General features: G+C 44.5%; 1 protein-coding gene, 1 non-coding gene and 1 pseudogene across 10 annotated transcripts; all 3 read left to right on the top strand.

Moving 5' to 3' along the window:
• The first annotated feature begins 7,179 nt into the window (after window positions 1–7,179).
• Window positions 7,180–9,045, top strand: LOC104673668 (annotated as a pseudogene).
• Window positions 9,046–23,222: 14,177 nt separating this feature from the next.
• Window positions 23,223–99,392, top strand: RBMS2 (RNA binding motif single stranded interacting protein 2). 9 transcript variants are annotated; one of them, XM_030939083.1, is made up of 17 exons: window positions 23,223–23,495; window positions 23,637–23,702; window positions 38,986–39,059; window positions 62,536–62,678; window positions 68,805–68,971; window positions 75,402–75,460; window positions 76,325–76,416; window positions 78,140–78,297; window positions 88,626–88,705; window positions 88,841–88,950; window positions 89,275–89,321; window positions 89,504–89,597; window positions 94,939–95,016; window positions 95,977–96,082; window positions 96,709–96,789; window positions 97,335–97,421; window positions 97,543–99,392. In XM_030939083.1, exons 5-17 carry the CDS (start codon window positions 68,829–68,831, stop codon window positions 97,566–97,568), a joined length of 1,161 nt encoding a protein of 386 aa, XP_030794943.1. In that variant the 5' UTR covers window positions 23,223–23,495; window positions 23,637–23,702; window positions 38,986–39,059; window positions 62,536–62,678; window positions 68,805–68,828; the 3' UTR covers window positions 97,569–99,392. The 9 variants fall into 9 exon arrangements, with proteins under 9 accessions (XP_030794943.1, XP_030794942.1, XP_030794946.1 ...); XM_030939082.1 differs by lacking the exons at window positions 38,986–39,059; window positions 62,536–62,678; XM_030939086.1 differs by lacking the exons at window positions 23,223–23,495; window positions 23,637–23,702; window positions 38,986–39,059; window positions 62,536–62,678 and adding exons at window positions 25,010–25,275; window positions 74,501–74,621.
• On the top strand, window positions 96,932–97,035 carry LOC115900110. The gene has a single exon (XR_004059790.1). It is a non-coding gene; the product is annotated as a U6 spliceosomal RNA (small nuclear RNA).
• Window positions 99,393–103,211: the final 3,819 nt, after the last annotated feature.

The following is a 103,211-nucleotide window of genomic DNA, read 5'->3' as shown; positions in this document are numbered from 1 at the left end:
ACTATTAGCCAACTATGACAGGGGCAGCTATAAATGAAGATTTTCATAACTGAAAGAAAGTTTTTTTGTGTCTCTAACAGTGGATTTTTAGGTTAGTCCATGGCTGTGCCAGAGTTTTGTGGTATGTGAGAGAGGATTGGACTTAATGATTTTGAATCCTTAAGAAAAGCTAAATCTGGGCCGGGCACGGTGGCTCACACCTGTAATCCCAGCGTTTTGGGAGGCTGAGGCAGGTGGATCACCTGAGGTCAGGAGTTTGAGACCAACCTGACTAACATGGAGAAGCACTGACTCTAATAAAAATACCAAATTAGCCAGATGTGGTGGCACATGCCTGTAATCCCAGCTGCTCAGGAGGCTGAGGCAGGAGAATTGCTTGAAGCCGGGAGGTGGAGGTTGCAGTGAGCCGAGATTGCGCCACTGCACTCCAGCCTGGGTAACAAGAGTGAAACTCCGTCTCAAAAAAATAAAAGAAAAAAAAAAGAAAAAAGAAAGAAAACCTAAATCCTCTGTGATAGGAAATTGATGTTTGGAGATTGTTTATTTCTTATGATTAAGAAACTCATTTGCTCTACTCTTTTTTTTCCCCTTTTTCTCTTTTGGTGATGGAGTCTCGCTCTGTCATCCAGGCTGGAGTGCAATGGCGTGATCTTGGCTCACTGCAACATCTGCCTCCCGGGTTCAAGCAATTCTCCTGCCTCAGCCTCCCAAGTAGTTGGGATTATAGGTGCCCGCCAATATGCTCGGCTAATCTTTGTACTTTTAGTAGTGACAGAGTTTCACTATGTTGGCAAGGCTGGTCTCGAACTCCTGACCCCGTGATCTGCCCACCTTGGCCTCCCAAAGTCCTGGGATTACAGGTGTGAGCCACTGCACCCGGTCTGTTCCACTGTTTAGACTGTAGCTAGGATGTTAATTGGTCCAAGTAAAAGATTAGTTCACTTTTTTTTTTCATTAATCTTTGCTAATGATACTATTGTTACAAACTCCTTTCTGCCTTAGTTTCTCCATTTGTAAAAGATAAACTTGTATTTTACTGGGTAAAATGTAAGTACTTGGGGCTCTGACATAATCAGCTTCCACTAACTGAATTAATATTTATTTGTTGGCATTCAGTATGCCAGGTCCAGTGGTGGAGAATCCAGAATTTTAAAAATTAATAAACCAGTTTCTATTGGGAGAAATGAGAAAGTTTATGTTTAAAATTTCTAATGAAGGTCAGGCGCGGTGGCTCACGCCTGTAATCCCAGCACTTTGGGAGTCTGAGGTGGGCGGATCAGGAGGTCAGGAGATCGAGACCATCCTGGCTAACACGGTGAAACCCCGTCTCTACTAAAAATACAAAATTGTGGTGATGGGCGCCTGTAGTCCCAGCTACTCGGGAGGCTGAGGCAGGAGAATGGCGTGAACCTGGGAGGCGGAGCTTGCAGTGAGCAGAGATCGCGCCACTGCTCTCCAGCCTGGGCAACAAAGCGAGACTCCATCTCAAAAAAAAAAAAAAAAAAAAATTCCTAATGAAAAATGCTGTGATGTAGAGACATGCAGAAGAAAGTATAAAGAGGGGACATCTAAGCTGGGGATGAAGGACCACTGGGATAGAAGAGGAATGTTGGCTGACAGGAGCTGGTTTTTAAAGCATGAGAGGTGTTTCAGACAGAGGGCTCTACAAGAATAAACAGAGCCTGAGAGGAACATTCGAGGGACTCTACCTCTAGTTGGGTTGGAATGAAACGTGGGTATAAGAGTGTGGACCAGCTGGGCGCGGTGGCTCACGCCTGTAATCCCAGCACTTTGGGAGGCTGAGGTAGGCAGATCACAAGGTCAGGAGTTCGAGACCAGCCTGACCAACATGGTGAATCCCCGTCTCTACTGAAAATACAAAAATTAGCCAGGCGTGGTGGCATGCACCTGTAATCTCAGCTACTCAGGAGGCTGAGGCAGGAGAATCAGTTGAACCTGGGAGGCAGAGGTTGCAGTGAGCCAAGATCGCGCCACTGCACTCCAGCCTGGGTGACAGAGTGAGACTCCGTCTCAAGAAAAAAAAAGAATGTGGACCAATGAAACTGAGGATGTAGGTATGAGATGCCTGTTTTAACTTGATGCTAGACTTTCATAGAGTAAATGAAATTCAATAAAAGTTTAAGCATGTCTGTGATCTACTCCAGTGTGCTTTCCTAATTCTTCTTTCGTTTAGCAATAACAAAATGAAAATTTATAGGACTGAAAAAATATAAATATAAGCCTATTTAAAAAAGTATCATCACACTGGTCCATTTATGATGCCTAACATGCATTTTCTCTATTTTGCCAAATAATATCTTCTATAATCTGGGTTCTCCAATAGCCATTAAAGTAGATTATAGCAAGTCCTAATCAACAAAATATACTAAAAGAATGTAGATTTTGCTAGAATTCCTAAAAAGGATTTAGAAAAGTCTGTAGGCAAAAGCTAATTTGAAGGAATTTGAAAGCCTTTGCTGACATAGCAAAAAGAAAATACCTTCAGGGTTTGATTGATAGGATTTTTTTTTTCTTTTTTCCCTTCCCCAAGTTATTGGTAGAGAAATAGTATTTTAATACTTGTTTTTCTTTGACTTAAAGAATATGGAAGATGTCAGAATCTTGTATTACTCTATAGTGAACAAATGAGACCCTTCTCTAAAAGACTAGGTTAAATTAACTTTTAACCACATTTACCTAAGTGAAACACTCCATAAGCCATATTTTATTAAGATTTTATATAATTTGAAATTTTTTTACATCACCTGCTTTGACCTGTCAGTTTGCAAAAAAACTGTCGTTATAGTTTACTGATTTTCAGGAAAGTTTTAGATAATACAATTTTAGATCATCAGGTAATCTATGTAACTACCACTCAGAAAAGAGATTTTTGGTGTTAAGTATATTTACTCCCTTGTTTGCATTTCTTGTTCCAATTTAGTTAATTTAATTAGATGAAAATTCACAATAAAAAGTAGGTGAAGGTGCTAAATTAAAGGAATAATATTACATATAAAATTTCTGTGATAATTGCTAATGGTACCAGTACTTGATTTCAAGTTTCTCTGAAATATCATCTTAGTTTTGTTTTTGAATTATTATTATTTAACAAGTCCCTTACTGGTGAATATTTGTGTTATTTTCCGTTTTTTTTTTTTTTTTTTTTTTTTTTTTTTTTTTGAGAAGGAGTTTCACTTTTGTTGCCCAGGAGTGCAATGGCACAATCTACAACTCACCACAGCCTCCGCCTCCTGGGTTCAAGCGACTCTCCTGCCTCAGCCTCCTGAGTAGCTGGGATTACAGGCACCTGCTAATACACCTGGCTAGTTTTTGTAGATATGAGGTTTCTCCGTGTTGGTCAGGCTGGTCTCGAACTCCCGACCTCAGGTAATCCACCTGCCTTGGCCTCCCAAAGTGCTGGGATTACAGGCCTGAGCCACTGAGCCTGGCCTCCATTTTTTATTATTACTAGAATCACCATATTTCCTGGCTTGTCTGGAACAGTATGAAACATGTTCTTATGTTTATAGCAAAATTAGGTCAGGCACGGTGGCTCACGCCTGTAACCTCAGCATTTTGGGAGGCTGAGGTGGGCAATCACCTGAGGTCAGGAGTTCGAGACCAGCCTGGCCAACATGGTGAAACTCTGTCCCTTCTAAAAATACAAAAAATTAGCCAGACGTGGTGTCTCACACCTGTAATTCCAGCTACTCGGGAGGTTGAGGCAGGATAATTGCTTGAACCCTGGGGGGCAGAGGTTGCAGTGAGCCGAGATCACGCCACTGCACTCCAGCTGGGCGACGGAGCGAGACTCCATCTTAAAAAAAAAAGAAAACCAAAAACCAAAAACTGCTTAAGGAACTCTATAGAATCACAATATTTAACACAATTATTATAATTTAATATAGAAGCACAAGCAGGGAAAAAAATATGTCATCAAAGTTTTCAAGTAGTCAACTCATTATTGGAGCCATTTTATTTTATTTATTCAGTTGGTTCAGAATTCAAAAGGGCATATAATGAAAGTTGCTATCCTGCTTCTGTTTCCCAGCTATCCAGTTTCCCTCCCTGGAGGGAAACAGTGTCATTGTTTTTGTTGTTGTTGTTGTTGTTGTTGTTTGAGACAGAGTCTTGCTCTGTCGCCCAGGCTGGAGTGCAGTGGCGCTATCTTGGCTCGCTGCAAGCTCTGCCTCCCGGGTTCACTCCATTCTCCTGCCTCAGCCTCCCGAGTGGCTAGGACTACAGGCACCCGCCACCACGCCCAGCTAATTTTTTGTATTTTTAGTAGAGACGGGGTTTCACCGTGTTAGCCAGGATGATCTCGATCTCCTGACCTCGTGACCCACCTGCCTCAGCCTCCCAAAGTGCTGGGATTACAGAAGTGAGCCAGCACGCCTGGCTGTTACTTTTCACATATTATGGAAATTAGCTCTTTATGAAATGAGTTGCATACATTCTCCTCTCCCTGCCAGTTTATCATTTGACTTTGGTTTTCCATTTGTGGATTTTGCCATGTAGAAATGTTTTCTCTTTATGTGGTCAGGTCAGCTTTTTTTTCTTTTTCGAGACCAGGTCTCACTCTGTCACCCAGGCTGGAGTGCAGTGGCGCCATCATGGCTCACTGCAACCTCGAACTCCAAGGGGTCAGGTGATCCTTCCACCTCAGACTCCTGGGTAGTTGGGACTACAGGTGTGCACCACCACGCCCAGTTAATTTTTTATATTTTTTGTAGAGACAGCGTTTTGCCACGTTGCTCAGGCTGGAGACTTACTATCTCTAAAATGACATAAAAATCCATTGTTCAGCTAGAGGTTCACATGTGATCCTTTATTTCTTCTGCTTCCTTATCCTCTACATACCATAATGGGTCTCAAATGCATCCACTTCTCATTCCCATTGCTACTATCCTAGTGAAGCTTCTTAATTTACGTCTCCCATCAGTTTTACTCCCTTCCATTCGTTACAGCATAGCCACAAGTGATCTTGCAGAAATGCAAATCTGATTATGTTGCTTTCAAAATATAACCCAGTAGTAATTTCCCAACTCTAACATAACTTGGAATACAATTAAAAGTGAGTGGAGAAAAACAAATGAGAGATGAGGACATACAGTTAGTAAATGTAAATTACTCTTGATTATGGGGAAAACTGGAATATCTAAAGAATCTAGGGTACAGGAAAGGGCTTTTATTTGTCTTTTATGTATGAGTGTTTTCATCTTTTTTTTTTTTTCTTGCTCTGTTGCCCAGGCTGGAATGCAATGGTGGGATCTCCACTTATGGCAACATCCGCCTCCAGGGTTCAAGCAATTCTCCTGCCTCAGCCTCCCGAATAGCTGGGATTAGGGATTACAGGCATGTGCCACTACACCTGGCTGATTTTTTGTATTTTTAGTAGGGGCGGGGTTTCAACATGTTGGCCAGGCTGGTCTCGAACTCCTGACCTTGTGATCCGCCTGCCTCGGCCTCCCAAAGTGCTGGGATTACAGGCATGAGCCACTGCACCCAGCCTGTTGTTCCTTATTTCTTTATTATTTTGTATTCATCTGTAAAGGAGGATTTTCTTCATCAATTACTTGGTTATTCTGAGAAACAATTCATATAGAAAAGGCAGGCTATATATTCAACTTGTTTTCCTTTATTTACTAGTTTTAGGAATAGTAAGTTGATTATGTAATATTCTCTTAAAGATGATCAATTAGGGCTTTGAAAAATTATTATGAACTTATGGATTTTATTAAATTTGGCATGTTTACATTCTTTGTAGTTACTCTTTTTGATGCTCAAACTGTACCATCTTTGGACAATAGCAACCCACTGAAGTTGATTCTTTTTAAATACTATTCATTTAATTTTTGACTTTTTTCAATAGAGATTGTGTTTCCCAGGCTGGTCTTGAAATCCTGGTCTCAAGCAGACCTCCTGCCTCAGCCTCCTAAAGTGCTAGGATTACAGGTGTGAGCCCCCATGCCCGGCTTCTAAAGTTTATTCTTGAATCCTTTTGATGTAACCCCAGTAGTCTTTGATAGCTTTCTTGCTTACTGCTGTGAAGATGCCTTGTATGTACTGTCTCTTCTTATTGTTGCCAGTTGTATCTTTCGGATCTATTCCTACAAGTGGGACTGTTGGGTTGAAGGGTAAATACACATATAATTTTGGTAGATAGTGTGAAAGGCGTTATTGTATTTTGTCTTTCCACAAGCAATATATGAAAGTGCCCTCCCTGCCTTTTTTTTTTTTTTTTTTTTTTTTTTTTTTTTTTTTTTTTTTGATAGAGACAGGGTTTTGCTCTGTCACTTATGCTGGAGTGCAGGGGTATGATCTTGGCTCACTGCAGCCTCAAGCTATCCTCCCACCTTACCCTTCTGGGTAGCTAGGACTAAGGCATATGCCACTGTGCCTGGCTTATTTAAAAACTTTTTTTTTTTTTTTTAAAGAGATGGGGTGTTGCTATGTTGCCCAAGCTTGAAAGTACCTTGCAACCCACAGTCTCACCAACAGTTTGTTGTAAGCTTCTGGATTTTTGCCAGTCTGGCAGGTGAGAAATGGAATCTCCGGGTAGTTTGTTTGTTTGTTTGTTTGTTTGTTTGTTTGTTTGTTTTGAGACGGAGTCTCGCTCTGTCGCCCAGGCTGGAGTGAAGTGGCACGATCTCAGCTCACTACAAACTCCGCCTCCTGGGTTCACGCCATTCTCCTGCCTCAGCCTCCCGAGTAGCTGGGACTACAGGCGCCCACCACCTCGCCCGGCTAGTATTTTTTTTGTATTTTTTTAGTAGAGACGGGCTTTCACCATGTTAGCCAGGATGGTCTTGATCTCCTGACCTCATGATCCGCCCGCCTCGGCCTCCCAGAAGTGCTGGGATTACAGGCGTGAGCCACCATGCCCACCCTACTCCATGTAGTTTTAATGTGAGCATATTTTTATGTTCAAAATCACATTTTAATAAGTTGATGATAGCAAACCTGCATTGACATTTAAAGAAGGCAGGCCAAGCATGGTGGCTCATGTTTGTAATCCCAGCAGTTTGTAAGGCCAAGGTGGGAGAATCACCTGGGTGCAGAAGTTTGAGACCAGCCTGGGCAACATAGTGAAACCCCATCTCTATAAACATTTTTAGCCCTCACTCGCCAGTGACGACCTGTCTCGCTGCGCGCACGCCCTGCCACAACCCCGCAGAAATGCTTTGGTTACCTACAGTCTTTTGCCAGATGAGACCAGTGTCCAGGGTACTGACTCCTCATCTCACTCGGGCTTATGCCAAAGATGTAAAATTTGGTGCAGATGCCCGAGCCTTAATGCTTCAAGGTGCAGACCTTTTAGCTGATGCTGTAGCCGTTACAATGGGGCCAAAGGGGAGAACAGTGATTATTGAGCAGAGCTGGGGAAGTCCCAGAGTAACAAAAGATGGTGTGACTGTTGCAAAGTCAATTGACTTAAAGGATAAATATAAAAACATTGGAGCTAAACTTGTTCAAGATGTTGCCAATAACACAAATGAAGAGGCTGGGGATGGCACTACCACTGCTACTGTACTGGCACGCTCTATAGCCAAGGAAGGCTTCGAGAAGATTAGCAAAGGTGCTAATCCAGTGGAAATCAGGAGAGGTGTGATGTTAGCTGTTGATGCTGTAATTGTTGAACTTAAAAAGCAGTTTAAACCTGTGACGACCCCTGAAGAAATTGCACAGATTGCTATGATTTCTGCAAACGGAGACAAATAAATTGGCAATATAATCTCTGATGCAATGAAAAAGGCTGGAAGAAAGGGTGTCATCACAGTAAAGGATGGAAAAACACTGAATGATGAATTATAGATTATTGAAGGTATGAAGTTTGATCTAGGCTTTCTCCATACTCTATTAATACATCAAAAGGTCAGAAATGTGAATTCCAGGATGCCAATGTTCTGTTCAGTGAAAAGAAAATTTCTGGCCAGACGCGGTGGCTCAAGCCTGTAATCCCAGCACTTTGGGAGGCCGAGACGGGCAGATCACGAGGTCAGGAGATCAAGACCATCCTGGCTAACACGGTGAAACCCCGTCTCTACTAAAAAAATACAAAAATCTAGCCGGGCGAGGTGGCGGGCGTCTGTAGTCCCAGCTACTCCGGAGTCGGAGGCAGGAGAATGGCGTAAACCCGGGAGGCGGAGCTTGCAGTGAGCTGAGATCCGGCCACTGCACTCCAGCCCGGGCGACAGAGGGAGACTCCGTCTCAAAAAAAAAAAAAAAAAAAGACTCCAGGGTGCGGTGACAATAGAAAGAACCAGCTTAAAGGTATGGCTATTGCTACTGGTGGTGCAGTGTTTGGAGAAGAGGAGTTGACTGTAAATCTTGAAGACGTTCAGTCTCATGACTTAGGAAACGTTGAAGAGGTCATTGTGACTAAAGACGATGCCATGCTCTTAGAAGGAAAAGGTGACAAAGCTCAAATTGAAAAAATGTATTCAAGAAACCATTGAGCAGTTAGATGTCACAACTAGTGAATATGAAAAGGAAAAACTGAATGAACGGCTGGCAAAACTTTCAGATGGAGTAGCTGTGCTGAAGGTCGGTGGGACAAGTGATGATGAAGTGAATGAAAAGAAAGAGAGTTCAGATGCCCTTAATGCTACAAGAGCTGCTGTTGAAGAAGGCATTGTATTGGGAGGGGGTTGTGCCCTGCTTCAATGCATTCCAGCCTTGGACTCATTGACTCTAGCCGATAAAGATCAAAAAATTGGTATAGAAATTATTAAAAGAACACTCAAAATTCCAGCAATGACCATTGCTAAGAATGCAGGAAGGATCTTCGATAGTTGAGAAAATTATGCAAAGTTCCTCAGAAGTTGGTTATATGCTATGGTTGGAGATTTTGTTAATATGGTGGAAAAAGGAATTATTGACCCAACAAAGGCTGTGAGAACTGCTTTACTGGATGCTGCTGGTGTGGCCACTCTCTTAACTACAACAGAAGTTGTATTCACAGAAATTCCTAAAGAAGAGAAGGACCCTGGAACGGGTGCAATGGGTGGAATGGGAGGTGGTATGGGAGGTGGCATGTTCTAACTCCTAGACTAGTGCTTTACCTTTATTAATGAACTGTGACAGGAAACCCAAGGCAGTAACTTCAGAGAAGTCAGTTGGAGAAAATGAAGGAAAAGGCTGGCTGAAAATCACTATAACCATCAGTTACTGGTTTCAGTTGACCAAATATATAATGGTTTACTGCTGTCAGTGTCCATGCCTCCAGATAATTTATTTATGTACTTTTTTCACAATACATAGTCCTTGTATTTAGGTACATTATGAGACACACTTACTTTTTCTCTGCATTTAGCACATCAGCATAGAAATGTGATGAATTAATCTCCTAGTGATATAAAGTAAGAAGTAATGCACTGCAATAAAATATCACATGTGACAGGACACCAAGCGGGGTTTTGTTAGGAGGTGGGGAGGAGAATGGTACAAAGCTGAATCAGGCAAGGTCCCTACCTTTCATCAGCTTACAATTTAGTTGGAGAGTTAAGGCAATTTAAGAGTGAAATTGATTCCATAATACATGAGCTGTCACAAGGCTGCCTGTGATTAACTTCCAAATGGGTAATCCAGTCAATGAAGACTGAGCTCAAAGGCAAGAGACTTCAGTGTGGACTGGGAAGGCTTCATTTCTTAGTTGACTTCTCAGAAAGTTGCTTCCTTGCCTCCTGGTATTAGCCTTTTATTTTGTATTTTTGAATAAAAACATTTGTACATTCCTGATACTGGGTACAAGAGCCATGTACCAATGTACTGCTTTCAACTTAAATCACTGAGGCATTTTTACTACTCTTCTGTCAAAATCAGGATTTTAGTGCTTGCCACCACCTGATGAGAAGTTAAGCAGCCTTTCTGTGGAGAATGAGAATAATTGTATACAAAGTAGAGAAATATCCAATTATGTGACAACCTTTGTGTAATAAAAATTTGTTTAAAGTTAATTTTTTTTTTATAATTAGTTAGGCATGGTGGCATGTGCCTGTAGTCCCAGCTACTCAGGAGGCAGGGGTGGGAGGATCAGTTGAGCCCAGGATGTAAAGGCTGCAGTGAGGCATAATCAAGGCACTTCACTCCAGCCTGGGCAACAGAGCAAGACCCTGTCTCAAAAAAAAAAAAATTTGTCTTTAGCAATCTAAAATTTGACGAGTTTGCTTTGATTCTCTAGCTGCATAACCTGATTCTCTAGTTCGTAACCTGATCTACCCACTGCAAATTCTGTACTTTCTTTTCCCAGGATTTGCTAAAGGAGGCACAACCCGTTTTACTCAGGAGATGGCAGTGTTACTCTTACTGTTATATTTATTGGGCGCTCACTTTCCCATCGAAAGTGAAATACTTAAAGTGAAAATTGTATTCTTTCAGTGAATAATCTTGAGTTAAATTATGTTTAGCTGTTAATGATAATAAGATTAGTAAAGTTGGTGCCTGCCTTCTAGGAGTTGACAATCTAGCTTCTAGGAGTTGACAATCTAGGAGCAAGAGGTGGAGGTGGAACTGTGAAGCAGAGTCAAAGAATAGCCTAAAAAGGCCGGCTGTGGTGGCTCACACCTGTAATCCCAGCACTTTGGGAGGCTGGGGCAGGCAGATAACTTGAGGTCAGAAGTTCAAGACCAGCCTGGCCAACATGGTGAAACCCCATCTCTACTAAAGATACGAGAATTAGCCAGGCATGGTGGTGTGCACCTGTAATCCCAGCTACTGGGGAGGCTGAGGCAGGAGAATTGTTTGCACCTGGGAGGCAAAGGCTGCATGAGTCGAGATTGTGCCGCAGCACTCCAGCCTGGGCAACAGAGCAATATTCTGTCTCAAAAAAAAAAAAAAAAAAAAAAAAGCCTATGAAAATTTCAAACAAAATGTTACAGGAATACAAATTTGTAATTGACCTCTTGATGTGATGTCTTTAATGGCAGTTTAACTTTAGCCCACAGGTGAGAGTGGGCTTACTCCACTGTTAGGAGACACAGGTAAGTTCAAGCTGTCTGACTTCCAAGACACAAAAATAGGCAATAAAAAGAAAATCAGGCCAGGCATGGTGGCTCATACTTGTAATCCCAGCACTTTGGAAGGCTGAAGTAAGAGGATCTCCCTTGAGGCCATAAGTTTGAGGCTAGCCTGGGAAACATAATGAGACCTCTATCTCTACAACAAATTTAAAAATTAGCCAGGCCTGGTGGCATGTGCCTGTAGTCTTTTTTTTTTTTTTTTTGAGACGGAGTCTCACTCTGTCGCCCGGACTGGAGTGCAGTGGCCAGATCTCAGCTCACTTCAAGCTCCGCCTCCCGGGTTTACGCCATTCTCCTGCCTCAGCCTCCCCAGTAGCTGGGACTACAGGCACCCCGCCACCTCGCCCGGCTAGTTTTTTGTATTTTTTTAGTAGAGACGGGGTTTCACCGTGTTAGCCAGGATGGTCTCGATCTGCTGACCTCGTGATCCGCCCGTCTCGGCCTCCCAAAGTGCTGGGATTACAGGCTTGAGCCACCGCGCCCGGCCTCCTGTAGTCTTTGCTATTTGTCAGGGGTGGTGCTGAGGCAGGAGGACCGCTAGAGGACCGTGTCTCAAAAACCAAGAAAAGAAAATAATATATTGTAAATATAAAGAGAAAAGTTCCTAGATGTTCTAATGTGCCATTCCATCACTGCCAGCCCTACTTTTACCATTTTTTCTTTTTTTTCTTTTTGAGATGGATTCTCACTCTGTTGCCCAGGCTGGAGTGCAGTGGCAAGATCTCGGCTCACTGCAAGTTCTGCCTCCTGGGTTCCCACCATTCTCCTGCCTCAGCCTCCCAAGTAGCTGGGATTACAGGTGCCTGCCACCACGCCTGGCTACTTTTTTTGTATTTTTAGTAGAGACGGGATTTCACCGTGTTAGCCAGGATGGTCTCGATCTCCTGACCTCATGATCCACCCACCTCAGCCTCCCAGAAGTGCTGGGATTATAGGCGTGAGCCACCGCGCCTGGCCTTACCATTTTTAATTAGTAACATTTTTTTTCAGATGTAAATTTTGTGTTCTGAGACAGTCCATTTATTCATTTAACAAATATTTTAAAATTTTAAATTAGCCAGGTCCTGCTGAATGCTAAGGATATAATGGTGTACAAAAAACAGTCACAGTCTCTGTCCTCATCAAGTTTATGCTTCTGGTGAAGCCTGCTCATGACTAGTGATAATATAACTAATGTATATTGATATTTTAACAATTACTTTTTCAGCACCATAGGAACAGGAAAAATAGAAAAACAATTATTTATTGCATTCAAATCTCTCTCTCTCTCTCTCTTTTTTTTTTTTTTTGAGACAGAGTCTCCCTCTGTTACCCAGGCTAGGGTGCAGTAGCGCAATCTCGGCTCACTGCAACCTCTGCCTCTGGGTTCAAGTGATTCTCCTGCCTCAGACTCCCAAGTAGCTGGGACTACAGGCCCACACCACCATGCCTGGCTAATTTTTTGTATTTTTAGTAGAGACAGGGTTTCACCATGTTGGCCAGGCTGGTCTCGAACTTCTGACCTCAAGTGATCTGCCTGCCTCAGCCTCCCAAAATGCTGGGATTACAGGTGTGAGCCACTGTGCCCAGCCCTTATATTAAAATCTTATATTTCACCTGAGAGTTTTAGGATATGGTCCTAATTATCTGGAAAGCAGATTTAAAGCAAATTATCTTCTAAATATATAGCAAATCAAAACTCAGGTAGAAGCTTCATTAGGAGTGCTTCTCAGCAAATGTGGTTTTCAAAAAACCTCTTGCTGTTTGTGTTGTAAGTTATCCCTAGAAATATTACCCAGTGTGTAAGTTAAGAATAAGTCAGAATATTGAATATGACTACTACTTGAGGTAAGGGACTGGCTTGAGGAAAATAGTTGAATCTTTCACTTCTGGATTCCTAGGATTATTCCTTTATTATTTCTGACCCTAAAGTACATATTTACTGGAATTATTTTACGGGCAAATAGAAAGGGTAGAATTGAGTCAATAAATCTGAATTCTGGCCAGGAGCAGTGACTCACACCTATAATCCCAAAACTTTGGGAGGCCGAGGCAGGCAGATTATCTGAGGTCAGGAGTTCAAGACCAGCCTGGCCAACATGGTGAAACCCCGTCTCTACTAAAAATACAAAAATTAAGGCCAGGCGCGGTGGCTCAAGCCTGTAATCCCAGCACTTTGGGAGGCCGAGACGGGCGGATCACGAGGTCAGGAGATCGAGACCATCCTGGCTAACACGGTGAAACCCCGTCTCTACTAAAAACTACAAAAAAAAAAAAAAAAAACTAGCCAGGCGACATGGCGGCGCCTGTAGTCCCAGCTACCCGGAAGGCTGAGACAGGAGAATGGCGTGAACCCGGGAGGCGGAGCTTGCAGTGAGCTGAGATCCGGCCACAGCACTCCAGCCTGGGTGACAGAGCGAGACTCCATCTCAAAACAAAAACAAAAACAAAAACAAAAACAAAAATTAGCAGGACATGGTGACGCATGCCTGTAATCCCAGCTGCTCCAGAGGCTGAGGCAGGAGAATTTCTTGAACCCAGGAGGCAGAGGTTGCAGTGAGCTGAGATCACGCCATTGCAATCCAGACTGGGCAACAGAGCGAGACTCCATCTCAAAAAAAGGAAAAAAAGAAAAATGGGCTGGGCACGGTGGCTCAAGCCTGTAATCCCAGCACTTTGGGAGGCCGAGACGGGCGGATCACGAGGTCAGGAAATCGAGACCATCCTGGCTAACACGGTGAAACCCCGTCTCTACTAAAAATACAAAAAACTAGCTGGGCGAGGTGGCGGGCGCCTGTAGTCCCACGTACTCGGGAGGCTGAGGCAGGAGAATGGCGTGAACCCGGGAGGCGGAGCTTGCAGTGAGCCGAGATCCGGCCACTGCACTCCAGCCTGGGCGACAGAGCCAGACTCTGTCTCAAAAAAAAAAAAAAGAAAAATGAAGAAGAAATCTGGATTCTGGTGTCACTTATGCTGCTGTTTGACCCCTATGACCTTGTGTAAGTGAGTTTGCCTCTCTGGGATTTGCTTTTTTAATCTGAAAATGAGAGAGGACAAGGGGAACGAACTATCCAATTAATCACTGTTTTGGCTCATTATCATCCCCACAGTCTCATACTTCTTGCAATATTTAGTTTGACCATATGAAATTGCTAGTATTCAATGATATGAAAAGATTAAGATTTAACCTATAGAGACAGCAGTTTCATTTGATTCAGCCTAATTGTTGAATCAGTTGTGGGCCCTGTTGGGATCATCTGAGTTATTTATTTTAGGGATAGATGAGGCCAAGGCCAAGCAAAATTATTGCCTCAGGTGTGAAGGAAACACACATTTAGAGAATAAATCTTTCTGGGTAGGTGATAAAATAAAAATAAAAAGAGAATACAATGAATACCACCATATAATCAATGTGGTATATTCTGGGTTACATAGAATCCATTCCAGCCTTTTCATTCTACAATATGGTAATTTTCTAGCCCAGTGATTCTAAATGATATTTCATTCCTGTATTCCTTCAGCATCTGGCAAAGGAAAAGTCCATTTGACAATTTTATTAGAATATTCTCTGTAGCAATGCTTGGCCAGGAATATCTGTTGCTATAGGAGAATACAGCCTGTTAGCACTGATATCCAGGGTGTGAAAGAAATAATTCTTCAGGGCTGTCTTTTTCCTTGTTTGCCAGTGAGGTAAGTCAAAGAGGTGAAAAGACAAACTTTTCCAATTTTTAGTTTTAGACCAATTTTGTCATTCCATCCTACATCAGAAGGGGTCACGGCTAAGCTTTGCTTTACTGTGTGATGTAGCTCATTAATGTTTCTTGCCTAAGGAAACTGGTATGTTTAATAAACTGTTTTGTTTGCTTTTTTTTTTTTTTTTTTACTTTTCCCCAAGACATAATCTCATCTTTTTACCAGGAAATAAACTGAACTTTTTTTTTTTTTTTTGGAGACAGAGTCTCAGTCTGTTGCCCAGGCTGGAGTACAGTGGCATGATCTTGGCTCACTGCAACCTCCGCCTCCCGGGGTCAAGTGATTCTCCTGCCTCAGTCTCCCAAGTAGCTGGGATTACAGGCGTGTGCCACCACACCTGGCTAATTTTTGTATTTTTAGTAGAGACAGGGTTTCACCATGTTAACTAGGCTGGTCTCGAACTCCTGGCCTCAAGTGATCTGCCCACCTCAGCCTCCCAAAATGCTAGGATTACAGGCATGAGCCACTGCACCTGGCCAATAAACTCAAATTTTGGGCTATTTCCATTACATAGCATTTTGGACACAAAAGTAAATCAGTGGAATGGAAAGATAATCCACAGGGAGTATTTACACCTAGGGAAAAATGTTTCTTTGGCTCTAATATACCTTGTTCAGGTCTCTGAGCCACATTCAAAGCCTCACATGCAAACTGACCTGTCTCATTGCTTTCAGACACATATATCACACACCAGGTTGTCTCCATTGGAATGTCTGGCTAGGGTCCAGCACATCTACAGGTAATACGTTCTTCTGAGTTCTCCACCCTGATATGGAGGGGCCAATAGAGGCATGCAAACGTTTTTCTTTATTTTTCTTTTTATTTTGAGACGGTGTCTCACTTTGGTTGCCTAGGCTGGAGTGCAGTGGCGCCATCTCAGCTCACTGCAGCCTCGACCTTCCAGGCTCAGGTGGCTCTTCAACCTCAGCCTCCTGCGGAGTTGAGACTACAGATGTGCACTACCATGCCTGGCTAGTTTTTTGTATTTTTAGCAGAAATGGGGTTTTGCCATGTTGCCCACGTTGGTCTTGAACTCCTGGACTGAAGCAGTCTGCCCACCTCAGCCTCCCAAAGTGCTGGGACATTTTTCAGCTACATTTTGGGGTTGATCTAGCCCCTACTCCTTCACCTTGGACACTTGTTTAAAAGAGTTGTTTTTCAGGAGAAATCACAAGCCTATATTGAATCAGGTACAAATGTCTCTTCCCCAAAGAGGTTACAGATAGCTCTCATTTTGCTTTTTTCCCTTCAAAACAATTCCTGAATGCTGGGTTCATGAGAACCAAGAATTAGTGAGGCATTGACTAAATCTGGAAAAATGTGGGCAATATAATGGGCAAAGCAGAAGGGCGTCAAAGTAAATACACTGGAGGAAGTAGGATTCTTCCTCCTCCCATATACTTCCTGGATCTAACCACAGAACACCATTACCTTCCCCATCATTTCCACGGAATTCCATAACTCCTTTACAAATATACTCACCTGTAATGCCAGCACTTTTGCAGGCTGAGGTGGGCAAATTGCTTGAGCTGAGGAGTTCAAGACCAGCCTGGGCAACATGATGAAATCCTGTCTCTACCAAAAAAAAAAAAAAAAAAATTACAAAAGTTAGCCAGGTGTGGTGGTGCATGCCTGTAGTCCCAGCTACAGGGTGGGGAGGGGTGGGGTGGGTGTGAGGATCACCTGAGCCTGGGGAAGTCAAAGCTGCCTGTTGTGAGCCGTGATTGTGCTACTGCACTCCAGCCTAGGTGACAGAGTGAGACCCTGTCATAAAATATATATATATATATATTTATAATATATATACTCACCAGAATGAAGGATTTAGTTTCCAGTTTTGTTAGTGCTCTTTAACATAATACACCCTTGGCAACAGTTTGCATATCTGGGTCCTTTTACTTCTGTGGTCCCAACTTACTAGACTATACAAATTTAGATTTTTAGGCCAGGCGTGGTGGTTCACACCTGTAATCCCAGGACTTTGGGAGGCCGAGGCAGGTGGATCGCTTGACATCAGGAGTTCGAGACCAGACTGGCCAAAATGGTGAAACCCTGTCTCTACTAAAAATACAAAAAATTAGCTGGGTGTGGCGGCAAGCACCTGTAATCCCAGTTACTTGGGAGGCTGAGGCAGGATAATTGCTTGAATCCAGGAGGTGGAGGTTGCAGTGAGCCAAGATCATGCCTTTGTACTCCAGCCTGGGTGACATAGAGAGACTCTGTCTCAAAAACAAACAAATAAACAAATAAAAATTTAGGTTTTTGTATTAGTTAATATAAGTAGAGCTTATTGAATTAGATCCTTCTTTATCTCCCTTCTATCTGATATTCTCTACTTGTAGAGTAGAGGAATGGGGTTAAATCTTAGCATGTAAGGAAGTCCCCGTTTTTTCCTGCCAGATTTGTTTTTATTTCTTGGATGGTAGGACTCAAAGAGAAATGGGAGCTGGGGTGTCTTGTATCTAGTATTTTTTGATTTTGTATTATTTTGTTTCCTTTTTTTTCTAGAGATAAGACATATTCCACCAATTTCCAGGAGACTGAGAATTATGAAAATAATTTATGAATAATCAGGTTGTATGCTTATGGGAGAGAGGGAAGAAATTAAATTGGATGATCCCTGAAACTTTTCGAGGTATGTAGTTTAGCCTGCGTGATTCTAGGATAATCTTTTGAATGTAACTAAGATGCTAGTTTTTGGAATTGCTCACTTCAGATCTTCAAATTTGAGTTATATGATACCCAGAGGGATACATGCTGGCAGGCGGTAGACTAATTAATCGCAATGAAGCTAGCATCTATTGGGTGTTTACCAAGTGTCAGGCACCTTCTTAAGGGCTTTATACGCATTGCCTTATTTCATTTCACTACAGTTTTAGGGAGTAGATACTATTTATTATTCCATTTTGCAGATGAGAAAAGTAGGGATCAGATATGTGAGGTAATTTCTCCTAGTGCAAAAGTGAAGTATTATCTTCATTTTGCACATGGGTGAATGAGATATGTTAAGTAACTTGGTCTAAAGTCATATAAGTAGTAACTAACAGTGGTGACAAGATTTTAATTTTCTTTGTCGCCCAGGCTGGAGTGCTGTGGCCGGATCTCAGCTCACTGCAAGCTCCACCTCCCGGGTTCACGCCATTCTCCTGCCTCAGCCTCCCGGGTAGCTGGGACTACAGGCGCCGCCACCTCGCCCGGCTAGTTTTTTGTAGTTTTTAGTAGAGACGGGGTTTCACCGTGTTAGCCAGGATGGTCTCGATCTCCTGACCTCGTGATCCGCCCGCCTCGGCCTCCCAAAGTGCTGGGATTACAGGCTTGAGCCACCGCGCCCGGCAAGATTTTAATTTTCTTTTTGGAGACAGTCTTGCTCTGTCAACTCAGGCTGGAGTGCAGTGGAGCAATCTCAGCTCACTGCAATCTCTGCCTCCCAGGTTCAAGGATTCTTATGCCTCAGCCTCCCGAGTAGCTGGGATTATAGGCGTGCACCACACCCAGCAAATTTTTGTATTTTCAGTACAGACAGCGTTTTGTCATGTTGGCCAGGCTGGTCTCAAACTCCTGGCCCAAAGTGATCTGCCCACCTCGGCCTCCCAAAGTTCTGGGATTATAGGCATGAGCTACTGTGTCCAGCCTGGTGTCAGGATTTGAACTCAGGTCTGCCTTTTTCTAAAACCCATGGTTTTTAACTGTTTTTTTTTCTTAATTTGATTTTATTTTTTAAACTTTTTATTTTATTACATATTTATTTATGTATTTTTTTAGAAATAGGGTCTCTCTCTGTCACCCGGGCTGGAGTGTCGTGACAGATCACAGTTTACTGCAGCCTTGAACTCCTGGGCTCGAGTAATCCCTCTGTCTCAGCCTCCCCAATAGCTGGGACTATAGGCACACACAACCACACTTAGCTAATTTTTTTTTTATTTTAATTTTTTTAGAGACAGAATCTTGCTCTGTTACTGGTATGGTCTTGGAACTCCTGGCCTCAAGCTATCCTCTTGCCTCAGCCTCCTGAGTAGCTGCGATTATGGACACGAGCCATGTGCTTGGCATTAACTATTTAAAACAAATATATATATATATATATATATATATTTTAATAGAGACGAGGCTCTCACCATGTTGTCCAGCTGGTCTTGGGTTCCTGAGCTCAAGCAGTCCAACCACCTTAGCCTCCCAAAGTGCTGGATTACAGACGTGAGCCACTATGCCTGGTCTCTTGCCCCACCACCCTTTTTTTTTTTTTTTTTGAGACGGAGTCTTGCTCTGTGGCCCAGGCTGGAGTGCAGTGGCTGGATCTCAGCTCACTGAAAGCTCCACCTCCCGCGTTCACGCCATTCTCCTGCCTCAGCCTCCCCAGTAGCTGGGACTACAGGCGCCCGCCACCTCGCCCAGCTAGTTTTTTGTATTTTTTTTTTAGTAGAGACGGGGTTTCACCGTATTAGCCAGGATGGTCTCGATCTCCTGACCTCGTGATCCGCCCGTCTCGGCCTCCCAAAGTGCTAGGATTACAGGCTTGAGCCACCGTGCCCGGCCGACCCTTTTTTTTTATAGGGGTGAGGTCTCAACTACTTAAAATTCTAAGGTATCATTAAGCATTAAGGAATGAAAAGTGAGACTATAACACATTAGGAATATTAGAATTGGGTTGGGTACAGTGGCTCATGCCTGTAACCCAGAACTTTGGGAAGTCAAAGTGGGAGGATCGCTTGAGACCATGAGTTCAAGACCAGCTTGGTCTCGCTTGTTCAAGAACAGCAATGTCACTTCTGGGTATTTACCCAAAAGATTTGAAATCAGTTCACTGAAGAGATGTCTGCATTCCCATGTTTATTGCAGCACTATTTAGAGTAGCCAAGTTATGGAATCAACCTAAGTGTTCATCAACAGATTAATGAATAAAGAAAATATGCTATATATACACAATGGAGTACTATTCAACTTTATTGATTTATTTTTTTTTGAGACAGGGTCTCACTCTGTCACCCATGCTGTAGTGCAGTGGCGTAATCATTGCTCACTGCAGCCTCCAACTCCTGGACTCAAGTGATCCTCCCACCTTAGCCTTCCAAGTAGCTGGGACCACAGACGTGCACTACCATACCTGGCTAATTTTTTTAATTTTTTGTATAGATGGGGTCTCACTATGTTATCTGGACTAGTCTTGAACTCCTGGGCTCAAGTGATCCTCACACCTTGGCTTCCCAAAGTGCTGGGATTATAGGTGTGAGCCGCCTCATTCAGCCTCAACTTTAAAAAAGAAGGAAATTCTGTCATTTGTGACAACATGGATGGAATTGGAGAACATTATATTAAATGAAATAAGTCAGGCACAAAAGGACAAATACTGTAAGTTCTCACTTATACATAAAATCTAAAACAATCAACTCACGGTAGCAGAAAATAGAATGGTGGTTACAGAAAACTGGGGAACTGGCCGGGCTCGGTGGCTCATGCCTGTAAACCCAACCCTTTGGGAGATCGAGGCGGGTAGATCACCAGACTAGGAGTTCAGGACCAGCTTGGCCAACATAGTGAAACCCTGTCTCTACTAAGAATACAAAAATTAGCCAGGCATGGTGGCGTGTGCCTGTAGTCCCGGCTACTCAGGAGGCCGAGGCAGGAGAATCGCTTGAACCTGGGAGATGGAGGTTGCAGTGAGCCAAGATCGTGCCACTGCCACTGCACTCCAGCTTGGGCAACAGAGTGAGACTACGTCTCAAAAACAAAACAACAACAACAAAAAACACAAGCCAGGGGATGGAGGAAATGGGGAGATGCTGGTCAAACTGTACAAAATCTTAGGAGGAATAAGATTTTTTTTGTGAGCTCTATTGCACGTGTGGTGAAAATTGTTAATAATAGTGTATTATACATTTCAAAATTGCTAAAAGAGTAAATTTCACGTGTTCTCACCACAAAAATGATAAGTAGGCTCGGCTTGGTGGCTCCTAGCACTCTAGGAGGCTGAGGCAAGTGGATCACTTGCCTCACTTGAGGTCAGGATTTTGAGACCGGCCTGGCCAACATGATGAAACCCTGTCTCTACTAAAAACACAAAAATTAGCCAGGTGTGGTGGTTGTGCACCTGTAATTCCAGCTACTTGGGAGGCTGAGGCACGAGAATGGCTTGAACTCGAGAGGTCGAGATTGCAGCTGAGATCATGTCACTGCACTCCAGCCTGGGTGACAGAGCAAGACTCTTGTCTCAAAAAAAAAAAAAAAAAGATAATGAGCCTGGGAGGCAGAGGCTGCAGTGAGCCAAGATCGCGCCACTGTCCTCCAGCCTAGGCGATAAAGCCAGATCCTATCTAAAAAATTATAATAATAGTAAGTATTTGAGGTGATAGATATGTTAATTAGCTTGAATTAATTATTCCACATTATATGTATAAGTCATAACTTCACTTTGGACCCATAAATACATATAATTATGAACTGTCAGTTTACAAACAACAACAATAGCCGGGCGCGGTGGCTCAAGCCTGTAATCCCAGCACTTTGGGAGGCCGAGACGGGCGGATCACGAGGTCAGGAGATCGAGACCATCCTGGCTAACACGGTGAAACCCCGTCTTTACTAAAAAAAAATACAAAAAGCTAGCCGGGCGAGGTGGCGGGCGTCTGTAGTCCCAGGTACTCGGGAGGCTGAGGCAGGAGAATGGCGTAAACCTGGGAGGCGGAGCTTGCAGTGAGCTGAGATCCGGCCACTGCACTCCAGCCCGGGCGACAGAGCGAGACTCCGTCTCAAAAAAAAAAAAAAAAAAAAAAAAACAACAACAACAGTCAGAAAACCTGCAATGAGATACCACCTCGCACCTATTAGGATGACTATTATAAAAAAAATTCTCGGCTGGGTGCTCATGCCTGTAATCCCAGCACTTTGGGAGGCTGAGGCGGTTGGATTGCCTGAGCTCAGGAGTTTGAGACAGGCCTGGGTAACACAGTGAAACCCTGTCTCTACTAAAATACAAAAAATTAGCCGGGCTTGGCATCGTGTGCCTGTAATCCCAGCTACTCAGGAGGCTGGAACAGGAGAATCGCTTGAACCCGGGAGGCAGAGCTTGCAGTGAGTTGAGATCATGCCACTGCACTGCAGCCTGGGCCACAGAGCGAGATTCTGTCTCAAAAACAAAAAAGGCCAGGCGCGGTAGCTCATGCCTGTAATCCCAGCACTTTGGGAGGCCGAGGTGGCCGGATCATGAGGTCAAGAGATCAAGACCATCCTGGCCAACATGGTGAAACCCCGTCTCTACTAAAAACACAAAAATTAGCTGGGCGTGGTGTCGCACGCCTGTAGTCCCAGCTACTCAGGAGGCTGAGGCAGGAGAATCGTTTGAACTCGGGAGGCAGAGATTTCAGTGAGCTGAGATTGCACCACTGCACTCCAGCCTGGCGACAGAGTGAGACTCTGTCTCGGGGGGAGAAAAACAAAAAGTAGAAAGAAAAATTAGACTTAAAAAAAAAAGGTTAAATTGGGTTGATTGCCTTTATGAGTCAGGCCTTCAAGAGGAAGGTTTCTGTACCACATTGTTAGGGTAAAGGAGAAGATATCATCCAAGGGCCTAAACAACAAGGATAAATTGGTTGAGAGTCTCTGAGAGCAGAAAAGGGACTTAAAAATATATATATTGGGGCCGGGCGCGGTGGCTCAAGCCGGTAATCCCAGCACTTTGGGAGGCCGAGACGGGCGGATCACGAGGTCAGGAGATCGAGACCATCCTGGCTAATATGGTGAAACCCCGTCTCTACTAAAGAATACAAAAACCTAGCCGGGCGACGAGGCGGGCGCCTGTAGTCCCAGCTACTTGGGAGGCGGAGGCAGGAGAATGGCGTGAACCTGGGAGGCGGAGCTTGCAGTGAGCTGAGATCCGGCCACCGCACTCCAGCCTGGGCGACAGAGCCAGACTCCGTCTCAAAAAAAAAAAAATATATATATATATATATATTGGGGCCAGGCTCACTAGCTCATACCTGTAATCTCAGCACTTTGAGAGGCTGGGCAGGCGGATCACCTGAGATCAGCAGTTCGAGACCAGCCTGGCCAACATGGTGAAACCCTGTTTCTACTAAAAGTACAAAAATTAGCCAGGCATGTTGGGGCATGCCTATAGTCCCAGCTACCGGGGAGGCTGAGGCAGGAGAATTGCTTGAACCTGGGAGGCAGAGGTTGCAGTGAGTTGAGATACTGCCACTGCACTCTAGCCTGGGCAACAGAGCAAGACTGTGTCTCAAAAAAAAAAAAAAAGTATCACTGAGCGATGTCTTCATTTATTTATTTACTGCATTTGGCTGCTTTGTTTCCAATCTCAGTTGCAATTCCCACACTGAGGCTGTCCCACCCTTCCTGTGTCCCTTGAGCTGAGCAGGCACTTCCTGTCCTATTGGAAATGAAAGTTAGAGACTGGGGGTAGGGTATGTATATTTACTCTGCAGAATGCTAATACTGTCTGTTCCATTATCATAGCAAAAAAGTGACAGGGAAACTAGAATAGAGACCAGAACTTCATTTGAGGGAGGGTTTGGGCTTAATATTTGTTATCATAAAACAGACAGGGTTAATTTATATCTCAAGAGAATACTTAGGATGGCAGCAAGGTGGCCTTATGAATGGATATGAAGGCTTTCATTTTATATCTGTATTCCACTTGGATTGGTAGGGGTTACTGGATATCATTCTTAAGTTTTTGGTTTCCTTTCTTGTTAAGGTTACTCCTACAAAGACATTCTTTGGAAACTAGTAGAGGTAAGTGTTGCAACTCTATTAGGTTCTTGACTCTGAAATTTATATCCCTTCCTAAGAATTTTGTGTTTTTATTCTGTTTGAAGCATATACTTTTTAAGTAGTTTTTATTTTGTTTCTTTTTTTTTTTTTTTTTTTTGACAGCTCAAAGACAACTCGAAGGAGATAGCCCAACTGTGGACGTCAGTTTAGACATAAATTCCAGGTTTGGTGAGTTACTGTAATTGTTTCAGTTTCAAGGATCTTAAAGATGAGGAAATAGTAGGGTAAAGTGTTAAATAAGATAGCCTGCAATCGTTAAAGAAATGCCTAGGCCCCAAGTGTCATGATATAGTCCCAGTTTGATAATTCCTTCTTAAGTATGAACTCATTCCTTGGAGAATCTGAAATAGGGGTGAGGGCATCAGCCCATTGGTGCGAGCCAAGAGAAACAGATCTAAGGATCTGAAACTAGTTATACCCCATACTCTATTTTGCTTAGCTCTGCTCTTTGGTGTGTTCCTCTGTTTGTTCCTTTGTACATTAAGATCACTGCAAATGGGCCAGGTGTGGTGGCTCACACATGTAATCCCAGCACTTTGGGAGGTTGAGTGGGCAGATCACTTGAGGTCAAGAGTTCGAGACCAGCCTGTCCAACATGGCAAAACCCCATCCCTACTAAACAACACAAAAATCAGCTGGATGTGGTGGTGGGTACCTGTAATCCCAGCTACTCGAGAAGCTGAGGCAGGAGAATTGCAGAAGGTGGAGGTTGCAGTGAGCCAGATCCAGGATTGCACCGCTGCACTCCAGCCTGGGTGACAGAGTAAAACTTTGTCTAAAAAAAAAAAAAAAAGGCCGGGCGCGGTGGCTCAAGCCTGTAATCCCAGCACTTTGGGAGGCTGAGAAGGGCGGATCACGAGGTCAGGAGATCGAGACCATCCTAGCTAACACGGTGAAAGCCCGTCTCTACTGAAAAATACAAGAAACTAGCCAGGCGACGTGGCGGGCACCTGTAGTCCCAGCTACTCGGGAGGCTGAGGCAGGAGAATGGCGTGAACCCAGAAGGCGGAGCTTGCAGTGAGCTGAGATCCGTCCACTGCACTCCAGCCTGGGCAACAGAGCCAGACTCCGTCTCAAAAAAAAAAAAAAAAAAAAAATTCACTGTAAATGTAAAGTAGGGGAAGCCCTGAACTTATCTCAAACACTCTGTCTCTAACTCTGGTTTTTTTTTTTTTTTAACGTGTTCTCCAAGGCAATGTCTCAGGAGCCCCTTTAAAATCAAGCTTGAAATCTTATAGCTGAGATCTAAGGGTGGAAATAAAGCCCTTGTTGTCTTTATATGAGAATCAGAACTTGTTCATAGAGGAAAGGGAATAAATTTGAAAGGGGTTAGACCTAAGAACTCTGCTTTCTAGCTTTAATTCCTGAGACTGTGAAAAACAAACAAAAAAATAACATCTTGGGCATTAGGACCCAGTCGAAGTGCCTCTGCCTCATTCAGACTCTGTTAACTTCTCTCAGTGACGTAAAGGAGCAGCCCGAGCTCATTCTCTGCCCGCAGCCCCCCTTCATCTCTCCCCTCCTGCTCCTTTTCTCCTCCTTTCTCCTCCCCCTCCCTTTTTTCCTCCCTCCCTCTCCCCCTTTCCCTCGCTCCCCTCCTCCCTCCCTCCCCGTCTTTCTTACCCCCTCCCTTTCTCTCGCTCTCTCTCACTCGTTCCCTAACATTAAAGAGAAAATGCTGCTATCGGTGACTTCCAGGCCCGGGATTTCGACTTTTGGCTACAATAGAAACAACAAGAAGGTAGGGAAAAGCGCTTTTTTGGTATCTAGCTACTTCTTTTTCTGGGGATCTGGCAATGCCCTTGGTTTTTACATTCTTTTTAAAGAGGGGAAGGGGATTTCTCTCTCAAGATTCCTAATTCCTCACCGTGCTTCTCCCTTTTCCACTACTTCTTTCGGCATCTTTTCTCACCTGGTTCTGGAGTTCAAGGAACTTACAGTCTCTGTGAGGCCTGAAAAGACAGGGGAATTAAAAACAAATCAAGCTTGCAAGTTTGTATCCTTATGAAATGAAGTTAGTTTGACTTCCTGCTGATCAGTCTCCACAAGGATAATATGTCATCTCAGACCCTGTCCCCCAGTCCACCCCACCCCCCACAAGATTATTTTATTTGTTGATTAACTGTTTCCATTCTCTCCCCAACCTTCCCTCCTACCCAGACCACCAGTAGTATTAGATAGCTGAAATCATAGATAGTCAGTGAAGCCACAACAGTTTATCAAGAGCTGCGTATATTCTTCTAGACTACAGATCCTACCCCACCCAGCCTATAGAGAAGGAGTCTTGAGAGACATCGCACCTTGGGATTAAGGCACAGAGCGCTGTGATACTTTGGATCTTGCATTTGAGCTGATACTTGGAGCTCTGCAGATAGCCAGGCTTTGCAGTGACCCTAGGAGTCTTTATGATTAACCCATGGCTGCCTGAGAGTTGTGCTGTCCTTGGGCAATCTGGGGAGAGATGGACAATCTTGTCCATATTTGACAAGGAATATATTTGGCAGTTTCTGGCATTTCAGCGCACACAGCATACTGATTAGGAGGAATTTCATGCTGTAGCAGGAAGAAGACTCTACCCTCTCTTCGTGTTATAGCTGTTCTTTTAAGAAAAAAATGTGACATAGACATTTAGGGAATCTTTTGCTCATCTAATGGAATGTTGGAGGGTGAGGAACAATTCCTGCTGCTTTCTCATGTACCAATGAGATCATTACAGGTAGATTTAAACAAAAGTGGCTGATCAATGCAGTGGGTAAATGTTAGACCCAAAACACTTAGTGTTGATTTATGGGCTTGGTCTATGTGGTACTTACTCTGTTTATATCCTAAAGAAATATGGGTAGAGGGGAGAGGAAATGGGGAGCTATAGGTCAGAGGATACAAAGCAGTAGATATGTAGGATGAATAAATCCTGAGATCCAATGTACAACATGAGGACCATAGTTAATAAAATTGTACTGTATATGGGATTCATGCTAAATAAGCAGACTTTAGCTCCTCTTGCCACAAAGAGAAACAAAAGGGATAACTATGTGGGATGATTAATTTACTTTACTACAGTAACCTTTCTACTATCTATATGTATCCCATAACATGTTGTATACCTTAAATATACACAATGAAATTTACTTTAAAAAAGAAATGAGGCTGGGCACGGTGGCTTATGCCTGTAATCCCAGCACTTGGGAGGCCAAGGCGGGTGGATCACTTGAGGTCAGGAGTTCAAGACCAGCCTGGTCAACATGGTGAAACCCCAAATTTGCTGGGCTTGGTGGCACGCACCTGTAATCCCAGCTACTCAGGAGGCTGAAGCAGAAGAATCACTTGAACCTGGGGGACGGAGGTTGCAGTGAGCCAGGATTGTGCCACTGCACTCCAGCCTGGGTGACAGAGCAAGACTCCATCTCAAAAAGAAATGAAATATGAGTTTATACATATTTGTTGGTTATCAATGTATGTTTATATGTATATATGCTGACATCCCTTTATCAAATGTATGTATAGATAATACATTATGTATTATACATATATATTTGAAAGGGAAATATTTCAGGTGTCTTTATTCTTTTCAAACCTTATAGAGTACCATGTGAAAATTTCTTTCCTGATTTTTTTCCCTCCTAGTCTCTCAGGTTACCCAGAACTCATTAAAAGAAAATGAATTCCCAAAATGAATTGCTTCCCTATTAGAGTTTTCATGTATTTGAAGCTATCTAAACATCTCTTTTCATTCTCTACTCCCTCTCCCACCTTGGAGTATAGGAAAAATTTAACTATCTTCTAAATCTAGGATAGTATAAGGGACAAGAGGTATGGTTGTGGGTTTGGGTTGAAATCTCTTCTCTTCCTGATAACTGTAAGGTCTGACAATTCAGAAATTGTTGGGATTGGTAGGGGAGGTTGGATAGATACGTAATTACTAATTACTAATGTATTTGTGAATTCTTTGGGTTCTTATAAGTCAATGTTATGTTCAGATATAAGGATGCTGTATCTGTGCATTACTTTGTGGCTATGCATATGACTCCTTTTGTGCCTATATAAGTTTGTGAATGCAGAGAGTTTTCATATTTTTATTTTTACTTTTTTTTTTTTTGAGATAGAGTCTCACTCTGTCATCCAGGCTGGAGTGCAGTGGCGTGATCTCAGCTCACTGCAGCCTCCACCTCCCAGGTTCAAGCAATTCTCCTGCCTCAGCCTCCCGAGTAGCTGGAACTACAGGAGTGCCACCACACCCGGCCAATTTTTTTTGTATTCTTAGTAGAGACAGGGTTTTACCATGTTGGCCAGGCTGGTCTCAAACTCCTGACTTCAAGTGATCTGCCTGCCTTGGACTCCCAAAGTGCTGGGATTGCACTTTGAGTCGCCAAACCCAGCCCACATTTTTATTTATTTGTTTATTTATTTATTTATTTATTTATTTGAGACGGAGTCTTGTTCTGTCACACCCAGGCTGGAGTGCAGTGGCACGATCTTGGGTTCAAGTGATTCTCCTGCCTCAGCTTCCTCAGTAGCTGGGATTACAAGCGCCCGCCACCACGCCTGCCTAATTTTTTGTATTTTTAGTAGAGACGGGGTTTCACCATGTTAGTCAGGCTGGTCTTGAACTCCTGACCTCAGGTGATCTGCCTGCCTCGGCCTCCCAAAGTGGTGGGATTATAGACGTGAGCCACTGCACCTGGCCCCATATTTTTATTTTTATTTTACTTAATTTTTTTCCTCAACACTAGAAGACCAGGGAGGGTGTTTTTTTTTTTTTTTTTTTTTTTTTTTGAGACGGAGTCTCGCTCTGTCGCCCGGGCTGGAGTGCAGTGGCCAGATCTCAGCTCACTGCAGGCTCCGCCTCCCGGGTTTACGCCATTCTCCTGCCTCAGCCTCCCGAGTAGCTGGGACTACAGGCGCCCGCCACCTCGCCCGGCTAGTTTTTTGTATTTTTTAGTAGAGACGGGGTTTCACAGTGTTAGCCAGGATGGTCTCGATCTCCTGACCTCGTGATCCGCCCGTCTCGGCCTCCCAAAGTGCTGGGATTACAGGCTTGAGCCACCGCGCCCGGCCGGGAGGGTGTTTTTAAACTACAGCATTATTATGTTGCTCTTTGTCTCGTCAAGTAGGGCTTACTGTGTTTCTCTGTTGTGGAAAGTGTTATAGATGCATTTGCTTATGTAATTTGTGTATTTTCCATACCCAGTTAAATTTTATTTATTTGTTTATTTACTTATTTTGAGACAGAGTCTTACCTTGTCACCCAGGCTGGAGTGCAGTGGCACAATCCTGGCTTCCTGCAACCTCAGTCTCCTGAGTTCAAGCAATTCTCCTGCCTCAACCTCCTGGGACTACAGGTGCACGCCACCATGCCCAGCTAAATTTTGTAATTTTAGTAGAGACGGGGTTTTGCCATGTTGGCCAGGCTGGTTTCGAACTCCTGGCCTCAAGTGATCTGCCAGCCTCAGGTTCCCAAAGTGCTGGGATTATAGGCGTGAGCCACTGTCCGGCCTATTTATTTATTCATTTATTTTGAGACAGGGTATCACTCTGTAGCTTGGGCTGGAGGGCAGTGCCATGATCTCGGCTTACTACAACCTCCACCTACTGGTCTTAAGTGAGCCTCCCACCTCAGCCAACTTTTATATATAACTTTTTTGTTGTTTGTTTTCGAGACAGAGTCTCGCTCTGTCGCCCAGGCTGGAGCGCAGTGGGGTGATCTCGGCTCACTGCAACTTCCGCCTCCTGGGTTCAAGCGATTCTTCTGCCTCAGCCTCCTGAGTAGCTGGGATTACAGAGGCCCACTACCACACCTGGCTAATTTTTTATATTTTTGGTAGAGATGGGGTTTCACCATATTGGCCCGGCTGTTCTCAAACTCCTGACCTCAAGTGACCTGCCCACCTCGGCCTCCCAAAGTGCTGGGATTACAGGCGTGAGCCACCACGCCCTACCTATATATAACTTTTATTTAAAAGTTACTGTTTCTTACTGAAACTAATAAAAGTTATTGTAAAAATTTAACTTTGACTGGGCTCAGTGCTCAAGCCTGTAATCCCAGCTCTTTGGGAGGCAGAAGCCGGCAGATGGCTTGAGGTCAGGAGTTCGAGACCAGCCTAGCCAACATGGTGAAACCCCGTAAACACTGAAAATACAAAAATTAGCCGGGTATGGTGGTGCATGCCTATAGTCCCAGCTACTCAGAAGGCTGAGGAAGGAGGATGGCTTGAACCCAGGAGGTGGAGGTTGCAGTGAGCCAAGATTGTGCCACCGCACTGCAGCCTGGGCAACAAAGTGAGACTCCATCTCAAAAATAAATAAATAAAATAAAATAAAAAACATGAAAAGTAGGATTGTTTTATTTTGAAATATATACTTCACTTATCCGGAAAGATGTTTACTGAGGAGCCCATGACAGTCATAATTTTCTTACTCTTTATTGGATGGTGGTAAATACAGGAATGCAGTCAACAAGTGTGTAATGCCTAATAAAGGCAGACTTTTTCTCAGGAAGTAGTGTTAATTTTTTTTTCCTTTCTTTGGAATTAAAATAGTTACTGAAGGGGAAAAATGTGGATTTCAAAGAGAGATTCTGCAAGATAATTTTGTGGATTTTTTTTAAACACCAGTTTTAATGCCCTTCAATAACTTGGTTCATTAAAAAAAAAAAAAAAAAAAGACTGAAGTGAAAAGAGACAGGGTTTCTTCAATGTTTGAAGAAGTTGCCTAAGTAGAGAGATTTGAGTATAGGTGAGATTGAAAGAGGAAATGTTTGGGACTAAAGGAATTCCAAACTTGTAAAGGGCCTAACCACGCCTTTCTTGACATCATCTCCCTGGCATGTGTTATTATAATTTAACTCCTCATAGGATCAACAACCATTTCCTTTGGAAAAAAAGAAAAGAGACTGTGTTTAAGTTAGGATAATTTGCCTTCCCCAACGTACTTTTCATACATTTCTATTTCTTCTCAATGTTAATATATTGAAGACTGGTGGGGAGTAGGAGGTGATGAAAGTAAGGCTGACTGGTGGGTACTGCCAGATCCTCACTCTTTGAGAAGCTTGTTACCTGCAATTGTCAAGAGTGTTTACTCAGGAGAGAGAAGTGACAAACAGTACTGTAATCACTTAGTACTTCTAACAGCATAGAGAATTTTCTCTGTGTATGGTTACTACTTTTCCTTCTAGTTTCCATCAAATCAAATGTAATAGGACTGAGAATTAAGAACTTGTAGGTCTACCACCTCTTGACTGGGGCAGCTGTTCTGTTATCAGTGATAAGCTAACTCAAATGGTTAAAGTTTAGTGGTAGGCCGGGCACGGTGGCTCACACCTGTAATCCCAGCACTTTGGGAGGCCAAGGTGGGTGGATCACCTGAGGTCAGGAGTTTGAGACCAGCCTGACCAACACGGTGAAACCCCGTCTCTACTAAAAATACAAAAAAAAAAAAAAATTAGCCAAGTGTGGTGGCGGGCACCTGTAATCCCAGCTACTCCGGAGGCTGAGGCAGGAGAATAGCTTGAACCTGGGAGGTAGAAGTTGCAGTGAGCAGAGATTGCACCATTGCACTCCGGCCTAGGCGACAGAGCGAGACTCCGTCTCAAAAAAATAGATAGGCTGGGTGCGGTGGCTCATGCCTGTAATCCCAGCACTTTGGAAGGCTGAGGTGGGTGGATCACGAGGTCAAGAGATCGAGACCATCCTGGCCAACATGGTGAAACCCCGTCTCGGCCGGGTGCGGTGGGTCACGCCTGTAATCCCAGCACTTTAGGAGGCTGAGGCAGGTAGATCATGAGGTCAGGAGATCGAGACCATCCTGGCTAACATGGTGAAACCCTGTCTCTACTAAAAATACAAAAAATTAGCCAGGTGTGGTGGCGGGCACCTGTAGTCCCAGCTACTCGGTAGGCTGAGGCAGGAGAATGGCGTGAACCCGGGAGGCGGAGCTTGCAGTGAACCGAGATCATGCCACTGCACTCCAGCCCGGGCGACAGAGCGAGACTCCATCTCAAAGAAAAAAAAAAAAAAAAGAAATCCCATCTCTACTAAAATACAAAAAAATTAGCCGGGCATAGTGGCAGGCGCCTGTAATCCCAGCTACTTGGGAGGCTGAGGCAGGAGAATTGCTTAACCTGGGAGGCCGAGGTTGCAGTGAGCTGAGATCGCGCCATTGCACTCCAGCCTGGGCAAAAAGAGCAAAACTCCGTCTGAAAAAATAAATAAATAAATAAATAAATTTTAGTGGTGATGTCTTTCCATTGACCCCTCCTTTCCATTTTTAGCACTACTACTCTAATTTATGCCCTCATTATTGACTACCTTTACTACTGCAATAAACATCCAGCATGATCATCTTGCCTCCTATTTTTCAACTTCCCTATTCCTTGCCCCCAAGTAATTTTATACCTGTTGCCAGCACAATCTTCCTACAATCCAGCAGTCTAGCACTATTTTCTGTATAAAAAACTTCAGGTTGGGAGTGATGGCTCATTCCTGTAATCCCAGCACTTTGGGAGGCCGAGGCGGGTGGATCACCTGAGGTCAGGAGTTTGAGACCAGCCTGGCCAACATGGTGAAACCCCATCTCTACTAAATATACAAAAATTAGCCAGGCATGGTGGGAGGCACCAGTAATCTCAGCTACCTGGGAGACTGAGGCAGGAGAATTGCTGGAACCCGGGAGGCCAAGGTTGTAGTGAGCCGAGATCGCGCCATTACACTTCAGCCCAGGGCCCACAACAGCGAGACTCCATCTCAAAAAAAAAAACTTTAATGGCCGTATATTACCTGCTGAATAAAGTGCAAATTTCTAGCCCAACACCCACTATCTATCTGGCCTTTCCTTATCTTCCTCATCTCCCCCATCTCCCCCCTGCACCATGCCGCCTTGATTCTGTTACATTTGCTCTGCTAGCCAGTTACTTTAATGCAGTTTTCTGGATATACCTTTTGGTTGCTGGTTTACATTTCTTATTCCATAGGAGAATATGCAGTATGCAGTATAACAAAAAAATACAGAACAGAAACAGAACGAGGGAAAATATCAATTACAATAAGAAGTCAGTTGGAATTAAAAGGCAAGTATGGCCAGGCACAGTGGCTCATGCCTGTAATTCCAGCACTTTGGGAGGCCAAAGTGGGAGGATCACTTGAGCCTAGGAGTTCTAGACCGGTCCGGGCAACATGGCAAAACTCTGTCTCTACAAAAGATACAATACTTAGCTAGGTGTGATGGTGTGTGCCTGTTGTTCCAGCTGCTCAGGAGCCTGAGGTGGGAGGATCACCTGAGCTGGTGGAGGTTGAGGCTACAGTGAGCCGTGATCATGAGGTCGAGGCTACAGTGAGCTGTGATCATGCCACTGCATTGCAGCCTGGACAACTGAGTGAGACCATGTCTCAAAAAAAAAAGAAAAGAAAAAAAAAAAGTCGAGTGTACAAATCATAAAATTATAATGCTGGAAGATGAGGAGTGAAGCATCATCTTTGAATTTGTCGAATTTGTCAGTGTAAAGGTGGTTGATGACTTTGACAAGCAATTTCCAGAGGCATGGGGAGCAAAAGCAAGATTGGAATAGATTGATGAGTGAAAAAAAGTAAGGAAGTATAGATGATATATACACACTAATCTTTTAAGAACTTTGATTAAGATGTAGAGCAGAACCCAAATAGAAAGTAGGTAAAAGATCTGAATCGATGTTTATCCACAGGCTCTATGGAAAGATGCTTAACATCATTAGCCATCAAGGATATATAAAATAAAGCCACGCTGAGATACCACTTCACACCCACTAGGCTGTTTATAATGAAAAAGACAATAATCAGTAATCAAAAAGATAATCGAAAGGACAAATAACTCCTTGGCACCATGATGCCCAGGAGTTTGAGACCAGCTTGGGCAACATGGTAAAACCCCATCTCTACAAAAATACAAAAATTAGCTGGGTGTCATGGTATACACCTGTAGTCCTAGCTATTAACACTTGGGAGACTGAGGCGGGAGGATTGCTTGAGCCCAAGAGGTCAAGGCTGCTGTTGATTGCACCACTGTCTTCATTCTGGGTGACAGAGCAAGACTCTGTATCAAAAAAGAAAGAAAGAGACATAATATATGTGGAGTAATTGGAACCTTTATACACTTCTGGTGGGAATGTAAAGTGGTACAGCTGCTTTGGAAAACATCTTGGCAAGTCCTCAAGAGGTTAAGCAAAGACCCAGGAATTCCACTCCTAGATATATGCCCAAGAGAAATGGAAACATATGTTCACACAAAGACCTGTACATAAATGTTCATAGGAGCATTATTCATAATAGTTCAAAGTGGAAACAACCCAAATGTCCATCAACTGATGAATGGATAAATAAAATACATGGTGTGCCCATACAATGAAATATTATTCAACAATAATAAGGAATGGGGTACTAGGCTGAGTGTGGTTTCTCATGCCTGTAATCCCAGCACTTTGGGAGCCCGAGGCAGGTGGATTACTTGAGCCCAGGAGCTCTAGACCAGCCTGGGCAACATGGCAAAAGCAAAATCCCATCTCTACAAAAAGTACAAAAATTAGCCAGACATGCTAGTGAGCAACACACCTGTAGCCCCAGCTACTCAGAAGGCTGAGGTGGGAGGATTGCTTGAGGCTGGGAGGTGGAGGCTGCAGTGGATCACACCACTGTACTCCAGCTTGTGCAACAGAGCAAGACTCTCTCTCAAAAAAACAAAACAAAAACAAACAAAAAACACAACAACAAAAAACAAAAATCCCTAGGGGAAAAAAAAAGGAATGGAATACTGATACATGCTAAATGTGGATGAACCTTAAAAACATTATGCTCATAAAAGAAGCCAGTCATAAGAGACTACATGTTGTATGATTCCATTTATGGGAATGCCCAGAATACAGAAATCTATAGAGACAGAAAGTCGATTAGTGGTTGCCTAGGGCTTAGTGGAGAAATAGGGAGTGACTGGTAATGGGTATTGTGTTTCTTTTTGGGATAATGAAATGTTCTAAAATTCTGGTTATGGTTGCATAACTCTGTGATCTAAGTACCATTGAATTTATGCTTTATTTATTTAGAGACAAGGTCTCACTCTGTTGCCCAGGCTGGAGTGCAGTGGCACAATCATAGCTTACTAAAGCCTCAAACTCCTGAGCTCAAGAGATCCTCCTGCCTTGGCCTCCCAAAGTGCTGGGATTACAGGCGTGAGTCACTGTGCCTAGTCCTGAATTTATACGTAAATGGACGACATGTATGGTATGTGAATTATAACTCAGTAGAGTTGTTATTTTTTTTTTTTTTTTTTTTTTTTTTTGAGGCGGAGTCTCGCTCTGTCGCCCGGACTGGAGTGCAATGGCCAGATCTCAGCTCACTGCAAGCTCCGCCTCCCGGGTTTACGCCATTCTCCTGCCTCAGCCTCCCGAGTAGCTGGGACTACAGGCGCCCGCCACCTCGCCCGGCTAGTTTTTTTGTATTTTTAGTAGAGACGGGGTTTCACCGTGTTAGCCAGGATGGTCTCGATCTCCTGACCTCGTGATCCGCCCGTCTCGGCCTCCCAAAGTGCTGGGATTACAGGCTTGAGCCACCGCGCCCGGCCAGAGTTGTTATTTTTAAAAAAGATAGGGAGCAGAGAAATGAGATAAAAGCTGGATGAGGATAGCGGTGCTGTCAAGAGAGAATTTTCTTTTTCCTTTTTTTTTTTTTGAGACAGGGTCGTGCTCTGTTGCCCAGGCTGGAGCACAGTGGTACAATCATGGTTCACTGTAGCCTCAACCTCCTGGGCTCGACCGATTCTCCTACCTTGGTCTCTCGAGTAGCTGGGATTACCGGCTCACGCCATCACACTTGGCTAATTTTTAAATTTTTTGTACAGATGGGGTCCCACTATATTGCCCTGGCTGGTCTCAAACTCCTGGGCTCAATTTATTCTCCCATCTCAGCCTCCTAAAGTGCTGGGATTTCAAGCATGAGATACTGCACCTGGCTGAGATAATTTTCTTAAAGATGGGAGATGTAGGAGCCAAATATAAAGAGAATCGTGACCAATTACTTGGTACTTATTCTCAAAATATGCATGTTAACATCCCACCAACTCTGATCTTTTTATTGTTCTTGTGCCTTATGCATTCAGCCTCTGATCGTTTTTGTTGTTGCTTAATTCTGGAATTGCCTTTCATTTCATTTGTTTACTTCATTCATATTACTTAAATGTATTGAACTGCTGCAGCATGCTAGGCCCTGGGGGTAAGGCATGACAGTGGCCCTTTAAGAACTCACAGTCAAAACTCTCTTTAAAAATCCTACCCATCCCTTTAAGTTCAGTTGAAATATTACCTCTTATATAAAGCTTCTGCTAATCCCTCCATTTCCCAGCCCCAGAGGGGACTGTTTTTCCCAAAGGGGACTTTTTTCTTTTTCTTTTTTTTTTTTTGAGACGGAGTCTGGCTCTGTCGCCCAGGCTGGAGTGCAGTGGCCGGATCTCAGCTCACTGCAAGCTCCACCTCCCAGATTCACGCTATTCTCCTGCCTCAGCCTCCGGAGTAGCTGGGACTACAGGCGCCCGCCTCGTCGCCCGGCTAGTTTTTTGTATTCTTTAGTAGAGACGGGGGTTTCACCGTATTAGCCAGGGTGGTCTCGATCTCCTGACCTTGTGATCCGCCCGTCTCGGCCTCCCAAAGTGCTGGGATTACAGGCTTGAGCCACCGCGCCCGGCCTGGGGACTTTTTTCTGAAACCCCATAATGTTTTATACTTCTTAAATCGTGTTTATATGATTTTGCATTGTACTGGAATCATTTAGGTAATTCTCTTATCTTCATTGCTAGAGTGTAAGCTCTTTAAGGGTAGAGACAGTGTTATTCAGTTTATTATCTGCCCAAATACCTAATGTAGCATCTTAGGCCTATCTAGTAGATACTCAAAAAATATATCCTAATAAATGTGATTAAGCTATCACATTTAGTGCCTATGGTAGGCACAAAATCAAGCTTAAGCAAAGGAAGGAAGCATTGTGTTCTATACAAACCCTGAAATATGGAGTTAGATAGATCTGAATTTATTTTTTAAGTAATTATTTATTGATTGATCTGAATTTAAATGTGGCTTTGTCACGTATTAGCTGTGTGACCAGTGCCAGGTCTTAGGTCTTAGGCTTTCTGACCTTGAATTTTTCATCTTAAAGTACTGATATATTGGCCGGGCACAGTGGCTCATGCCTGTAATCCCAGCACTTTGGGAGGTGGAGGCGGGCAGATCACGAGGTCAGGAGTTCAAGACCAGCCTGGCCAACATAATGAAACCCTGTCTGTACTAAAAATACAAAAAAATTAGCCAGGCATGGTGGTGGGTGCCTGTAATCCCAGCTACTTGGGAGGCTGAGGCAAGGAGAATCGCTTGAACCTGGGAGGTGGAGGTTGCAGTGAGCCAAGATCCGCCACTGTACTCCAGCCCAGGTGACAATGTGAGACTCCCTCTCAAAAAAAAAAAAAAAAAAAAAAGTGCTGATATATTTTATCGAATTGTTTTGAGGATTGGTAATGTTTATAATCACATATCAGCCTGTATATTGGCTGTTATTTCTTTTATTTTAAGAAAACATTGTGGGCCGGGTGTGGTGGCTCACACCTGTAATCCCAGCACTTTGGGAGGCTGAGGTGGGCAGATCACCTGAGGTCAGGAGTTCGAGACCAGCCTGGCCAACCTGGTGAAACCTTGTCTCTATTAAAAAATATAAAATTAGCTGGGCATGATGATGCATGCTTGTAATCCCAGCTAACTGGGAGGCTGAGCCAGGAGAATCACTTGAACCCAGGAGGTAGAGGTTGCAGCGAGCTAAGATCATGCCATCGTACTCCAGCCTGGGCTACAAGAGTGAAACTCTGTCTAAAAATTGTGAACCTATGGAGTATAAAAGAGAAAAAAACATTGGTCAGGCGCGGTGGTTCATGCCTGTAATTCCAGCACTTTGGGAGGCCGAGGTGGGCAGATCACCGGAGGTCAGGAGTTTGAAACCAGCCTGACCAACATGGTGAAACCCTATCTCTACTAAAAATACAAAATTAGCCAGGCATGGTGGCACATGCCTGTAATCCTAGATACTAGAGAGGTTGAGGCAGGAGAATCGCTTGAACCCTGGAGCCGGAGGTTGCAGTAAACAAAGATTGTGCCATTGCACTCCAGCCTGAGCAACAAGAGCAAAACTCTGTCTCAAAAAAAAAAAAAGAAAAAGAAAAAAAATTAAATTAAAGCACCTTTTCTTCTTCTTCTAGCCACTGTTTCATTTCTCTTCTTTCCTTTACAGTAAAACATCTTGAAAGAGCTATCTATTCAAGAATCATATATACTTGCTGTCTCCAATTTATTTCCTTTCATTCTTTTTTCTTTTATTATCTTGAATATATTGTCTGATAATACAGATGTTTACATGTAGTTATAAAGTGTAATAATAGAAGAACACCTGTAAGAGGTACTCTCAAGTACTAGACTAGATTCATTGCCTATAAATTACGTACACATGAATTTCTCCATCTCATCCTCTGCACCTCTTCTAGAGGTAACCACTGTCCTAAATTCTGTATTTATCATTATCTTGCTTTTTATTTTATTATTTTTTTTTGAGACCAGGTCTCACTTTGTCACTTGGGCTGGAGTGCAGTGGCTCAATCATAGCTCACTCACTGCAGCCTTGACCTCCCTGGCTCGAGCAATCTTCCCACCTCAGCTTCCTGAGTAGCTAGGAATACAGGTGTGCGTCACCATGCCCAGCTAATTTTTAAATTTTTTGTGGAGATAGGGTCTCGCTATGTTGCCCAGGCTGGTCTCGAACTCCTGACCTGAAGTGATCCTCCTGCCTTGGCCTCCCAAAGTGCTGGGATTATAGTTGTGAGCCATGGCACCCAGCCCTATTACTTTTTTTTTTTTTTTTTTTTTGAGATGGGGTCTTACTCTGTCACCCAGGCTGGAGTGCAGTGGCATGATCTCAACTCACTGCATCTTCCACCTCCCAGGTTCAGGCGATTCTCGTGTCTCAGCCTTCTGAGTAGCTGGGACTACGGGCGCATGCCACCACAACTGACTTATATTTGTGTTTTTAGTAGAGACAGGGTTTCACCATGTTGGCCAGGTTGGTCTTGAACTCCTGACTTCAAGTGATTCAGCCACCTTGGCCTCCCAAAGTGCTGGGATTACAGGTATGAGCCACTGCGCCCTGGCAGCCCTGTTACTTTTTGAAAACATAGTTTTAGTTTTCTGTGGAGGAAAGTTAAGCCAGTTTACTTCTATACTCCCATTTTGGACTGAAAGTCTTCCCCAAAAAACATAGTTTTAAAATCATATTTAATTTACTTGTTTGCATTGTTGTAAGTACTTTATATAACTATCTGTAATTATATCTACATAATATATAATTATATAACTATTTTTTTCTTATTTAATCCTTACAACTTCATTATTATTATTGCCATCTTATAGATGAGGAAAAGTGAGTTACAGAGAGTTTGAAAATCATACTGCTAGTGAATGGCCCAACTGGGATTTGAACCCAGGTAATCTAGTTCCAAATCTGTGCTTGTAACCACTGCTATAGTCTCTTATTGCAGCACATAGTCTTCTGTTTGTTTTGTTTTTGTTTTTTTACTTTCAATGTTGTGTTTTCATGATTCATTCATGGTGCATGTAGATGTGTTTTATTCGTTGTTCCATGCTTTATAATATTTCATTTGTGAATATACTGTAATTTATCCATTCTCCTACCAATGGACTTTTAGACTGTTTCTAGATTTTGTTTGTTCATTTATGCTATTTTTGAAATTGCTGTTCTGAACATTCTTCTGTATGTAGTGTCCTTGTGCAAGAGTTTCTCTTGGGTTTCTACCTAAGAGTGGGATTGCTGAGCCATCAGGTATGCGAATATTCCACTTTGGGAGATAATGCTAAATTGATTTCCAAAGTATTGTACCAAGTCTGTTCCCATCAACAATGTATAAAATTTGTCATGGATTTACATCCTTTCCATTTTTTGATAATGTCAGACTTCTCTCATTCCCTCTTAAACCCAAACTAATTAGGCTTTTATTCCTACCACTCCACCAAAACTGCTCTTTTGAAAGTCTGCAGTGACTCATGTTATTACGTAAATGTTTGTTTGTTTGTTTGTTTATTATTTTTATGACGGAGTCTCGCTCTGTCGCCCAGGCTGGAGTGTAGTGGCACGATCTCGGCCCACTGTAACCTCCGCCTCCCAGGTTCATGTCATTCTCCTGCCTCAGCCTCCCAAGTAGCTGGGACTACAGGCGCCCACCACCACGCATGGCTAATTTTTTTGTATTTTTAGTAGAGATGGGTTTTCACCATGTTAGCCAGGTTGGTCTCGATCTCCTGACCTTGTGATCTGCCTGCCTCAGCCTCCTAAAGCGCTGGGATTACAGGCATGAGCCACCACGCCCGGCCCCAGAAAATGCTTATTTCTTAACTTGCATCTTAACCTATCGATAACACTTGACACAATTTATCACTCTATTCCTTGAGAAACTTTCTTCATTTGACTTACAGAATACCACACTCTCCTGGTTTTCTTCTCATTTCTATGGCCTCTCTTTTTCTGGCTCCTTTCCTGGTTTCTCCTCATTTTCCTGACCTCTAAACCTTGGAGTACCCTAGAACTCAGTCCTTGACCTCTTTTCTGTCTATATTTCTCTCTTCATAGTTTTATCCAGTTCTTGGACAGGTGCAGTAGCTCATGCCTGTAACCTCAGGCCTTTGGGAGGCTGAGGTGGGCAGATTGCTTGAGCTCAGGAGTTTGAGACCAGCTGGGGAAACATGGTGAAACCTCGTCTCTACCAAAAATACAAAAATTAGCCAGGCGTGGTGGTGCATGCCTGTGGTCCCAGTTACTCGAGAGGCTGAGGTGGAAGGATCACTTGAACCCAGGAGGTAGAGGTTGCAGTGAGCTGAGATTGCACCACTGCACTCCAGCCTGGGTGACAGAGTGAGACTCCATCTCAAAACAAAACAAAACAAAATATATACATATATATATATATATCTCCAGTCTCATAGCTTTGAATAGCATCCATATGATGGAACTCTCAACTTGGACTGCCCTCCTGTATTTTAGATTCATATATTTAACATCACACCTGACCGTTCCATTTAGACATTAATTAGATATTTCAAACTTAACAGAGCTCCTGCTTGTTCTTTACCTCCCTGCCCTGCCAAAACTGTTCTCCATCTCAGTAAATGGCAACTTCATTCTTCCATATGCTCAGACCAGAAACCTTAATATTATCCTTGACCTTCTTTTTCTCCCATAACTCCATATCTAATGGTATACTACTAGTATCCACTTTATTGAGCTGTTAGTAATGAATGCCTGGCACATAGTAAATGATCATTAAGGTTAACGATTGGCTGGGTGCAGTGGCTCACACCTGTAATCCTAGCACTTTGGGAGGCCGAGGCAGGTGGGTGGATCACCTGAGGTCAGAAGTTTGAGGCCATCCTGGCCAACATGGCGAAACTGTGTCTCTACTAAAAATATAAAAATTAGCTAGGCGTGGTGGTGCACACCATAATCCCAGTTATTCGGGAGGCTGAAGCAGAAGAATCACCTGAACCTGGGAGGTGGAGGTTGCAATGAGCTGAGATCGCGCCATTGCACTCCAGCCTGGGCGACAAGAGTGAAGCTCCGTCTCCAAAAAAAAAAAAAAAAAAAAATCCCAGCACTCTGGGAGGCCAAGGCAGGCAGAATACCTGAGGTCAGGAGTTGTGCCCAGATAATTTTTGTATTTTTTGTAGAGATGGGGTTTCACCATGTTGCCCAGGCTGGTCTTGAACTCCTGGGCTCAAATAATCCCCCCACCTCAGCCTCTCAAAGTGCTGGAATTACAAGTGTGAGCCACCATGCCTGGCCTGAGCTTCTTGAAAGAGTAGTCTGTATAGAGTCTCTGTTTCCTTACCTCCCACTCTTTTTCTTAGTAAGATCCTTCCTTCCTTCCTTCCTTCCTTCCTTCCTTCCTTCCTTCCTTCCTTCCTTCCTTCCTTCCTTCCTTCCTTCCTTCCTTCTTTCTCTCTTTTCTCTCTTTTCTTTCCTCTCCTTCTTTCTTGTTTTTTTGTTTGTTTGTTTGAGATGGAGTATTGCTTTGTCTCCCAGGCTGGAATGCAGTAGCATGATCTTGGCTTACTGCAACCTCCACCTGGCAGGTTCAAGCAATTCTCCTGCTTCAGCCTTCCGAGTAGCTGGGACTACATGTGTGCACCACCATGCCTGGCTAAATTTTTGTATTTTTAGTAGAGACAGGGTTTCACCATGCTGGCCAGGCTGGTCTTGAACTCCTGACCTCGTGATCTGCCACCACCCCCTGCCGCCCTCGGCCTCCCAAAGTGCTGGGATTACAGGTGTGAGCCACTGCACCTGGCCTATTTTTATGTTTAACTGTGACAAGTATACATAACATAAAATGTACCATCTTGAACTTTTTTTTTTTTTGAGACAGAGTTTCACTCTTGTTGCCCAGGCTGGAGTGCAATGGCACGATCTCAGCTCACCACAAACTCCGCCCCCTGGGTTCAAGCGATTCTCCTGCCTCAGCCTCCCAAGTAGCTGGGATTATAGTCATGCACCACCACACCCGGCTAATTTTGTATTTTTTTTAGTAGAGACAGGGTTTCTCCATGTCGGTCAGGCTAGTCCTGAACTCCCGACCTCAGGTAATCCACCCACCTCGGCCTCCCAAAGTGCTGGGATTACAGGCATAAGCCACTGCGCCGGCCTTTTTTTTTTTTTTTTTTTTTTTTTTGAGACGGAGTCTTGCTCTGTTGTCCAGGCTGGTGTGCAGTGGCATGATCTTGGCTCACTGCAACCTCCACCTCCCAGGTTCAAGTGATTCTCCTGCCTCAGCCTCCAAAGTAACTGGGATTACAGGCACCTGCCATCACGCCTGGCTAATGTTTGTATTTTTAGTAAAGACGAGGTTTCACCATGTTGGTCAGGCTGGCCTTGAACTCCTGACCTCAAGCAATCCACTCGACTCAGCCTCCCAAAGTGCTGGGATTACAGGTGTGAGGCAGCCACCACACCTGGCTCATCTTGAACATTTTAGTGTACAGTTCAGTAGCATTAAGTGCATTTACATTGTGCGCAACCCGTCTCCAGAATTCTTTTCATCTTACGGAACTGAAACTCTATACCCATTAAACAACTGCACATTCTCCTCTCCCTCCATCCCTCCAGCCTCTGGCAATCACTGTTCTACTTTCTGTCTCAATGAATTTGACTACCCTATGTACCTTATGTAAGTGGAATCATACAATATTTTGGTGACTGACTTATTTCACTTGGTATAATGCCCTCGTGGTTCATCTATGTTGTAGCATGTGTCAGTGTTTCCTTGCCTTTCACCCTGAATAATGTTTCATTGTATGTTCAGCATATAGCACATATTTGTTTATTCATTTGCCTATTTTTTTTTTTTTTTTTTTTTTTTTTTTTTTTTTATGAGACGGAGTCTGGCTCTGTCACCCAGGCTGGAGTGCGGTGGCCGGATCTCAGCTCACTGCAAGCTCCGCCTCCCGGGTTTACGCCATTCTCCTGCCTCCGCCTCCCAAGTAGCTGGGACTACAGGCGCCCGCCTCGTCGCCCGGCTAGTTTTTTGTATTTTTTTTTTTTTTTTGAGGCGGAGTCTCGCTCTGTCGCCCGGACTGGAGTGCAGTGGCCAGATCTCAGCTCACTGCAAGCTCCGCCTCCCGGGTTTACGCCATGCTCCTGCCTCAGCCTCCTGAGTAGCTGGGACTACAGGCGCCCGCCACCTCGCCCGGCTAGTTTTTGTATTTTTAGTAGAGACGGGGTTTCACCGTGTTAGCCAGGATGGTCTCGATCTCCTGACCTCGTGATCCGCCCGTCTCGGCCTCCCAAAGTGCTGGGATTACAGGCTTGAGCCACCGCGCCCGGCTTGTATTCTTTAGTAGAGACGGGGTTTCACCGTATTAGCCAGGGTGGTCTCGATCTCCTGACCTTGTGATCCGCCCGTCTCGGCCTCCCAAAGTGCTGGGATTACAGGCTTGAGCCACCGCGCCGGGCCTATTCATTTGCCTATTGATGGATACTTGGGTTGCTTCTACCTTTTGGCTGTTGTGAATAATGTCGCTATGAACTTGAGTGTACAAATTCACTCAAGTGTCCCTTTGAGACACTGCTTTCAATTCTTTTGGGTATATACCCAGAAGTGGAATTGCTACATCATATGGTAAGTCTATTTTTAACCTTTTTTTTTTTTTTTTGAGACGGAGTCTCGCTCTGTCGCCCAGGCTGGAGTGCAGTGGCCGGATCTCAGCTCACTGCAAGCTCCACCTCCCAGGTTCACGCTATTCTCCTGCCTCAGCCTCCGGAGTAGCTGGGACTACAGGCCCCCGCCACCTCGCCCGGCTAGTTTTTTTGTATTTTTTAGTAGAGACGGGGTTTCACCGTGTTAGCCAGGATGGTCTTGATCTCCTGACCTCCTGATCCGCCCGTCTCGGCCTCCCAAAGTGCTGGGATTACAGGCTTCAGCCACCGCGCCCGGCCTATTTTTAACTTTTTCAGGAACCACTGTCCTGTTTTCAATGCTGCACAGGGTTCCAATTTGTCTGTATCCTTACCAACACTTGTTGTTTTCTGCTTTTTTTTTTTTTTTTTTGACAAGTAGCCATCCCGATGGGTGTGAGGTGGTATCCCATGGTTTTGATTTCTGTTTCTCTAATGATTAGTGATGTTGAACATCTTTTCGTATGCTTATTGGTCATATGTAAATCTTCTTTGGAGATAAGTCTATTCAAGTCCTTTGCTTATTTTATTTTATTATTTTATTTATTTATTTATTTGAGATGGAGTTTTGCTCTTTTTGCCCAGGCTGGAGTGCAATGGCATGATCTCGGCTCATTGCAACCTCCACCTCCCGGGTTCAAGTGACTCTTCTGCCTCAGCCTCCTGAGTAGCTGGGATTACAGACGTGCACCACCACGCCCAGCTAATTTTTGTATTTTTAGTAGAGATGGGGTTTTGCTATGTTGGCCAGGCTGATCTCAAACTCCTGGCCTCATGTGATCCACCCACTTCAGCCTCCCAAAGTGCCTGGAATTACAGGCATGAGCCACCACACCCGGCCTATCTTTGGGATTTTGATAGGGATTACATTGAATCTGCAGATTACAGGCATGAGCCACCACACCCAGCCCATTTTTGGGAATTTGATAGGGATTACATTGACTCTGCAGATTGCTTTGCATAGTACTGATATCTTTTTTTTTTTTGAGACGGAGTCTGGCTCTGTCGCCCAGACTGGAATGCAGTAGCGCGATCTCGGCTCGCTGCAACCTCCACCTCCTGGGTTCGAGCAATTCTCTGCCTCAGCCTCCTCAGTAGGTGGGATTACAGGTGCCTTCCACCAAGCCCGGCTAATTTTTGTATTTTTAGTAGAGACGGGGTTTCACCATCTTGGCCAGGCTGGTCTTGAACTCCTGACCTCGTGATCCACCCCCCCCCCCCCTTGGCCTCCCAAAGTGCTGGGATTACAGGCGTGAGCCACCGTGCCCAGGCCCTGATATCTTAACAATGTTAATGCTTCCAATCCATGAGCATGGAGTGTCTTTCCATATATTTGTGTCTTCTGCAATTTATTTTAGTAATGTTTTTAGCTTTCACTGTACAAGTCTTTTGCCTCCTTGGTTACCCTTATTCTTAAGCGTATTATTATTTTTGGTGCTATTAGAAATGGAACGGTTTTCTTAATTTCCTTTTCAAATCATTCGTTGTTAATTATATAAAATTCAGAAATTCTTTTTTTTTTTTTTTTTTTTTTTTTTTGAGACAGAGTCTTGCTCTGTTGCCCAGACTGGAATGCAGTGGCGCAATCTCAGCTCACTGCAACCTCCGCCTCCTGGATTCAAGCAATTCTCCTGCCTCAGCCTTGCAAATAGCTGGGATTACAGGTGCATGCCACCATATCCAGCTAACTTTTTGTATTTTTAGTAGAGATGAGGTTTCACCATATTGGCCAGGCTGGTCTGAAACTCCTGAACTGAAGTGATTTGCCCTCCTCAGCCTTCCAAAGTACTAAGATTACAGGCATGAGCCACTGCGCCCAGCCAGAATTCAGCAATTCTATAAGTCTACTTTTGTGTATTGATTCAGCAAATCAGATATTCCTTTCTGTTATAGAGGGTAAAGATTTATTTATTTTTAAACCCCATGCCCTTATGTTCCAGCCTCCCCTTTCTTCCCAACTTCCGTGTATAAGTTGTGTCATGATTTTTAGTTAAATCAGTATTCAGTATTTATATTATGATTTTATAAGTATTATTTCTAGCTAAGCTGTATAATATGCTACGATAATAGTTCCTTTGTTCAATTTTTGTTTTCCCTGGAGTGAATAATTACCTTGTTTCTTAGTTTTATTTTATATAATAGACAGCATTTTTACATACCAGTTACTGTTCTTTTATTTTTTTTTGAGATGGAGTTTTGCTCTTGTTGCCCAGACTGGGGTGCAAAGGCGTGATCTCGGCTCACTGCAACCTCTGCCTCCCAGGTTCAAGTGATTCTCCTCCCTCAGCCTCCTGAGCATACCAGTTACTGTTCTAAGCCCTTTATAAAATTTAACTCACATAAACCTAAAAACTGAGAGGCTGGATGTTTCATTACATTCCAGCGTCACTGGCCTTCTCTTCCCTCCAAAGTCCCACCTTATAGCTTTTAACTGTGTTGTTCCCTCTTTCTGGAACGATCTCTTTCATTCTCCGAATGACTAGTTTCTTCTCATCCTTGAAGTCTTTTGTACTTGAATGTCATCTTTCTGACTAGTCTAATGAAAATAGGCCACAGCCTTCTTTTTTTTTTTTTTTTGGTAGCCCATTTATCACGTGGTTAATTATTAAATTATTTTATGATTATTTGATTAATGTCTCTCTCCCCACTAAATACCCCTGAAAATTTCATTAGGGCCAAAACCATGTCTGGTTTAGCTAAGCACTTTGTTCTTGGTACCTGATGTAGTGCCTAGTACTCTAACGTGATGAATAGATGTCAGCTCCTTTTATGTTTCAGGCACCATGATAAGAGTTTTACATGTATGTATGAATGTATTTATGTATTTATTTGTATTTACATATATTTATTTATTTCTTTATTGCAGAAGGGGATCTCACTTTCTCTCCCAGGCTGGAGTGGAGTGGTGTGATCATAGCTCACTGCAACCTCAAACACCTGAGCTCAGGTGATCCTCCTGCCTTAGCCTTCCATGTAGCCGGGACTGCAGGTGTACACTAACACACCCAGCTGATTTTTTAAAAATTGTTTTTTTAGGCCGGGCGCGGTGGCTCAAGCCTGTAATCCCAGCACTTTGGGAGGCCGAGACGGGCGGATCACGAGGTCAGGAGTTCGAGACCATCCTGGCTAACACGGTGAAACTCCGTCTCTACTAAAAAATACAAAAAGCTAGCCGGGCGAGGTGGCGGGCGCCTGTAGTCCCAGCTACTTGGGAGGCTGAGGCAGGAGAATGGCATAAACCCGGGAGGCAGAGCTTGCAGTGAGCTGAGATCCGGCCACTGCACTCCAGCCTGGGCAACAGAGCCAGACTCCCTCTCAAAAAAAAAAAAAAAAAAAAAAAAAATTGTTTTTTTAGAGACAAAGTCTCACTATGTTGCCCAGACTGATCTCAAACTCCTGACTTCAAGTGATCCTCCCACCTCAGTCTTCAGAGTAGCTGGAATTATAGGCAAGAATAACCACACCTGGCTACCTGCATTTATCTTAATCCCCACAACAGTCCTATTTCATAGGTGTTGTTAACTATCCCCATTTTATAGGTAAGGTCAAGCAACTTATCCAAAGTCACACAGCTAGTACAAGACAATGGTAGAGTTAAACCTAAATCTTGGTTGTGCTCGGTGGCTCATGCCTCTAATCCCAGCACTTTGGGAGGTCAAGGCAGGAGGATCACTTGAACCCAGATGTCAAGACCAGACTAGGTAACAGGCCAAGACTAAGTCTCTACAAAAATTTCAAATAGTATCCAGGTGTGGTAGCATGCGCCTGTAGTTGAGGCTACTCAGGAGGCTGAGGTAGGAAGTTTGCTTGAGCCCAGGAATTCGGGGCTACAGTGACCCATGATTGTGCCACTACACTCCAGCCTGGGCAGCAGAGTGAGACCTTGACTCAAAAAAGAAAAACCACACACCCCAAAAACCCCTAAGTCTCTGTGACTTTTGAGCCAGTGTTTTAACCATTTTCTGTTGATTAATGGGATTTATAGTCAAGAAAAATACTTTTTTAAAAAATTGAGTAAACATTGATTCCTTGCCTATTCAGTTGCTGAATGAACAGTGAAAAATTAAGTAGTTATATAAAGAGTGAATCTGATTTTTCCTCATTTGTAAAATAAAGACATTAATTAGGAATGGAATTGATTACTTTAACTCAAATTGAATTACTATTGAATTATTATTTTACAAATAATAGGATTTGCAAACTAATAGGGCTGTGCTCTAACCTTTACCCCATTATTTCAGTTACCAAAAATAACATTTGCATAGCTCTTAAAGATTGTTGGGGTTTGAGGGTTTCAATCTGAAGCATTCCTCTTACTTCAATCCAGTTGAGAAATACGAAAAAAGTTTGACAGATGGAAATACAGTAACACTCATTACAAATAAAACTAATATTCAAGAAGATAGCTTGTATTTGTGGGCTAGTAGATGTTCTAATACTGAATCCAGAATTTGACAGATTTATCCACCTAAATACAAGCAGTACTTGAAAACCAGACAAAAACCTATGGACTTCCTCATGTGGGCACTTACTCCTATAAAATTTGACCAGTTCAGAGTAGCAAAGCTGAGTGTGTACTCCCTGCAGCCAGCTGGATCTCAAAATAGGAAAGAAGGAGCTGTGTTTTTCTTCTAGTCACTAAGAAGGGAGGGGTGATATGCTAAAGACTTGGCTGTCTACATTGAAAGAAACATCTGGAGTAGGGAATAAGTGTTTTTCCCTGCTAAGATGATAACAATCCAGAGAGAAGCAAGAGTCAAAAAATAAAATAAACATAAAAAATTTTAGAAGATGATACAAGATTCTCTTGATTGGGTTCCATTTTCACTTATCAGATCAATGCTTAAATCTAGTAACTTTATTTTATTTTATTTTTTTGAGACAGAGTCTCGCACTGTTGCCTGGGCTAGAGTGCCGTGGCACAATCTCAGCTCACTGCAACTTCTGCCTCCCAGGTTCAAGCGATTCTCCTGCCTCAGCCTCCCTAGTAGCTGGGATTACAGGCATCCGCCACCACGCCCAGCTACTTTTTTGTATTTTTAGTAGAGGCAGGGTTTCACCATGTTGGCCAGGCTGGTCTCGAACTCCTGACCTTGTGATTTGCCCGCCTCGGCCTCCCAAAGTGCTGGGATTACAGGTGTGAGCCACCGTGCCCGGCCTAGTAGATTTTGTCTTTTGAGACAGGGTCTCATTCTGTCATCTTGGCTGGAGTACAGTCGCATGATCACCACTCACTGCAGCCTCAACCTCTGTGGACTCAGGTGATCCTCCCGCCTCAGCATCTAGAGTAGCTGGGACTACTTATGGGCACATGCCACCATGCCCGGCTAATTTTTGAATTTTCCTTTTTTTTTTTTGTTTTTTTGTAGAGACAAAGTTTTGCCATGTTGCCCAGACTAGTGTCGAACTCATGGGCTCAAGGGATCTTCCCACCTTGGCCTCCCAAAGTTCTGTGATTACAGGCATGAGCCACTGCACCTGACTCTAGTAGACTTTTTGATGATTGAGGTAAAATGATAAACTAAATCCCTTTACCTGTTTTTTGGTGTCATTTTAGACTACTGATTTGAACACATTTAAACTATGGGTTTAAAAAAAAAATTGGGACATATAGTTAATGAAAATCATTGACTGTCCCTGTGTTTCTTTTTCTTTCTTTTTTTTTTTTTTTCCTGTTTTTCTTGTTTTTTTTATTCGGGGTTTCACTCTGTTGCCTAGGCTGGAATGCAGTGGCCCAATCTTGGCTTACTGCAGCCTCAACCTCCCTGGCTCAAGTGATCCTCGCAGGGCAGCCTCCTGAGTAGCTAGGACTACAGGTGCACACCACTATGTCAGGCTAATTTTTAAACTTTTTCGTAGAGGCAGGGTCTCCCTGTGTTGCCCAGGATGGTCTCAAACTCCTGGGCTCAAGCAATCCTCCCATCTCCATCTCTTAAAGTGTTAGGATTATAGCTGTCAGCCACCATACCTGGCCTCTTTATTTATTTTTTTAACCATCCCATATTTCATTTCTTTTTATTATTTTTATTTATTTATTTATTTATTTATTTATTTATTGAGATGAAGTCTCACTCTGTCACCCAGGATGGAGTGCAATGGTACAATCTTAGCTTACTGCAACCTCCGTCTCCTGGGTTCAAGCAATTCTCCTGTCTCAGCCTCCAAATTTCTTTTTTAAGAAATTTTATATACAGACAGTATCTCACTGTGTTTCCCAAGCTGGTCTCAAACTCCTGGCCTCAATGATTCTCCTGCCTTGGTTTCTCTGTGTTGGGATTACAGGCATGAGCCACCACACCCAGCCCCATACTTCATTTCAAAGTGTCCATGAAGGCCGGGCACGGTGACTCACGCCTGTAATCTCAACACTTTGGGAGGCCGAGGCAGGTGGATTACCTGAGGTCAGGAGTTCAAGACCAGCCTGGCCAACATGCCTGGTGCATGCCACCACACCTGGCTAATTTTTGTATTTTTAGTAGAGACAGGGTTTCACCATGTTGGCTAGACTGGTCTTGAGCTCCTGACCTTGGGTGATCCGCCCACCTCAGCCTCCCAAAGTGCTGGGATTATAGGCGTGAGCCACCATACCCGCCCATAGAGTCACCTTTTTAAAACCAGCTATAGGCCAGGTGTGGTGGCTCATGCCTGTAATCCCAGCACTTTGGGAGGCCAAGGCAGGTGGATCACAAGGTCAAGAGTTCGAGACCAGCCTGACCAACATGGTGAAACCCCATCTCTACTAAAAATACAAAAATTAGCCAGGTGTGGTGTTGAACGCCTATAATCCCAGCTACTCAAGAGGCTGAGGCAGGAGAATCGCTTGAACCCGGGAGGTGGAGCTTGCAGTGAGCCAAGATCACACCACTGCACTGCAGCCTGGGCAACAGAGCGGGACTTCGTCTCAAAAAAAAACCCATCTATGCTGGACAGTTATGCGGCATGTATTCTCTGCCTCAGACTCTGTTTTAGAGATGGCTTTCTTGTTTTACATTGCTGTTTTTAGGAAGAGGAGTTGCAGGAAATATTTGTTTATTTCTCTTACATGATTTGAGCTTCAATAAAATATATTTATTTTGTGACTGACTTTTCTACCTGGAAATGAAGTAGAGTGATGCCACCTAGGCTGAATTCTGTGCCAGTTCATGGTAACTTCTGGTAACCTAACGTCTCAAGATAGTTTCAGTAGTTGGAATGTCTTCTTCTGTCTACCCATCCTCATCACATTTTGTTGTTGTTGTTGAGACAGGGTCTTGCTCTGTTGCCCAGGCTGTAGCACAGTAGTGCAATCATGGCTCAATGCATCCTCAGCCTCTCAAGTTCGATGATCTTCCCACCTGAGCCTCCTGAGTAGCTGGGACTACAGGCACATGCCACCATGCCCAACTAATTTTTAATTTTCTTTTTTTGGTAGAGATGGGATTTTGCCATGTTGCCCAAGCTGGTCTTGAACTCCTGGGCTCAAGCAATCCACCTGCCTCAGACTACCAAAGTGTTGAGATTATAGGCCTGAGGCACCACACCTGGCCCTCATCACATTTTTTTTTTGACTATATATTTTAATTTCAATAGTTTTGGGGGTACAGGTGGGTTTTGGTTACATGGATAAGTTCTTTAGTGGTGGTTTCTGAGATTTTAGTGCACCTGTCACCTGAGCAGTTTACACTGTACCCAATATGTAGTCTTTTATCCTTCACCCCCTTCCAGCCTTCCCTCCCAGTCCCCAAATTCTACATTATATTACTCTTGTGCCTTTGCGTCCTCATAGCTTAGCTCTCATTTGTAAGTGAGAACATATAATATGCAGTTTTCCATTCCTGAGTTACTTCATTTAGAATAATGGCCTATAGCTCCATCCAAGTTGCTGCAAATGACATCATTTTGTTCCTTTTTATGGCTGAGTAGTATTCCATGGTGTATATATACCACATTTTCTTTATCCACTTGTTGGTCGATGAGCACTTAGGTTGGTTCCATATCTTTGCAATTGCAAATTGTGCTGCTATAAACATGCACCTCATCACATTTTTATAACAGCTCTATTGAGATATAATTCACACATCATACAATTTAAAGTTCACACATCATACATTTAAAGTATACAATTCAGTGGTTCTTAGTTTATGCAGTTTTGCATCCACTACCATAGTCAATTTTAGAACATTTTATTATCCCCCAAAGGAAATCCTACCCACTTACCTATCACCACTTAATCCTCCCATTACTCCTCTCCCATTGCCCTAGGTAGTCACTAATTTACTTTCTGTCTCTATAGATTGCCCTACTCTGGACATTTTATATAGATGGAATCATGCAACATGTGGTCCTTTGTTACTGGCTTCTGTCTCTTTGTATAATGTTTTTAGGCTTACTTCACATTGTACCATGTATCAGTACTTTCTTCCCTTTTATGGCTGAATAAATATTTTATCATATGAATATATCACATTTTATTTATCCAGTTATCAGTTGATAAACATTTGTCTTGTTTCCACTTTGGGCTATTATGAATAGTGCTTCTGTGAAATTTGTGTACAGGTTTTGTGTAAGCATATGTTTTCTTCTCTTTTTCTTCTTTTCTTTTCTTTTTTTTTTTTTTTTTTTTGAGACAGGGTCTCACTCTGTTGCCCAAGCTGGAGTGCAGTGGCAGGATCTTGGCTCACCGCAATCTCTGCCTCCTGGGTTCAGGCAATTCTTGTACCTCAGTCTCCCAAGTAGTTGGGATTACAGGCATGCACCACCACACCCAGCTAATTTTTGTATTTTTTTTTTTTTTTTTTTTTTTTTTTTTTTTTTTTTTTGAGGCGGAGTCTCGCTCTGTCACCCGGACTGGAGTGCAGTGGCCGGATCTCAGCTCACTGCAAGCTCCGCCTCCCGGGTTTACGCCATTCTCCTGCCTCAGCCTCCCTAGTAGCTGGGACTACAGGCGCCCGCCACCTCGCCCAGCTAGTTTTTTTTGTATTTTTAGTAGAGACGGGGTTTCACCGTGTTAGCCAGGATGGTCTCGATCTCCTGACCTTGTGATCCTCCCGTCTCGGCCTCCCAAAGTGCTGGGATTACAGGCTTGAGCCACCGCGCCCGGCCTAATTTTTGTATTTTTAGTAGAGACAGAACTTCACCATGTTGGCCAGGCTGGTCTTAAACTCCTGGCCTCAAGTGATCCAACTGCCTCAGCCTCCCAAAGTGCTGGGATTACAGGCTTGAGCCACCGCACCTGGCCCTGTGTGGGCATGTTTTCAATTCTCTTGGGTGTATACCTAGCAGCGGAGTTGCTAGGTCACATGGTAACTCTATGCTTTAACCATTTGAGGAACTGCCCAACTGTCCTCCAAAGCAGCTGCATCGTTTTGCAATGCCATAAGTGGTACATGAGGTTTCCAATTTCTTTACACCCTTCAGAACTTGTTATCTGTCTTTTTTATTATAGCCATTCTATAGGTATGAAGTGATAGCTTGCTGTGATTTTGATTTGCATTTCCTTGATGACTCTCCATTAAAAGTTTATTATTCTGGGCTGGGTGCGGTGGCTCACACCTGTAATCCTAACACTTTGGGAGGCCGAGGTGGGTGCATCATTTGAGGTCAGGAGTTGAAAACCAGCCTGGCCAACATGGTGAAACCCCGTCTCTACTAAAAATATTTTTAAAATTAGACAGGCATGGTGGCAGGTGCCTGTAATCCCAGCTACTCAGGAGGCTGAGGCAGGAGAATTGCTTGAACCCGGGAGGCAGAGGTTGCAGAGCCAAGATCGCGCTGCTGCACTCCAGCCTGGGCAACGAGAGTGAAACTCCATCAGAAAAAACAAAAACAAAAAAAGTTTATTGTTCTGGCTGGGCATGGTGGCTCAGGCCTGTAATCCCAGCACTTTGGGAGGCCAAAGTAGGAGGATTGCTTGAGTCCAGGAGTTTGAGACCAGACTGGGCACATAATGAGTCCCTGTCTCTATTTTTCAAAAATAATAATTATTGTTCTGCTTATCCTTTCAAGGCCCAAGTGTCTTTTTTGAGAGGCTTCACCCTCAGGAATTAATTGTGTCTTCTTTCATATTCTTATACCATTAGTACAAATATTTTGTTCTGACTTTTCTTTTTTTTTTTTTTTTTTTTTTTTTTTTTTTTTTTTTTGAGACAGTTTCACTCTTGTTGCCCAGGCTGAAGTGCAAGGGCATGACCTCAGCTCACTGCAACCTCTCCCTCCCAGGGTCAAGTGATTCTCCTGCCTCAGCCTCCCAAGTGGCTGGGATCACAGGTGCGAGCCATGGCACCCAGCCCATTCTGCTCCTTTTCTAGATCGTAAGCTCCAGTTTGTGAACTTGTTAGTGACTCCTTGTGGATGTGCATTTAAATTTATTATGTACCTCCCTGTGGAGTGTGTTAATAAATAAATATATTATGAAATATTTCACTCATACGCCATTCATCTATGAGTCCCCACAGCATCAAGCAGTGTTTATATATAGTTGGTATTCAAATATTTGCTTGGCTGGATGTGGTGGCTCACACCTGTAATCCCAGAACTTTTGGAGGCCACCAAGGTGGGCAGATCACATGCGGTCAGGAGTTCGAGACCAGTCTGGCCAACGTGGTGAAACCCCATCTCTACTAAAAATATAAAAATTAGCCAGGCATGGTGGCACATGCCTGTAATCCCAGCTCCTTGGGAGGCTGCGGCAGGAGAATTGCCTGAACCCAGGAGGCAGAGGTTGCAGTGAGCTGAGATTGCACCACTGCACTCCAGCATGGGCAACAGAGCGAAACTCTGTCTCAAAAAACAAACCAACCAACAAATATCTGCTGAATGACTGAAATAGTGCAAAGGATCTCATGGGTAATTATTACGGGTTCTGTTACTTCTCAGAGAAAGTGAACTTTCTCTTATTGGGTGATACAATGACTTGGACCCCAGGAAATAATGTATTTTAGGCAAACGTTCAGATAAGTTATATGTCCTGGAGACCACTGGCTCCAGTAATATGTCTTGTGGATCATCCACATTCCGGTTGCATTAGCAATTTTGATGTTAGGCTGCTGGATTGTGTATCTATGAGACTTTTTAGGGATTTATTAACATGATACTCAATTAGAAAACCCTGTGTTTATTTCACTCATTTTAACAAATATCTGTGCCTATTATGTACCAGGAACTTAGCTAGGTATCAGATGTGGGGTCAGGTTTTCTCCTGCTCTGGCAGTTCACAGTTAAGGACCCAGGGTGAGGATGACTTTGATGGCAAATGAATGGATACAGGATTCATAAACTTTATGAAACTAGACTAAATGAGCACTTGATCGGAGAGCTTAATTTTCAGAAATACAACTTCTTTATTTGTTTTGTTTTCTGAGACAAAGTCTCACTCTGTCACCCAGGCTGGAATGATCTCGGCTCATTGCAACCTCTGATACCCAGGTTCAAGTGATTCTCGTGCCTCAGCCTCCCCAGTAGCTGGGATCACAGGTGCGCACCATCATGTCTAATTTTTTTATTTTTAGTAGAGACGGGGTTTCAGCATGCTGACCAGGCTGGTCTTGAACTCCTGGCCTTAAGCAATCCACCTGCCTCTGCCTCCCAAAGTGCTCAGATTACAGGCTCGAGCCACTGGGCTGGGCCAGAAATGCAGCTTCTTTAAAGACAATGTTTTACTTATACTAGATTATAATTACAAGTAGCTCATCTGATTGGATCATTCTCTTAAAAGATCTGATGGGCCGGGCGCGGTAGCTCACGCTTGTAATGCCAGCACTTTGGGAGGCAGGTGGATCACGAGGTCGGGAGATCGAGACCATCCTGGCTAACACGGTGAAACCCCGTCTCTACTGAAAATACAAAAAATTGGCCGGGCGTGGTGGCAGGCGCCTGTAGTCCCAGCTGCTTGGGAGGCTGAGGCAGGAGAATGGTGTGAACCCGGGAGGCGGAGTTTGCAGTGAGCCGAGATGGTGCCACTGCATTCCAGCCTGGGCGACAGAAAGAGACTCCATCTCAAAAAAAAAAAAAAAAAAAAAAAAAAAAAAGATCTGATGAAAACCTAGTGATTGGGAAGTAGGCATTGTGCCACCCTATCATTATAATCTCTTGAAAGAGAGCAAATGGAAGGACACTCTCTTTTCTCCTTGTTTCATGCGACTCAGTAAGACAGGAAACATGAAGTTTCTGCTATAGGAACAGGGGAATTCGATTTTTCTTTTTCTGGGTGAAAGATGAAGGGGTTATATATTTTTTTGTCCACATCCCACCAGCCTTTCCCCCAGATTAGTGAATGTTCTGGGGAAGGGAAGGATAGGACTGTATAATCACTCACACTAGTCTGAAATGGTTCTCAGGGGCCAAAAGTCTTATGTCAAGCCCTATGCTAGAAAATGAAGAGCCAGGCAGGGCGCGGTGGCTAACACCTATAATCCCACCACTTTGGGAGGCTGAGGCGGGCAGATCCACCTGAGGTCAGGAGTTCGAGACCAGCCTGACCAACACGGAGAAACCCCGTCTCTACTAAAAATACAAAATTAGTAAGACGTGGTGGTGCAAGCCTGTAATCCCAGTTACTCAGGAGGCTGAGGCAGGAGACTCACTTGAACCCAGGAGGCAGAGGTTGCAGTGAGCCAAGATCATGCCATTGCACTCCAGTCTGGGCAGCAAGAATGAAACTCCATCTCAAAAAAAAAAAAAAAAAAAAAAGGAAAAAAAAGAAGATGAAGAGCCAAATTTTTTCCTTAATTCTCCTGTACTGTGGTGGATTTCATAAACTGCAGCAGATTCTAAATCTTAAATCTCATTTGCTATTTATTGATATGTCTTAAATGTCATTTTCATGTGAGAATCAATGTCAGGGTTATTAGAGGACCTGAAGTGGCTGAATTGTCAGTTCTCCAGGTTTCTCTTAAGAAAGGGATAGACTAGACGAGGCGCAGTGCCTCATATCTGTAATGCCGGCCATTTTGGAGGCTGAGGTAGGCAGATTCCTTGAGCTCAGGAGTTTGAGACCACCCTGAGCAACATGGTGAAACCCTGTCTCTACAAAAAATACAAAAATTAGCCAGGTGTGATTGTGTGTGCCTGTACTCCCAGCTACTCAGGAGGCTGAGGTGGGAGGATCACTTGAGCCCAGGAGGTTGAGGCTACAATGAACTGTGATCGTGCCACTACATTTCAGCCTGCCTAGGTGACAGGTTGAGACCCTTTCTCAAAAAAAAAAGGCCAGGCACGGTGGCTTATGCCTGTAATTCCAGCGTTTTGGGAGGCCGAAGTAGGTGGATCACATGCGATCAGGAGTTTGACAGCAGCCTGGCCAACATGGTGAAACCCTGTCTCTACTAAAAATACAAAAATTAGCTGGGTGTGGTGCCACACATCTGTAATCCCACCTACTTAGGAGGCTGAGGTAGGAGAATCGCTTGAACCTGGGAGGCAGAGGTTGCGGTGAGCCGAGATCGTGCCATTGCACTCCAGCCTGGGTGACAGCAAGACTCCGTATCAAAAAAAAAAAACAAAAAAGGAAGGGAAAGGAAAGGCTGAAACAAGAGGATCACTTGAGGCCAGGAGTTCAAGACCAGCCTGAGCAACATAGCAAAAAATTTAGAAATTAGCCAGGTATGGTGGCGTGCACCTGTATTCCTAGCTACTTGGGGCACTGACGCAGGAGGATCACTTGAGCCCAAGAGTTTGAGGCTGCAGTGAGCTATGATTGCGCATCACTGCACTCTAGCCTGAGTGACAGAGCAAGACCCTGTCTCAAAAAAAAAAAAGAAAAAAAAGAAAAAAAAGGGGATAGATCTCTGCTCTAACATCCATCAGTTTGCTTTACTCCTTTGAATGGCATGCAGTTTTATTTGGTTCCTAGGAAAAGAAACACAGGTTTTTACTCATAACCTTGGTTTATGCTCATGAGGTGGAATGGCGGAAGTCATTTGAATTAGTGGCATTTAGAAGAGGACTCATAATTGTACTATGCCCCTCATGATTTCAAGATTTAAGCAGAGCCATCACATGTGACCTAAAATCTTAGATGTCTGGGATGATATTAGATTTGCTTTTAGAAGTAAGGAATGGTAGCATATCATCATGTAGCAAAGAAATATGTAAAGATATCCAGTAAAAGAGTATTCTAGGTATGAGTCTTCGTATGTAGTAGACTGGAAGTGAATAGGCAACATTAATGGGTTTATATAGAGAGAAATGACATGATCACATATACTTGAGAAGGCTAATGCTAGCTGCATTACTGAGGGTGGTTTGGAGGTGTAGGAGAACAGAGGCAGTCAGACAAGTTAAGAGATATTAGAAATAAGGGAATTCAGGAAAAGGGGCAGAAATTAATTTTAGACTTGCAGAATTTGAGATTACCTGCTTGATGGATATATGTTGAATGCTTTCAGAATAAACATGGGTTAATTCATTCACTTAGTAAACATTTGAGTACTTGAGGCCAGGCATGGTGGCTCACGCCTGTAATCCCAGCATTTTGGGAAGCCGAGGTGGGCAGATCATCTGAGGTCAGGAGTTCAAGACCAGCCTGGCCAACATGGCAAAACCCAGTCTCTACTAAAAATACAAAACTTACACAGGCATGGTGGCATGTGCCTGTAGTCCCAGGTACTTGGGAGGCTGAGGCAGGAGAACCGCTTGAACCTGGGAGGTAGAGGTTGCAGTGAGTCGAGATCGTGCCACTGCACGAAAAGCCTGGTAGTGTGATGACGAGTCTTGAAGTTTGATTTATTAACTGAAAGCTAATGTATTGCCTTAAAACCATAGGCATGTAAAGTAGGTAATGTTTTTAAAAAGTTCTAGTATTTCACTGATTTTTTTGTGTGAAATGCAGGAATTTCAGTTTTATTCCCTGGAGGTGGGAAGTAGTCTCAAGGCTGGGGCTTTGTTGACTTCAGATCTGCCAGTGAAACCTAGACAGGTACCCACTTGGTTACCAAGACAGAAAAGGAAACTTTGATTGATCATTCAAATTCAAAGCAGAATGCTAGGGAACAGCAGATTTAAGGTTAGTTGGATGACTGGAATCTAGCATATAAAGATGTGTGAAGACACCCATGTGAAAAGGACATTTCTATTTCCCAGAAGTGTCACTCCCTACTCAGAGTGAGCAGCCACACATAAAAGCAGAAGGAAAGCAAGAGAGGTAGGATAATTGAGACAGTAGACATAAAATCCTTAGCACAGGCCAGGTGTAGTGACTGACACCTGTAATCCCAACACTTTGGGAGGCAGAGTCAGGAGGATCCCTCAAGCCCAGGAGTACGAAACCAGCCTTGGCAACATAGCATGTCTCTACAAAATTAAAAAATGTAATGGCAAGCACCTGTAGTCCCAGCTACTCAGGAGGCTAAGGTGGGAGGATTGCTTAAGCCTGGGAGGTCAAGGCTGCAGTCAGTCACGATCATGCCACTGCACTGCAGCTTGGGTGACAGTACAAGACCCTGTCTCAAAAAATAAATAAAATACTTGGCACCATATACAAGTACCAAATATCGGGCCGGGCGCGGTGGCTCAAGCCTGTAATCCCAGCACTTTGGGAGGCCGAGACGGGCGGATCACGAGGTCAGGAGATCGAGACCATCCTGGCTAACACGGTGAAACCCCGTCTCTACTAAAAATACAAAAACTAGCCGGACGAAGTGGTGGGCGCCTGTAGTCCCAGCTACTCGGGAGGCTGAGGCAGGAGAATGGCGTAAACTCGGGAGGCGGAGCTTGCAGTGAGCTGAGATCCGGCCACTGCACTCCAGCCCCGGCGACAGAGTGAGACTCTGCCTCAAAAAAAAAAAAAAAAAAACAAGTACCAAATATCAGTAATAGTTATTCTTTTAAAATTAAGAGTCTTCGGCCAGGCACGGTGGCTCACGCCTATAATCCCAGCACTTTGGGAGGCCAAGGCGGGCGGATCACGAGGTCAGGAGATCAAGACCATCCTGGCTAACACGGTGAAACCCTGTCTCTACTAAAAATACAAAAAATTAGCCGGGCATGGTGGCGGGCGCCTGTAGTCCCAGCTACTTGGGAGGCTGAGGCAGGAGAATGGTGTGAACCCGGGAGGCAGAGCTTGCAGTGAGCCGAGATCATGCCACTGCACTCCAGCCTGGGCGACAGAGCGAGACTCTGTCTAAAAAAAAAAAAAAAAAATTAAGAGTCTTTTTTTTTTTTTTTTTTAAGACAGAGTCTTGCTTTATCCCCCAGGCTGGAGCGCAGTGGTGCAATCTCGGCTCACTGCAACCTCATCCTCCTGGGTTCAAGCGATATTCCTGTGTCAGCCTCCTGAGTAACTTGGATTACAGGTGCCTGGCTAATTTTTGTATTTTTAGCAGCGACGGGGTTTCACTATGTTGGCCAAGCTGGTTTCCAACTCCTGACCTCATGTGAGCTGCCCGCCTCGGCCTCCCAAAGTGCTGGGATTACAGGCGTGAGCCACTGCACCCTGCTAGGAGTCTTTTTTTTTTTTTTTTTTTTTTTTTTGAGACAGAGTATCACTCTGTGAAGCCATCCTCCTACCTTAGTCTCTTGAGTAGCTAGGACTGCAGCCATGCACCATCATGCCTGGCTAATTTTTGTATTTCTTTGTGTGTGTGTGTGTGTGACAAAGATCATTCTGTCGCCCAGGCTGGAGTGCAGTGGGGTGACCTCTACTCACTATAACCTCCACCTCCTGGGTTTAAGCAATTCTCCTGCCTCAGCTTCCCCAGTAGCTAGGATTATAGGCACACGCCACCAAGTTCGGCTAGTTTTTGTACTTTTAGTAGAGATGGGGTTTCACCATGTTAGCTAGGTTGGTCTCAAACTCTTGACCTCAGGTGATCTGCCCACCATGGCTTCCCAAAGTGCTAGGATTACAAGCATGAGCCACTGCACCCAGCCTAATTTTTGTATTTCTTTTAGTAGAGGTGAGGTTTTACCATGTTGCCCAGGCTGGTCTCAAACTCCTGGGCTCAAGCGATCCATCCACCTCGGCCTCCTAAAGTGCTGAGATTAAAAGTTTGAGCCACTCAAGCCTGTAATTCCAGGACTTTGGGAGGCCGAGATGGGCGGATCACGAGGTCAGGAGATCGAGACCATCCTAGCTAACACGGTGAAACCCCGTCTCTACTAAAAAAATACAAAAAACTAGCCAGGCGAAGTGGCGGGCGTAGTCCCAGCTACTCGGGAGGCTGAGGCAGGAGAATGGCGTAAACCCAGGAGGCGGAGCTTGTAGTGAACTGAGATCCGGCCACTGCACTCCAGCCTGGGCGACAGAGCGAGACTCTGTCTCAAAAAAAAAAAAAAGTTTGAGCCACTGCATCTGACCAAGAATCTCTAAAAATTGAGTCTTTTTTAAAAAAAGAATTCTTGTAATTTAATTTTTTTTTTTTTTTTTTTTGAGACGGAATCTCACTCTATCACCCAGGCTGGAGTATAGTGACACAATCTCGGTTCACTGCAACCTCCACCTCCTGGGTTCAAGCGATTCTCCTGCCCCAGCCTCCTGAGTAGCTGGGACTATAGGTGCATGCCACTATGCCTGGCTAATTTTTTTATTTTTAGTAGAGACAGGGTTTCAGCATGTTGGCCAGGCTGGTCTTGAACTCCTGTCCTCAAGTGATCTACCCACCTTGACCTCCCAAAATGCTGGGATTACACGCATGAGCCACTGCACCCGGCCAAATGTTTCTAAAATTAGAATGAAGGGCAAAATTCTCCTTCCTTTGCAGGTATAGATAATTCACCCATATTGAACTGTCATCTGTGTGCAGAGGCTTGATATTTCCCCTATCAGCTGTCAAGGATGCAGGAGAACTTGAGATGCCTTTGTGGAAAGCACATTTAAAGATATAGAGCTTTCTCTTCACAATAGCAAAGACATGGAATCAACCCAAATGCCCATCAATGATAGGCTGGATAAAGAAAATCTGGTACATATATACCATGGAATATACTATGTGGCCATAAAGAGGAACAAGATTATGTCCTTTGCATGGACATGGATGGAGCTGGAAACCATTATCCCTAGCTAACTAATACAGGAACAGAAAACCAAATATTGCATGTTCTTGCTTATAAATGGGAGCTGAACAATGAGAACACATGGACATAGGGAGGGGAACATCACACACTGGGGCCTGTTGTGTGGACAGGCGGGGGAAGAGCATCAAGACAAATAACTAATGCATGTGGGGCTTAGTACCTAAGTGATGGGTTGATGGGTGCAGCAAACCACCATGGCACGTGTTTCTCTATATAACAAACCTGCACATGTATGCCGGAACTTAAAATAAAATGTTTTAAATAAATAAAATAGTAATATGAACATTGGTAATAGTGGTACTAAACAGCTTAGTTTTTTCATGTAATAGTATATTTTTAGTATCCTTCCAGGAAAAGATGCATGGATGTGGCATATCATTTTTAATGATACTCTTTTTATGTATGCACTATAATTTATGTAACCAGTCTTCTCACTGATGAGTATATGCTCTTTCAGTATTTTACTATTATAAACGAATGATGCAATGAATATCCTTGTACATATATATTTGTGCACATATATAAGCATCCCTACAAGTGGAATTTCTGAATAAAAGGATATATACACTTGAAAAGATTTAGAGCTTTGAGGCAGGCAGCCAAGTACCTGGATACCTACTCAGTGAGCTGGCCCTGAATATCTTGAGGACTACCTTTCTCTGACTCAGAAAGTTACTTTTGTTTAAATTATATAGCAATTCCTTCTGTTTTGTTTTTCTTTAATTGTCTAGGACTGAGACTGAGATCTTTAAGGCATAATATTAAGAAGACTTTGGTACAAAATTAGCTGGGCGTGGTGGCGCATGCCTGTAATCCCAGCTACCCGAGAGGCTGAGGCAGGAGAATCACTTGAACCTAGGAGGTGGAGGTTGCGGTAAGCCAATATTGCGCCATTGTACTCCAGCCTGGGCAACAAGAGCAAAACTCCGTCTCAAAAAAAAAAAAAAAAAGAAGAAGAAGACGACCTTGAACAGGTATGGTGGCTCATACCTGTAATCTAAGCACTTTGGGAGGCTGAAGTGGGAGGATTGTTTGAGGCCAGGAGTTCAAGATCCACCTGGGTAATATCGCAAGACTCCACCTCTACGAATTTTTATTTTATTTTATTTTATTTTATTTTATTTTATTTTGAGACCAGGTCTCACTCTGTCACCCAAGCTGGAATGCAGTGACACGATCTCAGCTCCCTGCAACCTCCACCTCCTGGGTTCCAGTGATCCTCCCACCTCAGCCTCCTGAGTAGCTGGGATTACAGGTGCCCACCACCATGCCCAGCTAATTTTTGTATTTTTAGTAGAGACGGGGTCTCACCATGTTGCCAGGCTGGTCTCAACCTCCTGGCCTCAAACAATCCTCTCACTCAGTCTCCCAAATGTTGGGATTACAGGCATGAGCCACCACACCCAGCCAAAAATGTTTTTTAAAATTAGCCATGTGTGGTGGTATGAGCCTGTAGTCCTAGCTACTTGGGAGGCTGAGGCAGGAGGATCACTTGAGCCCAGGAGTTTGAGGTAACAGTGAGCATAATCATGCCACAGCACTCCAGCCTGGAAGACAGAGCTAGACTCTGTGTCTTAAAAAAAAAAGAAAAAAAAAAAAGAGGAAGAGAGAGAGGGAGTGAGAAATACCTCAATTCCCTATAAATTGGTGGTGTGGTATTTAAAGAATAGACAGGGTAGTCACAGTGGCTCACTCAGACCTGTAATCCCAGCATTTTGGGAGGCCAAGGCTGGAAGACTGCTTAAGCCCAGGAGTTCAAGACAAGCCTGGGCAACATAGCGAGACCTGAAAAATGATAAATAAAGGATAGAGAATTATGCTGTAAGATACCCTATAAAAATATCTGGGGATCATAGGATCTAAAGTATTTAATGTAAAAGTATGTCACTGTAATCTCCTCTTATATTAAACATTACTTTGTTTTTTAGCTTTTTTATTTTTTGAGACAGAGTCTCACTCTGTCGCCCAGGCTGGAGTGCAGTGGCATGATCTTGACTCACTGCATCCTCTGCCTCCTGAGTTCAAGCGATTCTCCTGCCTCAGCCTCTGGAGTAGCTGGGATTACAAGCATGCACCACCACACCCAGCTAATTTTTGTATTTTTAGTAGAGACGGGGTTTCACAGTGTTGGCCCGGATGGTCTTGAATTCCTGACCTCAGGTGATCCACCCATCTCAGCCTCCCAAAGTGCTGGGATTACGAGTGTAAGCCACCTCACCTGGCCTGTCTTTTAGCTTTTAAGCAGCTGCTGAGAACTAATACTAACCACATTCCGGACTATATTTAAGGCCAAAATAACATGAAAGAAGTATAGAGGTAAAACTGCTCCCTTGGTAGTTCACTTTATCAGTGATCGAACAGAGCTGAGAAGGCAGCTTATTCATGATGATGATATTAGCTGACAATATTAACTGATGATATTATTTATTCATCAATAAATATTTAATGTCTGCCATGTGCTAGTCACTATGGATTCAAAGATAGGCAACTCAGACAATTTTCTGCTTTACGGAGCTTACAGTCAGCAAAACAACTATGGGACTGGCCCCTCTGCTCAGGAGGTAAATTCTTTAGGCTTTTTGCTCTGTAGTAAGCCATTGCCTACCCTAGCCTTTATCTTTCTATCAATTTGGATATAAATGCATTTATGATGCTCTTCTGTTGAAGAATTAGAACTTCCTCAGCTGAGAAACTTTAAAAAGGAATCCATTGTAGGGCTCTGGAGAAACCATAGCTTCTTTTTATTCTTCCCTTCTCCAGTAAGAATATGTCAGTTCCCTGGGTGCTCATACATATTACCCCTTTCTCTCTTACATATTATAGGTAAACATATTATTAGTTTACAGGGTCTTTTTCTCCAAATTGTTTTAGGAAGCTAGATAAGCTTTACTTAGGGGCTTTCTTAACCATTTCTCCCCGCTTGTGTTCTCTTACCCTTAAAAGTGAATATTTTTCTACCATTTTTCTTTGTTGTCAAACCTATACAGCAATTTCAGAAGGTACGTGAGAATAGCAAGAGATAAAAGTTGTTTTATAGTAAGCAATGGCTTACTACAGAGCAAAAAGCCTAAAGAATTTGGCCGGGCGTGGTGGCTCAAGCCTGTAATCCCAGCACTTTGGGAGGCCGAGACGGGCAGATCACGAGGTCAGGAGATCGAGACCATCCTGACTAACACGGTGAAACCCCGTCTCTACTAAAAAATACAAAAAACCTAGCAGGGCGAGGTGGTGGGCGCCTGTAGTCCCAGCTACTCGGGAGGCTGAGGCAGGAGAATGGCGTAAACCCGGGAGGCGGAGCTTGCAGTGAGCTGAGATCCGGCCACTGCACTCCAGTCTGGGCGACAGAGCGAGACTCCGTCTCAAAAAAAAAAAAAAAGAATTTACCTCCTGTTCAGAGGGACCAGCCCCACAGTGGTTTTGCTGACTGTAAGCTCCATAAAGGCAGAAAAGTTGTTTTCTTCTGAGCCATATCTTCTTTTCTAAGAATTTTTTCAGGCCTTGTAGTAAGTTTATTATTGACTAAGTCATATTTTTAAACTATAGCTAAGACCTTAGTATTAAAACCAAGATGGTAACTATGGTAGCAAACCAATAGCCTATTTTTTTTTCTTTCTTTCTTTTTTTCTTTCTGAGAGGGAGTTTCACTCTTGTTGCCCAGGCTGGAGTGCAATGGGCGATCTCAGCTCACCGCAACCTCCACCTCCTGAGTAACTGGGATTACAGGCATGCACCACCACGCCCAGCTAATTTTGTATTTTTAGTAGAGGCAGGGTTTCTCTGTGTTGGTCAGGCTGGTCTCGAACTCTCGCTCTCAGGTGGATCCACCCGCCTGAGCCTCCCAAAGTGCTGGAATTACAGACGTGAGCCACCTCGCCTGGGTTTTTCTTTTTTTTCTCTTTTTTTGAGACAGAGTCTCGCTCTGTCATCCAGGCTGGAGTGCAGTGGTGCGAGCTCGTCTCACTGCAAGCTTTGCCTCCTCCCGGATTCACGCCATTCTCCTGCCTCAGCCTCCCTAGAAGCTGGGACTACAAGCACACACCACCATGCCCAGCTAATTTCTGTATTTTTAGTAGAGACAGGGTTTTGCCACGTTGGCCAAGATGGTCCCGGTCTCTTGAGCTCATGATCCGCTAGCCGCAGCCTCCCAAAGTGCTGACATTACAGGCCTGAGCTACCATGGCCAGCCTTTTTTTTTTTTGAGACAGAATTTTGTTCTGTCACCCAAGCTGGAGTGCAATGGTGCAATCTTGGCTCACTGCAACCTTCGCCTTCCCGGTTCAAGCGATTCTTCTGCCTCAGCCTCCCATATAGGTGGGATTACAGGCATGCGCCACCAAGCCCGGCTAATTTTTGTATTTTTAGTAGAGACGGGGTTTTGCCATATTGGCCAGGCTGATCTTGAACTCCTGACCTCAAGTGAACCATCTGCCTCAGCCTCCCAAAGTGCTAGGATTACAGGCATGAGCCACTGCACTCTGCCTCGGCTAATTTTTGTATTTTTTGTAGAGATGGGGTCTTGCTATATTGCTCAGGTTGATCTCAAACTCATGGGTTCAAGCAGTTGTCTCATCTCAGCCTCCCAAAGTGCTGGGATTACAGATGTGAGCCACTGTGCCTGGACCAGTATATTATTATTATTGCAGAACTAGTAATTAAATGGAAATTTCTTTTCTTTTTTTTTTTTGAGACGGAGTCTCCCTCTGTCGCCCAGGCTGGAGTGCAGTGGCCGGATCTCAGCTCACTGCAAGCTCCGCCTCCCAGGTTTATGCCATTCTCCTGCCTCAGCCTCCCGAGTAGCTGGGACTACAGGTGCCCGCCACCTTGCCCCGCTAGTTTTTTTTTTTTGTATTTTTTTAGTAGAGACGGGGTTTCACGAGGTTAGCCAGGTTGGTCTTGATCTCCTGACCTCGTGATCTGCCTGTCTCGGCCTCCCAAAGTGCTGGGATTACAGGATTGAGCCACCGCGCCCGGCCTTAAATGGCAATTTCAAAGTGATTCTTTTTAAATTTATTTAACTTTTATTTTAAGTTCATGGGTACATGTGCAGGTTTGTTATATAGGTAATCTTGTGTTATGGGGGTTTGTTTTACAAATTATTTTGTCACCCAGTTATTAAGCCTAGTAACCTATTAGTTATTTTTCCTGTTCCTCTCCCTCCTCTCACTCTCCGCCCTTGGACAGACCCCAGTGTGTATTGTTCCCCTTAATGTAAATATATGTTCTCATCATTTAGTTCCTACTTATAAGTGAGAACATGCGGTATTTGGTTTTCTGTTCCTGTGTGAGTTTGCTAAGGATAATGGCCTCCAGCTCCAACCATGTTCCTGCAAAGGACAGGATCTCATTCTTTTTTATGGTTGCATAGTATTACATGTGTATATGTACAACCTTTTCTTTTTTTTTTTTTTTTTTTTTTTTTTTTTGAGACGGAGTCTCGCTCTGTCGCCCAGGCTGGAGTGCAGTGGCCGGATCTCAGCTCACTGCAAGCTCCGCCTCCCGGGTCCACGCCATTCTCCTGCCTCAGCCTCCCGAGTAGCTGGGACTACAGGCGCCGCCATCTCGCCCGGCTAATTTTTTGTGTTTTTTAAGTGGAGACGGGGTTTCACTGTGTTAGCCAGGATGGTCTCGACCTCCTGACCTTGTGATCCGCCCGCCTCGGCCTCCCAAAGTGCTGGGATTACAGGCTTGAGCCACCGCGCCCGGCCTGTACAACCTTTTCTTTATTCAGTCTACCATTGATGGGCATTTTCGTTGATTTCATGTCTTTACTATTGTGAATAGTGCTTCAGCGAACATACATACATGCTTGTGTCTTTATGATAGAATGATTTCTATTCCTTTGGGTATATACCCAGCAATGGGATTGCTGGGCTAAATTATATTTCTGGTGCTTGCTTCGGCAGTACGTATACTAAATTATATTTCTGTTTTTAGGTCTTTGAGGAATCACTACATTGTCTTCCACAATGGTTGAACTAATTTGCACTTCCACCAACAGTGTATAAGTGTTCCCTTTTTTCCATAACCTCATAACCTCACCAGCATCTGTTAGTTTTTTAATGCTAGCCATTCTGACTGTTGTGAGATGGTATCCCACTGTGGTTTTGAGTTGCATTTTTTTGAGGGTGCGGGGGAACGGAGTCTCGCCCTGTCACGCAGGCTGGAGTGCAGTGGCATGATCTCGGCTCACTGCAACCAAGCGATTCTCCTGCCTCAGCCTCCTGAGTAGCTGGGATTACAGGTGAGTGCCACTACACCTGGCTAATTTTTTTTTTCCTGCATTTTTAGTAGAGACGGGGTTTCACCACATTAGTCAGCTGGTCTCGAAGTCCTGACCTCGTGATCCACCTGCCTCGGCCTCCCAAAGTGCTGGGATTATAGGCACGAACCACCGCGCCTGGCCTGCATTTCTTTCTTTTTTTTCAAACGCTGTGTCACCCAGGCTGGAGTGCAGTGGCGCGATCTCAGCTCACTGCAAATTCCGCCTCCCAGGTTCATGCCATTCTCCTGCCTCAGCCTCCTGAGTAGCTGGGACTACAGGCGTCCACCACCATGCCAGGCTAATTTTTTTGTATTTTTAGTAGAGATGGGGTTTCACCATGTTAGCCAGGATGGTCTCGATCTCCTGACTTCATGATCCACCCGCCTTGGCCTCCCAAAGTGCTGGGATTACAGGTGTGAGCCACCACGCCCAGCCTACAGAGTGTTATCTGGGAAATCCTAATGTAAGTGCTGGCAAAAAGAGGGAGAAAGGAATAGGAAATATAAAGGATGTATTAAAAGCTACAACAGGATTTTTAAGTCTTTGGGCTATCTCAGAATGTGGTATTGGATTTCTTCTTCTGTGCTAAAATATGGAGCTAAGGAACAAACTATGTGTGTCCAAGTGAGTGCACCTTTGTGTAGTTTGGAATCATTTTTTCAAGAGGGCCAGGATCTTCCTCACTCTCCAACATGTAAATGTATAATCCTTCTACCTCTTCCTCATGTCTCTCTGCAGCCATATGTGTCATTGGCTCAGCAGATGGCACCACCTAGCCCAAGCAACAGTACACCTAACAGCAGTAGTGGAAGCAATGGAAATGACCAGCTGAGCAAAACCAACCTATACATCCGAGGATTGCAACCAGGCACTACTGACCAAGATCTTGTCAAGCTGTGTCAACCGTAAGTTGGAGTGCATGTGGGTAGGCTTCCAGGGACAGTATAGATTTGGTTTTGAGACAGGGTCTCGTTATGTTGTCCAGGCTAGTCTTGAACTCCTGGGCTCAAGTGATCCTTCTGCCTCAGTAGCTGGGATTACAGACGCATGCCACCACCCCTGGCCTTGCCAGCTCACTTATCCTAAAAGGCAATGGCATTTTGTTTCTACTCCATAGACACATAGAAACAAAAGACACATAGCATTTTGTTTCTACTCCAGAGACTCAGTAGCCTCTCTCTTAAAAAATTCTACCTGCTACTGGCCGGGTATGGTGGCTTACGCCTGTAATCCCAGCACTTTGGGAGGCCAAGGCAGGCGGATCACGAGGTCAGGAGATCAGGACTATCCTGGCTAACATGGTGAAACCCCGTCTCTACTAAAAATACAAAAAAATTAGCCAGGCGTGGTGGTGGGCGCCTGTAGTCCCAGCTACTTAGGAGGCTGAGGCAGGAGGATGGTGTGAACCAAGGAGGCAGAGCTTGCTGTGTGCCGAGATCATGCCACTGCACTCCAGCCTGGGCAATAGAGTGAGATTCCGTCTCAAAAAAAAAAAAAAAAAAAAAAAAAAATTCTACCTGCTACTGATATATAATTATAAAGCTTTTATGTGTTTCTTTAAGGAAAGCCAGTGTGGGACGGGCCTTTAAAGCCTCATATCCAGCTTTCTTTCCAGCACCTCACCCAACCTGATGGTCTTAGTGGAAAGTTGCTGTCCTTACACCTTGAATAGAAAAGTTTAGTATCTCTATAGATGTTAATTAGAAGGCATGAGAGAGCTGGCAGTGGGGATGGAAGAAAGTGGGACTCGCCAATCAAATCATGTACTTCGGAGACTTTCTGCTGCTGGAGATATTCCTTGGGAATGGAGACCTCAAATTAGCAGATAAAGAAGGTGGAGATAGAAGCAATTGCTGTGCATCTACCCCATGAAGACCCCTCAGAGTTCTTTTTAGTAGATTTGAATCATGGAATTGCCCAATTAGGAATGTTGGAAAAATGACAAGAGTGCACAGATGTCCAGCTCAAAAAATAATAAACAATAAAAATAAAGTCTGGTGTATATCTAAAACTGGTCCTTGGGCTGAGCATGGTGGCTCACACCTGTAATCCTAGCACCTTGGGAGACCAAGGCAGGAGGATTGCTTGAGCTCAGGAGTTCAAAACCAGGCTGGACAACATAGTGAGACCTTGTCTCTATAAAAGATATAGTAAAAATATATATTTAAAAAAAATTGTTAACTGGTCTGTTATCTCAGCTTGCCTTGCTAGAAAGGTATGTAAGTGGAACTAAGGGGACTGTCTTGGACTGGTAATTTTTGAGAGGTGGGAATTGGCAGATATGTTGGTTTATGAGGGAGGGAAAGAGTATCATATCAATCTAGGTCCTTGATTTCTAAATTTTGTTTCTTGTACTAAATATAATGTGCTACAGAAATTCTCTCACATCACAAGACAGAGAAGAATCTTTTTTTTTTTTTTAAGACTGAGTCTCAGCCTCCCAAGTAGCTGAGATTACAGGCACACACCACCAGACCTAGCTAATTTTTGTGTGTGTGTGTTTTTTTTTTTTGCTAGAGATGGGGTTTTACCATGTTGGCCAGGCTGGTCTCAAACTCCTGACCTCAGGTGATCTGCCCACCTCGGCCTCCCAAAGTGCTGGGATTACAGGTGTGAGCCACTGCACCCTGCTTACAGAAGAATCTTGATTAGACTTTACCATATATTCGTTCCTCAGTATCTGTGGGAGATTTGTTCCAGGACCTCCTCTGTCCCCCTGCATGGATACCAAAATTCACCGAGTTCATATCCCTACCCATTTTTTTTGAGACAGGATCTTGTTCTGTCACCAAGGCTGGAGTGCAGTGGTGTAATCACAACTAACCATAGCCTCCAGGGCTCAAGCAATCCTCCCACCTCAGCCTCGTGAGTAGCTAGGACTACAGGTACACGCCACCATGCTTGGCTAATTTTTTGTATATTTTACAGAGATGAGATTTCATTGTGTTGCCCAGGCTGGTCTCAAACTCATGGGCTCAGTCATTCCTCTTGCCTTGGCCTCCCCAAAAGCTGGAATTACAGACATGGGCCACTGAGCCTGGCCTCAAGTCCCTTAGATAAACTGGTGTAGTGGCCAAGCACAATGGCTCACACCTGTAATTCCAACACTTTGGGAGGCCAAGATGGGTGGATCACCTGAGGTCAGGAGTTCGAGACCAGCCTGGCCAACATGGTGAAACCCCGTCTCTACTAAAACTACAAAAATTAGCTGGGCGTGGTGGTGGGCACCTGTAGTCCCGGCTACTCAGGAGGCTGAGGCAGGAGAATCGCTTGAACCCAGAAGGCAGAGGTTGCAGTAAGCCGAGATCACGCCACTGCACTTCAGCCTGGGTGACAGAGCAAGACTTTGTCTCAAACATAATCAAAATAAAATAAAATTGTGTAGTATTTGCATGTAACCTATGCACATGCTCCTATATACATCAAAATTATCTCCAGATTACATATGATACCTAATACAATACCAATGCCATGTAAATAAGTGTTATACTGTATTGTTTAGGGAATAATGACAAGAAAAAAGTCTGCGTATGTTCAGTACAGATGCAACCATCCTTTTTAAAAAAATATATTTTAACTGATTTTAGGTTAAGGGGTACATGTGCAGATTTGTTCTATAGGTAAACTCGGAACTCAGGTATATGGTGTATAGATTATTTCATCACCTGGGTACTAAGCATAGTACCCAACAGTTATTAATTTAGTTTTTTTTCCCTGAACCTCTCTTAGAAGAAAGGCCATTTTTTTTTTCCTGCATATTTTCAATCCGTGGCTGGTTCAATCCACAAGTGGGAAACCCACAGATACAGAGTGATTTTTATTTTGCCGTTCTGAACAATTGCCTTATTTTTTGCTGAGTCTGAAGCATAAGTATAGTCAAGGGCAGCATGTAGGATTGAAGTAAGGAGCCCAAAAGGGGACTGTGGAGAGGCAGGAGTGAGGCAGGGATGAAAGAGGTGCCATAGGAGTCCTGACGAGGAGACTGAGCAGAGCAGGTGGGTAGAGCCCTCTGTCTGCTGTGAGCAGGGAGTTAAGCCTTTCTAGGAAGGATGTTTCTCATGCGTAGAAGGACTTCCTGCCTTTGTCCCAGTTGTCTCTCCCTGGGTTGTAGAGGAAGTAAATATTGCTGGATCCTAAAGTCTGGTATGTGGGAAGGAGAGGCGTGGAGTCTAGGACTGGAACTCCTGGTTCTCAGAGGGGCTCCTTCAAGGAAGCAACAGCAGTGACCCAGCTGTTGCCAGCTGCAGTGGAAATTCTGAGCTCAAAGTCTCAGCTGCTAGACCACAGCAAGCTCCACCCTGGGGCCTTCATAGGGATAGCAGCACTTGTGTCCTCGGCCCCACAGTCAGACTTCTCAGGAGTCCCTCCCCTTGCCTAAACCTGGGAATGAATCCGAGTATGTAGCCTGGAAGGGCTAGGGTAGCCACATCCATCCTCACCCTCCTTTTAATGTTTTCTGTTCCCAGCTTCCAGGGTATTGCTTGGCTTATTCTGTCTAATCCTTTGGATCACAGAAGTTCCACTAAAAAAGTCAGTGAGATGCTGCCAAGGAGTGAAAACAAATCAGTCATCATATGTTCTTTAGGGATGGAAGGAGAGATGGGAAAATTGCTTGTTTGGGGTATTGTTCTCAAATTCAGTCCCTGCCAACTATGTTCAGTTAGCTCTTGTACTTCTGACTTTGTTAGTGATTTCTGTTCTGTCTCTTTAATAGTTTCACCCTCCTGGAGTGGAATGTAGAGGCTTTTTTCTAGTGGAACACCTCTAATACAATCCCTGATCTGTGATACACTACTACTGAAGTTTTAGAAGTTCCATGTGACTCTGCTACCAGAGTATAATTTTCAAAAAGTTGAAAAAAACAACTGTCAGGCTGGGCACAGTGCGTCATACCTGTAATCCCAGCTGTTTGGGAGACTGAGGCAGGTGGATCACTTGAAGTCAGGAGTTCAAGACCAGCCTGACCAACATGGTGAAACCCTGTCTCTACTAAAAATACCAAATTAGCTGGGTGTGGTGGTGCATGCCTGTAATCCCAGCTACTCGAGAAGCTGAGGCAGGAGACTCGCTTGAACCGGGGAGGTGGAGGTTGCAGTGAGCCAAGATCGTGCCACTGCACTCCAGCCTGGGCAACAAGTGCGAAACTCTGTTTCGAAAAATGAAAAGAAAACACAACTGTCATGCAAATATAAAATGAACAAGTGTCAAAGATTTTTATAACTCATTAATGAGGGAACCAACCAGCAGGATGGCAAAATGAGTTCAAAGAACATTTGAGGAACTATAGGAAATGAAGAAAGAATATTGGAGTAAGATTGCTACATTAGATAAAAACTGGTTTATGTCCTATAGGATAGTAAAGCCACTAACCTTTGCAATTATTTTTTCTACTGTACAGAAATAATTTGCATTTTTACTGGACAAAAATCTATAACTTGGCCAAGTGTGGTGGCTCACACCTGTAATCCCAGCACTTTGGGAGGCTGAGGCGGGTGGATCACCTGAGGTCAGGAGTTTGAGACCAGCCTGGCCAATATGGTGAAACCTCGTCTCTACTAAAAATGTAAAAATTAGCTGGGTGTGGTGGTGTGCACCTATAATCCCAGCTACTTGGGAGGCTGAGGCAGGAGAATCGCTTGAACCCGGGAGGCGGAGGGTGCAGTGAGCTGAGATCGCGCCATTGCATTCCAGCCTGGGCAACAAGAGCAAAACTCTGTCTCAAAGAAGAAGAAGGAGAAGGAGAAAGAGAAGGAGGAAAAGAAGGAAAGAAGAAAAGAAAAGAAGAAGAAGGAGGAGGAGGAGGAAGAAGAAGGAGGAAGAAGAAAGAAGAAAGAAGAAGAAAGGATATGCAGCCCTTTGGCCTTATCACCAAAATTTAGACTTTTTTTGTTTATAAGATGATTTTCTTAGAGCTGGGCATGGTGGCTGTCAGGTGTAATCCCAGCACTTTTGGAGGCCAAGGCAGCAGGATTGATTGAGGCCAGGAATTAAAGACCAGCCTGGGCAGCATAGTAAGATCCTATCTCTACAAATAATTTTTTAAATTAGGCGGACATTGTGGTGCACATCTTTGGTCCCAGCTATTCAGGAGGCTGAGGCAGGAGAATTGCTTGAGCCCAGGAGTTCGAGGCTGCAGTGAACCATGTTCACACCACTGCACTCCAGCCTGGGCAACAGAGCCAGACCCTGACGCACACACACACACACAAATTTTTTTTTAATACTACAGTTCCCACTCCCCTCCCTAACACTCTCAAATCTTGACAGTGAGAAATAGAAGTCTTAGAGTAAGGCAAAGAGAGGTATTATAGTTGAGGTTCCTTGAGTATAATAAAAATAGCAATTAAAATTTTTAAGTGCTTACCATGTGGTAGACATTAATGATTTGTGTTTATTCATTTCACATTCCTAACAATCCTATCTCCATTTTACAGATGATGAGGCTGAGACACCAAAAGGTTAAATGACTTGTTCAAGATCACACATAACTAAAATGTGGCAGAACCAGCATTTGAACCAAAGCAATTTGGCTCAGGTTGACCTTCAGTTAAAGGGGTCAGTGGAGGGGTGATGGGAATAGGGTATCAGAGAAGAACAATGTCTATAGTTTTTTCATAGGATCCGTGGTGTTTTCCAAAAGAAAATAAGTAATAGCAAGGATTCTTTTTAGTCCTCAGGGAATTCCAGCCAGCGCTCTGCCTCTACACACTCTTTTGTGTGGACATTGCCAAGCTTCTTTCCCCAAAAGACAGTCGTCTCTTTCCAACTAGGGTGTGAGTCTTAGCTGGGAAAGAAGAGAGAAATGTGTTGGTATTATAAGGACTACAGTTACCTTATTTCTTTTAGGTACCTTTGGGGAGGATGCGTTTATATTAAGTGTGGCATTTTTAACCCATTTCTTTCTTTTCTTTTTTTGAGATGGAGTCTCGCTCTGTCATCCAGGCTGGAATGCAGTGGTGCCATCTTGGCTCACTGTAACTTCTACCTCCCAGGTTCAAGCAATTCTCCTGCCTCAGCCTCCCAAGTAGCTGGGACTACTGGCATGATGCCCAGCTAATTTTTGTATTTTTAGTAGAGGTGAGGCTTCATGATGTTGGGCCAGGCTGGCCTCAAGCTCCTGACCTCAAGTGATCCTCCAGCCTCAGCCTCCCAAAATTCTGGGATTACAGGTGTGAGCTACTGCACCCGGCTCCCATTTCTTTTTTATTTTTATTAAGGCTTGAGTAGGAAAAGTTGGACCATGGAAAGGGCACGGATTTGTCGAGATGTCTGAATCTCTGTCCTATTCTTAGTCTCTGCCCCCAGATTATTACTTTGCATTTTCCTCTCCCTTAGATATGGCAAGATTGTTTCCACTAAGGCCATACTGGACAAGACCACAAACAAATGCAAAGGTGAGAGAACAACTGTCCTTGGTGATGGAGAGCACCAGTAAGTGAGGCCATCCCTTGCCACTGCCCTTTAGTGCTGAGATTCCTGAGTCCACAGTGTCAGCGAGGAGTCCCTGAAATTTTTAGGCTTAAAAGATTAGGAGATATTTAGATTATTTGGTGACCAAATAGCTAGAGCTGAAAATGCTGTTTAGGGCCCCAAGGCCAGAAGACTGTACAAAACACCTTTGAGTCTACTGAGCTTATTCTGGACTTTGTATTTCCCTGGATGAGGTGGTAGAAGTGGGTGAGATTTCTTTCTGCTTAGCAAAGCCATGTAAATGCCTTTTTTTGGGAGTGTTTTGGTGGGTGTTATTTTCTGAGGGTGAGTAGTCTTATTGGGGTTTTGAGCAGTTCTAGATAGAACTGGAAGAGTGGAAGGAAGAGAAAGGCCTATAGGTTGGGCTGGTGAGGGACTTCGTCCAGCAGGTGGCTGGTGGCCTGCTCTGGAGAGACTGCATTCCCCACATGCCTAGCATTTCTGGGGTATAGCAAGAAAAGAGAGGAGCGAATTCTTTTAGAGGTATAGGGGGGCTTCGGGTTATTAGAAGAGCCTAGTTCCTGAAACCTCAGATTTCTTAAGGGGGAGGGAGAAAGGCAGGGACACCAGAATAGCTCATTGCCTTGGCATTCTTAGCCACAAACTAGATCACATCTCAGGGTTTGAGGAGCATGTGGATAACTACCTGAAACCTCTCAGTAGCTCTTTCTCCCTCCCATTTCTGTTACATGGATCATAACCCTTCCTCTGTCTCCTGAAAAGCCTGGACCTCCCTGTGTTCCTTACACCTCCCACTTCCGAGTGATGATGCTGTTTCTCTGTTCCAGGCTATGGCTTTGTAGATTTTGACAGCCCTTCAGCAGCACAGAAAGCTGTAACAGCACTGAAGGCCAGTGGTGTACAGGCACAGATGGCAAAGGTAAGGGTACTACCCCATGTCTGTTCCTCCAAGGGGTTTGTGGTTAGCACCAAATTTCCAGTTCTAAGGTTTCCAGAGGGCTTGCGAACCATGAAATTGAGTGGGCAAGGGCTATCCACAGTGCTTTCTAGACAGTCCATGAGCACCCCTGGCTGCTGGAGGAAGATGTATTCAAAGTCTGTGGCAGGTAGCTCTATCAGCTCTGTTCCTCTCACCAAGTTATTGGCAGCAAGAAAGGTAAGGCGGCCTCTTCCAGTACTCCTGCTGCTTCCTTATTTTCCCTGTATTATGCACCCTGGCCCCACTTCCCTACCAGACAGTTTGTGATGGTTTTGCAGCATTCTCTAAACAAGTCAGTTGTGCAACTCAGAATTTCAGAACAATGCTCTCCACCTCCCAATGTTGTTCCCCATAGGGGCTGGGTAGTGGGCTGGGGAGGCAGGAGGGAAGCCACATCAAGGGAGGAAACTGTCCCTTCTCAGATCTGTCTGAAAACTGTTGTCTTCACCTAGACTACTAGAAATCTAGAAGCTTTTCTCTCACTTCTTCTGTTAGGTGGGATTGTCCCCTTGCCTTTCTATTTAATTTTATTTATTTATTTATTTATTTAGAGACAGAGTCTCCCTCTGTTGCCCAGGCTGGAGTGCAGTGGCGCAATCTCGGCTTACTGCAAGCTCCGCCTCCCGGGTTCATACCATTCTCCTGCCTCAGCCTCCCAAGTAGCTGGAATTACAGGCACCCACCACCACGCCTGGCTAATTTTTTGTATTTTTAGTAGAGACAGGGTTTCACCGTGTTAGCCAGGATGGTCTAGATCTCCTGACCTTGTGATCCACCCACCTCGGCCTCCCAGAGTGCTGGGATTACAGGCATGAGCCACCGCGCCTGGTCATCCCTTTGCCTTTCTGAAGCTGTTATGAGTGTTATACGTAGAGCTTGTGAGGCAGGCCTGCTAGACACCTTTTCTGTAATAGTTAAAGAAAAAGAAAACAAAAGGAAAAGGCAGAAGAGGATTAAGGTTGCTGGTGACCACCACTGTTTAGGGCAGTGTGACTGCTTAAATTCTTAAAAATACAACTATTGGATGATATTGCCATTTTGCACCTTCTGTCCCCTGAAAAGGCTCTCCTACCTCTTCTTCCAGGAGGAAAACCCTCTGGCAAAAGCTCAAAGGTTTAGGAGCCTTCAGGGTCCTAGGAGACTGTAGCTTTCAGGGCTCCATGGTGACCCAGTGAACTCCACATCTGGCTCTTTCCCTGTTCCCTTCTCCCCTCTTCCTGCTCTTCCTCCATCAGGTAGTGAACAGGCATTACTACTTAGAGGATTCTGCGTGGCCTGGCCAGAAAAGAAGTGGGGAGGGACTGCTCAAACAAGCCAGCCAAGGAGCAAGGCAGTCTGAGGGAATCCAGCCTCAGGCACCACACTGGCTGCTGGGGAGAGCGGGAATGCTGCTCTGCCTGTTTCTAAAAGAGACAGCCAAACACCGTTTATGACTTGTATGATGGGCTTGTATAGTACTAGAAATATTAAATCTGCGCTTTTCCCTCCTGGAACTCAATATACAACCCGTGGTAGTGGGACTGGGTGTTAACAAATAGAATAATCTCTGTTTATGTGGGACCGTTCCTATAGTCTCTTTTCTGAAATGTCATTTGTGAGGAGGGCTGAGGGTGGGAGAGGGATAAGAGATGTGAGCCTCATTTTCTCATTATTATTTCCATAGCAACAGGAACAGGACCCCACAAATTTATACATCTCAAACCTCCCACTGTCAATGGATGAGCAGGAACTGGAGGGGATGCTGAAGCCCTTTGGCCAGGTTATCTCTACCCGTATCCTTCGAGATACCAGTGGGACCAGCAGAGGTGTTGGCTTTGCAAGGTGAGGATGGCAGGAGTGGGGAAATGATGAGGTAAATAACAAATGTCACTTAGGGGTCACCAGAAAACAAAATCTGTGCCTTTCCCACACAAGGTCAAAATACTATACTATTATTAAAAAATACTTGATGGTAAGTCAAAAGTTCATTTTAGGCCAGGCGGTGGCTTACACCTGTAATCCCAGCAGTTTGGGAGGCCAAGGCAGGCACATCACCTGAGGTCAGGAGTTTGAGACCAGCCTGGCCAACATGATGAAACCCCATCTCTACTAAAAATACAAAAATTAGCTGGATGTGGTGGCGCATGCCTGTAATCCCAGCTACTTGGGAGGCTGAGGCAGGAGAATTGCTTGAACCCAGGAGGCGGAGGTTGCAGTGAGCTGAGATCGTGCCACTGCACTCCAGCCTGGGGAACAGAGTGAGACTCTGTCTCTAAAAAAAAAAAAAAAAAAGTTCATTTTTTTATAGGTTACAATACTCAAAAACCCATTAGCCCCTACCTAAAAAAATTTTTTAATAAAGATGGGGTCTTGCTGTGTTGCCCAGGCTGCTCTTGAACATCTGGGCTCAAGTGATCCTCCTGCCTCAGCCACATAAGCAGTTGGGATTACAGGCATGAGCCACCACACTCGGCTGAGCTCCCTACTACTTCCTGCTACGATAGGCTTTGTTCCTTTAATCCAGACCCAAACAGAGTAAAAAATTCTGTATATTCTTATAGTTTACTGAGTATTTCTCATCTTGTCTCATTTAATCTTTACAACAGCCCCATGAGATAAATATTCTCCATCTTATGGATGAGGAAAGTGAACTCTTCAGTATGAATTGATTTGCCCAGGGTCTTACAGGAGTGGGTGTTAGAGCAGAGCCCTGATCCTTCTGGCTTTGAGATCAGTAGGATGAAGTTGATCTTCCTTTTCAGATCTCTATTCTAGAACAATTCTGCATCTGTGATATCAGAGCTTTGTGAGCCTTCGTTGACTCTCTGAGGTGGAGATTGATTCAGATAAGGAAATTTCCCAAAGTCTTCCCTATACCTGCAGTTTTCCTGGGTGCCCTTCTTTGGGCTCTGGTATCTGCCCTCACTGTCGCAGGGCATCAGCCTCCCTTAGCCCACTTAAGAAATGTCTCTGCTTTTATTTATTTTAAGATTTTATTTGAAAGGATTCTCTTTTGACTTTTTTTTTTTTTTTTGGTTTCAAAATGACTGGACTAAGTGAGCTAAGCACCCCTTTTAGATTTATAATATCTTGTCTGGTCCATGAACACCCCCTTACTCTGAGTGTTTCAGACCTTGGGAACAAGAAATAGTTTCTCTTGGCCGGGTGTGGTGGCTCATGCCTGTAATCCCAGCACTTTGGGAGGCTGAGGCGGGTGGATCACCTGAGGTCAGGAGTTTGAGACCAGCCTGGCCAACCTGGTGAAACCCTGTCTCTACTAAAAATACAAAAATTAACTAGGTGTGGTGGCGGGATCCTGTAATCCTAGCTACTCAGGAGGCTGAGGCAGGAGAATCACTTCAACCCGGTAGGCGGAGGTTACAGTAAGCCGAGATCGCGCCATTGCACACCAGCCTGGGCGACAAAGCCAGACTCCTCCGTCTCAAAAAAAAAGAAATAGTTCCTCTTCCCCAGCTGACTCAATCTTAGTAGCACCACCTGCTGGCAATCCCGGGTATAACTAAAGGAGAGTTCCTTGGCTTGGGACCATCGAACTTACTTTGCTTCCATACTCCCTTAAAGCAGAGGTTCTCAACCTTTCTCAGTTTGTGGCACCCTTAGTTATTTAATAGTTTTTCACCCTAGACCAAAATAAATACCTAACAGTTCAATTTATTAAGTAACTGAATGGTCCACACAACTTTTTTTTTTTTTTTTTTGAGACGGAGTCTCGCTCTGTCGCCCGGGCTGGAGTGCAATGGGCACAATCTCGGCTCATTACAACCTCCGCCTCCCGGGTTCAAGTGATTCTCCTGCCTCAGCCTCCTGAGTAGCTGGGATTACAGGCGCCTGCCACCATGTGCAGCTAATTTTTGTATTTTTAGTAAAGATGGGATTCACCAGGTTGTCCAGGCTGGTCTCCAACTCCTGACCTCAGGTCACCTCGGCCTGACCTCAGGTCACCTCGGCCTCCCAAAGTGCTGGGATTACAGGCATGAGCCACCACGCCCAGCCAGTCCACACAACTTAAAAAAAAAAATTTCCTGACAGCAATAACTTCATGGTCCACACAGCTTAAGAAGTGTTTATGCTTTAACAACGTTGTAGCTGTTTGAAAAAATAATACACAAATATTGAAAGAGAGAATGTCTTTATTTCATTCTAACTATACTTACTAATGGAATATGTGCCTGTTGGAATTGCACAACTTCTCAAAATTTGGTATCAGAATGGACACCTACACACTCATTTCCTGTTACATATTGGTTTTCTTATGGTATTTGCTTTTGTCATAGCAACTATTTAAACCCAGCTTTGTGAAAATACGATGTTATCTATCAAAAGGATTGTAGAGGGAACTAATGTTGAAACAGTAAACAATTTTGAGCTAGTAGTGTACACATTCTCCAACAGATATTGCTGTTTTTCTTCAAAGAGTTAAAATAACCCTCATTGTGCCCCTCTGAGTTCACCACAGCCACCCACAGTCCCTGAGAGCACAGTTTAGGAACTGTGGCTTTAGAGACTTTTGAAAAACTATGAAATCTCTTGTATGTTTCTATGTTAATGTCTACAAGTTTTCTTCATATGTTCAGATTCATGCAAAGTATGATTTCCAGCAAATTATAAATATTGGCATTTAAAATAAAACTGTTACCTCATTTAAAAATGTATTCAAATGAGATCTAAATACATAGCAATCTGATACACAAATCATTCATTTAAAAAATACCTGACTTTGTCCGGACGCGGTGGCTCACTCACGCCTGTAACCCCAGCACTTTGGGAGGCCCAGGCGGGCGGATCATGAGGTCAGTACATCAAGACCATCCTGGCGAACACAGTGAAACCCCGTCTCTACTAAAAATACAAAAAAATTAGCCGGGTGTGGCGGCAGACGCCTGTAGTCCCAGCTTACTCGGGAGGTTGATGCTGGAGAATGGTGTGAACCCAGGAGGCGCAGCTTGCAGTGAGCTGAAATCGTGCCACTGCACTCCAGCCTGGGCAACATGCACTTCAGCCTAGGTGACAGAGTGAGACTTGTCTCAAAAAAAAAAAACTGGACTTTGGGAGGCTGAGGCGGGCAGATTGCTTGAGCTCAGGAGTTCAAGACCAGCCTGGGCAACACGTGAAACCCCATCTCTATAAAAACAAAACAAACAAAAAAATTCGCCAAGCATGGTGGCACATGCCAGTAGTCCCAGCTACCTGGGAGGCTAAGATTGGAGGATCACCTGAGTCCAGGAGGTCAAAGCTGCAGTCAACTGTGATCACACCACTGCACTCTGGCCTGGGTTACAGAGTGAGAGACCCTGTCTCAATAAATCAATACAGGAGCATGGGTAGGGCTGGAGGCAGATGGGGTGGGCCTTGCCCTGGGGATGGAGCTATGGGCCCATAGGACCCCTAGCCACTTCCTAGTTCCCCTTACCCCTACACCCCCCCCAAAAAAAACAAAAAACAAAGTGCTATTTTTTTTTTAATACAGTACTCTCGGCTGGGTGTGGTGACTCATGCCTGTAATCCCAACACTTTGGGAAGCTGAGGCGGGCGGATCACCTGAGGTCGGGAGTTCTAGACCAGTCTGACCAACGTGGAAAAACCCCATCTCTACTAAAAATACAAAATTAGCTGGGCATGGTGGCGCATGCCTGTAATCCCAGCTACCCAGGAGGCTGAGGCAGGAGAATCACTTGAACCTGGGAGGCGGAGGTTACGGTGAGCTGAGATCGCGCCATTGCACTCCAGCTTGGGCAACAAGAGCGAAACTCCATCTCAAAAAAAAAAAAAAAATGGAGTAGTCCCCCCTTATTTATGGTTTTACTTTCTATGGTTTCAGTTACCCACAGTCAACTGAAAATATTAAACGGAAAATTCCAGAAATAAACAGTTAATATGTTTTAAAATTGTATGCCATTCTGAGTAGCATGATTAAATTTCAGGCTGGGCTCAGTGGCTCATGCCTGTAATCCCAACACTTTGGGAGGCTGAGGTGAGCAGATCACTTGAGATAAGGGGTTCAAGACCAGCCTGGTCAACATGGTAAAACCCCATCTCTATTAAAAATACAAAAATTAGCCAGGCGTGGTGGTGTGCACCTGTAGTCCCAGCTACTCAGGAGGCTGAGGCAGTAGAATTGCTTGAACCTGAGAGGCAGAGGTTGCAGTGAGCCGAGATCGCACCACTGTACTCTAACATGGGTCACATGGTGAGATTCTGTCTCAAAAACATAAATAAATAAAAAATTTCATGTTGTCCGCTCCATCCACCCTTTGTCCAAAGTATTCACACTGCAAATGCTACCCGTCCATTAGTCACTTAGTAGCCATCGTGGCTATCAGATGAAAAAGCATAGTATATCTAGGGTTTGGTACTATCCATGGTTTCAGGCATCCACTAGGGGCCTTGGAATGTTTCTCCTGAGGATAAGGGGGGACTACTATAGTCATAAATCTCATATCATTCTTATAATATTCATTTTTTCTTCTTGATCTTGTGTTTCTATTCCATTTCTCTATAGAATTTAGTTTCTATGCCATTTCTTTATAGAATTTTATTCTAGTGTAATATATTTTTATAATTAAAGGCTTTATGGATCATCTTGTCATACTTCTCTGCCATATACATTTATGCCATATATATGTATAAATATATACATAAATTTATATTTATGTATATAAATTTAAAATTTTGGCCAGGCGTGGTGGCTCATGCCTGTGTAATCCCAGCACTTTGGGAGGCTGAGGTGGGCAGATCACTTGAGGTCAGGAGTTCGAGACCAGCCTGGCCAAAATGGTGAAACCCCATCTCTACCAAAAATATAAAAATTAGGCCGGGCGCGGTGGCTCAAGCCTGTAATCCCAGCACTTTGGGAGGCCGAGATGGGCGGATCACGAGGTCAGGAGATCGAGACCATCCTGGCTAACACGGTGAAACCCCGTCTCTACTAAAAATACAAAAAAAAAACCTAGCCGGGCAAGGTGGCGGGCGCCTGTAGTCCCAGCTACTCCGGAGGCTGAGGCAGGAGGATGGTGTAAAACCCGGGAGGCGGAGCTTGCAGTGAGCTGAGATCCGGCCACTGCACTCCAGCCCGGGTGACAGAGCAAGACTCTGTCTAAAAAAAAAAAATATATATATATATATTAGCTGGGTGTGTTGGTGGGCACCTGTAATTCCAGCTACTCAGGAGGCTGAGGTGAGAGAGTCACTTGAACCTGAGAGATGGAGGTTGCAGTGAGCTGAGATCACGCCACTGCACTCCAGTCTGGATGACAGAGTGAGATTCAAAAAAAAAAAAAAAAAAAAATTATCTTTACAATGATGAGCTCACAATTGCCCAGACAACATAAATATCTTAAAATGTTCATACAATGCCAGGGGCAGTGGCTCACGCCTGTAATCCCAGCACTTTGGGAGGCCGAGGTGGGTGGATCACTTGGGGTCAGGAGTTCAAGACCAGCCTGGTCAACATGGCGAAACCCCGTCTCTACTAAAAATACAAAAATTAGCTGGGGATGGTGGCGGGCGCCTGTAATCTCAGCTACTCAGGAGGTTGAGGCAAGAGAATCATTTGAACCCAGGAGGCGGAGGTTGCAGTGAGCCGAGATTGCACCACTGCACTCCAACCTGGACAACAAGAGCAAAAATCCGTCTCAAAAAAATAATAATAAATAAAATAAAATGTTCATACAACATTATTATTATTATTATTATTATTGAGACAGGGTCTCACTTGGTTGTGCAGGCTAGAGTGCAGTGGTACGATCCTGGCTCACCACAGTCTTGACCTTCTGGGCTCAAGTGATCCTCACACCTCCACTTCCTGAGTATCTGGAACTACAGGCCCCCACTGCCATGCCCAGCTAATTTTTTTGGTGGGGTATGGTGGGGGCAGCAAATTTTTTATTTTTTTTATTTATTTTTTTTGGAGATGGAGTTTCATTCTGTCGCCCAGGCTGGAGTGCAGTGGTGCAATCTTGGCTCACAGCAACCTCTGCCTCCCAGGTTCAAGCAATTCTCCTGCCTCAACCTCCCAAGTAGCTGGGACTACTGGCACATGCCACCACGCCCAGCTAATTTTTTGTATTTTAGTAGAGACTGGGTTTTACCGTGTTGCCCAGGCTGGTCTCGAACTCCTGAGCTGAGCTCAGGCAATCCGCCCACCTCGGCCTCCCAAAGTGCTAGGATTACAGGCATGAGCCACTGCACCCGGCCTAATTTCTTAATTTTTTTGTAGAGATGGGGGTCTCACTGTTTTGCCCAGGCTGGTCTTGAACGCCTGTGTTCAAGCAGTCCTCCCGCCTCAGCCTCCCAAAGTGCTGGGATTTAAACATGAGCCACTGTGCCTGGCCTTTTTTTTTTTTTTTTTTTTTTTTGAGATGGCATCTCATTCTGTTGCCGAGGCTGAAGTACAGTGGTGCAATCTCAGCTCACTGTAACCTCCGCCTCCCGGGTTCAGGCGATTCTTGTGCCTCAGCCTCCCAAGTAGCTGTGATTACAGGTGCACGCCACCACGCCCAGCTAATTTTTGTATTTTTAGTAGAGATGGGTTTTACCAGGTTGGCCAGGCTGGTCTTGAACTCCTGGCCTCAAGTGATGCACCCACCTTGGCCTCCCAAAGTGCTGGGATTACAGAGGTGAGCCACCATACCCAGCCAAATTATTTTATAGAAGTAAATTTTATTGCAAATGCAGAAGCATCTATGACATGGATAGGTTTTGTTTTGTTTAGTTTTTCTAATTAGGTCAGGTAAGCATAAATTAATATTGTTTATTACTATAACAAGGGAGAGTTTAATGCCAGTTCTGTTCCTGCTTTTTGTTTTCATGCTGAGAAAACTTGTTCTCATAAGTAAGTAGATGGGAATGGAAAGAATTTTGTTAAAACAGGAATTTTAAAAATTTCTTCTGGCAGGCCGGGCGTGGTGGCTCAAGCCTGTAATCCCAGCACTTTGGGAGGCCGAGACGGGCGGATCACGAGGTCAGGAGATCGAGATCATCCTGGCTAATACGGTGAAACCCCATCTTTACTAAAAAATACAAAAAAAAAAACTAGCTGGGCGACGAGGCGGGCGCCTGTAGTCCCAGCTACTCGGGAGGCTGAGGCAGGAGAATGGCGTAAACCCGGGAGGCGGAGCTTGCAGTGAGCTGAGATCTGGCCACTGCACTCCAGCCTGGGCGGCAGAGCAAGACTCCGTCTCGGAAAAAAAAAAAAAAAAAAAAAAAAAAAATTTCTTCTGGCCAGACGTGGTGTCTTGTGCCTGTAATCCCAGCACTTCGGGAGGCCGATGCAGGCAGATCACTTGAGGCCAGGAGTTTGAGACCAGCCTGGACAACATGGTGAAACCCCATCTCTACTAAAAGTACAGAAATTAGCCAGGCGTGGTGGCACATGCCTGTAATCCCAGCTACTCGGGAGCTGAGGTAGGAGAATCGCTTGAACCTGGGAGGAGGAGGTTGCAGTGAGCTGAGATTGTACCATTGCACTCCAGCCTGGGCGACAGAGCGAGACTCCATCTAAAAAAACAAACAAAAAAATTCTTCTGAATTATATGCCAAGAACCAAGGTGTTCTGTCATCAAAATTGATTTTTTATGTGTGAATTGACAACTTGCTAAAGTCCCCCAACTTTGTTGTTTCTAAAGAATTGGAAACCATTTGAGAGGAGCTATTGTAAGAGGGGACTTCAGCCTTGATCATTAGCCTTCAGGAGCTCTCCCTCAGGAAGATCAGATTTAACAGTTTTTGAGAAAGTTGAGATTCTGAAATGCTCCACGGCCTGCTTACCCTTTGGAAAGACTGTAAGGAGTAGAAGTACCCAACAGAACACCACAGCTCTACGATACCTAATGTGTGGTTTTCTCTAAAAGGCTCAATTTGAGGACTTTTAAAAATATCTTCTTTCTTTGGCCGGGCGCGGTGGCTCAAGCCTGTAATCCCAGCACTTTGGGAGGCCGAGACGGGCGGATCAAGAGGTCAGGAGATCGAGACCATCCTGGCTAACATGGTGAAACCCCGTCTCTACTAAAAAATACAAAAAACTAGCCGGGCGAGGTGGCGGGCGCCTGTAGTCCCAGCTACTTGGGAGGCTGAGGCAGGAGAATGGTGTGAACCCGGGAGGCGGAGCTTGCAGTGAGCTGAGATCCGGCCACTGCACTCCAGCCCCGGCGACAGAGTGAGACTCCGTCTCAAAAAAAAAAAAAAAAAAAAAAAGAGGCCGGGCGCGGTGGCTCAAGCCTGTAATCCCAGCACTTTGGGAGGCCGAGACGGGCGGATCACGAGGTCAGGAGATCGAGACCATCCTGGCTAATATGGTGAAACCCCGTCTCTACTAAAAAAAAAAAAAAAAATCTTCTTTCGGCCGGGCGCAATGGCTCACGCCTGTAATCCCAGCACTTTGGGAGGCCAAGGCGGGTGGATCACGAGGTCAGGAGATCGAGACCATTCTGGCTAATACGGTGAAACCCCGTCTCTACTAAAAATACAAAAAAGTTAGCCGGGTGTGGTGACAGACACCTGTGATCCCAGCTACTCAGGAGGCTGAGGCAGGAGAATGGCATGAACCCGGGAGGCGGAGCTTGCAATGAGCTGAGATCACACCACTGCACTCCAGCCTGGGCAACAGAGCAAGACTCTATCTCAAAAAAAAGAAAAAAAATCTTTTATAGGAATGGTTCATATTTCTGGGGGTCGCTGGCACAGAAAATGTGAGTCTTACTTTAAATATGGAAATAGGTTAAATATACTGAGTTACTTTAAATATGGAAATAGGTGAAAATACTGTTCCTTGTTCTATATAGTCCCTTATAATTTTTAGAACACATTTATATACATTATCTCCTTTGATCTACACAACACCATGTGGTAGGATAGATGGATGTTATCTCTAAAGCACAAATAAGGAGTGGATCGGAGGGGTTTTTGTTTTGTTTTGTTTTTTGTTGTTGTTTTTGAGACAGAGTCTTGCTCTGTCGCCCAGGCTGGAGTGGAGTGGCGTGATCTCAACTTACTGCAGCCTCTGCCTCTCGGGGTCAAGCAATTCTTCTGCCTCAACCTCCTGAGTAGCTGGGACTACTGGCACACACCACCATGCTCAGCTAATTTTTTTTTTAATTTTTAGTAGAGACGGAGTTTCACCATGTTGGCCAGGATGGTCTTGATCTTCTGGCCTCGTGATCTGCCCACCTTGGCCTCCCAAGGTACTGGGATTACAGATGTGAGCCACTGTGCCTGGCCTTTTTTTTTTTTTTGACATGAATTCTCGCCCTGTTGCCCAGGCTGGAGTGCGATGGCGCAATCTTGGCTCACTGCAACCTCCGCCTCCCAGGTTCAAGCGATTCTCTCACCTCTGCCTCCCAAGTAGCTGGGATTACAGGCACATGCCACCACTCCCGGCTAATTTTTGTATTTTTAGTAGAGACAGGGTTTCTCCATGTTGTCCAGGCTGGTCTCAAACTCCTGACCTCAAATGATCTGCCTCGGTCTCCCAAAGTGCTGGGATTACAGGCATGAGCCACCGCATGCGGCCAATCACAGGCTTTTTGTGTGTCCTCACTCACAGAGCTCTGGGTGGCAAGCTGGTGCTGGAATCTCAGTCTTCTGATTCCTTATTTCTCTTTCTTCAACAAGAAACTAACTCAGTAGATTCCAGCATTCCTTTTTCTATCACTATGGGCCATGAACTCTTTCTTATTGCTTTTTCCTTCCACAGATTCATGAAATCTTAATGATATCATCAATAGCTAATTAGATCTTGACCTTAATTACAAGAAGCAAAAAATAAATATTGACAAATTGTTAGCTTGTACAATTTTATCAAATTAAAGGAACAATTTTCATTCAGAATTTTCTAATAAAAAATAATGATAATGGCCTCTATTTCTTGTATTCTTTCTTATTTACATGGCAGACACAAGAGAGGGCCCATGTTAATAGTCTGAAGACTGTCATTCCTATGAGGATCCCATACAGGGACCAGTTGAGAGAACCTTCATTACAAGCTGGGGTTATCTCGTCAAGAACCTTGAATTTGTGTGGTACTCTGTGTTTCTGTAGTCATAACATTTGGAGCAATTGTGGGGCTGGGAACTTAGAGCTTTGCTTTCTCTTTCAATGTGTGGAGAGCACAGATCCTGGAGAAGCTAGAGCCTAACCCCTCTTATGCTCCTTAGGATGGAGTCCACAGAGAAGTGTGAAGCCATCATCACCCACTTTAATGGAAAATATATTAAGACACCCCCTGGAGTACCAGGTGAGGCATCTGGGGCTCAGGCTGAGAGGGCCACAGGTTGTTACTTCCAGTGAAGATTCTGGAGCAGCTTTGCATGAGTGTGCCTGGGCCACATGAGGTGGGACTCAGCTGCCCATTTCCCTTCTCTCTTGGCAGCCCCATCTGATCCCTTGCTTTGCAAATTTGCTGATGGCGGGCCAAAGAAACGACAGAACCAAGGAAAATTTGTGCAAAATGGACGGGCTTGGCCAAGGAATGGAGACATGGTAAGAGGACCTCTGAGGAGACAGGAGTACTAACGACATTAAAGTGGAATGGAAATGATCATGGCATGATTTCTCTGAGCTTAGGTGGAAAGCTTGAGAGCTACAGTATGTAATTGAGAGATGCTGGCTGTTAACATACTGCCAGTATGTTCTCGAGTGGGGCTTTGTGGCCTGCAGAATCAGAAAAACTCTGAAACAGCTGTAGTGAGACTTGTCCAGGCTTTAATTTGTTAAACTAAAACATTCCCAGCCTTGGACATTCTGGACCGGCTCCTGTTCTCACCCAAGGGCTCACAATGTGAACACTGTGTTCTTTCTTTATAGGGCAGCATGGCCTTGACCTATGACCCCACAACAGCTCTTCAGAATGGGTAAGGTTATTTTATATAATCAAGCCACCTGATAATGATAATGGCCTGTGTCCAGACACTCAAATGTTTCATCTTAATTCTCTCTATTTGAAAGTCAAGGGAATGTTGGCTGTGCCTATCAGTTGGGGCCCTTCCCTTGTGGTTTCCTGTGACTCAGTACTGATTGAGGTTCCTTCCCACAGGTTTTACCCAGCCCCTTATAACATCACCCCCAACAGGATGCTTGCTCAGTCTGCACTCTCCCCATACCTTTCCTCTCCTGTGTCTTCGTATCAGGTATGTTCATGCCTGAAAAAGGGTGTGGTGGTTTTCCCTACTGTTGTGCTTTAAGTGAAGTAATATAAGGCTAGGAACTACTTGTTTTTTCTTTTAATCATATTACACACAATTTTACATAACAGTGTAAAAGATGATCTGTGTGTGTGGTCATATATATGGTATATAGTTTTAACGGTGTCCTCTTACTCCCCCTCCACCACCTCCACAAGTAAACTCATGTTAATGTCCTGTGTAGCATTTGTCATATTTTTTCATATGATTATACACACATGTATAGCATTTGGAGAGCTGTTTATTTTACAAAAATTGGACTATATTAAATATATTTTTACATTCACTCATCTCACTTAACAGTATCCTACACCAGTGATTCTCAAAAGTGTAGTCCCTGAACCAGCAGCATCAGTATCATCTGAGAATTTTTAGAAACAGAAATTTTAGACTCCCCTCCAAATCTACTGAATTACAAACTCTGAGGATGGGGCCCAGTGATCTGGGTTTTTGTTTATTTGTTTGTTTGTTTTCAGACGGCATCTCGTTCTGTTGCCCAGGCTGGAATGCAGTGACGCCATCTCTGCTCACTGCAACCTCCGCCTCCTGGGTTCAGGCGATTCTCCTGTCTTAGCCTCTGGAGTAACTGGGATTATAAGCATGTGCCACCACGCCCAGCTAATTTTTGTTTTTTTAGTAGAGACAGGGTTTCACCATGTTGGCCAGGCTGGTCTCAAACTCCTGACCTCAGGTGATCCGCCCTCCTCAGCCTCCCAAAGTGCTGCACCATGCCCAGCCGTGATCTGGGTTTTAACAAGCCCTCCAGGTGATCCTGTTGCAGCTAATGTTGAGATCCTCTGCTCTAATTTTATCTTTTTTAATGGTTGCATTATATTTCATGCTGCAGATATGCCAGAATTCTTTAGCTATACCAAATAGGGGCATTCACTTGGATTCGTTTTTTTGCTGCTATCAATAATGCTCCACTAAACACCCTTGTGCTGTATTTTTACATATGCGTGCTTCTATTTCTGGGGGCTAGAGTCCCAGGAGTTGGATTGCTAGGTTGAATGCTGTATGGATTTTCAGTTTTGTAGATGTTGCCAGATTGCTTTCCACAAAGGCTGTGTCACCTCACATTTCCACCAACCCTGTATGAAAGTACCCGTTTCCCTTCAGGCATAGGTGCTACTGCTCTTTTAAAATTGTTCCTGTCTTGCTGGGCTCGGTGGCTCACCTGTAATCCCAGCAGTTTGGGAGGCCGAGGCAGGTGGATCACCTGAGGTCAGGAGTTCGAGACCAGCCTAGCCAACATGGTGAAACCTAGTGTCTACTAAAAACAGAAATTAGCTGGGCATGGTGGTGGTCACCTGTAATCCCAGCTACTCGGGAGGCTGATGCTGGAGAATCACTTGAACCCGGTAGGCGGAAGTTGCAGTGAGCCGAGATCGCGCCACTGCACTCCAGCCTGGGTGACAAGAGTGAAAACTCTGTCTCAAAAAAAAAAAAAATTGTTCCTGTCTTGATGAATGTAAAGTACATTGTTATTTTAATTTGCATGTCCCTTACTAGAGGTGAATTTAATCATTTCATTTGTCATAGTTTGATTTGCTTCTGTCTGATTGCTATTCATATGCTTTGCCCATGTTTCTATTTGGTTATTTGTTCTTTTCTCATCAACTTATAAAAACTCTATGTAAGTATTAATCTTCTAAATGTTATCTTTGTTACAAATTTTTTTTCCAATTTTATTTTTTGGCTGTTGACTTTGTGGTCCTCAAACTTCAGTGATGTATCAGAATCACGTGGAAAACTCATTGAAACCTGGGTTGCTGGGCATCACACCCAGAGTTTCTGGTTCAGTAAGATGGGTGGAAGGCAAGAATTTGCATGTCCAACAAGTTCCCAGGTGATGCTGCTGCTACTGCTGCTGGTCCAGGGACCATACTGTGGGAATCACTAGTTTTTGCCATATAAAAGTTTAAAATTTGGCCAGGTGTAGTGGCTCATGCCTGAAATCCCAGCAGTTTGGGAGGCAGAGGCAGGCGGATCACTTGAGCTTAGGAGTTCGAGACCAGCCTGGGCAACATGGCAAATCCCCCATCTCTACAAAAAATATGAAAATTAGCCAGGCGTGGTGGTGCATGCCTATAATCCCAGCAACACAGGAGGCTGAGGTGGGAGAATTGCTTGAGCCCGGAGATTGAGGTTTCAGTGCGCTGTGATCATGCCACTGTACTCCATCCTGTGCAACATGTCTCAAAAAAAAAAAAAAAGTTTAAAATTTGTGGATAGTTAAATTTGTCTTTTTCTTTTATAAATAATTTTTGAGACTGGGCGCGATGGCTCACACCTGTGATCCCAGCACTTTGGGAGGCCGAGGCGGGTGGATCACAAGGTCAGGAGATCAAGACCATCCTGGCTAACACGGTGAAACCCTGTCTCTGCTAAAAATACAAAAAATTAGCCGGGCATGGTGGCGCACGCCTGTAGTCCCAGCTGCTGGAGAGGCTGAGGCAGGAGAATGGTGTGAACCCGGGAGACCATCCTGGCTAACACAGTGAAACTCCATCTCTACTAAAAATACAAAAAATTAGCCAGGTGTGGTGGTGGGCACCTGTAGTCCCAGCTGCTGGGGGAGCTGAGGCAGGAGAATCTTAGAGACCAGACAGACCAGACTCTGTCTCAAAAAAATAAATAACTTTTGAATTTCCTGTCTTTTTTTTTTTTTTTTGAGACGGAGTTTCACTCTTGTTGCCCAGGCCGAAGTACAATGGCCCAATCTCAGCTCACTGCAACCTCCGCCTCCCGGGTTCAAGCGATTCTCCTGCCTCAGCCTCCCAAGTAGCTGGGATTACAGGCATATGCCACCATGCCCAGCTAATTTTGTATTTTTAGTAGAGACGGGGTTTCTCCATGTTGATCAGGCTGGTCTCGAACTCCCGACCTCAGGTGATTCACCCACCTCGGCCTCCCAAAGTGCTGGGATTACAGGGATGAGCCACTGCGCCCGGCAAATTTCTTGTCTTAATTTTAAAAAGTATTCTCTGTCTCTATACTGTGTATCTGGTCTCTTAAGATTTTATGTTTTAATTTACGTTTAAATGTGTAATCATCAGGAATTTATCTTTGTGTATGGCATAAGATAGGAGTCTGTTTTCTTTCAGAGTGTTAACCAGTTGGCCTAGCACCAAATTATTATTATTATTATTATTATTTTATTTATTTTTTTTTTTGAGACGGAGTCTGGCTCTGTTGCCCAGGCTGGAGTGCGGTGGCCGGATCTCAGCTCACTGCAACCTCCGCCTCCCAGGTTTACGCCATTCTCCTGCCTCCGCCTCCCAAGTAGCTGGGACTACAGGCGCCCGCCTCGTCGCCCGGCTAGTTTTTTGTATTCTTTAGTAGAGACGGGGTTTCCCTGTATTAGCCAGGATGGTCTCGATCTCCTGACCTTGTGATCCGCCCGTCTCGGCCTCCCAAAGTGCTGGGATTACAGGCTTGAGCCACCGCGCCCGGCCTGCACCAAATTATTAAATAATCTAACTTACTGGATTATTTCAAATCCAGTTTGAATTGAAATGTCCTTGCAACCCATAATATACCTTCTGTGTCTATAGATTTGCCTATTCTGGATATAGTAGGCAAAGCTCAGAAAATTGTATGATTGTGTGATTACACATAAGTAAAATCATACTTTTTTTGTGTCTGGCTTCTTTCACTTGGTATGTTTTCAAGATGTATCCATGTTGTAGCATTTATCAGTACTTCATTCTTTTTATGGCTGAATAATATTCCATTATATGGCTATACCACATTTTGTCCATCCAGTTATCAACTGGTCATCATTTGAGTTGTTTCCTTTTGGCTATTATGAATAATACTGCTATAAACATTGATATACAAGTTTTTGTGTGGACATATGTTTTCATTTCACTTGGGTATATACCTAGGAGTGGAATTGATGGGCTACATAGTAACTCTGTATTTAACTTTTTGAGGAACTGCCAAAGCGTTTTCCAGAGTAGCTGCACCATTTTACATTCCCAGCAGCGGCAGTGTAAAACACTTGTTTTTCTGTCCTTATAATTGTAGCCATGCTGGCCTGGCACTGTGGCTCACACCTGTAATCCCAGCACTGTGGGAGGCCGAGGTGGGCAGATCACTTGAGCTGAGGGGTTCAAGACCAGCCTGGGCAACATGGCGAAACCCCATCTCTACAAAAAATACAAAAAATAACCAGGTGTGGGCTGGGTGCAGTGGCTCACCCCTGTAATCCCAGCGCTTTGGGAGGCCGAGGCAAGCGGATCACGAGGTCAGGAGATCAAGACCATCCTGGCTAACATGGTGAAACCCTGTCTCTACTGAAAATACAAAAACAAAATTAGCCAGGCATGGTGGCGGGCACCTGTAGCCCCAGCTACTCAGGAGGCTGAGGCGGGAGAATGGTGTGAACCTAGGAGGTGGAGCTTGCAGTGAGCCAAGATCCTGCCACTGCACTCTAGCCTGGGTGACAGAGCAAGACCCTGTCTCAAAAGTAGCCAGGTGTGGTGGTGCACACCTGTAGTCCCGCTGCTGCACTCCAGCCTGGGCAACAGAGCAAGACCCTATCTCAAAAAATAGAAATAGGCCAGGCGCGGTGGCTCAAGCCTGTAATCTCAGCACTTTGGGAGGCCGAGATGGGCGGATCACGAGGTCAGGAGATCAAGACCATCCTGGCTAACACAGTGAAACCCCGTCTCTACTAAAAACTACAAAAAACTAGCCGGGCGTGGTGGCGGGCGCCTGTAGTCCCAGCTACTCGGGAGGCTGAGGCAGGAGAATGGCGTAAACCCGGGAGGCGGAGCTTGCAGTGAGCTGAGATCCGGCCACTGCAGTCCAGCCTGGGCGACAGAGCGAGACTCCGTCTCAAAAAAAAAAAAAAAAAAATAGAAATAATAATTGTAGCCATCCTAATAGGTATGAAGTGGTATCCCATTGTGGTTGTGATTTGCATTTCAGCCTTTTTCATGTACTCATTGGCTATTTGTATATCTTCTTAGAGAGATATCTTTCCAAACCCTTTTTTTTTTTCTAATTTTTTTAGTGACAGGGTCTCACTCTGTTGCCCAGGCTGGAGTGTAGTGTCAGAATCATAGCTCACTGTAATTTTGAACTCCTCTTTGCTCTTTTTTAAACTGGATTATTTATTGAGTTTTAAGAGTTGCTAATATTTTAAAAACAGTTTTCTTAATGTTTCTATTTTGAGTGGGGCATGCCAACTTTTCTGGGCTTTGTTGAATATTATTAGATCCTTGGGTCTGAACAATAGTTTCCAGGCAATTAACATTTTTGTTTTTGCTTGTTTTAGAGAGTGACTCAGACATCTCCTCTACAAGTACCTAACCCATCTTGGATGCACCACCATTCATACCTCATGCAGCCTTCAGTGAGTGTTCAGAAGTGGGCAGAAGCCAAAGAGGCAATTTGATGTAAAGAAAAAACTGACCGGGTGCGGTGGCTCACGCCTGTAATCCCAGCACATTGGGAGGCCAAGGCAGGCGAATCACCTGAGGTCAGCAGTTCGAGACCAGCCTGGCCAACATGATGAAACCCCATCTCTCCTAAAAATACCAAAAATTAGCCAGGCATGCGTAGTGGCAGGCACCTGTAATCCCAGCTACTCAGGAGGCTGAGACAGGAGAATCGCTTAAATGCGGGAGGCGGAGGTTGCAGCAAGCTGAGATTGTGCCATTGCATTCCAGTCTAGGCAACAAGAGTGAAACTCCGTCTCAAAAAAGAAAAAGATTAAGAAAAAAAGGCCGGGCGCGGTGGCTCAAGCCTGTAATCCCAGCACTTTGGGAGGCCGAGACGGGCAGATCACAAGGTCAGGAGATCGAGACCATCCTGGCTAACACGGTGAAACCCCGTCTCTACTAAAAACTACAAAAAACTAGCCGGGCGAGGTGGTGGCGCCTGTAGTCCAGCTACCCGGGAGGCTGAGGCAGGAGAATGGCGTGAACCCGGGAGGCGGAGCTTGCAGTGAGCTGAGATCGGGCCACAGCACTCCAGCCTGGGTGACAGAGCGAGACTCCGTCTCAAAAAAAAAAAAAAAAAAGAAAAAAAAAAGAAAAAAATGGCTTTTGATGCCAGGAGATGTGGGTGTGAGTTCTGGCTCAGACCCTTGTGCAACCCAGCAGTAAGACCTAAGCTTGTTATTCTTAGACGAGGGTCCTTCCACACTGACAGGCAGAGTTCCTATTCTTTTGCATAGTTGGGTTGCTGCTCACTTACTATGTCTCAGGATTCTTAAATGTCTGTCTCCAGTGGTCCCGACAGCCACCAGTCACTGCTTTAGGCAGCCTCACAGGATGCTGCAGCTAACCCTGTCCTTTGTTGCTGTCTCTAGGGTTCAGTTCTGACACCAGGGATGGACCATCCCATTTCTCTCCAGCCTGCCTCCATGATGGGACCCCTTACCCAGCAACTGGGCCACCTCTCCCTCAGCAGCACAGGCACGGTAAAGCAGGATATTTCTGATTGCAAACTCTCTGAATGAGCACGGCATACCTATGTAATACTCTTCAGCATAAGTAACTTATGAATAATGATGGAATTACTTCAGTGTCATCCAGGGCACACTCAGAACAGGACATAAACTACAATGGTAGTGCTCCATGAGCCAGGAATACAGCCATTCTGCTCCTCAGCCCACCTCTTTTAACTGATTCCTGCTCATGCACCTCATAAATAGTGCTTCTGTCTGCATATTAGTTTATGATACACATGTGTCCTAGGAATCCTCATCAAAATAGTACCTGGAAGGATGGTTTCTTAATTAGGTTTCTTTTAGGCCTACTGTATTCCTTTTTGCATAGAAAGGGCTCAAGGGTAGAGAAGGAAGTGTGTTAAGGAAAAGCAGAAGGAAGTCGGGAAAGAGGAGGAAAATAAGCCATATAGGGCGATGCCTCCCTAACAGTGTACTTTAGAACCACCTGAATTGCATTTAAGAAGCTAATGCTCAGATCAATTAAATTAGAATCTCTGGGGTAGAACACAGGCATCAGTATTTTTAAAACCCCCCAGCTGCTTCAAATGTAGCCAAGAATCACTGCTGTAAGCCCGTTGTTTCTCTTTCTAGTATATGCCGACGGCTGCAGCTATGCAAGGAGCTTACCTCTCCCAGTACACCCCTGTGCCTTCTTCCAGTGTTTCAGTCGAGGTAAGGGTGTTATCATTTCTTTGGATTGAGGTTAGGAAAATGAACGGAGGCAGGTTTCCCCTGATCAAGATCTTCTTCTCACAATGATGCTGATTCTGTGTTCACAAATAGCTGGTAGGTATATGAAGAACGTAGGAAGGATGTGCTCGCTTAGGCAGCATGCATACTAAAATTGGAACGATACAGAGAAGATTATGGCCCCTGTGCAAGGATGACATGCAAATTTGTGAAGCGTTCCACATTTAAAAAACAACAACAGATGTAGGAAAGAAGGACTTGGTCTGAGTTCATGAATGAGGCCCTTCCTTACATTTGGCCAGCCAGTAGTTAACACCAGGATGCTGGCTTGTATTGACTAGTGTGTCTTGGGAAGAGGACAGGCTGCTAGGAAGGTTGGGGAAGTGGTGGTGTGGGTGGAAACACTCACACATGAGTGTGGAGAGTGGGTAGGTTTGGGAGGGCGCTCGATGTAGGGTGGGCTTTGGTATAGTGGGAGGTGAGGAAAGGAATGCGTAAGATGACACCCCTCCTTGGCTATGGCACAGGAGAGCAGCGGCCAACAGAACCAAGTGGCAGTGGACGCACCCTCAGAGCATGGGGTCTATTCTTTCCAGTTCAACAAGTAACAGTGGGTAAGAACCACATGCTGGGGGGCAGGGAGGGCTGTGCTGGCAGATAGCAGCTCAGCCCAGCCTGAAGTCAGACAGGTTCTCATGTTTGTCTTGTCTCCTCTCTGGCTTGTGCCTTCTTTAGGAGATTCCCCTCCCCATCTTTACTGAATAGAAATGAATTCTTGGAGATACTCTTGCTCCCAGATTCCAGAGGGTTAACCAGGAATGGAGACCATCCGTCGGCCCTGCTAAGGACTAACACTCAGCCATCGGTTTTCGCAGGCCTGGGCCTGGAAAAAGAAAGCTCTATGTTCCTGCCCTTTGCTATTTCTCCGTTGCTGATGGAGCCTGGGGGAACCATCACTTTTCTTGTGTGCTACATTCAAGGAGATCAAAAAAACTTCTTTTCTTTTGCAAAGAAAGCTTTTTGTTTTTAACTGCAACGTAATTTTCCCCTACCCTAAAGAGACATGGTGGTTGTAGCTTCTCATCTATATGAAAAAGTTTTTGATATATTGGAATTATTTGGGAATGCTTTTAAAATAATTTGTAATTATTTCTTTACAAACCGAAACAGAACAGAAAGATGTGGTGCTAGAACATTGCTGAAGGAGCTCTACTTACTGAGCTTAGTTCTGGACTTTTTTGATGTGTGTCTATGTGTTTTAAAAAGTATGCAGCCTTTAAAAAATTTGTTTGGTAAAGCTCTCAGCTCACACACCCCATCTCCTCTTCACCCATATTATGCCTTCTTTCTCTAGTCCAGATTCTTCTTTTTCTCTTTTCTAAACAGCTGAGCCTGCCTATTTTGCCCTCTTACAGCTTTTAATTTTATGCATTTTTTAAAATGACATTTCATGTGGAATTTGGGGTTGGGGGGCAGGCTGGGCAAGGAACAAGGTAGAACACTAAGTAGGCCATGGAAGTGGCTGTTCTTTCCCCCACCCTGCCACACCCTGGGAGAAAAAACTAGACTTTGGCTTCAGAAAGCACAGATGTGACCCAGGCTTACTAAAGAGACAATTCCACAGCCCTGGGAACACACCCTTGAGCCAAATGTGAAGACTAGGTCTTCCCTGGCAAGTTCCGGAAGAATGGACTTACTGACTTTTACCAACTCTTCTCACTGCCAAGGCCAACAGCATCTGAGGAAGTGTCTTTTCCAGCTACAGCTTTTTGGGAGTACCTGCTTTCCTGCTTCCTGGAGGATATTTTCTGTCCTGGGCTTCATGGCCCCTCTCTTCCCTGTTGCACGTTGCTGTGCTCAGAGCCTTTGCAGCTGTGATCTAGTTGAATCCACATAGGCTCCTTCCACACTGTGGAAGATCTGCTGCTTCACCCACAGACCAGAGGTTCTCAACCAGAGGTGATTTTGTCCTTCCCAAGCCTTTGGCAACATCTAGAGACAATTTTGATTGCCATGCCTGGAGGTGGGATGTGTGTGCTACTGGCATCTAGTGGCTGGAAGCCAGGATTGCTGTTAAACATCGTATACTGCATAGTATAGTCCCCACTACCCCCAACCAAGAATTATCTGACTCCAGAGGTCAATATTACCAAGATTGGGAAACACTGATATATCAGTGTTGTCCCTGCCTCCTGGGTTAGGGTAAATTCTCACCCCAACCCTGGACAAACAGTGCCTTTTGACACTCATGCAACTGTTTGGGAAGGACTGGACTGGGATCCTTGAATTCTCCCCAGACTTTGACTTTTGATAACTCTGTATGTAGCAAGAGTGATTCCTGAAGGAGTTGTGGCTCCATGCTGAATGCACACGTGTACTCAGAGGGATTCAGCTGGGCAGTGTTCTGGTGTGTGCTGTGCAATGGTGGGAAAGAACAAAGCTCTCTAAACTGTCCAGAGCAACTTGCCCTGCCCTGGTGTGCTCGGACCCTTTGCCCAGGGAACCAGGACATGAGAAATAATATTCCTTCTGTGGAAGGACAACAGAGAGCTAGGGTACAAAAGAACAATAAATTCCAACTCTTTTTTTTTTGAGACGGAGTCTCGCTCTGTCCGCCCAGGCTGGAGCGCAGTGGCCGGATCTCAGCTCACTGCAAGCTCCGCCTCCCTGGTTTACGCCATTCTCCTGCCTCAGCCTCCCGAGTAGCTGGGACTACAGGCGCCCGCCACCTCGCCCGGCTAGTTTTTGTATTTTTCAGTAGAGACGGGGTTTCACCGTGTTAGCCAGGATGGTCTCGATCTCCTGACCTCGTGATCCGCCCGTCTCGGCCTCCCAAAGTGCTGGGATTACAGGCTTGAGCCACCGCACCCGGCAAATTCCAACTCTTTATGAGGCCAGGAGTCCTTTAAAAAAGCCTATGTCTTGGTCTTTAACTGTCCCCTTCTGCAAGATGTGACTCTATACACATGGAGACAGATTGAAGAAAGCCTTCAACCATCTTCTAGGAAATCAGATCCTGCTCCTGTCTTCTCCCAGTCACTCCCTTATGCACTGAAAGGAGAATTTCACTGCCCTGCACTTCAAGGCCAGGTACCTCTCCACCAGACAGTCAGACAAAGGCAAATGATGGAGGATAGAGAGACAGGTGTTCACTAGGCTGGCCATAGGGAGAGGAAGGGGCTGACAGCTGGGGAAAAGAAACTGTAGTATCAGTTGTTGCAAGTAGAACTTGGCCCAGCTTTCCCTCCCTTCCCAGACACCCCAGAATTGAGAGTCCCAGTGCCCCCTAGTGTCGACTTTCTATATACATCCTAGGGGTAGGGGAGTGCGGGGCAATGGGTAGGATATAGAGTGTAAAGGACAAACTGCCGCAGTCTTCTCATTGATGCTTCCAACCTCAGGAAGGGCTTACCCAGTGTAAAACAGCCCCAAGCCCAGCAGCCTTCTAGAGGGCTTTGGCTGGGGAGATAGCTTTTGGTTTTGAGTCTCCAGCCCTCAGTCAAGGAAAATATACCATAGCTGCTTTCTTGTCAGTGGTCTTTGAGAGAAAGAGAAAACAAATCTAGAATTCTGTTCATTTGATAGACCAGGGGAGCTTTGCTATGGTAGGAGGTTTAGAAAGGGACTTTCATGCATAGAAACTATGGTTGATATTGCTGCTCCCCTCTCCTCTGCCTCACAGAACTCCTGATTCTGTCTTCTTTCTCTCTGTATATTTTTTTAAATGTTTAAATGGCTCTTTTTGTTTTGATTTTTGAATTTACCTTTTGGAGTTCTTCTCATATGAATCTACTTGTTAGATTGTATTAATGAGTGTTTCTGGTTTGGGCATGGGAAGTGATAGGGAACATGAAGTTATTTTGCAGTGGCTAATGGCACTGAGGAATTTCTTTTTTGGTGCATTTGGTTTACACTCATTTCCCCCCTAACTGTTAGTTCATTTGTAACAGTGGGTGAGTGTTTAGAGGAAAGGAGGGAGAAGAAAGGAGGGATACCGTTTCTCCCATGAAATAGTCTAATTGGTTGGGGTGATGGCAGAGGGAAATGTAGGGGAGCCTTCCAGCTCACAGCCTAGGGCTGGGCTCTTAAACACTATGCCTAGTGTTTTCTGAATACTGTCTTCACGGAGCCCAGCTCTTACTCTCTTTGTACTTTACATCTCACCCCCACTCATTACAGATGCTCATAACATTCTTAAAATATTTTAGTACTTGTCATTTTTCTGTTTTCAGTCAACTAGCACACACCAGAGTCCCTTCCTCAGATGGCATAATCCTTTATAGGCTCTGAGCCTGTCTAGTATCTCCTGTTGGTGTTATTACTCCCCATCTCAGGCTCTGAGATGATACTCAGACCCTAAACTGATTGGACTTTTTGGAGGAGGGTGCCAGTAGAGGTCAGGAAGATGTGGAGATGATGATGGAGAGAGATGTTTTTATTTTGTTTTTTAGAGATGGTCTTGCTGTGTCACCTAGGCTGGAGTGCAGTGATGCAGTCGTAGCCCACTAAATTCCTGCACCCAAGGGTTCTTCCCACCTAAGCCTCCCAAGTAGCTGGAACTACAGGCACATACTACCAAGCCCAGTGAGTTTTTTAAATTTTTGTAGAGACAGGGTTCTTACTTTGTTGCCCAGACTGGTCTTGAACTCCTGTCAAGTGAGCCTCCCACCTCAGCCTCCCGAAGTGCTATGATTACAGGTGTGAACCTCCATGCTTGGATGAGATGTTATTTTTAATGTTTTTGATTTTGGGTTTTTTTTTTTTTTTTTTTTTTTTTTTTTTTTTTTTTGAGACAGGGTCTCACTCTGTGGCCCAGGCTGGAGGGCAGTGGCACCATCATGGCTCACTGTAGCCTCGACCTCCCAAGGCTCAGGTGATCCTCCTGCCTCAGCTGCCTGTTCCCCTGCCACCAAGTAGCTGGGACTGCAGGCGTGCACCACCACGTCTGGCTAATTTTTTTACTTTTAGTAGAGACGGGGTTTTACCATGTTGGCCAGGCTAGTCTCCAACTCCTGAACTCCAAACGGCTAATGTTTGTGTTTTTAATAGAGACAGGGTTTCGCCATGTTGCTCAGCCTGGTCTCAAACTCCTGGGCTCAAATGATCCACTTCAGCCTCCCAAAGTGCTGGGATTATAGGCGTGAGCCCCTGCACCTGGCCTTTTTAGTTTTTTTTAATTTATTTTCTTTGAGACGGAGTCTCACTCTGTTGCCTGGGCTACAGTGCAATGGCGTGATCTTGGCTCACTGAAACCTCCACCTCCTGGGTTCAAGCAGTTCTCCTGCCTCAGCCTCCTGAGTAGCTGGGATTACAGGTGCCTGCCACCACGACTGGCTAATTTTTGTATTTTTAGTAGAGATGGGGTTTTACCACATTGGCCAGGCTGGTCTCTAACTTCTGACCTCCAAACAGCTAATTTTTGTATTTTTAGTAGAGATGGGGTTTTGCCATGTTGGCCAGGCTGGTCTTGAACTCCTGGGCTCAAATGATCTGCCTGTCTTGGCATCCCAAAGTGTTGGGATTACAGGCGTGAGCCACTGCACCTGGCCCTTTGCAGTGTTTTTAACCAAAGAATTTGTAGAGTTGCCCAGACCAGGAAGCCTGGTGGCTCTGAAGGGTAATAGACCTTGTCAGTAACGGACAGGGGGGGTGGTAGGAGGACATTACTCATATTGAAGATGAAGACCAGACTTTGCTGCTTCACAGGCCATGCCGGGGGTTGGGCCACTTCAGCTCCACTCCATTCGTTTTCCCTTCCTAACTTGACAATCAGTGAGCTCATTCACCCTCCCTTAGTGCCTACTCCTGTCACTCCAAAGTCAACCCATTGGGAATTGAGGCCTGCATGTGGGCTGTTACTTTGCGTCATACAGATGCTGTGAGAGGCCTTGCTGGAATGTCCTAGGAATCCCTAGTAGCAGTGGCTACTAGTCTTCTAGAAAAGAACTATTGCTGCTGCCTTGTGCACATGCCCCACCTTCTGGGAAAGTGGCAGCATTGCATTCATGAGGGGCTTCGCATTCTTAGCCAAGGGCAATAAACTTGGGTGGGTGATCTGGCCCAAACTTGCCCTTAGGCTCTGCTAGCCCTGAATCAGCAGGCTTCAGAGAGGAGGGTGGGTGTTATAAAAGCCAGTCTGTAAAGGGTAAATTCCAAATCTTGTGCCTTGTTATACCAATCCTTTCTGATTCCCTTTTAAACCAACTACTCTATTTTTGTGCTGCCTACATTTTCAATCCTCCCAAGCATTAGCAAATTCCTGAAATTTCCTCATTTGGTAGGCCTTCCACAGAAGTCAGCTATGGACTTCCATAGGAGTTGGCAGCTAAAACCAGACTGTGAGCTTCTGTCTCCCTTCTGATCTTTGCTGCACCTCCCAGGGGACGGTCCCCACATGACTATAC

This window comes from Rhinopithecus roxellana, chromosome 10 (assembly GCF_007565055.1).
Source record: "Rhinopithecus roxellana isolate Shanxi Qingling chromosome 10, ASM756505v1, whole genome shotgun sequence".
In the NCBI taxonomy this organism is placed as follows: Eukaryota; Metazoa; Chordata; class Mammalia; order Primates; family Cercopithecidae; genus Rhinopithecus; species Rhinopithecus roxellana.
This window is presented reverse-complemented; position numbering and strand designations above follow the sequence as displayed.

Excerpts from the sequence above, each read along its gene's own strand:
- RBMS2 (XM_030939080.1), top strand. The coding sequence starts at position 25,210 with ATGCTGCTATCGGTGACTTCCAGGCCCGGGATTTCGACTTTTGGCTAC. Across the intron at positions 68,972-75,401 it reads CTTGTCAAGCTGTGTCAACC|ATATGGCAAGATTGTTTCCA; the intron begins GTAAGTTGGAGT and ends CCTCTCCCTTAG. Across the intron at positions 96,790-97,334 it reads CTTCCAGTGTTTCAGTCGAG|GAGAGCAGCGGCCAACAGAA; the intron begins GTAAGGGTGTTA and ends GCTATGGCACAG.